General features: G+C 45.0%; 3 protein-coding genes across 4 annotated transcripts; 2 read left to right on the top strand and 1 right to left on the bottom strand.

Annotated features, from left to right (window-relative positions):
• Window positions 1–42,014: 42,014 nt before the first annotated feature.
• Window positions 42,015–101,662, top strand: ADCY6 (adenylate cyclase 6). The gene is made up of 22 exons (XM_056856147.1): window positions 42,015–42,131; window positions 42,805–43,642; window positions 49,385–49,534; window positions 49,908–50,029; window positions 50,241–50,352; window positions 65,539–65,666; window positions 68,176–68,334; window positions 70,657–70,798; window positions 70,998–71,126; window positions 82,846–82,871; window positions 83,035–83,182; window positions 83,311–83,408; window positions 84,806–84,893; window positions 85,848–85,964; window positions 86,972–87,133; window positions 87,769–87,944; window positions 90,209–90,247; window positions 91,749–91,878; window positions 92,631–92,894; window positions 98,189–98,393; window positions 98,550–98,674; window positions 101,410–101,662. The coding sequence occupies exons 2-22, from the start codon at window positions 42,806–42,808 to the stop codon at window positions 101,536–101,538; spliced, it is 3,486 nt and encodes a 1,161-aa protein (XP_056712125.1). The 5' UTR covers window positions 42,015–42,131; window position 42,805; the 3' UTR covers window positions 101,539–101,662.
• Window positions 101,663–109,859: 8,197 nt separating this feature from the next.
• SPMIP11 (sperm microtubule inner protein 11) lies at window positions 109,860–119,627 on the bottom strand. Its single transcript, XM_056867159.1, has 4 exons — window positions 119,541–119,627; window positions 115,574–115,711; window positions 113,786–113,930; window positions 109,860–109,908 (listed from the first exon to the last, which is right to left on the bottom strand). Exons 1-4 carry the CDS (start codon window positions 119,623–119,625, stop codon window positions 109,860–109,862), a joined length of 417 nt encoding a protein of 138 aa, XP_056723137.1. The 5' UTR covers window positions 119,626–119,627.
• A 4,662-nt stretch (window positions 119,628–124,289) lies between these two features.
• Window positions 124,290–134,546, top strand: CCNT1 (cyclin T1). Of its 2 annotated transcripts, XM_056863455.1 has the most exons (9): window positions 124,290–124,482; window positions 125,619–125,700; window positions 126,958–127,086; window positions 127,821–127,881; window positions 129,115–129,177; window positions 129,719–129,764; window positions 131,977–132,140; window positions 132,405–132,475; window positions 133,098–134,546. In XM_056863455.1, the coding sequence occupies exons 1-9, from the start codon at window positions 124,304–124,306 to the stop codon at window positions 134,454–134,456; spliced, it is 2,154 nt and encodes a 717-aa protein (XP_056719433.1). In that variant the 5' UTR covers window positions 124,290–124,303; the 3' UTR covers window positions 134,457–134,546. The 2 variants fall into 2 exon arrangements, with proteins under 2 accessions (XP_056719433.1, XP_056719442.1); XM_056863464.1 differs by lacking the exons at window positions 124,290–124,482; window positions 125,619–125,700; window positions 127,821–127,881 and having other exon boundaries at window positions 126,979–127,086.
• Window positions 134,547–143,324: the final 8,778 nt, after the last annotated feature.

Raw genomic sequence — 143,324 nt, 5'->3', positions numbered from 1 at the left:
CCAAGGGCAGTCGAGTCCCACCTTCGCACAAATGCCACAAGGCTGTCCTGTCCTGACGGCCCATGTTCTCTCAGGCTGTACAAAAGCCTGCTGAAATCTCCCACCCTAATTTTTCCCAGGGGTTTGGCTAATAACAACCCCTCCTATGAAGGTTAAAGAATAGAAGCATGCAAATGATAAATGCATATAAAGAGAAGCATCGGAAATAATCACACACACATATATTCACAACTAGATACACGCAGGCATGCCTTCAAGGGTATGCTAGAGCTAAGCCGGTCAAAAACACAAATTCGGCCCGGTCTGCCCTAGAGGGTTGGACAAATGCATATTTTTCAACGCCAGGGGCATGCTGGGTACCTTAATGCTTGCGGCGTTCCGACAGGTGTCAGATCGCGGTGTTTCCATTTAAAGAGGTAGCAGAGGTTTTAAAGGTACAGACTGGAGATTGACTTTCCAAGGGCATGTCATTTTGGGGGGAGGAGGGAGGCACCCTGATCTTGGAAGGAGGCTGCTTGGGGGCTCCTTGCCACTTTTCCAACAGCCTCGCTATCTCGAGACCCAGTTCTTCGGGCAGGGACCCACTCTGGCAGGATGTTAAGCCCAAAACCAGGGAGACACTTAGTCGGAGGAATGGAGTTGGATTCAGCAGAAGTTTCTTCTTGCTGGATCTGTTCTCGGATCCTGTGACGAGTGCGGTGGAATTTCTGGTGGTTCACCCACTTTTCGATGGTGCACTGGGTCCACCTTCTCAGTGGCTGTACAGCAACGGCAGCCGCGAACGTTTCTACATCCCACCTCCCAATTTTTCCCGGGGAATGCCGAATAGGTAACCCAACCTTGGAAAGTCAAAGAATAGAATCATACAAAAGAGAAAGAGAGGAGGGGTGCACAACTTTTCTCACATTTGGAGGGGTCATTTGCGTAAGGGGGGGCTTCCCTCCACCATGACAAAAGGAAGAGGGCAGAAAATACTCTGGGGCCATTTTTGCATGGTCTATTTTGATGCTCGCTCAAAACTGGTTTTCGAATTGTGACTTAAATAATGCATTTGCCCAGTCCCGAGACTCCCGAGTCCGATGCAAAAGGGGAAATTCCACTCTACCTGCTCCTTATGCATAGCTAGAGCGCCTCTGTCCCTTTCCATGGTTTGCAAACTCCAAGGGTCGTGTCACATGCTGCTTTGCATGGTTTTGCAAACTCCGAGTCCAAACGGTCTATTTATGTCTATTCATTCCAATGGGCGGAGGGGCAACCCCTTCCGGGCCCCATAACTCGGGACCACCTGCCCCAATCTTCACCACACTTGGGGGTTCTTGCAAGAAGGGCTCCCTCAAGCTACACTGAAAGTTTGGGGCTTCTACCTCCAAAAAGCCACCTCCCGGAGCCGCAGAAAGCCGCGAATGTGTTTGTAATGGCTTTACTGCAATGGGCAGATTGGGGGGGACCCCTTCCGGGCCCCATAACTTCAGACCCCCTGACCCAATCTTCACAAAACTTGGGGGTTCTTGCAAGAAGGGTCCCCTCAAGCTACGCTGAATGTTTGGGACATCTACCTCCAAACATGTTCTCCCCCCCCCCCGGAGCCGCAAATGTGCTTTAAATGGCTTTATTTGGCCTAATTTTTCCCCGAACTCCGAATCTGGCGCCGAATTCCACGGATTGGGGAAGTTCAGACCTCGGCATTTCCCGAATCAAAACGGGCCGAATTTTTCTGAATCCGAATTTTACCAAATATTTTTTTCAACAGCCCTAAATTTGATCCTGGCTGAAACAGGGAATAAAGGAGGCTACAGTGACCATGTGTAAATGACCTAAGACAACTGACTTCAATGGACTGGACTTCACTGGAAGAGTGACACCAAAGCCTATTGATTTAAATGGACTAACAGCTCATTCCTGAGCCCTGCAGTAGCCGGGGATGGCGTGGCCAAGGTACCTCCAAAGAGGATTTGCAGGGTGGGAGACAAGTTATAGCTAGCAGTGAGTTTATAAAATGAAGAGCACAAGTCTGTTTATAACAGTAGGATGACCAGGTGCAAAGTAGTACGGGGCTCCTGTACCTTTTACAGATGTGTAGAAGTAGAGCCCTGTGCCGCAGAGTGGTAAACTGCAGTACTGCAGTCAATCAATCAATACCTTTATTGGCATATTGGTTACAATGACAATCATATAAAAGGATATCCAATAATAAAATATACAACAAATAAAATTTCATCCATGGTAGCCATCGGGTAAGTTACGCCAGTAGTTCAGTCAAAAAGCTCTGCTCATGACCTGAGTTCGATCCAAACGTTACCCCTTGTGTCAATAATGACCCACCCGATGCTTGCATTTATAAGCAGGACTTCTTAGCAGTGCAGCCTTCCCCCCTAACCCTGCTAAAATACCTATAACGAGTTTAACAGCTTTGTCATCTTGTCACTCCACCTGTAAGTCCCAAACTATGATCTTAAACTTAATCCCAGATATGCGGGGCCTGGTTGAAACTATCAAAATATACTCTACCCATTCTCTGCGGTGCTCCTTCCTCAGTGTCTGCCATGTTCCAGAGCTGCAACCTAGGGTTGAAAAGAGGCTCCAATGTCAAACAAGGGTGACCAACAGCCCAGAAACGAAAAGGCCGGCCTGTTCTTGGGACTTTAACAACAGCTTGATGTGCAGAAATTGGCAGGTGATGCTTTTCTCAGCATTATTACAAGCTTCTGTTTGAGCATCAAGCGGCTGTTAAAAACTTCTATTAAAGGCATGGCTACCATGGCCAGTTAAGAAATTGGCAACTCCAGAAGAGCTGAACTTAAGTGCTGGTGATGTCAGCAGGCTAAAAATGGAATTTCCCTACACTCCTAATATCAATTCCTTGTTTTTGTTTTTCCACTTTCCTTTTTAGAGGCCCACTAATTGTTTGCATGACTGGTTTGAATGCATTGGATTCTTCCTGGACACTCACTCAGTGGAATGCCAGTATTCTGGATTTGGGCCCATGCCACCAGTGCAGGATCAGGCCCATAGTATGCCAGAGCATTGCACACCCACCCCAGTGCAGCAAAGCCCATCACAGAAATGACAAGGACTTGAATGTGTGGTATTGTTTTCCCCCCCCCCGCTTCCCTATCTCATAATGTTCAACAGAGACCCTTATATTTTCCCTGCAGTGTGTGGGGGTGTAGTAAGGGAAAGAGAGTCTAAAATAAAATTAGGACATCTTGCAAAACAGCTCCAGCAGCACATGAATTATTGAGGAGTGTGGAGAAGGTTGACAGGTGGTTTTGGGGAAAAGATGTGGTGGGGGGGAGCAGACTAGGGTTTACCTAGAGGTGGAAATAGGACAGATTAGGATGTAGGGAAGAGAGCTGGGGATGCTGCAGGCTGGGCTGGGATGACAATCCAGTTCAGACAGCTGTGCTGTCTCCATGCAGAGCTGGACCAGCCCAATGGCAGCTGCTTGGCACTGCAGCGAACAATACCTCATTTGGTCATGCTGTTATGCTGGGCATAACAACACAAACAGCCTGTGAGAAGAACTCTAAGTTTGGCTCCTGCGACATTTACTGCCAAAGATGCCTATAGTCATTTTTAAATCAGTATATGAACTGTGTCCTTCTGGCCACACATATATCTCCTTGTTACTCATTTTATCCTTCAGGTTTCCTTCTCTTCCCCCAATTTCTGTAGACGGCTATCATTTCTAACCTTTCTTCCTGAGTATACCACCCCCCTTCCTTTTAAGCATCTCCTACTCTATTATTTTCTAGCTCTCCCTTCCTCTGTCCTTTGTTGTTGTTGGCTCTTCTGCCTGCCCTGCCACTCTCTGGGATCACAGGGGTTATCAGAAACTTTTCAGCCTGGCCCACCCCTCTGTGACATCAGGACAGCCCAGCCAATCGCAATCAGGATCATCATCACCATAGAATTGTTTTAGTGTATAGATTCTAAAGGCAACATGACACAGCAATGGACATATCTTTGAGAGGAGAGAACCATGTAGTAAACAGTACAATATCAGTTTCTTTATGTTGGAAGGAATGGTTTGTGCAATGTCACTTAATGTGAGCGCAGGCTGTGGAGCTACAGGGGAGGGCAGTAGAGAGTTATTATAGGGATAGGATGCTCTCTGGTCTTTCCTTTGTCCACTCCTGCTGCTATCCCTTTGTTACCCAGAATGCTACTCTTAGGGGGTTCCTTCCTTGCAGTCACTTTCTTCTCTCCCTTTGTCCATGAGGGCTGGACATGTGTTTCTACAATCTCTCTCCATCCTAGCTCAGATAGATAGCTAGAACCCTTTACTTTGCCTTTCCTATCCAGTGTGGAGTTCTCTTACTATAAAGAACGTTATTTCTTTTTTAAATAACAAGCCTGAGTGTGAACTTATTTCTCAAGCAGCCAAACTATAGAATTCCGCTGTGCACAGACTAAGCTCTGCTTTCATTTCACACAGACTCCTAGTGCAATCACCCTCAGTAGAGTGTAGCTGGATTCCAAATTTGTACTGAAGACTGCCTTAGGAACTTTTTAACACTGAGAACAGTAGGATATAAATTGCTTAAATGAATGTGGCTTGAGTGAATGCTCCTTCTTCTTGCCAGCAGTTTCGGCGTGGCTAGTTGGCAGTGATTCTCTTTGGGCTCAGGAATTAGCCTGGGATGAGGTGAAGATTGGTCAGAACCACTGGGGCTAGATGTGACGTTTGGCTTGTAGCTGGGAACACATGAAGCTGGCTTATACTGAATGCTGCCTTCTGGCTGGTAGCAGCTGTCTAGGGTCTCAGGCTGAGGTCTTTCACATCACCAGCACATGACTGGAGATTCCAGGGATTGAACCAAAGATTTTCTGCATGCAAAGCAAATGTTCTGCTACTGAGCCATAGCTAGGGTTGCAGATCCCGGTTGGGAAATACCTGGAGATTTGGGGGTGGAGCCTGAGGAGGGCAGGGTTTGCAGAAAGGAAGGACTTCAATGCCATAGAGTCCGATTGCCGAAGTGGCCATTTTCTCCAGGGGAACTGATCTCTGTCACCTGGAGATCAGTTGTAATAGCAGGATATCTCCAGCCACAGCCCCTCCCCAATCCTCACCTGATATGGCAGGCAGGGTTGCTGTTGTAAATGTTGGAATAGGCAATGTCTGTACACCAGAAAAAGAGAAGACGACCCTGCAGGGGACAGCAAGATAGTGAGATCAGCACCTTCTCTCCTGTTGTGTCATTTCTTGTCTGTCCCCAGATTGCTACTCTTACAGCAGTATCCTGCTTCTTCTCAGAAGTTCCCCACTTAGTCTCTCTCAGCTAGTTGGTGTAGTTAGGACACTATCTCTGTCTCTCCTCTTTACTATCAAGTATGTTAGTTCCTGAATAAAGCTTTATCCTTTAATCAAGTTGTGCACCTTTGCTGTGCTAATTACCCTACCTACAGTGAAGGCCTACAGGCTTGCTTTACTCTCTGGGAACTGGGAACGGGCCCCTGTAGCTACCTTTCTATGAGCACAAAGTAAATTCACACAAAATTAGCTGCTGCTGGCCTGCATCTCACCTCTGTGGAAGCCAGGGCAGGACCCACAGCGCTCCCAGTGGTGGAGAAGAGTCTCTGTAGGGCAGCGATGTAGACATGCTACCAGGCTGCCGCTGCTCCCATCAGGGAGGGAGTTCCACTTATACACCGAGTACAACAGCAGCCTACAGTGAAAACTTGGCACAGGCATCCAGAGGCTGTGAGGCAACCTTCCTGCCTTGCCTAGTGGGTGCCGTGCCATCCCAACTTACGACCAAGTTTTTTTGTTTTGGACTGGTGCTGAGCCAGTGCAGCCACCTGCCAAACTTAATCCAGGGCAACATTTTGTGAAGGGTTGATCTAAGATATTCTGATGCTTATGACGGGAAATCTGAATGGCATTCCCCTCTCCCACCTGTCAACATGGGGCATAATCCACCCAGAGATGTTCTTTGAAATGCTCTTAGTGCATCTTGTGCTCATATCAACATGGCTTGTGACTGCAGAATTTGGTTACATATGCAGTCAGAGTACCAGTGACCAACCAGCACAGTTACACAGTTGTACTGTGTTGTATTTACTTACTTCATTTATACCCTGTCTTTCTCCCCAGGGGGGGGACCCCAAAAGGCTTACATCATTTCCCCCTCCTCCATTCATTTTATTGTCACAACAACCCTTAGGGTTGCCAACTCTTGAGTTGGGAAATTCTGGGAGATTTAGGTTGGAACCTGGGGAGAACAGGGTTTGGGGAGGGGTGGGATCTCAATGCAGTATAACACCCTATAGTCCGCCCTCCAAAGCAGCCATTTTCTCCAGGGGAACTGATTTCTGTAGTTGACAAAAGTCCAGGCCCCACCTGGATGCTGGCAACCCTGCCTGTGAGGTAGGTTAGGCTGAGAATATGTGATTGGCCCAAGGGTCCCAGCAACCTCTCCTGCAGAGTAGAGATTTGAACTTGGGTCTCCCAGATTCTAGCCTGGCACTCGTAACTACTAAGCCACACTAACTCTCACTGTAGTTTTAGTAGACCATGGATTCCTACATGCCTCTGCTAGATATGTGGGCCCACTTGCAACCACCTTAGGCTTTAACACAACTCCAAGGAAACATCTCCCACCAAAACAACCAGATTTGTTAACCGGCTGTGTCTCTGGAATGTTCCAGGGGAGATTCTCCCATTTAGAGTTTTCCTGGGCATGAAAAGGGAGGAGAATGGAGCCCCTGTGTGGTAAAAATATGTAATTACAACCACAAGCCTACCTCAACAACCTCAGAGGCACGTACATGCTTCAAAAGCCCATTAACATGTGCTCAAATGTGTCTGCACAAAAGCTCTCTGTCCAAAACAAAGGCAATTTCCTTTCTAATACCAATACGCTTCAGTCACCCATTGAAATTACCCTGTCTGCTTCTGAGTAACGCGAAACCAGCATTGAGTAAATACACACATGTACTACCTGGGGGCCCTGCTGCTTCAGAAGTGTGACAAACGCAGCTTCTCCTGCCAATAAATGCCACCAAGTTACTCCAAACCTCACGTGCACAGACCGTGAACATTAGCACCCAGCATAAGCTGCAGCAACCTTTTAAATGGCAGGGCTCCTGTGCCTTGAAATCTGATGGCACACCGACCTTCACTAGGTATCATTTTCACGTGGACTATCTGCTCGTTGTGCAGCTTTTAAAGGCACAGGAGCCTTCGGGGGGGGGGGGGATGGCAATCTTACTTCCTAAATAATTTATGTCCCAGTATAAGATAACCTTAGGGGCCCCGTGGCACATAGTGGTAAGCTACAGTACTGCAGTCCAAGCTCTGTTCACGACCTGAGTTCGATCCCAACGGAAGTTGGTTTCAGGTAGCAGGCTCAAGGTTGACTCAGCCTTCCATCCTTCCGAGGTCGGTAAAATGAGTACCCAGCTTGCTGGGGGTAAAGTGAAGATGACTGGGGAAGGCACTGGCAAACCACCCCGTAAACAAAGTCTGCCTAGAAAACGTCGGGATGTGACATCACCCCATGGGTCAGGAATGACCCGGTGCTATTCAGCAGAACTGTGTACAATTAAGTTCTTGGCCAAGAAATCTCTGCACAACTGCTGTGGAACCCCAGGATGATTCTGGGACATGATCTAGGTCACAAGTCCCCAACATGGTGCCCACCAACACCTTTTCTTGCACCTGCCAAGTGCTTTTAGGAAGTGGGAGGGGCTTTTGCCCAGCAAGGCTTCTAATTGACTATTGGAGATGTGATTGGCTGTGCAGATTTTTTAAAACGTTGCTTCGGCAGCAGCTGCCACCACAGCACAAGGATCTGCAGTGTGTTACTGAAGTTAAGCTTCAGCAATCATTTTGTGGCTGGCTCCACCTCCTGTGGCAACCATTTTGTTGCTTTGCCCACCATGACATGTCAGAATTCCAAATTTGCCCGCAGGCTCAAAAAGGTTGGGGATCCCTGCTCTAAGTACAGAGACTTTTAAGGGCCCCCTGGAACACAGTTTGGAAACTCCCCACTGCCATACAGGCATCCTGACCTTGAAGCACTGTGCAAAAGAAGGCTGTCATCAGCCACAGTTCACTTGCCTGGCTATAGTACTGAAGGCAGGGCTGTGGAAATGCTGGGATTTCTTACTCCTGCATAATAAGGGAAGGTACAAATCGGAGCCTTCTCTTTGCTTGCATTTGGGCAGGAGATGAGATGGAAACAAACCTGTGCATAAAAGGCCTTTGCCTCCAGCTGAGAAAGCAAATGGATGATGAGGTGTTAGTAAGAAAACACCTCATCCACAGAGGGGAAGGCGTTTCTGAACTCCATCCCATTTGCTGCAGGGGGACCACATGGAACCCACCAAAAAGGCCAACTGACGTTCTCCAATGCTTTTAATTGCACCCTTCTATGAAAGGATAAGCAGGTTAGGGTTTTTTCCACCAGTATGAAGATCCCTTGCAAGTGCCTGCTCGCAAAAAATTCTCTTAGAGGCATTCTCTTATTTGCTATGAACAGAAGATGACAAAGAGCTGCTGTAATTAGAACAGTCAAGTGTTTCCTATTCCACAGCTTCCGGAAGGCTTACATTGGTTAATTGTCCCACTGTGGTCAACTTGCAGGGTTTTCCTTGCTTACACAAGGGGGTTTCTTCAAGCCGCTGCTTCTGTAACCACATTTACCATGTGATATCTTAATGTGATTAATAGACGCATTCTGTCACTGTGGAAGGAAAGAAGCCAGAAGGAGCAACAGACCACTAAAGGGGCATCTATGCATTCTTACATTACAGTATTATCCTGTAATTCACTACCACAAGCTATGGTAGTCATCACTAGCTTAGATGGCCTTTTAAACAGGGGTTATTCATGGGAGAACAGATCTAGTGATTGGTTTTACTACTCAGTAACAACTGAGCAGAACCTCCATGCTTGCATTTGGGCAGGAGATGGGATGGAAACAACCTGTGTGTGTGTGTGTGTGTGTGTGTGTGTGTGTGTGTATATATATATATATATATATATATATCTGAGTATATCTGAGTGCGAGATGCTTCGAGACAAGAAACAAGGGTAAGTCATCACCAACTCATCCTGCTACTAAGCACTCTAACAGCCCGTTCCTGAGCTGACGGCATAGGGGAATGGCGGGGAAGAGGCACAGCTGGCCGGCCATTTCGCAGCTTTTTTTTTGGTTTAACAGGCTTTTCGACCCATTGAAAACGAGGCTGCGCCTGCAAAATAGCAGGCGCAGCAACGCTGTTCCGGCTGCCGGCGCAAGTGGCCGAAAGGGGATAGGGAGCCGCCTAACCGGCAGCTTCTCCCCCCCACCCACCCCTGCGCCAGCGCAGCCTCTCTGCACTGTTGCCGGCACCATGGAGAGGCCGCACCAGCAGAGGGGCAAGGCGCAGCACTGCTGCACTCCTCCACCGGCAGCCCTGGCCTCCCCACCGGCGTAAGTGCGTGTAATCGCCAGCGGCGGGGTCAGGCCGCCTAAGAGGTTCCCCCCCCCCTCAGGAATGGGCTGAAAGGCATCCAGATCTCTGATGCTGGAAATACAATGCTGGATTAGATAGTTCTTGAGCCAATACAGACAGTTCTTATAGATGCCCTCCTGTGGTGTGTACTGTTAAGGGTTTTTCCCATGGCTGTTTAGGCTGATGCTCTTGCTTGGTGTAATTTGAATTTTGCCAGAAGATCACGTTTTTAATTATTTTTTTATTTTTTTATCCCTGGCAGCTGAAAATGCCAGTCAAACAACATTGAGGAAATTTGTCGTTGAAGTCTCACTGAATGAACAACTATTCTGGGATGAAGGAGGCTTACTGAAACCAATCTTGTGAGATATTTGTTAATAAATTGATACATGTATCATTCAATCTTTCTTCAGGCTCATCTGAATGGAACCTCCATGTTCAGGAGCAGTACACCTCTGATAACTGGATGCTGCAGACTCAAGCAATAGGGGAGAGCTGTTGCCTGCACTCCTTGCTTGTGAGCTTCCAGAGATGTCTTGTTGCCATCTGTTTGAAGCAGATTGCTGGACTAGATGGACTAATCAGTGAAACAGTTCTTATGAGCATGTGCAAATCTACCAGTAATTCAAGCAACCCACAGCACAGAAGCATGCAGATTACTATGGCCTTAATGTGAACATGGATGCAGTGCAGGTACGAGCAAATCCTACTGAAAGTGTCTGGCACTAGAACTGCTGGCGGGGAGCGCTCCTGCTGATGTATGACATGAACACTCGAATATCATTGCACTGCTCACCTGCCTGATGCATCGTTGATAGGTGGGCATTTTACCAAGCCTAGCTTCAAGGTAGCCTGGCAACAATTCCTGGGAATCTTCACATCAGTTATGTATTTTTATAACTGTGCACTATATACACCACTTAGGCTGAAATGTTGAAAGTAGTGTTTTGATCAAGTTGTGGTTTGAACACTGCACGTTGGAAATATAAGCAGCCTAGATAGCCCAGCCTAGCCTGATCTTTTCATATCTTGGAAGCTAAGCACAGTGAGCCCTAGTACTTGGATGGGAGACTACCAAGGGCATCCAGGGTCTCCATGTAGAGGCAGGCAATGGCAAACTCCCTCTGTTTGTCTCTTGAGCTGAAAACTACAGGGCTGCCATAAGTCATCTGCGACTTGATGGCCCTTTCCACTACTTATCAGAATGATGATCTTGCATTCTTTGAAATCTTCAGTGGAAAAGGTATTTCTGATTGGATCTTGCCCTGCTCCTATGCAGGTGTGTTGGTGTCACCTTAAGTAAATTGAAAGAATTCCACAAGAAGGTCAACAGAACCTGACAGGAGCCACTACAGCAAGGTTTGTGGTTTGCTACCTTCAGTTTGCTCCTGGGACATAATAGATGTAAATGAACTATACAAAGCTTCACGCACATTGACATAAATTTTTTGGAGTTCACGAACACAAGTACAAGCTACTGTGCCTTGGATGCCTGCACCTGACAGCTGAGGGACTGGCAAACGTCGGCAGATGCTAGTGATGGTCCCCAGACTGTGAAAAGGTAAAGAAGCAGGCCAGTACATCTTGTCATTTGGTAACCTGACATTAGTGCTATCGAGTTGTAGACAAAAGGAAGTACTTCTTTACTCAACTAGTGATTAAATTGTGAAATTCACTGGCTGTGGAAGTAGTGATGGTCACAAGCATAGATAGCTTTAAAAGGGGGTTAAACAAATTTATAGATGATGGGGCCACCTATGGCTATTAGCCATGATTACTAAAAGGAACCTCCATGTCCAGAAGCAGTAGACCTCTAAATATGAGTGCTAGGAAGCAACCTCAGGGGAAGGCCTTGGCCTCTATGACCCATTTGTTAGCCCTCCACGGTAACGAAACCACAGTGTGAGACAAGATGCTCGGATCCATGGACCACTGATCTGATCCAGCAGGTCTCGTCTTATGTCTTAATGATACAATAATAAATGGAGATTCTAATAAATGGAGACTCATGTAAATTTGTGAATGTATGTCTTTTTATACATATGCAGGGCAGGGAATCTATGAAATGAGCTGTGCTTTTCTTTTCCTTCCTGCTTGCAGGTATAAAGCCTGGGTGTGGCCAGAGGTGCACACCTTTGGATGTCAGATGAAGGGATCTGGGCCTTTAGCACTCAGCCCACAACCCCTGAATAAATCAAAACATGCCTTGGATGTGCTTTTGTGCTCTTTTTCCCCTGGCTTTTAATTTGAATTTTATTTGTTTAAATTGTTTCTCGATTTAAATTATACTTAGGTAACTGCTGGGTTAGGGAAGATGACTGGGGAAGGCACTGGCAAACCACCCTGTAAATAAAGTCTGCCTACTTAATGTCGGGATGTGACGTCACCCCATGGGTCAGGAATGATCCGGTGCTTGCATAGGGGACCTTTACCTTTTTAACTGCTGGATAACCTTGGGCCAGTCACAGTTCTCTCAGAACTCTCTCAGCCCATGCGGAGAAGAAGAGTTGGTTTTTATATGCCGACTTTCTCTGCCACTTAAGGAAGAATCAAACCGGCTTACAATCACCTTCCCTTCCCCTCCCCACAACAGACACCCTGTGAGGTAGGTGGGGCTGAGAGCATGACTGGCCCAAGATCACCCAGCTGGTTTCATGTGGAGGAATGGGGAAACAAATCTAGTTAACCAAATTAGCATCCGCTGCTCATGTGGAGGAGTGAGGAATCAAACCCGGTTCTCCAGATCAGACTCCACCACTCCAAACCACCGCTCTTAACCACTACATCATGCTGGTGTAGCACTATACCATGGAGGCAGGCAATGGCAAACCACCTCTGAACGTCTCTTGTCTTGAAAACCCTACGGGATTGCCATAAGTAAGCTGCAACTTGACAGCACTTTCCACCACCACATGTTTGTAAGCCATCTTGGGTCCCCATCAGAGAGAAAAGTGGGGCAATAAATGGACTAAATGAATAAAAATTTTGCTTTCACCCTGCTCGTGTGTAATGCTTAGACACACACTGTCACATGCCATTCACTTTCTCGCCTAAGGGACAACAACAGATATGACATGCAATTGTGTGTCATGTTTTCCCAATATAAATAAGAAGCATCTTTGGGAGGCTATGATCTGTAGAGGATGCTAACTACTTTCCCCACCAGCTGTTTTTCTGCTCAAAGTTCCTACATGCACATAAACCTGTTTTTGTCTGCCATTGTCTAGTTTTGACTTTATACAGCCAGTTATATTTAAACAGTGCTTCCTGCTCCTTTGTCTGCTGAAACTCTTCCCACCAACACACAAACCCCCATGCCTATGTCTAAAAAAGCTGACAGATTAAAAAAAAACTTCTGAGAAGCTAGAATGTTCATGAGCATCCCACTATACCTCCTCGCCAGCTGACCAATTGGCTATGAGACTTAATTCAAACCAATTGAGGCCAGAATTCCTATAGCCCAAACCAACAGAGGCTTCAAAAACTGCAACCTGTGTAATTTCAAATGAGAGGGGGGAGTTAATTAGCAAAACTGTTTCACTCTAAATAAACTCTTCAGAAAGGGTTGGAAGACAGCCTAAAATTGTACTCTGGAATATGGAAACCAAAATAGAGGAATAAAAGAATTGCTGTTCCAGTCTAGTAGAGATATTGAAATCCTTGTATACTGGTAGATAATGCACATAGTTATACAATGGTGAGGATGTTTCCTTGTGACTTCGGCAAGCTTATTGCTGGGATGTGGTTTAGTGCAGGTGCCCTGTTCCAGCCAACGACATCTCACATGCTCAGCCCTACTTCCTATTTACAAAATATATCAACAATAGCAGGGGAACAACATGCATAAATTTGTTGGGTATATTTGTTTTATGGCATCCAGTAATTCAATGATAACACAGGGATACAGTTTTAATTTTAGGATGAGGTTTCCTTGTGTAGGATTGTTCTCACAGGGCATGGGTACGCTCAGCAGAAAGAATGTCACTTGGCAAACACCAGTCTTCCTGTCTTTGAGGCAGCCTGACAGAATGGCCCATGGCTGAACTCACTGATTCAACAGGGTCTCACCCAAAGGATCCCTGACTAAAGGGTTGCCAACTGACCCTGAAAACAATGCAGCTAGGTTTGCTCTTAACTCTCTCAAATCAGTTTGGTGAGCAGAAACCAGCTGATGAAGTTTTGTGGAGGTCTGGAGATAAACATTATCATATGGTAATGTCTTTCATCCAGCAGCCCTTTGAGGCGTACATGCCATGATTGGCAGCCCTGCCAGGCAGAGCGTACTTAGGAAAGTACTTCCGCCAGCTTAGACCACAGTAACTTTGCACAGGATCGCGCTGTAACAGCACTACTTGAATAAAACAGGAGTCCAGTGGCATCTTAAATATTAATACAATTTATTCCATTGTAGGTAGAACATGGATTTCCTTTCCTTTCCTCCTCCCTGTTCCCTTTTGTTCAATGTGTACATAAGAACATAAGAAAGGCCCTGCTGGACCAGACCAAGGCCCATACGGTAAGTCCAGCAGTCTGTTCACACAGTGGCCAACCAGGCGCCTCTAGGAAGCCACTAACAAGACGAGTGCAGCAGCACCATCCTGCCTGCGTTCCACCACACCCAAAATAATAGTAGGCCTGCTCCTCTGATACTAGAGAGAACAAGTATGCAGCGTGACCAGTATCCATTCTAATAGCCATGAATACCCCTTTCCTCCATGAATATGCCCACTCCCCTCTCCAAGCTGGCAGCCATCACCACATCCTGGGGCAGGGAGTTCCACAATTTAACTATGCGTTGGGTGAAAAAATACTTCCTTTTATCTGTTTTGAATCTGTCACCCTCCAGCTTCAGCAGATGACCCCGCGTTCTAGTATTATGGGAGAGGGAGAAAAACCTCTCCCTGTCCACTCGCTCCAAACCATGCATAATTTTATAGACCTCTTATCATGTCTCCCCTCAGCCGCCTTCTTTCCAGGCTAAACAGCCCTGAGCGTCCTAACCGCTCCCCTTAGGACAGCTGCTCTAGTCCCCTAATCATTTCGGTTGCTCTTTTTGGTGTACTTGTGACTAGGGCCGTGGGACGAGGCCCCTACAGGGAGGACGCCCGCAAAAGACTGGTGTGTGTGTGTGGGGGGGGGGGGTTTGAGGCTCCACGTATTACAATAAAGAGTCTTACTTGCAAGCAACTTGGCGTCTCTCCTTTGTGGACCAAATCTCGCGTTTCCACACACGGCCTCCAGCGGGGCCGCTTACAGGCGGTCTCGCTCCCTCTCTCCCGCCCACTCCCGAGTCCCGCCTTCAGAGCCCCGCCTCATAACCAGCCACGCCCTCCTCGCTCCCGCCGCCGCCCTCCTGGCTGTCGGCGCCAATCCCGCCGCGGTCCCTAGTCGGGGGGAGGGGGGTTGTGCTGTGCGCATGCGCCGCTGGCGCGTGAGCCGGTCACCCCTGTCGGAGATGCCCGCGGGGGGCGCGCGGGTCGTCCTCGTGGCTTTCCTCTCAACGTCCCGAGGCCTCCTCCGCCTGGTTGGTCTGCCCCGCCTCGGTCAGGGTTTACGGCGTGCTGCAGCTGGCCCCCGTGACACAGTGCTCTATTGTAGACAGTTATTCCAAATTGTAAATTGCCTTGAATGCAAGGCACGGAGGCGTTATATAAATGTATGACGATAGGAACCATAGATCTGTGTGCTAAGAATGTAAGCCTATGTTCAGATGATTATATCCTGCAATGTTCATAGTGAGTGGTATGCGTGCATCTGGTGTTCACCAGTGTCGGAGAGACTGGGCTGACCTGACCTGGGATGGGCCACTGAAGTGATCCGCTGCGATATGTGCTGTACAAATGCACAAATCCACTTACAAACATCAAGGTACATCCACATCCAAACAATCACATGTACACACCTCTCCAGGATTTGGTAATGGAACTTGGATAAACTCAGAGGGGAACCCCCTCTGGGTACAACCTGGACAGGGTGCATAATGGGCGTCTAAGATCATGTAATACATCATCAATGATTAAAAGAATAGTCAGTAATATGATGCTCACAGGTGTAGTAAGGACAACAGGCCAAGCAGTGGCACTTTGAGACTGCATGCAGAAAGCTAGTGATTACCCAAACAGGGTAAAAGCATGCTCAGCCACTATCAGAAATACCATACAACAACAATCAGTTACTTTTCTTTTACGCAAGAATGCCTTTTTAAAAAATCCGATAACCTTTATTGGCATAATATTGATGGTCACAAGGTCAGAGATAACCAGGTAGTACATATCTAGATTAAAATTAAGTTTGAATCTTAACCTTAACAGCTTCTGCCAAAAACTTTGCCACCTTCACCGTAACATCAGTTGAAATGTTGTTCAGCAAGAATTGACATGTGGTAGAATGCCTTTTGAATGGGAGAAAACTGAGCAGTGAACTCAGAATTTAAGCAGCAAGACCTTTAAAGATCAACAACCATTATTAACTCAGCCTGATTCTAGTTTCTTGGCACAGAGCTGGGAACAGAAATGACCGGGGCAGGGGGAGGCTTGAAAAATTGCAGGAGGGGAGATCTGCTCTTCTGCTGTTTAGAACTAGAATTTGGCTAAGGCTCAACCAGGCTCTGCAGCCAAGCCAAGCTGGGATGCTAGTTTGAGCAAAGGAGAGGAACACCACTGTGCTACTCCTTCTCCTCCTAAACCCAGTGGACTGTGGGGCCTCGTGTTCCCTGAAGGGAAATGCATAGTGCATTCTGCCATCCGTTTCTGGGATCCCTATTGTATGTGCCACCCTTCTGCCACTGGGGGTAATTGCACAATTCTGCGCCACTATTTTTCTGCAAATGTAGATTTCTTACACTGATGGCAGACCACCACTCCTTTCCCTTTTTGCAACCTTCCATGACCATAGGCAGACTTTTTTTTTTTTTTTGCCATATAGTCATAGCTGATTTATGGCGGCCCTGTTTAGAGGTGGCTTGCAGACCACATTCAAACGTGGCTTGTCATTGCCTGTCTCTGAGTTGCAACCCTGGACTTCCTTGGTAGACTCCCATCCAAATACTAATCAGGGCCGACCCAGCTTAGCTTCTGAGATCTGACGAGATCGGGCTAGCCTGGGCTATTCAGGTCACTAGGCAGTCATAGATGTTACAAATCATCAATACATCTAATTCTCAACATGGCCAAATTTATGGATAATTAAATCCAGAGACTGAATCCATGAATAGACAAGACAGAGTTTTTTTACAAATCCTAAAAAAGACCCAGGTTTGCAGAAATACCTGAACTCTTAAAAAAAAAAGGGAGGGTTAAATCAGCCCCTGTAGAAATTAATGCCCTCAGTGGCTGCTGCTAGGCAACCACTCAATATTGCCAGCCTGTAAGCCTTGGTTTCTGTCAGTAAAAGATGGGGGGAGGGGCACGGCCCTTTCCAGGCCTATTTTGGCCTTTGAGAGTGTTCTCATCAGGGCCAGCCCTGGCCGCAACCACCAAGTGACTTTCTGTTATGTAACTTGCATGACTCATTCAGGCCTAGCTACTTACTACTGATCAATAGGCACCACCCCATGAAAGCCGGTGTTGTGTGGTGCAGTTCTGGAGGCCTCACTTCAAAAAGGATGTGGACAAAATCGAGCGGGTGCAGAGGAGAGTGACGAAGATGATCAGGGGCATGGAGACCAATCCCCATGAGGAAAGGCTGAGGGAGCTGGGAATGTTTAGTCTGGAGAAGAGGAGGTTGAGGGGGGACATTATTGCTCTTTAAGTATTTGAAGGGCTGTCACTTAGAGGAGGGCAGGGAGCTATTCCCGTTGGCAGCAGAAAATAGGACTCACAATAATGGGTTTAAATTGCAGGCGGAAAGGAAACGGCTGGAGATTAGGGGAAAAGTTTTACAGTAAGAGTTGTTCAACAGTGGAATCAGCTACCTAGGGAGGAGGTGAGCTTCCTCTCATAGGCAGTCTTTAAGCAGAGGCTGGACAAACACTTGTCAGAGATGCTCTAGGCTGATCCTGCGTTAAGCAGGGGGTTGGACTAGATGGCCTGTATGGCCCCTTCCAACTCTATCTAGAGTTTCAGACTAGGATCTGGGGACCCAGGTTCGAATCACCACTGTAGTGGAAGCTCACTGAGTGACTTTAGTCCAGTCACACACACTCAACCTAACTTATCTAGCAGGGTTGCTGTATGGATAAAATGGAAACGAGGATAACAATGTAAGCTGCTTTGAGTCCCTATTGTGGAGAAACACTGGATATAAATTACATAAATAAATAATAACTATAGCTGAAGATGAGGGTCAGATTAAAGTTAGGCTTGTCAGTGGGTGGAAAGGAGAGAAGGAAGCAGGGAAAGGTGATCATATGGGAGCTGCCAGGAGGAGGGAAAAAGAAAATAGTGTGGGGATGGGAAGCAAGGGAAAGTGAGGTGCTCCCCCCCCACAAGCCCTTGCAAGCTCTCCACTGTGCAACTGGGCCCAGCCCACCCTGGTGACTATACGACTCAGCCAGAGTTTTCCCAGGGAGAGGCTGTGAGAGGGAGGAAAGGAGGGAAAGCTGAAAAAGGTAGGGGGGCTAGTGGGTGGGAAGGACAGAAGGAAGCAGGAAAAGGGACAGGCTGCGAACCACTCATTTGGGGGTGCACGCCACTCACAACACACACCCCTCCGATACATACAGTTGCCGTGTTGTTTGAAAAGGGCAATATGTTGATGCCGTTTTTATTCCCAGAGGCACAGGTACCACCTACAGTTACCCTGAAGAAGTACAAGAAGAATCGAAAGTCCAAGTACATTTTAAAGGATTGTACAGATATGCAGCCACAGGGTGGCACCACATGGGTTCTAGGGCACCCTCATCCACGCATGCAGCTCAGTGCTTATGTGGAGGCATCAGTGGAAGCGTCAAGCATAAATTCACAGGTTGATATTGTCTCTCAGTCTATGCCACAGAGTTGTAGTGAGTATAAAATGGGTTTGGGGAAGGGACTTCACAGATGCTAGTTCAAGTTGCCCAGAAGAAAATGTAACAAAACTGTACAAACATGGCCCGTTATGAAGAAATAGTAGCCAGTTAAACCCCATCTCCACTCCACAGTCGACTACAACCCCAGATTTAAAAGTTGGTTCAAGGGTTCCCCCTTCCATTGGTTCCCTCTGCCTGGAGAAGCAAATGTGGTGGGAAACGTTTGCTACCCTTCAGGGTAAATTACTTCCATAGCCTCTTGGTTTCCCAGCGGCTCTGTATCCCCATTTTTCCCTACGCCCCCGCCTCCCCCTCTCCCCGCCCAGGTCGCCTCCAGCCTCTCCTGAAACGTTGTCTTCCCCATCAACTCTCACCCCCTCCACCGGTTGCCAGGCAACTTTGTTTACAGCGTAATTTGGATGAATGGAATCCCAGGCAGAGCAGGCAAGGGGCTAGTTGCTAGGCAACCAGAAGCCGGGCGATTATAGCGGTGGCGCTATTCCACCCACCACACCCCGTTTCCTATGACCTGCTCAAAGGAGCTGGGAAGACTTGCTTTGCGAAAAGGAGCATTTCTTCCAGGATTGTTAGATTGGGGCGGGCGGCCGGGGGTGGGGGGTGAAGTCGAAAAGCTGAAGCATTTCCAGTGGAGAGTTACTGCCAGTTCCGCTTTTGCCTCCTCTTTCCCAGGTGGGGAAAATCGAGGTGGGAAACCCATGTCCTGGGAACCACACTTGGCTGGATATCATTCAGTTCAGTTCCAACAGGGGGTGCTGTAGTAAAGAGAAGGAATTGACTGAAAACGCCCCCCTAGACAGTGCCGGGTTTACCTATAGGCTTGGCAGGCCTTGCTCTCCTGAAGACAGTTTACCAAGTGAGAGATTTTTAACTTTCCTTGCGCTAAAAGACCACTCAGGAGAAAGCATGGCTGATTTAGTGTTTAACTATCTCACCACTGAGTGAGAAAATGCCGAGGGCTGTCTTATGACAATGCTGCCAACATAGCTGGTAGGTTCAATGGTATGCAGCAAAAACTCATCAGGAAAAAAACAAATTTGCAAGATTTATTGCATGTGCTGGTCACTCTTTAAATTTGGTGGGCCGTTCGACTGCTGATTGCTGCCTTGATGCAGTGAACTGTTTTGCATTATCAAATAAATTCATATATTTTTTTGATCCTCCACAAAGAGATGGGCAGTTCTAAAATCATTTTTGCAACCTCAGTCAAAAATGCCTAAATATTTGAAAGAACAATAGGTGGGAGGCACATGCAAAAGCCACAAAAGCTATTTTGGAAAGTTACAGTGCTATCACTGAGGCCCTCCGTCATTTGTACGCTGATGTTAATGAGAAGGGTGATAGCTGCCTTCAAGCGAACAATCTTTTGCAGAAAATGGAAGAACTGGAATTTGTGTTTATGCTACATAATTTGGACCCGTGAGCTAGGTCATTTTCACAAGGTCAGCAAAGCCATTTAGAAATCACAACTGTTATTGAGTACGTGTGCATGTTTGTACAGTAGGGTTGCCAACCTCCAGGTAATAGCTGGAGATTTCCTGCTATTACAACTGATCTCCAGCCGATAGAGATCAGTTCACCTGGAGAAAATGGCCACTTTGGCAATTGGACTCTATGGCATTGAAGTCCCTCCCCTCCCCAAACCCTCCCCTTCTCAGGCTCCACCCCAAAAACCTCCCACCGGTGGTGAAGAGGGACTTGGCAACCCTATTGTACAGTTCACTTCAGGATTTTTAAAGCAAAATTAGAGAAGATTTCGATCAGATTGAGCAATGAGCAAAAGCCACCTTGCCAAATGTTAACTACAGAACTGTCACAAGGAGACAAAGAGTAAGGAAACAGCAAGGAAATGATGGAAGTGCACCTGGTCTTGATAAACTCTCTTCAAGAGATAAGTTTAGGATAAAATCCTTTATTCCTATACTAGATGCACTTGAAACCAATTTAAGAAGAAGAGCTACTGTGTACAGTGACATTGCACAAATGTTTTCCTTTCTTGCCAATCTGACAGCATCTAAGCAGGAAATTCATCAAGGTGTTGAACTGTTGATGGAAGCATACCCAGAAGATGACCGGAAACTTACTGATGAACTTTTGCACGTTCATTTATATGTGAGACAAAGCCATCGGCCTACAGAAGAGCAGTCACTGTCTCATACAGACCTTTATCAAATTATATACAACAAAAAAATTCAGATGCCCTTCCCTAATGTGGAAACAATCTTGTGGCTATATCTTAGCTTAAAGGTAAAAAAAAGGTAAAGGTCACCTGTGCAAGCACCAGGTCATTCCTGACCCATGGGGTGACATCACATCCTGACGTTTACTAGGCAGACTTTGTTTTACGGAGTGGTTTGCCAGTGCCTTTCCCAGTCATCTTCCCTTTACCCCCAGCAAGCTGGGTACTCATTTTACCGACCTCTGAAGGAGGGAAGGCTGAGTCAACCTTGAGCCGGCTACCTGAAACCAACTTCCATCGGGATCGAAATCAGGTCGTGAGCAGAGCTTGGACTGCAGTACTGCAGCTTACCACTCTGCGCCATGGGGCTCCTTATATCTTAGCTTAATGGCCACTAACTGCTTGGAAGAGAGGTCTTTTTCAAGCCTCAAAAGAATTAAAAATGAATTAAGGGCCACGACGTCTCAAGAGATGTCCGAATTGCGCATTCTGTGCACTGAAAGTGACAAACTTAGACAAACAAATTTTGATGAACTTTTGGATGACTTTGCTATGAGAAAGGCTAGAAAAAATATATTTTTCAGTCTTAATGTATCTGATTATTGTGGTTTATTTCTTAATATGTATTTTAAAAGAATATATGTATTTTAAATAATATAACAATAAACGTACAATTTCATTTTCCTAAAAATTCCTGCTTATTCCACAAAATGTTTACAAAGTATGGTTATTGCAAAAGATTTTCACAGTGTTAATTTTAACATTTATGCTCCCCCCATCACTACAGTATTTAACAATAACATGTCCTTTAGAGGAGGAATTGTGGAATTTTAAACACCCATCATCATCCTCGGCTTCACTGAATTTTGTTTAAAAAAACTCTTCCATCTTCCTCTAGCCGTGAGGGTGTGGGATTGGGAGGGGCCTCACAAGTGGAATAGCCTAGGGCAGTGATGGCGAACCTTTTAGAGACCAAGTGCCCAAACTGCAACCCAAAACCCACTTATTTATTGCAAAGTGCCAACTCAGCAATTTGCCCCTGCCGGGTGGGGGGAAGTCCGGGGAAGGGGGGGGCTTGGAGTCCAGGGAAGGAACTGCTCGGCTCCCTGCTCTGGACGCTTCTCCCTGCTCTTTCAAGACCTCATGGAGCTCCTCGCGTTGGAGAGGTGCGAGGGGTTCTTTTGTGGGAGTGTGGGGTGGTGTGGGGTTGGGTTGGCAGCTCCCTCCAAAGCTCTGCAAGCCCAAACTGCGGCGAGCCCCTGGGGTCGGCCCGCCCGTTGTCTCTGGAGGAGGCCTCGAGGGTTGGTGGGCGCACGCGGCTCGGCGCTCCAGGGAACTCCTGGGAGCTCTATGCGGACAGGTCCCGCTCCTCCTCCCCCCATCCGAGGGCGCGGGGCGGAGGGAGGGAGGCTGCCTGGCAAAGGCCCCCCCGCCTGTCCGCGCAACCTGCGAGCCCCTCTGTGGGCCGGTGGCGGCAGCGGCAGGCACTCCGCAGAGGCCGGCCGCTCTCTCGCCCCAAGGGGGCAAGGGGGGCTCAGGCTGCCCACGGCGAGCACGTGCGGCCCCCGCAGCCCAGCCCGCCACGCGGGGCAGACCAGGCGGGCGGAGGCGAGCGCCACAAGCTGCTGCTGGCTGTGGATGTCGATGGGACGGGGGGGGCACCCTCTCTCTCCACGCGCAGCCAGCCAGTCAGTGAGCAAGCAACCGCTGAGCCAGTGCCCCAAGCCCGAGTCCAGACAAGCCCGCACAGCCAGACTGGGGTGCGTGTGCCAACCGTGCGCCCTCTCTCTGGCACACCCGCCCCACCGCCCCATCCCGCAGTCCAGCTGGGCGCGGGTGCTCAGCCCGACACCCTCCCCAAGGGCGAAGCCGGGCACACACCCGCACCGGACAAGGGAGCAGGGCACGCTCTGCCCAACGCCACATGGACGCGCTGGCCAAGACACACCCCGGCAGGAAGGCCGGGGTACTGCTCCTGCCGCCATTCACAGCCCCGCCCCCGATGTGCTCTTTGACCCATTGCATTGGCGGGAGTATCGAGACGGATGGGGGAGAGCTTGGCTGTGGGACGCTGCTGCGGCAAGTGGGGCGGATGGTTTGTGGCCCTTTGTCGCCGACAAGGCTTGGCCTCATCCACAGGGAAGGGGGGGGTTGAACTGGTCTGTGCAGCGCGGAGCAGTTCAAAGTCCAGGGAAGGGGGGGGCTTCTCGACTTACCCATGCATGCCGACAGACAGGGCTCCGCGTGCCAAGTCGGGCACGCGTGCCATAGGTTCGCCAACACGGGCCTAGGGCCTCTCTTCATCTAAATCCAGCACTGCCCATGGGGTTATAATGTTGTCCAGTGAGTCACGTACTCCTGGTGTTCTTCTGTTGCTTTTGGTCAACAGTTATTGTAGGAAATTATACAAAACTCTGTTCACCAGAGGGGAAGGTGGAATGAGTGTATAACAATCCCTCTTTTAAACCTCCTTCAGCTCTCTGAAAAACCTGTCAGTCTTCTGAAGAGTGAGGTGTAGGTGAAATGAATAGAAATTACAGCTGGGTTTGGAGGAGTGGGGACAGGAAGGATCAGTATTTTGAATTCTAAAATGGATTCAGGCAGCTTTCAAGTTTCCCATCTGGTCTGTGGTTTCTCTCTGTCCTCCTATTACTGGGGACTTGGGTTATTTAGACCCTGAGAGTTCTGGATGGGCTCCATTTCTGACTGAAACCCTTAGGGACAACATTGGTTTGCAGAGGGGCCGTTTTCTGCTTCAGCTGCTGTTACTGCTGTTTTAAGCTTGGCAGAAAGCAAAGCAAATGGAGTTGCAAAGAAGTGACTCTGTGTCTCCACGGAAGCCAGATAAAAAAGGGGAGAAACATCTGATAGAAGAAGAAGAAAAGTGCTCAGCACCAGAGGTTGCAAGGTGTTTATATAACTAGAGTGGCCAACCTCCAGGTAATAGCAGAATATCTCCTGCTAGTACAACTGATCTCCAGCCAATAAAGCAGGGGTGGAGAACCTTTTTCCTGGGCCATTTGCACATTTATAACATCATTCGGGGGCCATACCAGGTGTAGATCTCCCGGTGTGGGGGAGAGAGGCTAGGGTTGCCAGGTCTCCGGCCACCACCTGGAGGTTGGCAACCACAGGGGAGGCCACGCAGAGAAGGCCTGGAGGGCTCCCCCAGGTCCTCCCCCCCTCCCAGGCGGGAGGGCAGCCAGTGGTGGGCCCAAACAAACGAGGCGCCAGGGAGGCGCGGCCCGCGGTTGATCGGCAAGGGAGGAAGGAAGGAAAACAGAGAAAGAGGAAAAGGGAGAGAGGGTGAAAGAAATGGAAAGAGGGGGAGAAAGAAAAGGACAGAGGGAGACAGACAAAGAAAGAGAGGGAGAGAGAAAAGCCTTCTTCCCACACACACACACACCCGCCGGCCCCACACGACCTGGCCCCAGGCTCCATGTCCTCCCTGCTCCAGAGTCCACAAAAGGCCCCCTGAAACCCGATTGGCTCCTGAGCACATGCTCTGCCGCCGGGTGCCACGGTCCTCTTCCCCCCCCCCTTGCTGCTCAACAGCCGACAGACAGCAAGAGGGGCTTACAGTGTGCCCCGCCGTTCCTGCATGCTGCGGTTATAGGGGGAAGAGGAGGAGGCGAGAGGAGGTCCAAAGGGCGCCGCAGTAACCCTGCAATCCGTGGCCCCAGGAACACCCTCAGGGAGGGCCGCCCTATGCCACGCCTCCACGGCGGGGCCCCGGAGCTCCCGAGGGCCACAAAAAAATGTCATCGGTTCCCCATCCCTGCAATAGAGATCAGTTCACCTGGAGAAAATGGCTGCTTTGGCAATTGGACTCTATGGCATTAAAACTCCCAAAACTCCACCCTCCTCAGGCTTCACCCCAAAAACTTCCCGCCGATGGCAAAGAGGAACTTGGCAACCCTATTATATAACAAATTGTAACTACTTCAAAAACATTCAAAATAGTTGTTACAAAAGCCTATATGCATGTAATGAAATATATTCTTAATTGTAAGATAAAACTCATACACAAGCCAAGTTTATAAGAAAGGAGATAAATCCAAACATCATTAAGACAATGTGGAGATAATGAATTTAAAGTGAAAATCCAGTGCCCCCCCCCGTAACAGGAATTTTTCTAAGCTGTAAGAGTGGTAGGGTCTGAGTAGTATCCTGTTAATAGGGTCCAATCCAATAGTTCTTCCACTTTTTAAGTTCTTCTTCAATCTCTTTTACTAATGGGTTGGTATTATCACATACTATTATTTGCAGGTTATCAAAGAAAAGAATTCCCAAATATTTAATACTGTTTTCCTGCCAACTTGATCCTGAAACAATGAGATTTCTAATTTGGTTTCTTGTTCCAGCCACAACCCCATAAAAACAGACTTATCTTTATTGATTTTATAACCTGATATCTGACAGAAAGCCCAAGGCAAAGCTCCTTTGGAGCCAGTGTAACCCTGCACTGGTGTAGGTGTCACCTTATCATGGAAAGCCCATGCCAGCATGGGTGGGTCGGCTTCCCTGGGGGTGGAGCTGGCTTTAGGCAGCTTCCACAGCCCTTTTGCCCTGGGAATGCCCCCTTGAGCAGTGGCAGTGCTGCACCACCTTTTTTGATGGTGCAGCCTCATTGTTTTAAATGGGACATTTCCCCCGTTTTTCTTTTTATTTTTTTTAAGGTTGTACTTGTCTCCACGGCAGCCAGGAAGCATCTGACGAGGCAGCGCAGCTCCACAGCTCCTGGCTGGTGTGGCTCTATCCCATCCTTTAGGATTGTGCTCTAAATTTTTCCAAAACACTATATAGTTCTACCATAGATTGCTTATGTTTCTGTAAGGAAAAAACCATGTCACCTTCATATGACATCAATTTCGTATCTGCATTGGGAGATTTAATACCATAGATATTTGGGCTTTGTCATACCTTGATGGCTAAAACTTCTATTGCTAAGTTAAATAGAAGAGGAAACAGTGGGCAACCTTGCGCCACTCCACAATGTCATTGAAAGGGTGTCAAAAAACTTTACTTGGGCCATTGGGTTAAGATAGATCAGACTGACCCATTTACAGAAAGTTTCTCCCAAGCCAAAGCTTTCAGAGTATCCCGTAAATAATTCCATTCAATATGATCAATTGCTTTCTCTAAATCTGCAGAGATTCTAGCCTGCCATTCTAAACACTACATTGCTTTGGCTCTACATCACAGCTCTTCCATGAAGACAGCAGCTCTGCTCCCTCCCTCCACATTGTTTTACCCCAGTATCTGCCCTTTGCATATTGCTCCAGCTATCCTTATTTACTACATCCACTCCTTTTTTCTGGTGCCTATCCTTAGCAAATTGCTTGGCTTTGGAGAAGCTGCTTTTTAACTGTTAGCATTCATGTATGTGTAGTAGCTTCCCTTCTTCTGCAACCACCCATGTATTTGAGATGCAGCTATTTCATTGCAAGAATAGTCAGATTCATTGTGAGATAAACCTTCCATTCAACATTTTAAAGTTCTCGTTTGTTAAAGAGATAGTTATGGTTTCTTTATTAACACCCTTGCTTCAGAAGCTGGAGGTTATATCAGGGTAAATAAGTACAGAGTCCATCAAAACAGAAGAGCTTTCTGCAATTTGTAATGGTGCTTATTGGTATTAAGGAAGTGATCCTTGGTGTGAGTATAAGGGTGTTAAGAGTGCCCAACATGTTCCATATTTTCATCTGGGAAATGCTGGGAAATATTAATTCATGGATAGATAACTGCCTGTGAATGTGGAGGTTTCATTTGGTTATCATGGCTAATAGTGACTGATAAATCTATTCTTTTAATAGATAGTGGCTCTTGCTTATTTTATAGTCCTAAATTAAACTCTGCATGAACATAGAAACATAGAACTAGAAGGGACCTCAAGGGTTATGTAGTCCAACCCCTGCACAAAAAGTCATAACTACCTCCCCTCCACTCCCCCAGTGACCCCTACTCTATAGAATCATAGAAACATAGTTGGAAGGTACCACCAGGGTCATCTAGTCCAACCCCCTGCACAATGCAGGAAATTCACAACTACCTCCCCCCCCACATCCCCAGTGAACCCAACCCTCCCCCCACCATGCAGGATCCCACAAGCAAAGCACTCCCAACAGATGGCCATCTAGCCTCTGCTTAAAGACCTCCAAAGACGGGGACTCCACCACCCTCTGAGGCAGCACATTCCACCGTCTAACCGCCCTCACAGTCAGAAAGTTCTTTCTAATGTTTAGGTGGAATCGCTTTTCTATTAGTTTAAATCCATTACTCCGTGTCCTAGTCTTTGGAGCAACAGAGAACAAGCTAGTTCCCTCATCAACATGACATGACATCCCTTCAAATATTTAAACATGGCTATCATTTCTCCCCTCAACCTTCTCTTCTCCAAACTAAACAAACCCAACTCCCTAAGTCTCTCCTCATAGGGCATGGATTCCAGACCTTTGACCATTCTGGTTGCCCTCTTCTGGACACACTCCAACTTGTCAACATCCTTCTTAAATTGTGGAGCCCAAAACTAGACGCAGTATTCCCAGTGAGGTCTGAACAATGCAGAATACAGTGGTAGTATTACTTTCCTTGATCTAGACACAATACTCCTATTGATGCAGCCCAGAATTGCATTGGCCTTCTTAGCCACCACATCACACTGTTGACTCATGTTCAGTTTGTGGTCCCCTAAGACTCCCAGATCTCTTTCACATGTACTGTTGTCAAGCCAACTATCTCCCATCCTATACCTGTGCCTTATGCTGTTTCTGCCTAGGTGAAGTACTTTACACTTCTCCCTATTGAAATCCATTTTATTGCTTATGGCCCAGCTCTCCAGTCTATCAAGGTCATTCTGAACTCTGACCCTACCCTCAGGGGCATTAACTACCCCTTCTAACTTGGTGTCATCTGCAAATTTGATTAGCATGCTCTCTATTCCATCTTACAAGTCATTTATAAAAATATTAAATAGTACTGGTCCCAGGACAGACCCCCGTGGCACCCCACTGGTCACTCCTTTCCAGGATGAAGTTGTGCCATTAATGAGCACCCTTTGGGTTCGGTTGGTCAACCAATTACCAATCCACATAACAGTAGCAGTGTCCAGCCCACATTTTACTAGCTTTGTTTCAAGAAGATCATGGGGGACTTTATCAAAGGCTTTACTGAAATCAAGGTACACTACATCTACAGCATTCCCTTCATCTACCATACTTGTCACTCTTTCAAAAAAAGATATGAGATTAGTTTGGCATGACCTGTTTTTGAGAAACCCATGTTGACTGTCCGTGAGCACGGCATTTCTTTCTAAGTGCTTACAGACCGTCTGTTTAATTATCTGCTCTAGTATTTTACCTGGTATTGATGTCAGGCTGACTGGGCGATAATTGTTTGGGATTTCTTTTTTCCCCTTTTTAAAGATGGGGACCACATTTGCCCTCCTCCAGTCTCCTGTTCTCCATGAATTCTCAAAAATTATTGCCAGTGGTTCTGAAATCACTTCAGCCAGTTCTTTTAACACCGTTGGATGCAGTTCATCCGGCCCCGGAGACTTGAATTCATTAAGAGTAGCCAGGTATTCCCATACTATCTCACTGTCTATACTATGCTGTAATTCCCCTTTTGATTCCGCTGCTCCATTTTTCCCAGGTTGAGCACTATTCCCCTTTTAGGAGAAGACTGATACATCTGCCTTTTCTGCCTCCCTTGTTAATAACTCACCATCCTCTCCACGCAATGACCCGATCGTTACCTTGATCTTCCTTTTGTTATGGACATAACCAAAAAAACCCTTTTTGTTGTTTTTAACTTCCCTGGCTAGCCGGAGCTCATTCTGCACTTTAGCCTTCCTGACTTTCTCCCTACATGTGCCGGCTACTTGTTTGAATTCCTCTTTGTTGATTTCTCCCTTTTTCCATTTCTTGTACATGCCCTTCTTAAATCCTATCTCAACCAAAGGTTCTTTAGTCATCCATCCTGGTTTCTTCAAACCTCTACCTTTTTTTCTCCTTGTGGGAATTGATTGAAATTGCGCCTTCAGTATCTCCCTTTTAAGAATTTCCCATCCTTCATGTACTCCCTTCTCATTCAATATTCTCACCCACAGGATCACACTCAGTAGTTTCCTAAATTTATTGAAATCAGCTTTCTTAAAGTCTAGAGTACATGTTTGACTATTTCTTGCTTCTCTTTTCTGCTGTATAACAAACTCCAGGAGAACATAGTCACTCCCTCCTAAAGATCCCACTCCTTCTACCCCATAAACCAAGTCATCATTATTGGTTACGATCAGATCCAAAATGGCTGTTCCCCTTGTCGCTTCTTTCACCTTTTGTACTATCAAGTTGTCTGCAAGGGAAGTGAGGAATTTTTCGGACCTAGTTGTTTTGGCAGAGTTAGCCTTCCAACAGATGTCAGGACAATTGAAATCTCCCATTACTACTACATCTTTCTTGTTTGAATGTTTGGACATCTGTTCCAGGAAAGCATCATCTAATTCTTCAGTTTGGCTTGGGGGGGGGTCTATAATATACCCCCACAATGACATCACTATTTTTCTCTCCCTTAATTTTTACCCAGATGGTTTCAAGCTGGGTTCCAGTGTTTAAGTCCTGGATCTCCTTGCAGGTGTAATCATCCCTAATCATTCCTCTATGCCCAGAGGAAAGCAAAAATACCCCCTCCAGGATCCCTAGCCAGTCTGGCCTGGAGGAAAATTCCTTCCTAACCCCAAAGTGGCAACCTGCATTGCTCTGGGCATATAAGAAAGGGTCACAGACAGCTGAGCACTGACTCATGCCTTCCTGCCCTCCCTCTCACGATCTACCCAAGTTCACAGAATGAGCCTTGCTGTCAGATGGCCATCTAGCCTCTGCTTAAAGATGTCTAGACACTCACCACCTCCTGATAGGGTTGCCAACCTCCAGGTACTAGCTGGAGATCTCCTACTATTACAACTGATCTCCAGCCAATAGAGATCAATTTACCTGGAGAAAATGGCTGCTTTGGTAATTGGACTCTATGGCTTTGAAGTCCCTCCCCTCCCCAAACCCTGCCCTCCTCAGGCTCCACCCCAAAATCCTCCCGCCGGTGGCAATGAGGGACCTGGCAACCCTACCTCCTGAGGAAGCCTGTTCCACTGAGGAACCGCTCTGTCAGGAAGTTCTTCCAAATGTTGAGCCGAAAACTCTTTTGATTTTGAACATATACAGCTGCCTTATACTGAGTCAGATCACTGGACTATCAAGGTCGGTACTGTCTGCTCTGGTTGGTAGCAGCTCTCCAGAGTCTGATGTACAGATCTTCTACTTTACCTCTTGCCTGATCCCTTTAACTGTAGATGCCAGGGATTAAAACTGAGAGTTTCTGAAAACAAATAAAATGTTCTACCACTGAGCCATAACCCTTCCTCTTAGAAGAAGTACTTTCCATTCTAAATCTTCTGCCAGCTAATTTTATTAGGTATCATCAAAATTTAATGTTAAATTCTCACTCTCAACATCATTAGTAAATTTAGGAATCTCTATGATGGCTGTCCTTGATGACTTTTTTCCCTAAACTCAAAAACTCAACCCCTTCATCATTTTGGTTGTCCTTTTCTGTACTCTTTCAAGCTCTGTGATGTCTGTTGTGAGATTAAGTGATCAGAATTTGCATAAACATAATATAAGGATGGTATGGAATCCATTGGAAAATATTTCATTTTGGAAGCTCTTATTTAATATCCTTTACCACAGCATACTTTGCATCCTTATCGTTTGTTGTATCAGTTGGAGAAAGCAGGAGTGCTCAGATTTGTCATTTAGATCAGCTGCATTTATATGCCCCAATCTAGTGTATTGACACAGGATATTTCTCATTTCTATAATACAGGAATGACCAACATCTGCATTCTATTAGAGATCTTTTGCACCCGAACTACAGTTCCCAAGTTTCCCTGGGGAGAGGGAATAAGTTCTTAACCAGAATGCATATCTGATAGAGATATTATTTTTAGCTGCTTGATTGCTTCAGTGTTCTATTATCTCTGTTTTGTAGCTCCGCAGCACTGTGTAAAAATGTTGGTGCTGGGGGGGACTTCCATAGACACAACATTGATACTTCTATGCTTTGTGCATGATCATGCATTTCCAGGCCCTAGAGGTAAAGATTTCTATCTCAGGAACGTAAGCAAGCAATTCAGAACTGCAGAGCTTGTGTCCTGCAAGGTTCTATAGAGTTGTTATGTTCTGGAGGTAAAAGGTACAGTCCCTTAAAAATATGGTATTGTTCATCATTCCTTCTGTTCTTGTCTTGCCTGATGAATCACACTGTGACCTTGGACAAGTCTCCCATTTCGTTTTCCTAGCCTGGATATTCCTTGCTCGACACAATAGAGTTGCTTCAGCCTGCCTCATGGGAGAAGGTTCTGTTAATAAATGTTAAGTCCTCTGAGATGTGTTGGCGGGTTCTTATCGCTGCTTTGGAATCTCCCTGCAAAAATACCATTGTAATAATTAACCCCACAGAGCTCTGCAAACTGAACCGGCATGCTGTGTGTGACAGAGATTTCCTTGCTCAGCAAGGAGCTGTAAGCTGCTGTCGCCAGTCTACAGAACTGTTTAGAATGGGAGGCAGAGTAAAGGGATGAACCTGTATAGCATATGTTGTATAGCAGGGATCGGCTTCTGAACAGGCTTGCTCCTGCAAGTGTGCAAAGTAATAATATGAATGAGTGTCTCTGAGCATATGCAGAGTCTTTTCCATGCATTAATGTGCAACCATAACTTCTCCCTACCCATACAGAGCAGGAAGCAGCAGGGATGGATTAAGACATTCAGAGGCCCTAAATTATGTTATCTTTAAAAGGCCCAACAGCATTACCAAGTAATGGGAATTTAGTGAAGTTTTTGGATTTAGAGGCCTCTCATATTCTGGGGCCCTAAAGTGTAGCTTACTTAGATTGTGCATAAATTCAGCTCTGTGTAGAGTGGCATTCAGGTCAGGGGACACGTATTCTGTGGAAAACTGAGTCCCACCACCTTTTCCCCCTTAGTAGAAATTACCCACCAGCAACATACAAACACAAACATGAGAAACTAAATGTTCAGTTACTTCTTTCTAGGACCTTGTCTGCCAATTTGTTTCTTTGTCTTGCTACAGTTTGTGACAGGAAATGGAATAGTTAAAGAATGGTTTCATGCCAGATGCCCTGATGCTGACATGGTTATTAACACCACACAGACTTCCAGCACAGCAAACATGCTGGTTGCGATAACAATCCCATTGCTTAGAGGTGGTGCATCAGTGCCCAGCCAATGCGTAACTGACTCCTGGTGGACTGTACAGATTGTGTGGGTTGGTTGCACATTGGTGCAGCCAGATGTAAATAATGTTTACATTTGCACCCCATAACACACAAGGGCCTTGCTCTTTAAAAAATACCCTAACAAGGACAGCTAAGCTCATCCTATCCCTGTAGCATGAAAGGGTCTCTTTTAATGTTCATGAAACAAATGCAGCCACTTGATGCTGGATGAAGTGAAGAATCTGAATTCCAATCCAGCAATGGAAGGCTGAATGGCAGGAGATATGCTGAGGCCTAAACTACATCAAGTTTAAGAGTCTCCATAGCTTTGGGTGCGTGTGTGCATTGTGGCGACCCTATGAATTAATGACCTATAAAATGCCCTGACCTGGATAGCTCAAGCTAGCCTCGACTCATCAGACCTCAGAAGATAAGTAGGGTTGGCCCTGGTTAGTATTTGGATAGGAGACCACCAAGGAAGTCCCAGGCCTTGATGCAGAGGCAGGCAATGGCAAACCAAAACTGAATGTCTCTTGTCTTGAAAACCTTACGGGGTTGCCATAAGTTGGCTGCAACGATGGCACTTTCCACCACCATGCTGACTCCTGTTTGCTACTGACTTTCCACCACCACCACCAAAACATCCTATTGTTCATAGCCTTGCTCAGGACTTGCAAACTGAGGGTTGTGCTTCCTTGATTGAGGTGATCCATCTCATGTTGGGTCTTCTTCTTTTCCTGCTGCCTTCAACTTTCCCTAGCATTATTGTGTTTTCCAGTGAGTTCGGTCTTGGCTGCCCTTCCCAGTCCCAATCTCCTTCTGAGTTCCTGGTTACAGTCTCCCTTTTGGTTGATTATGGAGCCAAGGAATAGAAAATCTTAAACATGTTCAGTTTCCTTTTAACCTTAAAGTTGAGTAATTCCCCAGCAGTCATAACTTTTTTTCATCTGTAATACTGCTTTAGCACTTTCTGCTTTAACCCTCATCAGTAGTTGCTTCAAGCCTTCACTATTTTCTGCCAGTAATGTGGTGTCATCTGCATATCTCAAACTGTTAATATTCCTTCCACCAATTTTCACTCCTCCTTCATCTAAATCTAATTCAGTTTTCCTTATGATATGTTCTGCAATTAGATTGAACAGACAGGGAGATAAAATGCATCCTTGTCTGACCCCTTTGCCAATTGGAAACCATCCTGTTTCTCCAAATTCTATCCTAACAGTAGCCTCTTGTCCAGAGTACAAGTTACACATCAAATTAATCAGATGCTGTGAAACACCCATTTCTTTTAAAACCAACCATAACTTTTCATGCTCCACACATTCAAAAGCTTTGCTCTAATGTATGAAACACAAGCTGGTTTTCTTCTGAAATTCTCTATAACTTTACCCCCACTCAACAAAAAGGTAATTTAGAATTTTTTTTGTAATTTTTGGTATTTATTTATTTCCTCACATTTATATCCTGTCCTCATTCCCAGCAAGCTGGGCTCAGATAGTTAGAGGCCCTGTAATAATCTGAGGTGCTAAACTGTTTTTTCCGAATCCGCCCTGCTGATCTGTCTTACTATTGATCTGCAAGAAACTAAGGAATGCCCTTAAAGGAAATACCAGGTCAATCTACTTGCTTGTAATATATTCATTGACTTCATTTATGCTCCACATTTCACCCCCGTCGAGACTCAAAGCAGCTTACATTGTTCTCCTATCCTCCATTTTATCCTCACAACAACCCACTGAGTTAGGTCACAGTAGTGTGTAACAGGCCCAAAGTCACCCAGAAAGCTTCCATGGCAGAGCAGGGATTCAACCCTGGGTCTCCCTTATCCTAATCTGGCACTGTAACCCCACTGGCTCACCTAAGGTCATGAGGTAGCAACTGAGTTTCAGGGAACTTGAGTGTGACTTGGGAGAACTCCTGTGCTCTGTAAGAAATATATGAAATAAATAGTAATAATAATAATTTTATTTATATCCTGCCCTTCCTATACAGACCACATAGCTCTGCAACTAAAACAAAAAATTATCAGACCTGACTACATATTTGGATTGAATTGGCTGGCTACAAAGTCTAAAAAACAATGTATGTTTGGATTTAGGTCCCCATCATCCCTAACTCAGAGATTCATGGGGTGGGGGCTGATGATGTCACCATGAATACAGTATTACACTTATTACACTTCCACATGCTGCTAGGAACTGTGGACTCTGTGGGTGAATATATTGTATTGCAATCATGTGGCTTTGAAGAAATGGAAATTTCACCAACCATCCAGTTAAAAAAACCCAAAAATTATTTATGCAATAAATGTTAATTGTATTTATTTTCTGCTATTCACGTCATTTACTGTCAGTCTTTCTTACTGGCTCAAGGCAGATTACACAATTAAAAAAAATATGATGTGAACAATATACAGCAAACATCTCTATCTTTAACCCTTCCTACCTCCAAGATGTTCAGGGCAGCATTATTCTCCTCTCCTCTGCCTTCATTTAACCTTATTTAATACCCAACTTATAGTAATGCCGGAGTTTCAATTTCAAGAGCTCATTCAGTCTAAAGCTATGTAGTTTCAAGTTCCTACAGAACGTCTAAGTCCGTAGGAACTTGAAACTACATAGCTTTAGACTGAATGAGCTCTGGAATTTCCTGTATTGTGCAGGGGGTTGGACTAGATGACCCTTGTGGTCCCTTCCAACTCTATGATTCTATGACTGGAAAGGGACCCCTACTCCAACACAACTGCAATGCATGTAAAAGGCAACCCACCCAATGTGATTTGTTCCAATTAGGCAATCCGGATCTTCTGCAAAGAGCCATGTACATTGATAGTTCTGTCTTGAATCCCCAACACCTCTGTCATCAAGTGCATTCATTGAGACAGGGGGAATCAGAAAGTTGGCTACAAAGTGGTCCCAGCCAGTTTAAGGAGGAGGAAAAGAAAGGAGGATGCTGCGTTTGCAAAGAAAATGTCTTGATATAGTTCTCTGATGCATTTCTCTCCAGACTTAAACATAATTGTAGAAGGAGTTAAAATATATCCACACATTATGCAAAGAAGTAGCCGTGGAAGCAGGAAGCATGGGAGGGGGGAATGTTGTGGTATCCATGTGATGTAACTTCTGATATACTTGCAAGCTTCTTTGTTTCTCTCTCTGTTCAATCACAGTGATAAAGGGGATAAGGCAAGAGCATGTCATTTGGATCTAATCTCCACAGTCACCAAATATGATGCAATGGAACCTTCGGCAGCAAGTGGCGTCTGCATCGAATAATTAATTAATTCATTAACAACCCCTTCCTCAGCCTTCTTGCCTCGGGAGAATCAATTCAGGAAAGCTCCAGGGAAACCGAGACCTCTTGCACCTGGGAGAATCACTCCCTGAACAGCAATTGAATAAGTCGCTTTGTTAAGACAACATGACAGTGTTAATCCATAGCCAAACCAATCTCCATGGGAGGGGATTCTGTTCACATACACACACGGTGCAGCAGGAATGGGATGTGATTGTAGTAGAGGAACCATTGAGACAGGCCCTTAAACTATATAGGCCATCCCTGCAACAGGAGGTACTTCCCTGGGCCCCAGTGGGGCTCACTTCTAATTAATCATTAAGCCTGACCCTTTGGAGGATTGTACTAAATTACAGGCCTGCCTTTCCTTTCTCCCACACTATCAAACCAAGGGAGTGGCAAGAACAGCAAGATTCAGTTCTGCCTCTCCATACCATCCCCATGCCAGCCAAAGGCAACTTGTGAAATACCCATTCCGTTTTGTCCATTTGTTGGCTACCAGCAAACCTGCAACGGGGGGGGGGGGATAGCCTGGCATCTGCAGCCAGACAAGGTGTCCTTTCATTGTAGCAAACAGGCTGGCAAGCTGCTAGTTTGCATGATAACAAAACCAGTTGGCTTCCAAATGGCCGGTATTGTCACCACCAATGAGGTGGCAAGGTCCTTGAGTCTGATCGGCAGCCAGCTGGCACTTGGGTGTCTTTGGTGGGGTGGGGGTGACCAGAGTTCTGGACTAGGAGACGGGATCAGCAGGTGGCCACTGCAATTCATAGGTGTCCCCACCCCCCACCACTCCCAAACAGTAATTATTACATGAAAACTCCTGGGGATGGAGACTCCTGGGGATGGAATACTTCATTTGGGGGCGAGGAGATGTCCAGGAGCCCAACCGCTTCATTTTGAAGACAAAGGGCGGAAACACACGGTCGCTTGAGCCTCCTTTCTTCCCTGTTCCAGCCAGGATTCAGCCAGGATCGAACGCACGGACGTGCGTTCGATCCTGGCTGAATCCTGGCTGGAACAGGGAAGAAAGGAGGCTCAAGCGACCGTGCGTTTCCGCCCAAAGTATATTAAATGATTGTACGCATGGGGTCCGTTGGCTATCCCAAGAAACCACTGTAAGGAGCAAGGCAGGCAACCGCCCTAGCGTGTGTGCCAAAGGAGTCCGTGCCCTCACATGGGGAGTGGGCCAAGTTGCCGCCCGTCGCTTCACCTCCAGACAGCCCGCTTTCTGCAGGTGCCCTTGCTCCGACGAGGCTCCTTCGGCTCCGTCGCCAAGCGCACTCCCCGCCTAGAACCGCAGCGCCTCTCTTTCCTTCTCTCTCTCCCCCCCCCCGCCCCCGATAATTGCCCCCGTAACCCAGCGCAACAGGCCGAGGAAGCACGCAAAAGGGACCTTGCGCCTTTAAGGCCTCCCGCTCGGCGATCCCCGGCTCGGAGCGCAGCGAGCCTTGTGGATCCGGGCTAGAGGGCGTTTACCCTGGACAACGCGGGGAGGAGAGGAGGGGACGGGCCCGGAGCGAGCAGGCAGCAATGGAGAGGAGGAGGCGGCGGCGGCGGACGGGGGGTGCCGCGGGGCCGTAAACACGCAGTCGGGGGGCCGGGGGAGGGGGGGAGTTGGAGAAGGACCCGCTTGGCAAGCGGCGCGGCTTGTTTCCACCCGGAGGAGAGGAGGGCCCTGTAGCGCCGGGAGTCGGCCCAGGCACTGGGAGGTGAGTGTGGGGTGGGGAAGGGCTCGGTGCAGTTGGTGGAGCTGAGAAGAAACGGGGGGCGGAAACGCGCGGGCGCTCGAGCCTCCTTTCTTCCCTGTTCCAGCCAGGATTCAGCCGGGATCGAACGCACGGACGTTCTTCCCTGTTCCAGCCTGGATTCAGCCAGGATCGAACGCACGAACGTGCGTTCGATCCTGGCTGAATCCCGGCTGGAACAGGGAAGAACGTTCGTGCGTTCGATCCAAGAACGTTCGTGCGTTCGATCCTGGCTGAATCCTGGCTGGAACAGGGAAGAAAGGAGGCTCGAGCGACCGCGCGTTTTCGCCCAGGGCGTAGGAGCGCGCAAAGTGCGGGAGAGATCTGGCGCCGGGGAGGGGGGGGGCATGCGTTGTGCCGGAGAAGGCGAGTGGAGTAGCCGGTCTGTGTGTGTGTGTGTGTGTGTGGTGGTGGGGTGGTGGTGTTGAGAGGTTGGTCCTGGAAACAGCCGGTTCCAGAAAGGCCGGGCCTTTGGGAGAGGTTGCCCTCCAGGGGAATGAGAAAAGATCGGCGGGAATCGGGGTGGGGAGAGGGAGGGGGACTGGTGCCGCAGTTAGGCCGTTCCCCACGTCGGCTTTGGGTGACCAGATCTTGGCCGAAGCGTGGAGCGCTAGGAAGGCCAAGGGAAAAGGCGGGCTTCGGGGAATCCAGGCGGGTGGGTGTTGGGACAGGGGGCAGCTCAGTGAGGAGCGGAAGAGGGTACCGCTGATTCCTGGAGGTGGGGGTGGGACGCACCTGCACAGCCGGGCAGTGCGGGGATCCTTTGGTGCTGAGTGCCAGGAAAGTTCCCTTGTCGCTGTTCCTTAGAAGATCCTCATGGAAGGCTCCGGGGAATACTCAAAGGTGCCTTTCCTAGCTCGCCAGCCCGCCCCCATCTGGGCAGCATAGGCCAGGGGGTCCCAGCAACCTGACAGAGAGCAGTAATACAACTGATTGGATCTCACTTGGGGGAAGGAGGGGAATACCCATTACATGTTTAACCTTCATTGCCCTGTTTGTAAAGGCTAAAATACATGACCTCTTCTCCCACCGCCACCGTTGGCTCCCCTAGGATTGGTTTTCTGGGATCGCTGTGGCTGATTGGCTAGTTCCAGAATATGGGCGGGGCTATTTAGCTAATCTCAGCCTGGTCAGGTTACATACCTGAAGGTGGTGCAGGTGGGCTTCACCCAATCTTTATCTAGCTCTGTATTGGCTTTTGGGTGTTGTTGTTTTAACTTGGCTGCAGTTAAAGTAGAGGTCAGGAGTGGTTCTGGGATCCTTTTGCATGCGTGCAACCCCCAGGAAGTACAAGGGGGTGGGGGACAGAAGGACATTGTCCTTCCAAAGCAAGCTGTGACCTCCTAACAGCAGGACAAGACTTTTGTTCAAAACGGTACTGCTCTACTGTTGTTTTGGTTATGTGTTCTAGTGGACCAATACGGCTACCTGCAGCTTGTGTCTGTAACCTGATGTGATTTGAAGGGGTATTCTGCCATAGGGTAAGGAGTGCTTGAACATAGGAAGTAGTGTGTGTGTGTGAACTGAGAGAAGCGATCATTCTTTGAGGAACAGCAAAAGGCATACAGTCATCTTAAGGTATACGCTGACCTCAGGAAATGTGGTTATTTTATCACATTGTTACAGTTTATTATTATGATACTATTTTAATGCTTTTTTGTGTTACAATTTTTATTTCAACTGTGAAGGGTATTTAGCTGAGATGTTTCTCCTTCCACTTCTTCTTTTAGCACAGTGCCTTAGCCAAGTTATATTCTCTATGCCTGATCTCCCCAGCTTACTCTAAAGTTGTTTCTTGTACTGCTTGACTCCTTAAACCAGCTACTGCATCCCACACTAGAGGTGGCTGCATCAGAGTGCCCCCTGAGTGTAAAGGCATTTCAGATGAGTGGGTGTTGTGGGGATCGAAGAGGAGGTGAAGAAGGGTCCAGCATCAAGAGCCTGGTGGCATTTTTACTGTAAAGGGGAGTGATATCATGATGTTGATGCCATCTCCCTGGATGGATGCAGATAAGGACTGTGTGAGAGGGTGCTGGAATCACTCTCTGAAGAGGTTGGAGCTGAAATGAGCCAGGAGTTGGCTGGCTTTTGAGGCAAATAGAGTTTAAAAGGAGAAAACTATTCCAGTTTGGTTTCACGCTGAACTGGTGGGGGAAAGGGAATGGCTGCCAGGCATTCACCCACTGGGCTTTAAAAAATCATCCAACTACATCCTGTGCAAGAGGAGAGGATGGGACCGAGGCTGGTACGGCACAGGGATGTTCAACTGAAATCCAAACACTGGTAAAACTGTGTTTGGACAGAACTGCATGTGAAGTTCCTATTGGCCTTGGTTGCAGATGTTTGATATGTGGGGTCAGATAAGCGAGAAACAAATAGGGGCAGAGCCTGATTCTCTGGATGCCTATGATGATACTGCATCTCATTGGGTATGTATCCCTCTGGAATCCATCATACATTGTGTTCAGTTCTACCTTCTTTGTAAGCTCCTGGATGTATCCCTACTAACACAACAGCAATTATTGTGGTGGATGTAGGCCTTTGTGGACTCTGAAACACTGTGGGATCACTGTTGGGGAAGGCTGGGTCACTCAGTGTTTGGGTGAAATGTTTTCATACAAGTGAACGACAACCATTGGTTTGTATGTGAGAAAACAAAAGGGTACATTTGAGGTGGTGCTCCTTGACCTTAGTGATCCCAGCTAATTAACTCAAAGCTGCTCCTGTCTACATACTTCAGTATCTTTGTCTGCATGAACCCATCTTGAGTTCCGTTGTTTGATCACTCTAAAGTAGGGGTCCCCAACGTGGTACCCGCGGGTGCCAAGGTGCCTGCCATTACCTTTTATGGTGCCTGCCAAGTGCTTTTAGAAAGTAGGTGGGGCTTTTGCTTGACAGGGCTTTTGATTGACTGTGTAGATTAAAAAACATCCTGTTAAACAGAGCTTTTGCCTGAAATGTTGAAGAGTTACTATTAGAGTTATGTGTGTGTTAAGTGCCGTCAGGTCGCTTCCGACTCATGGTGACCCTATGAATGAAAGTCCTCCAAAATGTCCTATCTTTGACAGCCTTGTTCAGATCTTGCAATTTGAGGGCTGTGGCTTCCTTTATTGAGTCAGTCCATCTCTTGTTGGGTCTTCTATGTAACCTCAATCCCTGACATTTTGTAGTTGGCTCTACCTCCTGCAGCAGCCATGTTGTGACTGGTTCCACCTACCGTGGCAGCCATTTTGTGATTATACCCATAACCCTGTGTCAATTCCAATGGAGTCTGCAGCATCAAAAAGGTTGGGGACACCTTCTCTAAAGTCTGGTGAAATGCTGGAGAACTAGCTTTGATATATAGATATTAGCTTAAAGCATGCCAGCTTGGTTGAGGAAAGGATGAGAAATAGCATGTTCCAGTCCTTTATCAGTCAAACTCGTTCCCTCCCTCCTTCCCTTCAGGGCTGGTTGCCCAGATGGTTTACAGGGCTTGGGACAGGTGTGACATTGGGGGGGGGGGCTGCCAATATTTTCTACAAGTATCTGTATGTTTATGAAGCTGAGTGACCATATGCAAGAATTCTTGTACATGCTGACCTTATCTCTGTTGCTGCCCAGAAGGTTTTACCTTGCAGTTACTGATTTAAACTTCCTTACTGTTAAGGTACAGACCTTGGTAAGGAGTAGGGGCTGCCTCTTCCAGCCTCCCAAGGACAGATTTTTTTTTCAGCCACCTTAAGTTTAACCAAATGAACAAAAGAATTAGCCCTTTCCAGACGGTATGCACATCACTGCTTTAAACGACCTCATAAACCTCAAACCATCTATTATATTTTGTTTTACACACAGCCACGAGTAATATTTACTTAATGACAGTTGGGGACAGGTCCCATGACACAATTACATGTTGAGATTCAGTCTCAGCTTACCTTCTAATACACAGTTGCCTTTATAAAATGAAAACCTTAGATGAAATATGAAGAATTCTGGGGAGTACTTCTGTGAGGCCAGGGCAGGGGCTGATGGTCTGTTTAGGACCTGTGGGTGGTGGTGGGGTTCCTTCGCTTTGCGAGGGTCTGAGACAAATTACCCCAAGTTCTTCTGGGTAGCTCTGTCTCCCTCCAAACATGACCGTGCCCCTAAAATAGAAAAGCTGGCCTGATTCTGCAACCGATCACAGTGTTTTGTAAGGCTGTTAATGAATGCTAGCAAAATACTCTTCATTATGTGAAGGGGGAGAGGAGAACCTGTACATTGCACTCCCCTCGTTATATGTGGGGGGTGGGCGTGTCCTATTGGTGTGGGAGAGGTTGTGTTCCTACTGCTACAGCATTTCCAAATGCAGTACTTTTCTTCCCATTAGTGATGACTATTCATTCATACAAGAGAGAATGAAACGAGGCACTCAGGTGCTCCATTAGAATGGAGCTAGACATATTCCCTGCCTCCAGTGACCCCAGATGACGAGAGTCAAACTTGTTCCTTCCTGTATCGTGCTGCCTCTTCTTCCTAATAGTCCTTGAACTGGATTCTGTCTCTTGGTCATTCTAAAGTGTATGGTAAGTATGTTAGTATATCAGTGGTTGGTTGCTGGAGCAGATACTACTTTATGTTTCACCAGTGGCTGATTCAGATTCCTTTAATTGCCCTATGCAGGGCTGGAAAAATATCTCTGATTGTAAGCATCAGCGCCAGCATTTGATTCTGTACTGCCCGAGGCTAAAAGGCAAGTGTGAATGTTCTTTTTGATTTGGAGTCCCTGTGTGTCTGCTTCTGAGCACGCTCTGTTCAATGGAGCATCAGCTTCATGCTCTCCATCCTTGCAAGGGGAATGTATGACAGCTTCTTTACTTGGTATAAAGTACACAGATAAGCAAAGGGTGTAAAGTGGAGGAAACCAAATTAGTTAAAACTCAGGGGAGATGTTGCTGCTAACTGAAAGGACTGGGAGAGAACTAAGAGATGCAAGAAAGTGGCCATTGGCTGGGAAGGAAAGAAATACCTGGTCTGGAGTTTCAGAGAGCTGCAGAATGGGATTGTGTAGTGATTTCAGTTGTGGAATGGTATCTAGCACACATGACCAGCCTGACCAGCTCCTCTTCTCCCTGCAGGTTGCAGCCTTGGCTCAATGTTGAAATAAGAGAGACATCCCTGCAGTTTCCAGTCTGCCTTCCCTTTGGGCGGTCCATGACACCTCATCACACCCCATCCCCAGTGGCCCTCCAGGTACCAGGGTTTCCTCAAGGCAGGGCAAGTGACCCCTGGAAGTGGTGATAGTCATGTGTTCCAGAGACCTCTGTAGAATCACACACAGGAGCTGTGGAACATGGCTCCCTGATCACATCAAACTTTCCTCTGCTGGATCTCTAGATGCTCTCTTCCTGGAGATCCTGCATGTGCTAGCCTGGTCCCATCCTCCTTGTGTTGGACATGCTTGATTGTGCCCATTGCCATCCTGCTCCTGCCACTCAAGCCTCATCTTGTCTTCCTCTGCAGTCTGTTCTCCTTGCCAGAGCGTGTCCTGTTTAGTGGGCTGGCTTCTTATGTACTACGAATCCTGTAGCCCATACAGTAACCTATAATGAAAGAATTCCTGTTTTCTCTGGCTACGCCCCTAGAGAGAAATACTCAGTCCCAGGGCCCCAAATTCTCATGAGCCTCTACCTACCAACAGTCTACTAATCCACCAGTTCCTTTTTCCCTGCTTTGGGGCCCTTCTGGGAAAGGGGTACGTGGAACATTTCCTGCCTACTGGCTTTGTGGTGTGATCTCTCAGGTAGGCACGGCTCCCCCTATTGAACCGTATGTAGCTGGGTGTCGGAGAGGTAAATTTCCCTTCTCTGCAGCTTTTGCTCCTGTTTATACCTGTTTTTCCTGACTTGGTTTTCCTTTCCTGCAGCATGTCCTGGTTTAGTGGCATCCTGGTGCCCAAGGTGGACGAGCGGAAGACTGCCTGGGGTGAGCGCAATGGGCCCAAGCGCCATCGCCCGGCACTTTGTGGCCCACGCTACATGAGCTGCCTACAGGACCCAGAGCTGGAGCGCGGAGGCAGTGGGGGGCTGGGGCTGAACTGTTCGTGGCAGGAGGACCATTATGGCAAGAAGCAGCAGCTGTCATTGCCGCCTGGTCCTGGGACAGGAGACCTTGGACTCAAAGCCGTGGATCTGGGCTTTGAGGATGGCAGCGGCACAGGGAGCGAGGCCAAGGGACTGTCAGCGAGCGACTGCAGCCGGCGCCTCCTGCAGGTGTTCCGTTCAAAGCGTTTCCGCTCTGCCAAGCTGGAGCGTCTCTATCAGCGCTACTTCTTCCAGATGAACCAGAGTTCATTGACTGTGCTCATGGGAGTCCTGGTCCTCGCCTGTGGCATCATGCTGGTGTTTCACTGTGTGCCTGGTGCCCCCCGTGTGCCCTATACCGCCGCCCTTGTTGTGGCAGCCACTCTCTTCCTGTCCCTCATGGTTCTCTGCAACCGGACTGGCTTCCACCAGGACTGCATGTGGGCTGTGAGCTACCTGGTCATTGGGGCACTGTGTGGCGTGCAGGCTGTGGGCACCCTTCTGGTCTCGCCACGTAGCGCCTCCGAGGGGGTCTGGTGGAGCGTCTTCTTCATCTACATCATCTACACTCTTCTGCCTGTGCGCATGCGAGCAGCCGTGGTGGCTGGGGCTTTGCTTTCAGTGCTTCACCTGGTAATCTCTTGGCATCAAAACCATATGGACTCCTTCCTCTGGAAGCAGGTAAGGAGGAGGGGCCACAGGAGGAGGGAGTGGATGATGAGTGTTTAGGTGACAGAGCAAGTGGGTTGATAAGCGCTGGGAAAGGGAACAGTTGAAACATTTACACTAATTGGGGTGGGGGCAGAGGTGTCTCGTTGAAGGAGATTTGAGGCTTTAGCTATGAAAAGAAAAGACTGTTAAGGCTGAAATTGGGATGGCCGTTGGTTCTGATTCCCAGGCGCTGTTGAATGAGCAAGTGAGTGGCTGCCTTGGTGCTTAAAGGCCAAAGCTTTCTTCTCAAGTTACATCACAGCAGGGACTTGCTGCCATATGGCTCCTTCCTGCACTACTAGGGTAATGTGAGATGACTCTGGCCACTCCGGCTCTTCCTCAGTGCAGCATTGCAACAGTTTCCCAAGGGGCAAGTAGAATATGATTTCACTTGGACATCCAAAATGATCTGCCAGAACTCTCCATTCCATGCTGAATGTGAGTGAAAAGCAATTTTGCAGTTCACCTACCCAGTTCACCTACCCAGTTTCACCACCAGGTGCATAGTAACTGTGTGTGTGGGGGGAGGGACCTGGAGATCTCTGCTTTTCTCATCAGTGTCTCATTTATTTATCCAGTGCAGAGTCTGACAGCATCTCCATAGAATCTTTGCTTAAGTTCTTATATTGCTAATAGTCCACAGTTGTGGTGAGATGGTGAATGTTCATGGGCAGTCTGAGGCTGAGGCCCAGAGACGGTTCAACGGGGGCTTCCAGTTGCTGAGAAGACTTTTTGTGCCCTGTCTTCTGTCCTTCTCCTGGGAACCCCAAACCCTCAATGTCCAGTCTGTCCATTTTTATTTCACAAGTCCTTGACCCACTTCTTGAATTAACTGTGCAGTTTTAAACAGAGTTACCCCCTTCTAAGCCCTTCAGTTGACTCAGAAGGATGTAACTGTTTAGGATTGCACTGCCAATGTTTACAAGGATTAGAAAAGACTTGTACAAGCATTTGGATGAGGAAGAGTTCTGTGGTGTTCAACACTCTTTTTTTTTTTTTAACTTGGAAGTTGATGCATTAAAAGTTTCTGTCATCCTTATATCACTCAGGCTAGAGTACCAGTAACTTTCAGGACCACATAGAAAACCACATCTATGCCCTAGTCCAATGATACAATGGTGTCTCTGGACCATTGTCACTGCATTGTTGGTGCTGTGTAACATGTGCTGTGTGGTGTCTTTGCAGTGATGTAACATTGGTAATTTTGTTGTAACCCTTTATATGCTGGGGTAGCTAGTCTTGAATTGGTCTGTCTGTGACTTGGTACTCTGTCAGTTCCTTAACTGAGCATGTCTGAGTAATGCTTCTGTGTTCATTTCTGCAACGTACAAAAGTTCTGCAAAACCCTTTTGCTAATTGGGAGTTACATCATCTTTTTGTCATTCTGTTGCCCTGCCCCTTGGTATATCGTTTTGTATTTTTATCCCTTTTTGAATCTATTAAATTCAGAATGTCAAAAAGTTAAATAATTGCTCTGCTGTTGCTGTGTGCTGAAAAACGTCTACATAGCACATTTCTTAAACACAAATCATTAAAGGGTGGAACGCCACAGTAGTCTCAGTGCAGTAGTAAAACGTGTAATATATGTGTAGAGAGGGAAAAGCTGGGAGGAAGGGAAAGAAGCCCCGAGAGCATGGTGACATAGAATAATGATGTGGTATTATCCAGACTCTCATGGTGACACATCTGAGCCCCTTTATTAAAATGGGGTTTTAAAAAAAGGCTTGGAAAATTCTCATATCTGCAATTTTTTTTTAAAAAGCAAAGACTGTGGTTTCTGTCACTAAGGCTGGTAAGATTGCATAGCTTACCTTTGTTCTGGGAATAAGCCGGAGAGCAGGGCTCTGTACAACCACAAGATGAGTGACAAGTTCAGGTACCCTGTTTACCTGAAATGAACATCACAGTTTATTTTCTATGTGTGCTGTCAAGAAAAAGCTGGGGTAGGTTTTAAATTTATATACAGTTTACAATTATGTACAACACTTAAAATAAAAAAAACTTTGGGGCATAACTTTTTGTTGGTAGTAGTCATCTTCCTGTCAGGTGAATATGATTGTTTATGGAGAACCACATCTTTTTTTTTTTTAAGATTTTATTTATAATTGAAGGGGTACAGGAAAAGCGGGAGGGATAAAACGTTATATATATAAAAACAATACAATATTGAAAAATAAGCTCAGTTATATATTGTGAAACATTTTCTACACACAAAAAAATTTATTACAAGGTGTCATTCAATTATTCTACTTATATTGATGTTCTATTATATGAAAGTATAGAGTTTACTTAACAGTTAGTTAAAACAAGTTAAATAGTACATAGCCAGCATAATTCATTCAGTTAGCTGCAGTTCATAGAAGAGAACCACATCTTTCATTTGCTCCCTGTCTGCCAATCATGAAGGCAGTCTTCTTCCATGCCATGCTTTTCTGTGACTCTTAAGTAGATTTTATATCTGGCCAAGGACTTGGAACCAGGCTTTTCACATTTAAATTTAGTGCTCTGGGTTGGATCCTATGACTCCTACTAAGTTGGATCCTATAACTCTCTTCCACAAAGTCTTTCTTCAGTTCAGAAAGACTTCCTCCACTGGATAATGACTTTTTCTAATGAATAGAGGCTTCCTCTTCTGAAGAAAAGTTTTTCTATATTGAAAAAAGTCTTTCACCATTGGAGGAAAACTTGGTGGAAGGGGGTCATAGGATCAAACCCTCTATTCTGCAGTAGTTTTACTGGCTTGGGCAGTGCTGCCCTGTCTGGAGAACAGACTTGGCCACAGTTAAACAAGCCTTGGTAACATCCAGATTAGACTGTTGTACTGCATGCCATGTTTGGTTGCCTTTGCAGACTTCTTGGAAGCTTCAGTTTAGTCCAAAATGTAACTGTCCAGTTGTTGTTTGGGGCTCACTACCTTGATCACTTCGGTCTATTTTGATCACTTACATCAGCCTTGTTTGTTTCCTGACACAATTTGAAATCTTTTATTTGACCTTTTAAGTCCAAAAGTGGCTGAGATACCTGAAGGACCACCTTCTTCTGCTATACAAACTTCCCTGAAGATGAGTTTGTGGGGCCCTGCTTTGTATGTCACCCTTTTGATGCATGGCGATGAGTGATGGCGTTCTGAGACTATAGAACAACCTCTCCGGCCAATTAATTTGACTATCCTGCCTGGTCATTTTTGGAAAGGCAGTTAAAACACACCTATTTGACAACCTTCTGTATCTTTAAGGTGCTCTGACCTGGATAGCCCAGGCTAGCCTGATTTCATCAGATCTGAGAAGCTAAGCAGGGTCAACCCTGGCAAGTATTTGGATGGGAGCTCTCCAAGGAATACCAGGGTTGTGATACGAAGGCAGGCAATGGCAAACCATCTCTGAATTTCTCTTGCCTTGAAAACCCATCAGGGGTTGCCAAGAGTCAGATATGACTTGACGGCCAAAAAAACCCAACTTTTTAAGGCACAATGTTATGGCGTCCCCCAGTGGGGGGGGAGAGGTTGGTCATTTTGTATTCGAAAAGGATTGGGCTCTTGCGACATTTTTAAGTGGCCCATGTTTAGCTCTAAAATAATGATGGTGTACCTGGGTTTCCCCCAGGGACACCGTTACATCTAGTTGTCCCTTTTTAGTTCAATCTAAGCATTGAATTCATTGGGTCTTATCCTTAGTAACTGAATTTAGAATTGCATCAGAGTGCAGTCCTAGCAAATTTACTCCACTCTAACCCAATTGAAATTGGTGACCTTAGACTGGACTAATTTTGCATAGGACCACACTGTTTCTTGTGTGTTTTAATTTTACCTGCATTTTTGTGCTATTTTCTACATGCAAACCTAAATGTCTGTATTATATCTGCTAAATGTTTTATTGTTGTTGGATTGTGTATGTTGTCCTTTACCAAAATTTTGGGGCTTAAGCATTTGAACTAAATAAACATTAAGCTTATGCTCCAAAACTATGTAACAACTCCCTTAAGCATGTAAAACATCCCTTCAACATCTTTTATATGTTTTGTAGAATAGTCCCCTCCCCATTCTTTAGCAGGTCTGGCTGTTGTAACATAAGGATTAGACGAACTTTGCTTTTCCAAGCCCTGTAGCGATTAAATGAAAGAATACTCAAATTTATTCTGAACTGATAATGTTATCATGCTAACCTTTATTGGGGAGTTTATAAACTCTGCAAACATAACAAAACTGCTTCTCCAGTAGAGTGATAATTCTGGAGTCATTTTGAGCCCTACATAGTTCGTTACTCTTTTATCAATTTTGCCTTTGAAGTGCTTTGTGAAATGGCAAGGCTTGCATGCCGAAGGGATGCCCCCTTCCTGATGGCAATTCTATTAAAGTTCTCTCTGCTCCGTTGTGGTTCTGTGTTCAGGATTGTGTGAATGCACTGTAGAAAGCAGCTCTCCTGCACACACTCTTAGCATTTTTGCCATGCCTCAGTGGCTGCTGGACATCCATGCTACTTACTTAGCTCATGAATTGGGAGTGGTGGTAGTTAGTGACAGTGATCTTCTGGTTCACAGGCAGAAATCAGTATTAATGGGAAGCCTTAGAAATACTAATCATCTAGTTTTGAAGCACTGTGTGAATAGTAATAATCCCTAGATCAGGTTTGCTGCTGTTTTTCCTGCAGGCATGCTGGCAATTGTGTGGGGGAAACATTTAATGTGAACCTTGTACCTTGCTTAAGCCACTTGCTCAGGGCTACTTCATCTGGGTCCTTTGTAGTACCAATAATAATGGTAGAGAGGATCCCTAACATTTATTTATAGCATTTTGAAAATGTTCAGAGCATATTGTGTGTTATTTCTCAGAGTTTACACCAACTTATAGGAAAGGCCACTATTATTCCCCTGTATTGCAGGTGGCTGGAGGTGGGAAAAGGACTGAGGCTGAAAGAATAGTGGCTTGCTTAAAGCCGGTTAGTGACTTCATGGCTGAGATAACTTCAACCATTGACCTACGTAAAAAAAACATCTTAAAATCCTTCCTCTCTTCCAAGGAACTAAAGGTGGCTCTCCCCTCCTCTGTTTCGCCTTCACAACATTCCTGTGATGTAGGCGAGGTTGATAAACAGGGTGACTGATTCAAGGTCATGGTAAAACAGGAGATTGAGGTTAAGTCTCCCAAGTCTTTGTCTGATACACTCTGAACATTATCAGAGTATCACAGTGTTGTGTAGTGGTTTAATGGGTCGAAGTACGACAACGTCCTAGGGAGGAGGCTTCTATGAAGAGGCTGAGATTTTTGTGCATAGTTACAGGGTACTCCACAATCTCTCCCCCCATATGTGTTTTAGTGAATTTTCCCTCTTTCTGTTCCCCTGTCCATCTCCTAGAACCACGCTCTTGGGATTTTCTTGCCGCCCACTCACCCTACTTGTGTCTTTCATACCCTGGGCAGCAGGAGGGATTGAGAGGGATTACAAAAGCTTCTTTTATGGATCAGGAGCATCTCCTTAGACAAAGGTTCCAATTCATTCTTCAGTGAATGGAGGGCAGCCCAGCTTGTGGCAGAGGAAAAAGGCCCACCATGCAAAGATCAGAAAATAGAGTTTAGCCGGCTCTGTGGAAGCCGAAATAGTGGGGTCATTTCACCAAGGGGATGGGGTCTAGGTTTTGTTTAGCCAGCTGTCAAGATAAAAAGCCGAGTAGGAAAGTCAGTGCCCCATTTCACAAGGGTTCCTCTCCTGCTTGCAGCTCAGCGCCAACATTTTGATCTTCCTTTGCACCAACATCATCGGCATTTGTACCCACTACCCAGCCGAGGTGTCACAACGCCAGGCCTTTCAGGAGACACGTGGCTACATCCAGGCACGGCTGCACCTGCAACATGAGAATCGTCAGCAGGTGGGGAACTTGTGGGGGTTCAGGATTGACTGTGGCATTGGGGGAGTGAGTTGAGGTTGGCAGGAATATGGCTGAGGAGGTCATGTCATCGAAAGATCTAATGTTGGGCTCTAGTTCCTGGTTGCACTACACCAAGAACTAGGATGGTTTTATTCTTTGTGGGGAAGAGCTGCCAGAAGTTTGAGACCCCTCCAATGGGAAGTGAGAATTCAGTTGTTGGGAAAAGGCAAAAAAGACATTGGGAAGGGAAGGGAACAGAGTGTGAACACCGAGGCTGGCAACAGGACTAGGATATTGGTGCTGTCTTGGAATTTCACAGCAAAATTGTTTGGGAAATATTTGTCATGGGTCTTTCTTTCATGGTGGGGGACAGGAGCGGCTTCTGCTGTCAGTGCTGCCACAACATGTGGCCATGGAGATGAAGGAGGATATCAACACCAAGAAGGAGGACATGATGTTCCACAAGATTTACATCCAGAAACATGACAATGTCAGGTACCAGGATATTGGAATGGGAGGAAGAGATACCTGAGAGCAAGCAAGGTTCAAGAGCTGCAGTTAACCAAAAAACATTCTACAACAAACTTGGAGGAGTTAAAATTGTAGGAGACGATAGTGGGGAGAAGAGAAGCTGTTGGCGAGTTAGGGGGCTGTTGGGTGACTGAAAGTTCTGATACTCACTTCCCTTCTCTTTCTACCCAAACAGCATTCTGTTTGCTGACATTGAGGGTTTCACTAGCCTGGCATCTCAGTGTACGGCACAGGAACTGGTGATGACATTGAATGAGCTCTTTGCACGTTTTGACAAACTGGCTGCGGTAAGTAATGAAGGTAGCACTGGGGGCATGGAGCTGGGGTTGGGACTTTTTCTGGGCCTGTAGAGGGATAGTTATGGGGCCAATGTTGTGCTGCTGTCACTCTACCAGAAGATAATGCCATCCTCTCTTCTGGTGTCCAGTTCTTCTAGACAATCCCTTCTTAATGTTGTGACTGCCCACTGTTCAGTGATATCAGGCCGACAATTTTTCATTCCTGTATTTATTTTCCATGGAAACTTTTCCATGTCTAAAAATCCTAATTAAATTTATGAAATTTCCTTTCCCTAGATTTAACAGCCATTAGCTATTCATCTGCCATTTCACACTTTTAAAAAGTTGGAAATAAAGATTAATTTATACTTGACACTATAAAGAGGAAAGTTGCCACATTTCTCATGCAATTCACCAATCTACTTGATAGCAGATAATGCAGTATCCGCTTCTTGGAAAGCATAATTAGCTGTTTTACCCAGAGAGTGATATATTTTTGCAATATTATTTTGTGGATATGCTAAAACAATGTGGGCCAGGGAGTCTACTTGATCCAGACAAAATGGGCGTTTGCATTCTTCTGCAATAATTTTATTGTATCTCCCTTGCGTCTCGGCTGAGTCTAAGGCATTACACCTTGCCAATAAAAAAGCTCATCTAAATTTATGGATTTCTAACCAGTGGAAATAGTCTGGCAAGGAAAAGGTACCATTAACAGGTATCTGGAACAAGAGAACATTTACGGTTTGCGTCCTTAAATGCTAAGGAACAATTCTCATTTAAGATCTTATTATGTAATTGTTTACAGCTTGCTTTACAAATACTATTCCTTGCAGCTTTCAGTCGTTCTATTGGAAAGGAAAATCTTTTGTCTAACCTGCTAGTCCAGGTGGACATAGAGATATCTGAGATTAACAACTGAAACATATCAGGAGCTGTTGATGGTTCAAAGAAGGAATACCAAAATTTAGTGACAGATGGATGTATAATAGATTATAGGTTTGGGAGCCCCAGTTCTAATCGTAGAGTGGAGAAGGAAATTTATTGCAGAATACACAGCAAGTTTCTAAAAAAATGGAAGAATATCAAGATGTTCCATATGGCCAGTGTACCAAACTGGAGCAGCATATCTAACAATTGAATGTATGATTGCTCTATATAGGGTCATAAGGGTTGGTACAAATTGCCCTCCTTTGCAAAAGTAGATTTTTTTAAAAGGAAGATAAAGGAGTTTAACTTTTGCATTAACATATGGATATGCAAGTCCCAAGAAAGATTGTGTGTAAACATGACCCCGATGTACTTAAAATTTCTTACTATCTGTATAGAATTTCCCCATAGGGATGAGAAACACACCCTTTTATGTTTAGATTTAGTGAAGATTAAAACCTTGGTTTTATCAAAGTTTATTTCTAAATATTGTTTAGTGCAATAATCATAAAGCTCATTTAATATTTTCACTACACCTGGGAGTATATGGGTTAACAATACTAGATCGTCTGCATATGCTAAGTATGGTATTGGCCGGCTACTTAGCTGAGGAGAACAGGATCTGCAATTCTGGCTAGGTAGAAAGTCATTTATGTATAAATTGAATAGATGTGGGGCCAGGATGCAGCCCTGCCTTACACCTCTTCTTACCTTGATTGGGTTCAAGAGGGTAGAGCTACCTGGTATACGAATCCGTATAAGATTTTAAGAATATAATTTCCTAATAAGCATCAATAATCTGCCAGGCAAGCCCATATTAAAGAGTTTTTTCCAAAGTGTAACTAGATATGGAATCAAATGCACCACAAAGATCAATAAATGAAGGATATTGTACGCCACCAGCTCCTCTTGTGTATTTGTTGGCCAGTGATGATAACATAAAGCAATGGTGCAAGCAAGAATGTTTTTCTCACTCTGAGGATGAGGACATCTTGAAACTTGGATGATTTCCACTGGTTGCTCAGGGAGGCAGGAACTTCCTGCCTCCTGGAGGGATTTGCGCACTCTTCAGTTCATTTCCTGCCTAGCAAAGGGAGAGCAGCAGTGAAGCAGCTCTTTGTTTGCAACTAGTTTCATCTACACTTTAGGAAGCCCACCTTTGTTCCATTCTTTTAGGATTTCTTACCTTTGTCTCCAATCTGGTCCACTCAGCCGGCTTTCATGTTCTCTCCTCTCAGCTTTTGTTTTCCTCTGTCATTCTCTTCCCCCTCCATCTGTTCCTTTCTGCCAAAACAAAATGGCAGATTGGTGATATGGTGGCAAAGGATTTATCTACAATGGAGACATGGACAGGTCTTCTTGCGGTCATGCCACAGAGGAGCAACAGACCTTCTCACAGCCATTTTTTCACAGTAAAACGGAGGAGGAGAGCAGGGTGAGCTCAAAGAAAGAGGACAGATGTGGTGCCTAGGAAGGGCAAAGAAAAGGGCTTCTTTGAGTTAATCAACACCCCCAGGCTACTGGCTTGGTCCTATGTGGCCTTGAGAGTATGCCTAGCTCCGCTGAGAACACCCCATTGGCACAGATGGCTTTGGCTGAGTTTACGTGGAGGGTTAATGTACCACTCCCCTCCAGCAGCAGCTGCAGGGGGGCAACCAGTCTTACATGCTAAGTTTGTGGAGATTGTGAAAAATGCCTTGAAGAGGGGTGGCACTTTCTTCAAATGCCCTCCCTCTCCCCATATATTAGGGGATCGCAGGGTTCTCCTCCAAGTTCCCCACAGCAAGGACCTCTACCCAGGAAAGCCTAGGGATGGGACCACAAGTCTACCAAATGTAGTCCCATAGATAATGGTCCATTCAGACAACCAGGAAGGTTCCCCACGGGCACCTACCCCAGCCACATAGTGCAGCATACTTCCTCCCTTCACACATTTGATGACGAGGAGGAAGAGTTCTCTTCTGATGAGGACAAACTGGCAGTTGGGGTGTAACAAACCCTGCTGGACAAGGCCATTATGGCTTTGGGCTTGCCAGAGGAATCCAGCTCAGTAGAGGAGCCATAGGGCAAGAGATCTTGGCCAATGGGCTCTAAGAAATTGATCCCAGACGGGCAGCCTCCATTAAAAACAGTGCTGTTCCCAGAATTCTTGAGTTACTGGTCAAGGCCAAATTAAAAAAACAACAACAACCAGGCAAACAGTCTTCTACTTCCACCAAAAGGTTTTTTATAACTTGGCCCCTCATGCTATAGATAGGCCGCAGGTACCCTGGGTGGATACCCCTGTAATGCTGTAACAACACTCCAGTCTTCTGACTTACTTGGGCTCAATCAAGATCGCTTAGATAGGAAGGCAGACTGAGCTTCCAAGGAGGCACCCGAGGCATCAGCCTTGCCATCAGAGCAGCAGCGACCCCAGTTCTTATCTCTAGAGCTGTGATCGTTCAGGCCCACAAGTTCAATCAGTTAATCCCAGGGGGCAACCTCAGGGCTTCAGAAGGGGCAAATCGTGTCCTCTGAGTGGCACTTTCTTGCTGATGCACCTTCTTGCTGATGCATCCCTTGACATCATGACCTTGGTGACCCACTCTATGGCAGCAGGATCCACCTTCTGATGGGCATCATGGTTCAGTTATGACCTACCCATTCTAGGGAGATAGAAAAATAAAAAAGAATCCTGTCAGCAGATAGTAACAGATTTGGGTCACCGCAGGTGGATCTATTCGCATCAACATCCATTCACCTACTGCTGAGATTCTTCTCCCAGTATCTCCACCCAGCAGAATGGACAGATGCCCTCCTATCCCGTTGGCCTTAAGGTCTAATACATGCCTTCTCTGCTGATTATTCTGAAAGCCCTGAGAAAATTACAACAGGAACAAGCGGTAGTCATCTTCATTGCTCCAGAGCGGCCCAGAAGACCATGATTTCTGACTCTGATGGAACTGTCCATAGAGGAATCGTGGAGGCTTCCAATATACCAGGACTTGTTACAACAGGGCCCGGTTTAACACTCGAACCCGGACCAGCTACAACTGACTGCCTGGTTATTTGCCAGAGCAGGATGTTAGGTATGGGATATGATGAAGATGTGGCAGATTCTATCTCAAACTCTAAAAGACCAGCCACTAGGAGGATATACAACTCTTCTTGGAAAGCATTTGCTGGTGCAGACATATGCACGTGGACCCTTCCAGTCAAAGGTTGGTCAGTTATCATTAGGATGTCATATGCCATAATCTCAAAGTTTTTACATTGCGCAAACATGTGGCATCCATTGCCAGAATAGTCCCTCGTCTAGCAAGAATTTTTGTTAAGACACCTGCATGTCAAATTCTGCATAAAGGGCGCTACACAGACCAGTCCACCTACGATTCACAGGTTCCCAAAGTGGGGACTGCCTGTAGTCATTGGGTGCTCGCCGAGGATCACTATGAATTTCTGAGGGAAATCACACTTAAGTAACCCTGTATGTAAATCTTTTTCTGGCAAGCAGTCGCATTTAACCACAGGGTGTCTTGACTGGGAGTCCCATTGACCAGGAACGGTTTGTGTGTAGATAGGTTAGTACTACGCCCTGATCCTACCATCATCCTTAAGATAAATTCCATCTTCCTTCCTTCTGTCCACTTCCCAGCATGCGTATAGGAGAAGGAGTGGCACGCGCTTGACCCGCAACACGCTGTGCACATTTACACCAGAGGCACCAGATCCATTAGAAGGTTTGACGCTCTGTTCATCTCTCTGACCTCCTCAAACAAGAGAGGGATGTCATGAGCTGCCATCAGTGATAGTGTTAAGCAATGCATCTAACAGACTTACAAGGCAAGTGACATCATTATACCACCTGGCATTACTGCCCACTCTGTACAAAGCGTATCTACATATGCAGCATTCAGTCACCAGTCCATGGTGGAGGAGATGTGCCAGGCAGTGATGTGGTCTTCCATATCTGCCTTCGTCAGACACTACAGTCAAGAATCCTTCACGTCAGTAGATGCAGCCTTTGGATGAAGAGTTCTGCAACAAGTGGTGGAAGAAGACTAATACCCCCACTAATGGGACACAGCTTTTGGAGGTCCCAAGTTCCAAGATGCCCTCCTCCTCAGAGTGAGAAAGAACCTTGGATTACTTACCATGAAGGTTCCTTCTGCTCGGAGGTAAGGAGGACATCTTGCCCACCCAAGATGGAGTAGATCAACAACGAAAAAGGCAAAAAATGGTGATCTAGTTGGGGAAGCTTACTCAGCACCTTTTAACAGAAAACGTTCAGCACTCAGATTATAAAAAAATAATCAAATAAATAAAAATAAAAAAGGTGAAGGACAGCTTAGGACAATTTAGTGATTTTCCACTGTCCTTCTATTATTCTCACTCTGTTCTGTTTAACTCGTTGGCACCTGTTCTATTTTTCTAGTTCTGTGTGCCTTCTGGTTCCTTCCTGTCTCATTATAGCTTGGAAAGTTTGTGAACTAAGGAGGAGTGGGCGATTCCTTCCCAGGAGACAGGAAGTTGAAGATTGGCCTCCCTGAGCAACCAGTGGGAAGCACCCAAGTTTCAAGATGCCCTCCTTACCTCAGAGCAGAAGGAACCTTCATGGTAAGTAGTCCCAGGTTCGTTTCCTAAATCCATATTGGACATTGCTTAAGATGTTTGTGTCCTCCATCCATGCTTTCAGCCTACTAGCTAAGTGGCTAGCATAAAGTTTGCCAATAACGGAGAGTAAGTTTATAGGAAGTGGAAGGAGGGCCTTATAACCAAAGAGGAATATAAACAAATAACTAGTGCTTGTAGGAAAGCTAAAGCTCAGTATGAGGCTAGCGAGACATGCTAAACACAACAAAAAAGGGTTCTTTTCCTATGTACAGAGTAAGAATAAGGACAAGATAAGCCCATAGCAGGGACCGGAAAGTGAAATTGTAACAGGAGATGAAGAGAGGGCAGAACTCTTCAATTCCTACTTTTCCTCAGTCTTTTCTTGCGAGGGAAGAGGTGCTCAACATGGCATAAACAGAACACATGATGAGAGAAGGGAGTTGCAGCCTAGGATTGGCATTGGAGTAGTGCACAAACACCTAGTTTATTTAAATGAAACAAAGTCCTCAGAGCCAGATGAATTGCATCCAAGGGTACTCAAAGAACAATGTCCATTATTTTTGAGAAGTCTTGCAGAACAGGTGAGGTGCCAGAAGATTGGTGGTGGGCAAATGTTGTCCCCATCTTCAAGAAGGGGAAAAAGGAGGACCTGGGTAACTACCGACCCATCAGCTTGACTTCTATACCGGGGAAAGTTTCCGAACAAATCATCAAACAGTCAGTCCTTGAACATTTAGAAAGGATGGACCTGATTACTAAGAGCCAGCACGGGCTTCTCAAGAACAAGTCATGTCAGACTAATCATATCTCCTTTTTTGAGAAAGTTACTACCTTGCTGGGTCAGGGGAATGCTGTAGACATAGTTTATCTTGATTTCAGTAAGGCTTTTGATAAGGTTCCCCATAATATTCTTGGTGACAAATAGGAAAAACGTGGTTTAGATCCTGTTACTGTTAGAGGGATCTGTAATTTATTGACAGATCGCACCCAAAGAGTGCTTGTTAATGGTTCCTCTTCCACTTGGAGAGGACTGGCTAGTGGAGTGCCTCAGGGATCTGTCCTGGGCCCTGTGTTGTTCAATATCTTTATTTGGATGAAGGAATAGAGGAGATTCTTATTAAATTTGCAGATGATACTAAATTGGGAGGGGTAGCAAATATGGTAGAAGACAAAGCCAGGATACAGGATGATGATGACAGGCTGGAGAATTGGGCTTAAACTAATAAAATGCACTTAAACAAAATGTAAAGTTCTGCATTTAGGTAGGGAAAATCAAATGCATAATTATAGGATGGAGGAGACTTGTCTTAGCAGTTGTGTGTGCAAAAGGATCTTGGGGTCTTAGTAGACCAAACACTGACTATGAGTCAGCAGTGTGATGAGGTAGCTAAAAAGGCAAATGTGATCTTGGGCTGTATCAACAGAAGTATAGTGTCCAGATGACGCAAAATGATGGTATCTCTTTTCTCTGCTCTGGTTAGACCTCACCTAGAGTATTGTGTTCAGTTTGGGGCAGCACAATTTAAGAAGGATGTAGACAAGCTGGAATGTGTCCAAAGGAGGGCAACAAAGATGGTGAGGGATCTGGAGACCAAGTCCTATGAGGAAAGGTTGAAGGAGCTGGGTATGTTTAGCCGGAGGAGGAGAAGACTGAGAGGGGATATGATAACCATCTTCAAGTACTTGAAGGACTGTTATAAAAAGGAGGGTGCCGAGTTGTTTTCTGTTGCTTCAGAAGGTCAGACCAGAATCAACGGGTTGAAATTAAATCAAAAGAGTTTCCAACAGTTAGAGCAGTTCCTCAGTGGAACAGGCTTCCTCAGGAGGTGGTAAGCGCTCCTTTCCTGGAGGTTTTTAAGCAGAGGCTGGATAGCCATTTGTCAGCAATGCTGATTCTATGGCCTTAGGCAGATGATGAGAGGGAGGGCATCTAGGCCATCTTCTGGGCATGGAGTAGGTGTCACTGTGTGTGTGTGGGGGGGAGGTAGTTGTGAATTTCTTGCATTTTGCAGGGGGTTGGACTAGATGACCCTGGTGGTCCCTTCCAACTCTGATTCTATGATGATAATTAGTAGGATCTTTTTTGTTCCCTTTTTATAAAACTGAACTATAATTGCTAATTTCAAAGTATCAGGCATTTCCCTAGTCTGATTTATCTCAGTAAATGAAGGTGCCAAAAGGAAGCCCACCAAACTAGATCAAGTTTAAGCAGTTCAGGTGGGATGTAGTCACAGCCTAGAGACTTCCCTGGTTTTAAAGATTTTATTAGACTGACTACTTTCCTTTTTGTAACATTTGGCCAGCTTGGAAATGTTGAAATCCTTTAATTCAGCAGGATTTATCCCTAGTTGTGGCAAAAACTTTTTCGTAATGCTGTTCCCATTTAGAAGAGGGAATTGGAGGTACAGGATCCACTTGGGAACTAAAGGTCTTACGTTCATGCCAAAAATCTGTATGATTTTTTTATTTGCAAGATATATTATCTTAGATTATTCTTTCTTCCACGAGTCTTTGTTTTTAGTTTTAAGTAGGCAGTTGTAATGTCCCCTAATCTGCAGAAATCTTTGATAATTAAAATGGGTAGGATTTTTCTTAATTACAGCATAAGATTTCTTAACAGTTCTTTTTTGCAATCTACAGTCCCCATCAAACTAGTGTTCCCCGGTGTATCTATCCCTCTTCAAAACTGTTTTAGTCAAAATGGGAGTAAACAATTTAATTATCGCTTCCAGGTTAGAGAAGAGGTTTACGATACTGGGTACTTCAAGTGTTGTTGACAGAATCTGATTCACTTCTTGCTGCCTCATTATTGCCCTAGCTTCTGGCGCTATATTTTTATCCCATTTCCTCCAGACAATTACTTTATCATTACTGGCATGTGGGAGACCTTTTAATTCAAAATGTAATTCCAGCGGGAAATGGTCGCTGATTAATATATCAGCTACCTGATCAGCCTCTGTACCAGAGGACTGGAGAATGGCCAATGTTAACACCCATTTATAAAAAAGGTTCCAGGGGGGACCCAGGAAATTACAGGCCAGTTAGCTTAACGTCTGTTCCGGGTAAATTAGTGGAAAGCATTATTAAAGAGAGAATTGTCAAGCATATAGAAGGGCAAGGTCTGCTGGGCAAAACCCAACATGGCTTCTGTAAGGGTAGGTCCTGTCTCACTAACCTATTAAAGTTTTTTGATAGCGTCAATAAGCATGTGGACAGGAATGAGCCTGTGGATATTGTGTATTTGGATTTCCAAAAAGCTTTTGACAAAGTCCCCCACCAAAGACTGCTAAGCAAACTTCATAGTCATGGGATAAGAGGACAAGTCCTCTTATGGATTGAGAGCTGGCTAAAAAATAGGAAGCAGAGAGTAGGAATCAATGGTCAGTTCTCACAATGGCAGTATGTGAGCAATGGGGTGCCTCAGGGATCTGTGTTGGGGCCGGTGCTTTTCAACCTGTTCATCAGTGACCTGGAGTTGGGGTTAAACAGTGAAGTAGCCAAGTTTGCAGATGACCCCAAATTATTTAGGGTGGTTAAAACAAAATCAGACTGTGAAGAGCTCCAGAAGGATCTCTGCGTACTGGAAGAATGGGCATTAAAATGGCAAATGGGATTCAATGTGAGCAAGTGTAAAGTGATGCATCTTGGGGCAAAAAATCCCAACTTCACATATACACTGATGGGATCTGTGCTGGCAGCAAAAGACCAAGAAAGGGATCTTGGGGTGGTAGTGGATAGCTCAATGAAGATGTCAACCCAGTGTGCGGCTGATGTAAAAAAGGCAAATTCCATGCTGGCCATAATTAGACGAGGAATAGAGAATAAAACTGCTGATATCATACTGCCCTTGTACAAATCTATGGCGAGACCACACTTGGAATACTGTGTACAGTTCTGGTCACCACACCTAAAAAAGGATATTGCAGAGCTTGAGAAGGTGCAGAAAAGAGCAACCAAAATGATGAAGGGACTAGAGCAACTGTCCTATGGGGATCGGTTAGGACGCTTAGGGTTGTTTAGCTTGGAAAGAAGGCGGCTAAGGGGAGACATGATAAGAGGTCTATAAAATTATGCATGGTTTGGAGAGAGTGGACAGGGAGAAGTTTTTCTCCCTCTCCCATAATACTAGAACACGGGGTCATCTGCTAAAGCTGGAGAGCGAGAGATTCAAAACAGATAAAAGGAAATATTTTTTCACACAACGCATAGTTAAATTGTGGAACTCCCTGCCCCAGGATGTGGTGATGGATGCCAGCTTGGAAGGCTTTAAGAGGGGAGTGGACATAGTCATGGAGGAGAGGGGTATTCATGGTTATTAGTTAGAATGGATACTGGTCATGCTGCATACCTATTCTCTCTAGTATCAGAGGAGCATGCCTATTATTTTGGGTGCGGTGGAACACAGGCAGGATGGTGCTGCTGCACTCGTCTTGTTTGTGGCTTCCTAAAGGCACCTGGTTGGCCACTGTGTGAACAGACTGCTGGACTTGATGGGCCTTGGTCTGATCCAGCAGGGCCTTTCTTATGTTCTTATGTACCTATAACTTTACTAGGGGCAATAAATTGTGCAAAGAGTTTCTTTTTGGAAAGGAAGGTAAAGTCTCCAGTTGGAAGGTATTCCTCTTCAATAGAAATAAATTTAAGTTCATAATCATTTGTGCTCGTCTGATGCCCAAGTAATTTATGCCTTTATCCTTACACCTCCATGTTCCCATGGCAGGTATAAAATCAGGTGGTGTGTAACCCCACAGTTGGGATTTCAAAAGGATATCATTGTCTGCTCCTTTTCTGGCATTTAAATCTCCTGCAATAATTAATAGCTTAACTGTAAATTATGAATGTAATTTTCCAGAATGGTCCATCATTCATCAAAGTCCTTTTTTTATTATAGGTTGGTAAGTATATGTTAGCCAAAATGATCCAAAGAGGACCAAGTTTCCCTTTAATTGCTATTGCTAAATTCTGAGATGCACACTCTAAAACTTGTTGATCTGACAGAGTGTTAGAAATATAGCAAGTTAGGCCTCCTTTTGGGTGTCCTCCAATTTTGATTGCTGGTTAAAAAAAATAAGAATTATAACCATCAGGGTGAATTTCATCCAAGGACCATGTTTCTTGCAATAAAATACAATCAGATTTTTGTAAATATTTAAAGGTTGCTGAATCTAATAAATTTCTTTTGTCCTGCTATATTCTAGCTCACAATAGACTTCAAAACCATGCGTAACTTCAATCAAATAGTTCTAAAAAATCATAAGGCAATTTAGGAACAGTCACATTGGCGGTTACCACTTTAGGAGACAACAGAACACTTAAAGAAGGTTCTGTTGTACAGACTGTGTTATATTTAGCAGTTTTTGCTGTTTGAGAAAACTCCTGCGTTAGACTATATGTCATGATTCCCCCATTTAGTCAGTGTTCCCCCATTTAGTCAGTGTATCTATCTTGTCTTGATACTACATATGGAGAATTTGGAATTAATAGGTATAAGTGACTCTTTTTCTCATTTGGTAGTAAAAAAATAATTTGTCTTTTAAGTCATCAAATTTTCCAACCAGATTTGTGTTGCTCATTGGTTAAGGTCTTAAGGGATCAGGGAGATTAGTTTCTATACCTATTTATAGATTTATATTTGGCTTGGTACAAATTTCTTCTGGATTCTTGTTAGTAGATACCTGGTTCTCCCATTGCATGGGACTGTCACACCAAGAGAGTGGATTTTTAAAAACTCCGTTAATGTGAATTCTATATTTTAATAACATTTTATACTTATTAAAAATTATTCTGGGAATTTCAGAGGTTTTAAAAGTTAGATCTACCCTTAGCTGAAGAAAGGAGCAAGGAAGAGAGTCAATAAAGATCAAATCAATCTTGATTTTTGGTACCTGTGATAAAAAACTCAAATGATTTTTAACACTTCAGATGATCTTCCAAGAGGGACAATTCTTGCTGATTGGAAAAGCATGGACTGACACTTTATTGTCACATAGCTATAATTCTGTGTCTACATTTTGATTGTCAGTATTACATGGTTTATTTTCTGCTTTTTCCTTCAGAGAGGCACATTGATTTACTACCTCCCTTTTACAGGTTGAGTGCAGTTTATCAAAGCTATAGAGTTGTGCCAAAAAAAAGGGGGGGGTAAATTTCGGGTATGGGTTTATTAGGCCTGATTTTTTTGTAGTAAACCCAGAATAAGCCGAATACTCATACTGGTAAAGGGGTATTTCAGCTTTATTTCCAGGTTTACTGAAAAAAATTGGGTCCATTATTGTCTATGGGGATTTTTTTTTCCAAAGCTCCTGTTTGGGCATTTTTGGAGGTAGAATCCCCAAATTTCCAGGGTAGCTTCAAGGGACTTTCCTTGCATGAACTCTGAAGTTGGTGAAGATTGGGTCAGGGGGTCTGGTTTTATGGGGTCTGGAAGGGGTTTCCCCCTCCTCCATAGAGAAGCATGGTAAGTTTACAATGCTTCTCTATGGAGGAGGGGGTGACACCATAAAATCGGACCTCCTGACCCAATCTTAATCAAGCTTCGGGGTTCACACAAGGAGAGCCTAGTGAAGCTTCGCTGCGAATTTGGTGACTTCTACCTCAAAAAATCCCCTCCCGGGAGAATTTTAAAACTACTTACTTTTCACAGTCTGTAATGGCTGTACTGTACCCAAGAATCATGGGAAAACTCAGTTTCCCATTAATGCTTGCAATACACAGGCCCATTGCCCTGTGTATTATCCCTGGGGGGCATTTTTCAAGGTAGAGACACTAAATTCACAGTGTAGCTTCATGAGACTCTCCTTGCATGAACCCTAAAGTTTGGTAAAGTTTGGGACAGGTAGTCTGATTTTATGGGGTTCGGATGGGGTTACCCCCTCCTCCATAGAGAAGTATGGTAAAGTTTCTCTATGGAGGAGGGGCAACCCCTTCCGGACCCCATAAAATCAGACTCCCTGACCCAATCTTCACCAAACTTTGGGGTTCATTCAAGGAGAGTCCCTTGAAGTTACCCCGAAAACATTGGAACTCTACCTCCAAAAATGCCCCCATCAGAGCTCATTAAAAAAAATCCCATAGGAAAAAGCCTGGGGAAAGCAGAAGGGGAAAAAAGCCGAATTTTTATTCAGCTGATTCAGCAATCAGCTGTCCGGCTTTGGCTTTATTCCTAGGTTTTGATATTCGGTAAAACCAAAACCCGAATGTTGCCGAAACGGCTAATTTTGGGTTCATTTTTTGTTTGGGTTTATTGATATGCACAACCCTAATCAGCCATTGACCTCAAAGCCACAAAAATGTTTTGGATAGTTTCAAAAATTAAAAATGTTTCTGTTGCTAATAAATTATAATCTGAGCTGCTACTGTTCAATGGAATATCCATCTATAAATTAGTTTGAAAGCTTTGAGCGATCGTCCTAGTATTGTCTGTCTGAAGAAGCCCTGCTGATCTTACTGCTGGAGGAATTATATTTTAATCCACAATATTATCTAATTCATAGTTTATAAATGAGTCAAGACTATTTTTGTCTCAGGATCTATCTTCAAAATTATTGTTTCCCCCTCATTACCGTTAAATTTAGAAGGAGCAGGAACATCAGGGGCTAGGGCAGTGTATTTATGGCTAGTTGGAAAGAACCATAGATCATTTATTTTCAGCTGCTTGGGATTGGAGACCTCAGGATTGGAATCATTTATGGCGTGTTTGTGACCCATTTAAAGTTGGTGCATTTCCCCGCACCCTCAGTTCTTTATTCCTCTCCCCTTTCTACCTTTCCCACCTCCCCTCTTTCTACTTCTTCCTCTATTTCCTTTTATTTTTTCTTGTCTTCCCCCTCCTCCCTTAATATGAAAAAAGAGAGATAAAATCAGTTATAAAATGTCAAATATAAAGAAACAGTATAAATGAATGGAATTGTATGCTAAACTATTCTCCCCACCCACCCACCATCACTACTGCTCATTCCATAAAACACTGTTAAAACTTGCCTTACAACTGGCAGCTGTAAATTCTGTCCATGGGTTAACAAGTTAACTAACTAACTAATTAATTAAGACTGCAGTGGGCTAGAAATGCTAACAGATAAGAAAACTCAGTCGCAAGACATAGGGCTAATAAGCTAACTACTGAAACCTACAGAAAGTAAAAGAGGAGGGAGAATAAACTTAGATAAGAGAGGAAGTGTCAGGAGGAGGTAAAAAGTAAATGAATAGTGCAAGAAATAGTTGGCCAAATGTCAAATGCCAAGCTAAAACAAAAAGCTCACGAAACATTTCTTATCTCCATTAAGCCATTTGTGAGCTTTCAGGTTCTTTGAAACTGTTTCTTAGACTAGTTGTTAAAAGATAGATGCTTCCCTAGGTTAAAAAGTTCAAGTTGGACTTTAATATTGTAAGAGACGGTGGCCAGAACCTCTCTCTGTACTAAGTGGGAACCACCTGCCAGCCTCAAGGCTCAGTGGGCATCAGCATTGCATGCTTTCCTGAGAAATGGGGCTGATGCCATGTTGGGGAATACTGCCACAGGTGGGCATGTCAAAGAGCCACTTAGAAGGGTGCAGCTCCTCATAGGAGTGCACATCCAGTATGTCAACAAGCTTCACTGCCTTTGTTGTTGTTTTCCCTTGAAATTTAAATTGGCAAGGGAAGTGCATGCTATTGTTTATTGTCATTAAACTTTGACATGTGCCAAAACAAACAAATTCTACGTAAAGCTTTGGATTGTTAGAATAATAACATCTTGTTTATAAAAAAATTTTCTTGATAAAATATTTCAGTTCAAATACTTGTGGCTATTGGGAGAACCTGTGAAGCATTTATTCAGTGCATAATATTAATTGGGTATTTTAGTTTTGTTTGACTTGTACATTTAGTAAGCATGCCAAAATGGATCACAGTCTATTTTGGACACTGAAAATTTCTTGTTTCATAATTTTCTGAAAAGGCCACATTGCTCCCAGCTTTGTAAAAGAACTCCATACCCCTCCCATACCCTGGTCCCTGATCTGATACCCAGTCTTTCCTTGGATTTGTTCTGACCTAGTCTGCAAACCCATGATTGGAATAATTCTGAATAGACTTGCACTGTAGGCCAATGAGGTTCAACAAATCTAAAGGTCTCCCCAGAGCATCCGGGGGCGGGGTGTCGCTCCCTTCTCTGCTGCTTTTCCTGTAGTATACAGCTTTTCTTAGACTCTCAGATTTTTTTCCTGAAAGTATAAGAATGCCGCAAATTATTTAAATAGACGGATGTGTTAGCTCACAACGCTATCTTATGCAGGTGTCTTTTAACCATTTTGTAAGGTTATATCTGATATTTATATTTTCACACGCTGCCGTATGTACAGTGATTTTATGCCAATAAAGGACGATATGACTGACAAAAAGACTCTCAGATGCACTCCACACTTTATGGAGGAACCACCAGTATGCCTGTGGCAAACATGGTTGTGTGTGAAATGGTCCTTCTAAATGCATGTTTTTGATGCTGCTGCTTCCCCTTGTGTAGAAAAAGCAGGGTGCAAAAGCATAATTATTGGCTGGCAGGGGTTTCTCATGGGAATTAATAAGTGAGGGAGCAGAGAGTTGTCAACTGAGATGACAGCTATTTGGAGAGGAATTAAGACTCCAATTGGAGCTAGTATTGCTGCTGACACCCCCTCCCCTCCTTTTTGGCAGGAGAATCATTGCCTCCGCATCAAGATCCTAGGTGATTGCTACTATTGTGTCTCAGGGCTGCCGGAACCACGGGCGGACCATGCTCACTGCTGTGTGGAGATGGGCGTTGACATGATCGAGGCCATTTCGTGAGTGTGAGAGGGAGAGCTTGCGAAGGGACTTGGTTTTCAAGGCGTTGCATACGCTCTGGGATGCTCTGTAATTTTCAATAGATGCGTAACATTAATGTATTTTGCCTCAGAACAACACAGTGTGCAAGATTTTGAATTCTTCAGAATGCTTCATCAGGCTGGATATCAAAAAACAACACACACACCCTTTAAACATTCCACCTGATGAAGAGGCTTGGAGAGCTCAAAAACTTGCGCATTGTGTTGTGTTATTTTTGTAGGTCCTAATACACAGAATTACTTGCTATTTTGTGTTTTGCATCCTGCGTTAGACCTGCTGGACTACCCACCGTAAACAATTAATTGTACAATGTTTCCAAATGCTTGTGCAAAGTGGTATATTAGCTACCAACACCATTCAGCATCCATTGGGAGGGTAACTGCTTATCTGAAATAGCATAACTAGAGATGTGTAATCTGCAGTGGAGAAAGTCCAACTTATGTGTCAAGAAAAAATACATTTTGGAACAGAATCATTCATATGCATTAGAGATTCTGCCCCCTAACAATTCTCATTTTTGCTTTGGCTAGCAGGGGTAGAGAGTTGGCTTCCTGGCATGTGACACCAGAAGTCTTTAACGTCACTCTTCCTCTTACTTATTCCCACCTCCTGAAATTTTATTGGGCATTGTCCGCACATTATCTTTGGAGCCATAAGGGGTTAGAAACTTGCTTTTCTTCAAAATGGGAACATTGAAGTTTTCAGAGCATTAATGCAGTCCTCACTGTTACGTTCTGCAGCTCTACAATGTAACAGATGGAATATGTTTAATCTTTGATGCATTATTTATGCAGTTAGTTACTGTGTCCTTTTAGAAAAAATATTGGACCAGGATGACCCAGGCTAGCCCAATTTTGTCAGCTCTCAGAAGTTAAGCAGGGTCAGCCCTGGTTAGTATTTGGATGGGAGACCACCAAGGCAATCTATGGTTGCTACACAGAGGCAGGCAATGGCAAACTGCCTTTGTTCGTCTTTCCTTGAAAACCCCAAAGGGTTGCCATAAGTCGGCTGCAACTTGAGGGGACTTTCGACCAGAGAGGAAGAAATGACAGCTAGGGCGATTTAGAATGTAGGGACCATTGTGAATTATGTGGTGAGGCCAAAAGGAAATGTGCTTCCTCTTCCTGGTGCTTCCCGACTATCTAAAATTCCTAACTATTCCAGCCTTTCGAAGACTTTTCTTCTTGGCCAGACATAATGCCTTACCTCTCAACGAACTATTTGGCAGATTCTTAGACAGTCCAATCAATCACAGAATCTGCCCATGTGGAAAGGCAAAGACAGAAACACTTATCCATTTTTTATTCAGTTGTGATTTATAGTCTTTAAGATTGTCATTTATCACTCCACTTATTTCACACTTTCCTGTTCTCACGATTATCATTTAATTTATCACCTATCTAGTAAAGGTAAGGCTGTTACTCTATCTGTAGTGTATTACTTAACAGCTGCTTTGAAGATACACCAAAAGTTATAACCAAGTTATACCTAAATGCTCATCTGCATACAGGCACACTTTTTTTGCACTGGAAAGCTAGGGTGGAACTGGAACACATTTTGGAGATCAAGTTTTAGATCCAAATGCTTCATTTAGACAGTGACGGTGGACCCATTTGTTGATGGTGGACCCATAAGCCTCTTGGATGTATATATAAATGTAAGCAACAGTGCATTCCTAAACAGAGTTACACCCTTCTACTTCCATTGACTTCAGCAGACTTGGAAGCATGAAACTCTGCTTGGGATGGCACTGCTAGACTACCAGCATTACACTGTCCTAGATTTCCAGCTGTCTGTATTCTATGTACAGGACTATGGTATACCATGTCAAAGCTAGGAGGTGGCTTTAAAACAGCAAGATTCTGGCTCCTCTGATTATGGAAGAGAGCTGATTGGAAAACTTTTATTGTCAGCTGAAGGATCAGAACCTATGAGCACTTGGCACATGACTAGCTTCTGTTCCATGTGTCTAAGTGTACTGTGTTAACTACCGATGGCATTTGTGGGGTATATAGGAAGAGGGCCACTATGTTTTGCCCTGGCCCCTGGGTTGCTTCTCTATATCCCCAATGTTCTGTGTTCAGTGTCCTGGTATATGGTGAGGAATTTATACATTAGGTGCCCCGACCTTCTGCATTCACTGTACCGTATTGACCAACCGTGTCTATTGATCCTAGAGTCTTTTTCTCTCTTCTCCTCCCTTGCCTGCAGTGAGCCCCATTCACCATTCTGATGTGCAAGTTCTATACAGTTGTACATGTCCTGTTGACAGGGGAAAGAGGGAAGGACATCTGTCACATTTTGATCCTGCCCTTCTTCCAATGAGCTCAGGGCAGCATCCATGTTTCTCTACTCCCTGTACCTAAACATCCCTTTTAGGTCTTTCACTAGGCTTTGAGGAGGGTGTGTGTAGAAAAGAGATTTGGGGGGAGGGCTTGATGCTCATTCCTTTTCCCCTCCTTCCAGGCTGGTACGTGAGGTGACAGGCGTGAATGTAAACATGCGTGTTGGGATCCACAGCGGACGTGTGCATTGTGGAGTCTTGGGGCTGCGCAAGTGGCAGTTTGATGTCTGGTCCAACGATGTCACCCTGGCCAACCACATGGAGGCTGGTGGAAAAGCTGGGTGAGTCAGGTTGTCACAGGGCTGGGTAAAGCGTGCAGAGTGTCTGGGGTACTGATGAGATATGATTCTGCACAAGGGAATGATTTGGGGGAGCAGTTCGTAGCTGCAGAAGTATCTGGATGGGGCTGTGGGTTAGAGATTGTGGGCTAGGATAGCACTGCATACTGTGGCAAGCGTAGTTGTGACACATGGCTGTTAACAACTGAGGGAGAACAGCTCCCTATGGCTATTCTGGAAGCTTTCTGCTAGCACTGTGGTAATACCCTTGACCCCATCTAACAATAATGGGTGGTTCTTGCCCACAGGTCCCCAGTGTGGTGCCTGTGGATGCTATGGTGCCCGCCACCACCATTTCTGGCACCCAAGTGTTATTAGGAAGTGGGTGGGGCTAGGTAGGTCTTTTGCCCAGCAAGGCTTCTCATTTACTATTGGAGATTTGATTGGCTATACAGATTTTTTAAAACGTTGCTTTGGCAGCAGCTGCCACCACAACACAAGGATCTGCACTGTGTTACTGAAGTTAAGCTGCGGCAATCATTTTGTGGCTGGCTCCATTTCCTGCAGCAACCATTTTGTTGCTTTGCACACCATGTCATGTCAGAGTACCAAAAGTGCCTGCAGGGTCATAGGAGACCCCTACTCTAGCTTCTCGGCTTCTGGAAGGGCAGCATGGATTGCCAGAGGAAATACGCTATTTGTGATATATTTTCTGCTGATGTCACTGGCACCATCCAATAGATTCGTCTCACAGTAGTGTAGCCATCTTGTATTCACTAAAGGGCCTGGGATAAGTATGACCAATGGGGAGCAGGAATGGGTGTTTTCCGTGAACTCAGGAGGTATCATTGCTGTTTAACAGCTATTCTTCCACAATAGCAAGCACTGGCCAGGGTAATGTTGTTTGACTGCCCCAGTCATCGTTATGTGGTTCTTCTGGGAGAGCCATGTCTGCAGAGCACCCCTCCCCCCGCGCATGCGCACACACACACACAAGCTTGGTTTGGCTGAGGTTTGCTGACCAAGAAAGCATGAGGTCCCACAGAATTTGCAGCCCCGCATTAATAAAATGTGGCAGCTGTGATCAAGGTCTGCTAAGATCTACTTTCCCCTCACAACCATCCTGTCATCCTTCTGAAGCCTCTGCACTGGTTTTTGCTATTATCGTTTGCATTAGTTTCATGTTTCCAGTCCTTGATGTTTCACAGTCTATACTCCAGCTATGCCTGTCAGCTTTCTTGTGCGATGTGCTTTGTACTACATTGTCGATTAATCTCCCTTTGGGTCAAACCACTCTTGCCTTTGTGCCTTCTACTAGGCCAGTGGTCTTCAACCTATGGGTTGGGACCCTCAGGTGAATCATGGTGCTCTACCTGTTGAACTGTGAGCCTCTATAGAGCCACCAATTTTAATTTTTTGTGCAGCTTTTTGGAAGAACCTACTGTGTTAGCAGCAGACAGCAGTGGTATTGTGAGGCAAGGGAACTCAGTGCTGGATAGAATTCTTCCATGGCTTTGCCGCTTGACTTTTTCTTCATGATGGTACACTAGCTGGCACTCAGCTTGTGTTTCCTGTACCTGGCTCTCTTTGAGTACTGCCTGTAGTCTTAGCCTTGACACCATTGAAGCCATAATTCTGGCTCTTCCTGACATGTGACTCTGTCATTTAAGTAAAATTTGTTTTTGCAGCTCAGTGGATCTTAGATGTAGAAAAGTCGAAGACTGTTGTACTACCTTGTTTCTTGTGGACATACACTGCCCTCCCTGTTCATGAAGCCACTCCTTCAAGTTCCACTTCCCAGCAAAGGCTTTCTTTGGCCCCACCATGCTTGTTCCCCTGCTGTGATCTTCCCATCTGAGATATTTAGCTATCAGTCCCCAATCCCTTGCTCAATCCATTTCTTGTCCACCCAAAGCAGACTGCCTTTGTGTTGCCCATCCCTTGCATTCTGATAGGTGACAAATGTTTCAAGGTGACAAATGTTTCACCGTAGCTGTAGTGACAAGTGTGGTTCTTTTTAGGGATGGCTCAGTGATGGATGAGAAATGTGATCCATGAAGTGGGGTGGCTGAGTGGCGGAATTCTGCGGTAGATAAGGAAGGGCTGTGGCTCTGGTGGAGGGCATGCTTTACATGTAGAAAGTCCTGGGTTCAATCTCTGGTATCTCCCATTTCAGTGATCTTGGGTACCAGGTGGTGGGAAAGACTATCTTTGCCTGAGAAACTGGAGAGCCACTGCCTGTCAGAGTACACACTGAGCTGGACAGTCCAATGTGTTGGACTGTATAAGGCAGCATCAGTTCATATATGTATTTTCTTACTGCAGGCGGATCCATATTACACGGGCAACACTGCAGTACCTGAATGGGGACTATGAAGTAGAACCTGGACAGGGTGGTGAGCGCAATGCCTACCTTAAAGAGCATAACATCGAGACCTTCTTCATCGTGGGTTGCAGCCAGAAACGAGTGAGTCCAGCTGTGGTTGGGTGGTGGTATTTTGCACTAATATAGGGATGGAGAACCTTGACGTCCTTCCACAAGGCACTGGCTCCCTACTCTTGAGTACAGTTCTGTGAAAGGGTGAAAGTCCTGCTGCCAAAAGTTGAAATGGAAGGAGGAGGTTCGAAGGGAACTTACCTCTGTGTCCTGTGCTACTTTTTAACAGAAAGAAGAGAAGGCCATTTTAGCCAAGTTGCAACGGGTCCAGGCCAACTCCACCGAGGGGCTGGTGCCTCGCTGGGTGCCCGAACGCTCGTTCCCCCGGACCAAGGACTCGAAGGCCTTCCGACAGATGGTGAGTGCCAGCAAGGGGCACAGAGAGAGGGTCATGCTTGGCTGTATATCTGGAGAGGTAGATGGAACACAGGAGCAGTGACCTTCTTTTTTCTTGGGCATGTCTCTTCTATGCTTGCAGGACCTTGGAATTACTCCTCTGTCATGGGCCATTGTTCAGTGCTCTCTCAGCTGAGAAATATTCCTCCCCCCAAAATGGCACCCTTTATGCGGGTTTTATGGATCTTAAGGGAGCCTTTGATGCCATCCTGAGGGAGAGGCTATGGTCGAAACTATCAAATTCTAGTATGGGTAGGAAGTTACTATGGCTCATTTAACAATTTCAGACTGACCTCGCAGTTCAGGTTTGCTGTGGCGACTAATGAGAACTAACCGAGCCCTTGGAATTGGCCAAGGGAGTTAGACAAGGTTGCCTCCTTGCTCCTCTCTTGTTTAATCTATATCTGAATGATATGGCAACCAGTTTCTGAGTTTTGTCATCCCCTTCCCTGGAGGCACACTGTCCTTGTGGTACCAGTTGGACCCTTTTTGGTCTCTCCTGCCTTTGAGGGCAATAGTTAACCTTTCATTTTTGCTGTTTTTTTTCTGTTTGTGATTTTTGTTAATAATTGTAAGCCACCTTGAAATTATTATTTTTTAACAGAAAGGTATGTTAAATAAAAAGCTCAGAGGAAGCAGTGCATCTGAATACCAGTTGCTGGAGAACAGTCACCGGAAGGGAGCTGCTTGCCTTCAAGCCCTGCTCACTAGCTTCTTTGTTTAAAGTAGTTCTTAGCAACTTCTCCCTTGAACTTCTCAAGGTGTCTTACAACAATTCAGAGTCAAAACAATGAAATGTTTTATTATTGATGCTTTGATTAAATTACAAAAGCCACAAAAACGGCTTAAAAACAGAAAAAATCCACCAGCATAAAATAACACCTACAACATCAAAAAGCATAAAAAAGAGAACAGCATAAACAACAGGGTCATTTCAAAGCATGACTACCAATAAAACCAGTAGAGCAGATAACATCCAAATAAAAGCCAAGAAAAAACAATAACACACAATTGCCAGAATACCATCACAAACAGAGGTCTCAGAAAATTATTTCCATCTGGTGCTGAAAAGTCTAGGTGCCAGGCAAGGTTTGGAGAGAGCATTGCATGATGGGGTGCCCTTTGGGATTTCCCTACGGCTGGCCACAACTGGAAATGGGATGTTGGACTAGAACACTAGACTTAATCTACCAGGATTCTTCTTATTTTCTTGAGGCTATTACAAGTCATCCCAGCACCCTGAATTCTATCCAGAAGACAATAGTGAACCATGCCCTAGATGAATTAGGCCTGGACATGGGGTAACTGGGGGGAGGACAGAGAAAAACCTTTAGATAAATAATTCATCAGTTCCAAAAGGGCTGTAGATTATAACTATAAAATGACAAAACAATACGATTACAGGAAATAAAAATTGCCAGAATGATCCTTGTTTACTCACTGTGAAGGGTCCTTCTCTCTGAGGTAAGAATGGCATCTTCAATTCTGGGTGGTTCTCATTTGCTTGCCCAGGGAGGCAGGAAGAAAATGGTTAAAAAGGGTTCCGCCCCCTGCTCCACGGGCGGGAAACCATCCCTTTCAGTTTTCTATTCTTAACGCGCTGAAAATCAACATTGAAAAAACAGGAACAACTGACTAGGAAACTCGACAATAGGTTGCAGCATTTAAACAACAAGAATAAACATCATGAGTTAGTAACTGGGTTTCCAGTTGACCTAAGTAATCCCTTGTAAATATACTGCCTCTTTTCCCCTTTTTTTATTTTTATTTGTATTACATTTCATTTCCAGTCTCTTCTTCCGTCTTCTCCTCCGGGTGGGGAAGATGCCCTTCTTACCTCAGAAAGAAGGACCCTTCACTGTGAGTAAACAAGGGTCATTCTCCACTGAGGGAAGGGCATCTTCAATTCTGGGACCTCCAAGAGCTGTCCCTTGTTACGGGTGGGAATGTCATTCGCTCGTCACTTGTTGAAGGACTCGCCTTCCGAAGGCTGCATCTGCTGAGGAAAAGGAATTTATTCTGTAGTGACATACGAAGGCTGAAATAGACGACCAAGTGGCCGCTTTACAGATGTCCTCCACAGAGGCTTGTCTTGTGAAGGCTGCAGAGGTCGCTGCACTACGCACTGAATGTACTGTAATGCCCTCCGGAACCGGAATCCGACTAGAGGAGTATGCTTGGACGATGCATTGTCTGATGACCTGGCTGACTGAAGACTTAGATAACTTGCCGGTGACAAGGAGATAGACATCGCTTCGGTCTTTCTAATGGATTCCATGTGGGCGATGTAAATCTTTAAGGCTCTGCGCAAGTCCAACGAATTCCAGTCCTTCTCCGTTTGGCAGGACGGATTTGGGCAAAAGGACAGAAGGTGGTGCTCCTGGTCTCTGTGAAAGGGGGTATTTACCTTTTGAATAAAGGTTGGGTCTGGGCGCAGAACCACTTTTTATGGAAGACACATAGTCCCTTGTTAACGGAAAGAGCACCCAGTTGAGATACTTTTCGCGCTGAAGTGACTGCTACTAGGAATAGCGTTTTCATCCTGAGTAGTATCATTAAGGTCTCCTTGAGGGGCTCAAAGGGCGCCTTGGTTAATGCAGACAGTACAATATGTAACCGCCAGGTTGGAAATCTGTGTGCTGTGGCTAGAGAAACTTGGGTTGCTCCCTTCGAAAAGGCCCTAATGTGAGGATGGTGAGCTAAGTCAAAGGCATCCAAAGAGGGAATCACTGTTGCGATGGCGGCTACTTGACATTTCAAGGTGGCGGCCTTAAGTTTCTGTTTCAGTCCCTCTTGCAGAAAGGATAGGACCTGAGATGTCTGTGGGTGTATAGGATCTATTGATTTCCTCCTGCACCACCGAACGAAGGCCTTCCAGGAGCAGTTGTATATCCTTCTAGCGGAGGAATGACGTGCTTCCATTATGGTGTCTACTACATCAGAGCTATATCCCACATCTAAGAACCGCTTCCTTTCAAGAACCAAGCGGTCAGCCTGTACCATCCTGGCTTTGGATGGTATAGAGGACCCTGTGTCAGGAGCTGAGGATGAACAGGTAACGTCCACGGCTCGTGGATGGATAGTTCCTTTAGGGATGAATACCAGGGCCTTCGAGGCCAATCCGGAGCCACTAGGATCAAGCTCGCCTGTTCCCGTTGAATCTTTCGAATTACCTGAGGTAGCAGAGGGAGAGGCGGGAATGCGTATAGGATGCCCTTTGGCCATAGAACCATCAGTTCGTCCGTCTGCTCGGCCTTCCCGTCGTGGAATCTCGAGTAGAACCTCGGGAGCTGATTGTTGCAGCTGGATGCGAATAAGTCCTCTACTGGACGGCCGAATCTGAACTAGTTCCTGGAAAATCTCCTTGTTGAGTGTCCATTCTGCTTCATCGAGCCATTGCCGGCTCAACCAGTCGGCCTGACTGTTCAGGATTCCCCTGATGTGCTCCGCCTTTAAGGACTTCAGATGGTTCTCTGCCCAGGACAAGATGGGTTCCGTCTCCCGGTGTAGCCTGTAGGACCGAGAGCCCTCCTGCTTGTTTAAGTGGGCTTTGGCCGAGATGTTGTCTGTGCATACTAGGACGTGGTGACCTTTCAGAAGGGATTGGAAGGAAAGTAATGCTTTCCAGATCGCCCTGATCTCCAGCACATTTATATGTAGGGTCTTCTCCTGCACTGACCAGACACATTGGGCCATGTGTCCCTCTAGGATAGCCCTCCAGGCTTGCGTCGGAGAACAGCTGTTTTGGTTCTTTGTGAAATCTAGGCCCTTCTGCAGGCTGGAAAGTCTGGTCCACCATCTGAGACTCCGTCTGACTTGCGGTGTGACGATGACTGCCCTTGTCTCTTTGGCTAGGATCTGTAGCTGGTAGGGACGCAGGAGCCATTAAAGAGGCCTGGCATGAAATCAGGCCCACGGCACACATCCGATGCAGGCAATCATCAACCCTTGTAGTCGAGCAAGGGACATCAGTTGCACCGACGAGGACCTGATGACTTCTTTGGATGCGCATGCAATCTTGTTGGCTTTCTCCGCTGGCAGGGAGACCATGTTGTTTTGAGTATTGATAACTACTCCAAGGTGTAAGATGTTCTGTTGAGGTGACAGGAAACTCTTTTCCCAATTGATGAGATAGCCATGAGATGTTAAGGCTTGAATCACTCTTCGGGTATGTTCTGAGGCGAGAGTTTTCGAAGGAGCACTGATCAGGATGTCGTTGAGATACGGGAACAACTGAAGACCTTCCTTGTGCAGGTGAGCAATCAGCGTCACCATGACCTTGGAAAATACCCGAGGTGCTGATGTGAGGCCGAAGGGTAGGGCCTGAAACTGATAGTGCATCCCTTGATAACAGAAGTGCAGGAACCTTCTGTGGGAAATATGTATTGGCAGGTGTAGATGTGCCTCTGTCAAGTCAATTGAAGTCAGAAAGGATCCTGGACGAAGAGCCTCCAGGATGGACTTTAACGTTTCCATGTGGAAATGTTTTTTGATGGTGTATCTGTTTACGAACTTTAAGTTTAGAGTGGCCCTCCAGTCCCCATTCTTCTTGGGGACTGTGAAAAATACGGAGTAAACTCCTTGCTGATGTTCCGGAGGCACCATTTCTATGGCCTTTATTTGAAGCAGATGTTGAATGGTGATAGTTCTTAGTTGCTTTGCTGGTTTGTGGGACGCTGGAGACTGAATGAACTTGTCTGGGAGAAGATTGCGAAATTCTGTACAATAACCATCCTGTATCAGATTTTTCACCCACTGGTCTGGCTGTAGTGCTTCCCATTGAGTCTGGTATTGTTGAAGTCTTCCCTCGATGTCTTGCGACTTGGCGTCATTGCTTGAATGACTTTTGTTGTTTATCAATCTTGTTGCTGCCGCGTTCACTAGAGCTGGAGTACCTGTTGAACCTACTTCCTCCTTGAAAATAACCTCTCCCACTAGACCAGCCCCCTCTCCTCTGGTCATGTTTGTGTCTGGGAAGGGTATGGAACGATCGAAAGGAAGGATAGGATGAGGAAGAAGACCTCCCCTCCCTCTGAAATGATTTAGGCATAGCCTTCTTTTTGTCTCTTGTTTCAACCAAAATCTTTTCCAAGGCGTCACCTACAAGGCGACTTCCCTGGAAGGGGTATGCCATGACTGCACTCTTAGAATTGTTCCCTGCTTGCCAGACTCTTAGCCAAAGAGCTCTTCTGGTGGCAGTAGCCGAAGCCAGGGTCCTTGCTGCAAAGGTCATTGAGTCCAGCGTGGCGTCTGCCATGAAATTGGTGGCTTTCAGAACTCTGCTGAAGCCCTCTGCCACCCTTCTATTTTCACTGGGAATCAATTGGATGAGCTTCTTCAGCCATATCAAGGATGCCCTGGTGAATATGGAGGCTGTAGCTGAAGCCTGAACAGCTACAGTTGCTGCTTCATGCATTTTCTTACAAGTAAAATCAGCCTTTCCATCCCAGGGGTCCTTAATGGCCCCCATGCCATCATCAGACACGAGTTCTGCTGATTGCAGGGCTGCGATGGGACCGACAACCAGAGGAATCTTGAGAAGAGCCATGGCCTTCAGGTCCAGGGTGTAGAACCTCCTGACGTTGGTATGGAACTGGCGATTTGAAGTGGGCTTCTCCCACTCCGCAGTTAGCAGCTTTTTAAAGTAAGCTGGGAAGGGGACAGTAACGCTCTGTTCCTCCACCACAGGGAAATAGTCCTTATGGCCCACAGGCTCCGGTTGCCCTTTAGGGTCCTCTGCCTGTGTCTGTTAAGATCCAGAGCAGACAAGGCATTTGCCAAAAGGGACTGATAGTCATCACTAGAAAACAGTCTAGTCTTTTGATTATCTATGGGAGGTGCCTCTTCGTCAGAAGAGAACTCCCTTTCTTCTTTATCTTCCATATCAGACCCCTGTAGGGAGGCAGAAAGATCATGCTGCCCATAATCCACATTCACTTGTCCCCCCCCCCCCCACATTTCTGGCTGCCTTGGTTAGCCAAGGGCCACTGTGATCTTCCTGGCTCTGCTCCCCTTCCCCGCTAAAGCTAGGGTGCCTAGGAGAGCCTTGATGGCTGGCACTGATAAGGGAAGCCTGAGAGGCAACCCGTGATAGGAAGGAAGAAACCTTCAGGCCCTGCAAGTGGTCTCTAAGGACGCTTCCCACAACTGCATTAATTTCCCTATGCAGGCAAATCCTATTTTCCTCATCCCCCAAAAAAGAATTAAAGGGCAGGTTACTGACCGCGGCTCTCCATGCGGCTTCCTGATGGTCCTGCGCTCTGTCAAAGTCAGTCTTGGCTCGACGGAGCACTGCAGCAGCGTCTTCAGGGGCCGGCGCCATTTTTGCAGCTTTTTCTCTCGGCCCGCTTTGCCACTTCTTTTTGGTTGCTCCAGCTTCACCAGAGGGTTTCTCATTGGCAAAACCACGTTTGCGGCTGCCAGGTGGACTGGGGCTGTCCTGATCGGCCATTAATTGCCCGTCATCGTGGTCTCCTGAGCTGAAATCGTCTCCTCTTGAAGAAGAAGCATCCGCCTTTTTATTTATTTATTTATTTATTTTAAGACTAACAGACAAGGACTGGGAGGAATTAGTGAGGAGGGAAGGAAAAACAAGAAAGCCACTCACACAAAGAGGAACAAAGAGGGTAAAAGGTACAGAATCTAACTCTCTAGGAAAAATAGTGCAGAGCTGCTACAAAGCGTGCACTCCCTGGCAAAGGCAGGAAGAGAAACTGAAAGGGATGGTTTCCCGCCCGTGGAGCAGGGGACGGAACCCTTTTAAACCTTTTTCTTCCTGCCTCCCCAGGCAAGCAAATGAGAACCACCCAGAATTGAAGATGCCCTTCCCTCAGTGGAGAATTACAGTTTTATCCCCTCTGAAGCAAAACACATCTCTGTGAGACAGATTGCTCCTGATCTTAGCAGCTGAAACAGCAAATAACACCACCATCCTTCTTGTAGTTCAGACATCCTTGCCACTGCAGAACAGAGCAATTACTTCTGTGCTTCACTGTGGTCCATGTGGGGAGAGGTCTGGGCTTTAGGTAGGGTTGCCAACCTCCAGGTGGAGTCTGGTGATCTGATTACAGCTGATCTCAACTACAGAAATCGGTTTCTCCAGAGAAAACAACTGCTTTGGAGGGCGGGCTGTATGGCATTATATCCTGCTGAGCTACCTCACTTCCCCAAACCCCATCCTGGCCAGGCTCCACCCCCAAATCTCCAGGAATTTCCCAACCTGGAGTTGGCGACCCTAGCTATAGGGTATTTAATTATTTGGATGGTTTTATGGATGGGATTATAGAGGGAACCATGTTACATGTTTGTAACAGTTCTAGATAAATTATGCTGGAGTCTGATAAAGAATAAAGCAAGTTGCAGGGAAGAGTTGGGTTATTTTGAAAGGCAAGAATAATAGGGCTGATCAGCACATTCAGAAATAAGTGTCCCTCCTAAGATTGTATCCCCTCAGAATACAGAAGGGAGATTGTGTACGAATATCCCCCTCCCCCCACCCTTATTGCAAGGCAGCTTGTTGGAAAGAAGAGTTCTAGCTTAGCTTCCTCTCCGATTTACTTGTTTTCCAACTGCAAGGTTGGGGTATATGTAGGACAAGGGTCTCCAAGGTAGCTGGTGAGTTACTGGCAGTTTACCAGTTGATGCAGAATAGCTCATGTATCCTCTAGAAAACCTAGCAAAATATTGCACAAAGATCTATTCTAGGCTTTATTTTTTTAAAGGTGTTTATTCTATGAGTTTTCTCTGTTTTCCTTAGCTGAAAATTCCAAAATTTTCATTTCTTGTCCTCTGTTTGGTCCATGTTGTGTTTCTAGGACAGAACAAAATTTGGTGACGTGCTAAGTGGGGGGAAGAGCTCTGGATATTTTTCATTGCTTAGAAGTAGCTCATTAAAGAACAGGTTGGCAATCCCTGGTTTTAGGTGTATTGAGATAAAACTAGCTTCTTCCTCCCTTACAATCTGAAGTGGCACCACTGTGGAGGGCTCTGCCTTGCACTGTTTTTTCTTCAAATTTACAACAAAAGGAAGAAGCAGATTTATGATAGAGTTCCTAGTCCTGGGCCTCACCAGCTTCCCGTGCCATGCTATCTCCTAGTGCTGCCCCTCTTATTGAGAAAACCAGGTGAGAAATCCCCTTCTGCTGTTAATTTTGTGGGTGGTCTACTCTCTGTTGCCAGAATAGGGGGATTTTGTCAGGGATCTTTTTTTTAAAAAGTTAGATGTAAAGCAAACTTTTACCTTATAACAAAATGAGCTGTTGGCAAGGAAGAAGCTGATGACTTTCTTGCTTGAGTTAGTTTGGGTAGTTTTGCTTGAGCGGAGAGAACAAGAGTTAGTGAGTGTATATATGGTGGAAAAAGAGGGTCTCCTGGGTGCACAGAAAACAGATCCAATTTTACCTGGTGTGTTGTTGTTTTTAAATAAAGAAAATTGGCAACATGCTATACTAACACATGGAGAGGTTTAACTTTTAGAGTGTGTAAGAGCCTGTCCTCAGGGGGACTCAGTCTTTCTGCATGAGTTGCTGATATGGGTGTGCCTCCTGATTGGAAGGAGGAAAGCAGAGTAAATGACTCGTACAGAGATGCAATGGCCAGCCTTCTCTGAGGACAGATAATTCTGTTGCATATCTATGTTGGGTGGGTCTGAATGCCTAAGTTGTATCTGAGGAGAGATGCAGGAGAGTTAACTGCCTCCAGTAGAGACCAATTGGAATGGCTAGGCCAGAGCAGTGAAAAGGATATTGCGGGGGGGAGGGGATACAGTAAGAGTTGGTACGAGGCAGCCAATTCAACTCTTACTGTAACAACTCTTACTGTAATTTAAACCCATTATTTCGAGTCCTGTCCTCTGCTACCAGCAGAGAAAGCTCCTTGCCCTCCTCTAAGTGACAAGCTTTCAGGCAGCAATCAACCTTAATCACCCACTGGCACAACAATCACCACCCTCTCCAAGCAAACCTCAGTTAAATTCTCAGTTTTGTTAGGCTTCCCAGCGTTTTTAAAAAAGGCAAAGTTTAAACTCACCCCTGCCTGTAGTCCCCAGCTCAGCTCAGCTGAATCAAAATGCAGTTCCTCAGTGGAACGGGCTTCCTCAGGAGGTGGGTAGTGCTCCTTCCCTGGAGGTTTTTAAGCAGAGGCTAGATGGCCATCTGTCAGCAATGCTGATTCTATGGCCTTAGGCAGATGATGAGAGGGAGGGCATCTTGGCCATCTTCTGGGCAAGGAGTAGGGGCCACTGGGTGTGTGTGGGGGAGGTAGTTGTGAATTTCCTGCATTGTGCAGGGGGTTGGACTAGATGACCCTGGTGGTCCCTTCCAACTATGATTCTATGAAAACCTGCAGCAATAACTACATTAAAATAATAAAATAAGCAGCAGTTAAAGATGTAAAGACAGTTTTGCAGCAGGAAAAAGGTGGCAGAATATAAAGTACAGTTTCCTTTGGCAATCTGTAAAAACCCAGACATGAGTTGGAAGCAACTTGACGGCACTTAACACACACACACACACAAAAACCCAGGCAATTAAATGAGAAATCAAAACTAGCTACACAGGTGCTCGCACACATAGAAACTAATCACCAAACCCCAGGAATATAAGATTTTGTTAGTCTGTGGGACCCAACCCTCCTGACTTATTCTCATCTTTGGTAAAAGAAAACATAAATTCGTTAGTTTCCCCACACCCATTCTGGTGGAGTGAAATGTAAATGAAGTATATTATGTAAAAGGGCTTGCAATCTTGAATTTGCATAATTTTAGATTTTTGAAGATTAAAATGCTAAAGCTCCCGTTTAAGGTATTCTTCACCATAGTGCCACAGTTTGCTGGTTGCTATGTGACAGTCCTTGGTCTCACATCATTTTATTACTATGGGTGCAGTTAATTGGTTGCTAGGTTGCAATTTGTTGCTATGGCATTGGTTGCTTAGTGGGTTTTGGTAGCTTGGCATTCGTTACCATGGTGTGGTATGCTTCTGAGGATGTTTCATTGGTGAGTTGGCAACTATGTCACCAGTTGGGAATTCTTGGCATGGCTTGTTAGCGGCTTGTTGTTGCCATGGTGCTAGTGGCGGTAGTGCTCTCTGGCACTGCCTTTTGGTCACAGCAACTGTTGTTGTGGCCTATTAATTTAACACTTTGTGATGGGTAGGTTGGCTGGTGTATTGGTTAGAGTGTTGGACTGGAATCTGTGAGATACAGGTTTAAATCCCAACTCTGCCTTGAAGCTTGCTGGGTGACTTTGGGCCAGTTACTGCCTCTTGGCCTAATCTACCTCACAGGGTGGTTGTCACCATGATTAAAATGAAGGCAGGGAGAACAATGCGTGCTGCTCTGAGCTATTTGGAGAAAGGTTGGAATAAAAATGTATTAAATACATAAATAATGCAGGAGCCTGGTTATACCAAAGGCCTTGCTGTGGTCAGGGGATAGGCCTCAGCAGCAATGTGTGTGTGTGTGTGGGGGTCATTTTAGCTCCCACCAACCTACCACAGGAAGAGTAGAATACTTAGATTACTTAACAGAACTGTGGGGTAAGCAGCAACCTCTGCCTGGAGGAGGAGGGTACAATGTAGACAAGATGGTTGCCCAGTCCATCTGTGTAAGTATTGAGTATTTCAAGCTTTCTTTGGGTCTCCCTCCTACCCAGTTGGCACACCCATAAGTTGAACATTAACCAGTTAGCAGGCAAGCAGGTTTATTGTGTCTCCCTTAGTAAAGCTGTCTGTGAAAGGAACTATGAGTGTGAAACCAGAGAAAGAGTTCTGCTGCTGCTTGGATTTGTAGCCAATCACACGCCAGCCGAAGAAGCCGGATGCCATTCTCCTCATAAGGGGGTGGGGGGAGGTGAAAGAGAGTTAGTTCAGAGCATAGACCAGCATGTGAGAAGCATGGAATAAAAGCAGAAGATATATTGCCAGAAAGCCAAAACAAAATTGACCACAATTTTCATGAGTTTCCACTAGTATGCATGTTACAGTGGATGGCTTCTATCCATTCCCTACATGGAACACTGAGGGGGTTTTCATGGCATCTGTTCCAGAAGCTCCTTCTGACCCCCTGAAAGTATCACTCAGGGTGGATGCATGCAAAGGAATAGCATCATTAGCATCATCAGTGGGAGGTCCAAAGTGAGGAAAGATAAGGGCATGAAATTTCTCCTCCTCCTGTGAGGTCAGTTCCATTGAGGAAAGGAGTCTCATCCTCTTGTCTTTCTTCAGCGTAGCCTCCAATCCTATAAGGCTTTTCTTCCCTATGGATCCTGCAACTTCAGGGATAATCTTTATGGGGTCACAAGGGGCTATAGGAACAGAAGCAAAAGTGGGAAAACTTTCTGTGTCTTCCATGCACCAATGGTTGTGATAGCCATTATTTTATTTATTTATTTATTTATTACATTTACAGCCCGCCCTCATTCCCAGCCAAGCCGGGCTATAATTAATTAAAGTAATTGTATACTTTAGACTTTCCTTCACTAGATCTGTGTGGGATTTATAACACCCTCTTGCAACTGTCAGCAATCTCTGCATTTTGGACCCTTCTCTGTAAAATGCCGTGTGCATGCACATGGAAATATAAAGATGTGCTTTAAATTTTTGTATTATGCAATTGCTCCAACTGCTGTGAGCACTTCAGTGCAAGGAAAGTTTAATGTATCTTTCTCTTTTCTTCTACCTCAGGGGATTGATGATTCCAGTAAAGACAAGTAAGTGCCTTCGCATTTATCACTGTATTCGTGTCCTGACATTGGGGAGGGAGGCAGTGTGAGAAATAATTGAGATGGTTAGATCTCCATTGGTAAGGCCAGTCTTATTGCTGTGTGGTGCCTCTTCCTTCTTGTTATCAACCTGGAACTTCCTCTCCTGCAGCCGAAGTACACAGGAAGCCTTGAACCCTGAAGATGAGGTGGATGAGTTTCTGAGCCGTGCCATTGATGCCCGAAGCATTGACCAGCTGCGCAAGGATCATGTCAAACGCTTCCTGCTCACTTTCCAGAAACCTGAGTTGGAGAGAAAGGTGCCTTCCCTTTGCTGGTAGAGCCTCTGAGTACCAAACTTGGCATCATGAAGGGTTGTCCCTTCCTCTTCAGTGATGACCACAACCGTTTGATATAACTTCCTTTTTCTTTTCCTTCAACACTGCAGTATTCCAAGAAGGTGGACACTCGCTTTGGGGGTTACGTGGCTTGCACTGTGCTTGTCTTCTGCTTCATTTGTTGTATCCAGATTGTCATCTTCCCTCAGTGAGTGACACATATGTAGGAGTATGTTCACCGTATACTCTTTCTGCAAATGCACACTTGCATGTTGAGGGTGGTGTACCTATGACGATACATGCATTGCATATGGACGTATTGCAAGCAGCGTTGACAGCAGGCTTGGGAAATGTTCTGTTCCTTTAATAGAGGCTTAATGTGTGGAAATGGGTAGCTGAAGATTTTCACGGGATGGAGGGAAATAACATCACCTGGTAAATAACATCCCTACTTAAAGGGACAGGTTTTTTCTCCAGGCCTGTTGTCAACCCTAGTTGCAAGTGTCCCACTGTAGCTCTTCAGAAGACTTGTTCATTATACTGTGTAACTATAGGCATCCAACACAGGTATGTACAGATTATGGCTTGGATCCTGTATCTGCCTGTACTCCTCTTCATCAGTTGCGGAGGCAGTTCTCCACTGTGGAGCATGCTTCCTCTGGCACTAGGCACTTTTGCTTGCACAAGACAAATGTCTTTCCATGAGCCAAAAAAGCACCAGGTGCAAGAGGGACATGCTGCACAACAGAGGACCACCTCCACCGTGAAAAGTGTGGAAAGGTGTTGGATTGAAGCCTGTTGGCCCCAGCACAACTGTGTCCTCATACAAACCTCCACCATGCATACCATGTTTGCTACCAGCAGAAGCACAGCATCTCCATGCCCACCTATCTCAATGAAGGAAATCCCTGGTGCTCTGGAGGCAGCAGAGAGGAAAACCTAAAGATAAATGTGGAGAGACATGCAGCTCTTCCTGAATCAGTGGGAGGCCATAAGTGAGCAATCAGAGCAGAAACAAGAAGATAACCTTTAGCTCATTCTGGCTTGACAGTAATAAAGAACTTTTCTCCCACAACTGTACCAGGGAGAATTCTAGTTACATAGCAAGCTGGGGACTTATGCATGCTGCCCATCTATATGTCTATAACTATGTAGTCTGTACTGCCCTACCTGGTACAGGATGGGAGTGCAAATGCAGTGAGCCAACACTGTAGGTAGGACTAATTACACTGAAGTGATGAAATTGGTGATTTTGAGAGGGAGCATTACAGAATGAAAGAGGAGTACATGGGGGGAAAGACTGCTGGGGTATGAAGCTTCATGGGATTGTTCTGGCAGAGGGCTCTACTGTGGATCAGATCCTTAACAAAGCCAAGCTTGCCCTGATAATAAGAGAATGATGCAAGTGAGGAAGCACAGACCAAGCATTATGTAGCAGGGCTGTTGAAACTCAGTGCCTCTTATCGTATACAGAACAGAAGATCATAAAAATAGTCACATTGCAATTACATACACTGTATCAATGGTGAAAAAACGCAGGTAGTAATATAAACTTACAGTAGTGTCTTTGGTTGGTGAAGCTGATCCTGCCCCCTCTCCCCACAGCTCCCCTCTGATGCTTGGCGCCTACATCAGCATCTTCGTCACCCTGGCCACCATCCTTTTTGTCTGCGCCATCTACTCCTGCCTTGGCGTGAGTGACTCAGTTCATTGGGACCCCTGTGTGAGTGACCCTTGACTTGTCCCATGGAATCCCCTGACCTTGCTTCCTCCAGCCCTTGGGCCCTACCTGGACACATTCCTTCACCGAAAGTGGGCATAATTCAAATGAATTTCACATGGAGCAGACATGGTTTCTTCCCTGCTGCTTGGAGGCTTTGGATTCCCTACATAGAATAAGGATACTGGTGCCCACATGTCAAATTTGGCTCCTGTCAAGCTGGGGGGGTGGGAGAAAGGCAAGATGAGGAAATGCAAGACAGATCTGTAGCCAGCAGCAGGAGCAGAATCCCTGAGTTGCTCTGACTAGTGAGCAAATCTAACCAGAAAATGTATCTGAGGAAAAAGTCAGACATGTTGTAGAATGAGGTGGTAGAAAGCTGAGGTTTTAGAATTTACCACACTGTTTCAGACCAAATTGTGTGTCAAATACTCTTTGCATATAGAAAAACAGGTGCTACCCGCTTTCTTTGCTCGAAATGCTTTCTTCTTGATGCACTAGTTTTCGGCTTGTGTGGACTCCCCCTCCCCCCAATTCAAAGGGATATTCAAAGCTGGAATCCACCACCTGCGGTCTGAAGTGGTATAGCCCATTTCCATCTCATTCTCCTGCATGTGTGAACCGTGTGTCAGAGTATCCCCCTGACTTGCACTAGCCTATTATAAATAAAAGCCTTCTTTGAAGGTTGAGTGGTTCTCCCTGTAATTTTTCCTTTGCTCACCACCCCACCCAGCTAAAACTCTGCTTGATGTCTCTAAGACCTGCTTATGGGCTTGGCACCTAGCTGGGTTGGGAGTGGTAGATGGGAAACTTGCTCCTGTTTCATTGCTGTGAATCAAGCAAATTCCAGATTCTTAACCAGGCAGGTGGGAAGAGTTGCAATTTCAGGGCTCCTACATCTCACACTTCTTTCTCAACTCCCTACAGCCCTTTCCAGCCACTTTGCAGCAGCTGTCCCGCAAGATCATCCAGTCTCGAACCAACAGTACAATCACTGGTGTGGCTGCTATTCTGCTCGTCTTTGCCTCTGCCTTCATCAACATGGTATGAGGGGCATAGGGAGTTGTAATGAAGCTTGACGTAGGCCTGTGCATAAGATCTTGCAAGGATTGGCATTGATCAAATCTCAAAAGTGCAGAATTTATTTTAGCGGCCGTTTCTTAAGAGATCTAAAAACTGTTTGAAAGAAGCAACGCTTTCTGTATTGAGCACACTCCTTTAGCTTGGCCCTTTGAGAAAGGGAAGACCCAGATGTTGCAGGCATTTGAAACAATACAAACACCTGATGAATGATTTCAGGAGGGTAGCCCTGGCGGTCTGCAACAGCACAACAAAACAGAAGCCCTGTGCTATTTTAGAAACTTAACAAAACTTATTTCAGCATAAACTTTCAAGAAGAAGGCAAAGACAAATGCTGATAATGCAGTAGGAAAGTGAAAATGTATTGATAGAATACTGAAAAGCTCCTACAGGTTTCACCATAGCTTCATTTGGGGATCTCTGCATGTGTTCATCTGCAGCACTTTTCCCAGCTGCCGAATTCAGAGCAGCGTCTGGGGAATGCACTGTAGATAAATGCATTTAGAGATCCCCTAACAGGCTATGGTGAAATCTGTAGAAGCGTTTCAGTATTGTATAAATACATTTTCACTTTCTGACTGTATTATCAATCTTTGACTTCATTCATCTTGGTGACTGGTGCAGCTGCTATTCATAAACTTTCACGAGCCAAAGCTGCTTTCATCATGAAGAGAACTGGCTCACAAAAGCATATGTTGGGAAAGCTTATGTTTTCTTTAGTCTCTAAGATGACACTGGACTTGTGTTTTGTGTTAATACAAACCCTCTTTATTGGGAGACAGAACTTGGATGGTTCCACCTTCGGACCATCGTCTGTCTCCAGCCTAGAGTGGCAGGGGTTCTAGCTGTTTTGTTTTTATATCCCTGCTGCCATAAGTCTGAGAAGCTGGGATTGGGTGGCTCCAGAGTAATGGAACAGCAGCAAATTCCTTTTCTGCCCTACATAGCCATTTCCCCCCCTCTCACCCCAGTTTGCTTGCAGCCGGGTCCAGCTCCAAGATTGTGTTGCTGATTTTCTGAACATTACTCCACCTGCTGTGGGTCCCTGCCTTCTTCGTGCCCTCAACTACTCATTGGCATCAGACAATCTACCCTGCCAGGGAACCGGTGCTTCTAGCTGTAGCTTTCCTGAGGTAAATATGGTTCAGAGAGATTCAGTGGGGGGGTGGGAATGGGAAGCTAGACATGGTGTGAGGGTAAAGCTGGAATGATTTGTGGACAGGGCTCAGGGCCATCTTGCTTGGGCTCAGATAAGTACTTCCTTTATCACTTAGAGAATTCTGTTCTTCTCTTGTCCCCAGAAATGTGGAGTGCCTTGATAGCTGGGCTGGGATGAGAGTAGGATGAACTGGTTTGGAAGATGGGTGGGAAGGTGTCTGTGAAGACAGGAAGGGAACATTCTGTAAGAGCAGCCCTGCCAGGCCTTAATCAAGCATCTACCTAGTTCAACATCCTATTTCAGTGATGCCCACAAGCAAAACATGATGGCATCAACCAGTCCTTGTTTTACCTCCAGACACAGGGCAACCTATGAACATGGAGGATTCCTTGAGCTATCTGAAATGATAGCTGTTGATCAGTTGTTTGTGAATTTGTCTAATGCCCCTTTTAAAGTCATCTTAGCCAGTAGCTATGGCCATATCTTGTAGCAGTAACTTCCACCAGCTAATTACACCTGCTGTGAAGAAATAGAGGGGAGAAGAGTGCGGGTCTGCTTTGGCTCTTCTCAGGGAGAACATAATATCTCTTTTCTCCTTCTTTCCTACAGTATTTCACTTATTCAGTATTGCTGAGTCTGCTGGCGAGCTCTGTCTTCCTGCACATCAGCAGCTTGGGGAAGCTGGCACTGCTGGTGGGGATGGAGGCTGTGTATCTGGCCCTGGCAGAAGGCCCTCAGGGGATGCTGTTTGACAACTACGACTTGCTGGTGGTTGCTAATGCCTTGTAAGAGTCCCCTTTTTGGTTGGGGAAGAAGAATTCCAAACTTTACCTCTCAACTTTTATGTCCTCTGAGTGACTGAGAGGGGGGAGTATCCTCTAATCTCAGTTCTGGCCTGCCTTCTTCCCATGCCTTCTATATATTTTACTTCCCCCAAACAGGGAGTAAAACTATCACAAGTAATTGAAAGAGATGCCACAGACCTCTGTAAAAATATATCATTATTGTTTAATGTAGCACTTCACTGAGTAATGTGAACCAAAGCCCTAGGGATCTTGCAATCTAAATTTAAACAGAGAGATGGCGGTGAAGGAAGGTAGGAAAGGCCAGGGTAACAAGATATGAATGTGTTCAAAAGCAGTTCTGAGAACTTAGGTATGTTTTGACTGGAAGTTACAGCTGAGGGCTTAAGCTGAAGGCTTTGTGGATTTTGAAGTGGAGTATAAGGAAAGAAAGAGAGAGGTGGTGCCTGGGTGGGAGTTCTAGGCCTAAAGGGCAGCAGGAGAGAACAGGCAAAATTGTGTAAGAAAATGGGAAGTCTTCAGATGGCTGAGGGGAGGTACTTCCTCATGATGCTTGTACATTTATTGTAACCAAATGCATCTGTATAGCCTGCTAGTAGTAGTTCAATGTGAGGGGGAACGGCTTCTGATATCTTTTATCCTCTGGCACTTTTTCTACTAAAAATGACTGGGTTGCTGTCCCTCCACCAGGTACATGTATCTTTTCCTTCCTCCCCTATGTGAAGAGTGCAGATTAGCAGAGCAGTTAACAGAAAAGCCACTTTAAGGGAAAGGGCTACCCTTCCTCCAGTACACCCAGATACACCCAGACCTCCTCCTCCTCATTATAGCCCCCATGACTACAAGTGGTCTAGTCTGTCTCTGTCTTGTATATTTTATCCCACCCTTCCTCCAAGGAGCTCAGTGGCATACATGGCTCTGCCCTTCCCACTTTATCCTCACAACAACCCTGTGAGGTAGGGTAGGCTGAGAGTGTGGCTGGCCCAAGGTCACCCAGCAAGTGTCCTGGCAGAGTAGTGATCTCCAACCGCCTAGAACCTTGTCCAGTCACTATTCTACTTCCCTGATTGGTAACACTGGAGGAACAAAGGTCTTAGGTCAGGATAGATAGGAATATGGGTTGACAGGGGACATTGCTGTGGAGAACTTTGAAAGGGCAAGATGTTTGTGTTGGCCATGCTATGGGAAACCAGTAAAAATTTGAGTGGAGGTAGTATAACCAGTGAGAGAGATGAATGATTTGGGCAGCCAAGGTTTAGATAACACTGAAGGAAAAAACAGGTACAAAAAGGAGAGAGTCAAACACAGTTAGGCAAAGCTGGAGATAAGCAGAGCATATACCAGAGGACAGGAGAGGAAGGGCTGGTTTTGCTAAAATTGTGCAGGTAGTAATGATGTTATTGGTAATCATTTGAATCTGGGAGTAAAGCAGGAGAAAGGGAAGGAAATGGATGGGCAGAAAGAGCCCCTGTTGAACATTTATTTTTATTTTATTAGATGTATATTCCACCCTTTCCTGGTCTAAGCCAGGCTCAAGACAGCTTACAACAATCAGTAATAATACAATAAGTATAAGATAAAATTGAATACAAAAATACTCAATATTGAAATCCATATATTATAGCCTAACTAAAAGAGAGAGCCAGCATGGTGTAGTGGTTAAGAGCTGCGAACTCTAATCTGGAGAACTGGGTTCGACTCCCCATTCCTCCACATGAAGCCTGCTGGGTGACCTTGGGCCAGTCACAGTTCTATCAGAACTCTCTCAGCCCGCGCAGAGGCAGGCAATGACAAACCACTTCTGAAAATCTCTTGCTATGAAAACCCTACAGGATCGCCATAAAGCAGCTGTGACTTGATGACAAAAACAACAAAAAACTAAAAGATGGTGTCCATATCCAAGTTCATCCCGCATATTATATTGAAATCTATATTTCCCAGTGGGACAATAAAACCTAACATGCAATGGCACTGGTGACAATAAGATGACTAGAAGAGACTTCAGATAAAATGGGGGCTTGAAGTGGATGGGCTTGAAGTGCCTGACAAGGATATAGTGGTTGTTGGTTCTCCAGCTCGTTTCAGTACCAAGGGTTCCAATTCCTCCTCCACAGCTTGAATCTTCATTGTCTCCCAGTTCATTTCCCAACTCCGCCCAACTCTTCCAAGTGTTGAGTCTTATGGGGTGTCATGTGGCCTGGGTCCCTTCTCTACAAAAATTCTTCCTTTCCCTCTTTCTTCTACAGGCCGACAGCTGTCAATGAGAGCCAGAGTGGCCAAGACTGGTGAGTAGGTACCAGATATGTGCTGAATGGGGGAAAATGTATTCTGCCAGTGGTAGGATTGGAGGATTCCTAAATGCTAGAGTGAGGGGGTGGACATTGCCTTATACTGGGTCAGACCTTTGGCCAGTATTGTCTGCTTTCACTCTCCAGGATCTCAGGTAAGAGGTCTTTCATCTCACCTGATCCTTTAAAGTAGAGATGCTGGGGCCTAAATCTGGGACCTTTTACATACGAAGCAGATGCTCTACCACTGAGCTGCAACCCATCCCAGCCCTTCTGGGGGAAAACATGAGTTTATAATTATTGTCTCTACAATTTTGTTTGGTGTCTTTCCCCCCTCCTTTATCCCTTATGATTAAAGGGAGTGGTTTTTGAATATGTATGTTGGCATTACAGTAAGCTAGGAAAAAGAGGGGATTTCATATTCCTTTGTTTTTGGCTTTGGGAGCAACAAAAACTGAGAAGTCTTTTGGATCTTTGAGTGGTGGGTTGTTGTTCTCTCCTGCTCTGTCACTGTCAGTTATTTCTCGCATGGCATCAGAGTGCATGGAACTCTATACCGGGTAACATAAGTATAAGATGGACACCTACCCTCAGAAGCTTAAAGTTTAAATTAAGACTATGGAGGCAAGGATGAGGGGTGGGGGAAGGAAGAAAGCATTGTGTAGGAGAGTCAGTGAAAATAAAGGACAAATTTGAGCAAATGCGGTTATTGGTGCTTTGGCTGGGCTGAAAGCTGAGTTAGGCCAAAAATTTCATGGAAGAGGTGGATTTTATGGGAGAAGCTGGAAAGGAGAGGCAGAGAAAGCCAAGCGTTGGTTCATTCCAGGCATAAGGGGGCCGCAAGGGAGAATGGGTCACATTCTCTTTGAGAGCAGGAGCCAAAGCTAGTTGAGTGGGAGGAACAAAGTTTTCAGGCAAAGTATGGCTCCATCCACACAGTGGCAATTCCCCACTGTGCTGTTGTTGCCTCCGTGAATGCAGAGCACTTTGCAGCACTTGGGGGTTCTCCATTCTTTCCTCAATTGCCCCTCGTGCCTGCCATTTCCCCCCACCCCACGACATTGTTAAAACTATGTCGTTGGCCATGTCACGGTAGCACAACATAATAGTAATACATCGTATTACCATTTTTTAAAACGAAAGCAACAGTTCTCCAGTGATATTGGGGGGGGGGGAGGTGGTTGTAAGAGGATGACAACAGTAAAATGGTGTTGATGTGGGCCAGAAACATAACCTTTCTTGTCCACATGGTATGCTTAGCCCACTTTGATAGTGATCCTTTAGGAAAAATCATAGTACAGCAGGTCTGGGAAAAGCAGGGGAAAGTTTCTACCCAGAAAGTGGATGATTGGAGGACAATATTGTGTGGACGCTTCAGAAACACTACTCTGGTTTGGAAGCCAAGGAGGAGCAAAACAGCTCTGTGAATGCAGCCTATGCGTACGTGTGAGAGCAAAAAGATAATACCGTCTCTTTACTCATCTCTTTCTTCCCACAGCCAAGCAGAAGGGAAAGTGGCCCTACAGTACGTGACTCCTGTCATCCTGCTGCTTTTTGCCTTGGCACTTTATCTGCATGCCCAGCAGGTGGAGTCTACTGCCCGTCTTGACTTCCTCTGGAAGCAACAGGTAGCGAGAAAGTAGAGATTTTGCCATGGAGGTGGTGTTTGGGGTATAGTGGTGTTGGTGAATCGGCTTCAACAGGAAGGGGGAAGGAGAGAAAGTTGTGCTGCACAGATAGAAATCCTTCTATCCTTTGAAATACTATGATGGATAGTTCACAGTGGGTAGCCGTGCTAGTCTGTCTGCAGTAGTAGAAAAGTGCAAGAGTCCAGTAGCACCTTAAAGAAAATATTTTTGTTAGTCTTTAAGGTGCTACTGGACTCTTGCTCTTTTCTACTATGATGGATAGTGTCTTCTCTGATTGTCATATTACTTTATGATTTCCCCAGAACAACTTCTTAAATATTTTGTATCAATGTGCAGTCCTCTGTAATGTGATTGTGTGTATCCCGTCATACTGTGGGAGTTTTAAAGTTGGTGTGTTTTTAAAAGTACATTTCTAGCCTTTAAAACTATTGAGATCAGCTTAAAAGTATGGGGTACTGCATAGTGAAATCTGATGCTTAATAAAGGACTGAACAGGATTTTCAGTGGCAAAGGATTTGACCATTACTGAAAGAGGAAAAGAATGCATTAATGAAATACATGAAGAGTTGCTGACTGTATAATTATTCCAGTTACAGAATTCAGCTTTACTCTGAGCAGAATTTATGTGTGCTTGTTCCATAGTACATAGACAGTGAAAGCTGGGTGTTTTTTTAAGGAATCACAAGTTCTGTATAATGGATTTCCTCACTTCGTCTCCCATCTGTTCCCAGGCTACAGGTGAGAAAGAGGAGATGGAAGAGCTGCAGGCCTATAACCGCCGGCTGTTGCACAACATCTTGCCAAAGGATGTGGCTGCGCACTTTCTGGCCCGTGAGCGCCTCAACGATGAGCTGTATCACCAGTCGTGTGAGTGCGTTGCTGTCATGTTCGCATCAATCAGCAACTTCTCAGAGTTCTATGTGGAGCTGGAAGCCAACAATGAGGGCGTTGAATGTCTGCGGTTGCTCAATGAGATCATTGCTGACTTTGATGAGGTAATGGGTATGTCTTTTTCCATGGGATTGGAAAGGGTGAGGCACCAGAGGCTAGTAAGGGGCTATGAGATTGGGGAATTCCTAGATCGTGCTGGAAGAAGAACATTTTATGCAGTGTGTGGTGGTTTTTCCTAATGTCCCCTGTGCTGCCACCACCCACAGTCCGTGAACAGGTTTTTGGGGTGAATCCAAACAGTACTTTCGCATTGTGTTGAATTTTGCAGTTGCTGATGAGATCTAAGATGCCTGAACAAGCATCCAGTAAGCAATGCACTTAACAGAAATTGTGTTAGAAAAGCTGTGAGAAAGTACTTTGTTCAATGCATGGTGTACCATCTGTGAGTCTTGTTTCTCTTTTCTTAGAGCAGAAGCCCGTCACTATTTAACTGCTTAATCATTCCTTTTTTCCCCAATTAGCCACAAGTGTTATTACAATTGGTTCTACATAGCACTTATTAAGCGCTATAGTCCCCATTTTTTCAAAAAATGGCAATGCCTGTCCCGACAGGCAAGACCTTACTGTGTGTTTACTTGGAAGTAAGTCTCATTCAGCCAAAGTTCCACTTCTTCCTGCAACTGTCTCTTAAACTTATTTATTTATTATTTAAACTGTATGCTTTCTGCCCAAGTTATGGTTTCCAAGACAATGAACAATCAAAACAGTGTTAAAATCTAGATATATAAAATATTTAAATATATAAAATATTTAAAATTAAAATATTTAAAACAATTAAATTTAACAGATAAATATTGTCGAAGGCTTTCACGGTCAGAGTTCATTAGTTCTTGTAGGTTATCCGGGCTGTGTGACGGTGGTCTTAGTATTTTCTTTCCTGACGTTTCGCCAGCAGCTGTGGCAGGCGTCTTCAGAGGAGTAACACTGAAGGACAGTGTTACTCTTCTGAAGACGCCTGCCACAGCTGCTGGCGAAACGTCAGGAAAGAAAATACCAAGACCACCGTCACACAGCCCGGATAACCTACAAGAACTTAACGGATAAACTCGCAAACAGGGAGGAGAGACAATTAAAGCTAGTGAGAGCATGCCAACACAAACAAAACGAAGAAGTCTTCACTTGCTAGTGAAAGACAGTAATAGAGGGAGACAGACAAATCCCCCTGGAGGGGGAGTTCAGTTTTCAGTGTTATGACAGAGAAGGCCCTTTCCTGACTTGCCACCCATCTAGCCTCACCCAGGGACACTCAAAGCAGGGCCCCTGAAGATGACTAGAGTGGCTGGGTTAGGTTCATAAGGAGTAGGCAGTCCTTAAGGTATGCTGGCCCCAGGCTGTGTAGGCTTTAAAAGTTGGTACTGGTACCTTGGATTGGGCTCAGAAGCAAATTGGGAGCCAGTGTAGATAGAACAAGATTGGAATAGTATAGTCCCCGTGACCCACTTCAGTTGTTACATAGTCTTTTCACAGACTTTTTTTTTCAGTATCATAATTTTGTGATTGTATAATTATGATCATAATATATAAAAGGAAAAAATGAGCAGTCATGTTGTTGCAAAGAAAAAAGCAGCACACAGTGCCTTTCACTCTCCCCTGCCATTAATGCATGGAAACTGGTGAATTCAGGAATGTAGCAACCATTTTGAATTAACAGGAAATAACTAATTAAGTAAAACAAAAGGCAATAGTCTCAAGAAGCCTCAATAGTCCTCCTAAACTAGGCTGGTTGATATTACAGTTACAATCTTATATCTTCCAAATGCTTCCAAAAATGCTTCCAAAAAGGATTGGGAGGACAGTAAGGTAACTAACTGATGGAATGCACTGGCTTGGGCAGCGATGTCTGGACTCTCTCTCTATATAGTGATGGCGAACCTTTTAGAGACCGAGTGCCCAAACTGCAACCCAAAACCCACTTATTCATCGTAAAGTGCCAACACGGCAATTTAACCTGAATACTGAGGTTTTAGTTTAGAAAAAAACAACTCATATGTTAACATCTTATGCTCACAAGCATAAGATGATCCAAACAAAGTAAGGAAAGCAATCCCAAGTGCTTTCATTTACTTAAAATTATTTGGCAGAGAATTCCACACATTAAGGATTTCATTTTCAGAACTAACTGTGCTATCCTTTGTCATCCATAAAATTAAATCATGGCAATGACTGACAAACACCATTTTCCCCATCTGCATTCTCAAAACTCTGCAGGGGGGCTTATTGTTGAGTTGTGCATCTGAGTGGCAAGTCCAAGGCAAAACCTTCCATTCACAAATGGACAACAAACCCCCCCCCCCCCCATGCAGTTTTGAGAATCTGGATGGGGGAAATGTGCATCTCAGTGGCAAGTCCAAGCAAAAGAGCCGCCTGCCGCCAGCCTCCCACAAGCCTCCCGCCGCCCCACTCCGCCTCAGCAGCAGCGCTGCCGCCCCACCCAGGCGCTGCTCTGGACCCGCCACCGGCCACTCATGTTCGGCCCCAAGGGCTGCCCTGCCGGCCGCACCGCTACGCCCATCGAGTCGCCCCCGCGACAAAGTTGGTTGCGGCGCGGCGGAAACATGTGCCGAGGCCGCGAGGAGGGGCGGAGGAGGGGGACGGGCAGCCAAGGGGGCGGAGGAGGGGGCGGGGGTGACTCGGCGGGCGTAGCGGTGCGGCCGGCAGGGCAGCCCTCGGGGCCGAGCATGAGTGGGCGGCGGCGGGTCTGGAGCAGCGCCTGGGTGGGGCGGCGGCGCTGCTGCTGCTGCTAAGGCGGAGCGGGGCGGCGGGAGGCAGATGGCGTCGAGGCCGCAAGGAGGGGGCGGGGGACGGGCAGGGGGGGCGGCTCCACGAGTGCCCATAGAAAGGGCTCAGCATGCCGCTTGTGGCACTCGTGCCATAGGTTCGCCAACACAAAGACTGAACAATGGATGGTGTTGATTCCATGCTAGCTAGCGCTCCGGTTGCCTTTTCCACACAGCCTCCAGTTTGTGGTAGGATGCAATGGGCAAGCTGCTGTCCATTGTTGGTGCTGCTGAGCAGAATGGCCCTGAAGCACTAGCTTGTACTACTGCAGTGGCTGCTCAGCCTGGACTGCTCCAGAGCCATTTTCACTACCCAATCCACCCCTACCCTTGGAACAGAGAATATATAAAGGCTGGTTGTTGTTTTTTACCGCCTTATGATATTTAGGTGGAAGGCTTGAGAAATCCAATTACTTCTGGCTGGCTGTCATCCCATTTTTCTCCTGTCCTTTCTCCCTGAAGCTCAGTGTCTCTCTTGTATTTTACCTGCACAACAACCCTATGAGGTAATTTAGTCTGAGTGTGTGACAGACCCAAGATCACCTGGTGAACCTTTTATTTACTTCATTTATAGTCTACCTTCCTTGCTGACACAAAGCAGATGGCAAAATCAAAAAGCAATGCTGAAAAACAGTACAATGCATCCAATAAATCATGAAATGCAACTGAATTACAAAATTAGAAAAAATGCATTCACAGTGATATACTTACAATAAGCCATGCAACAATAACTGCCTCAAATGTTTCACAAGCATCAATACTACAATAAAAAGGTAAAGGTCCCCTGTGCAAGCACCGGGTCATTCCTGACCCATGGGGCGACGTCACATCCCGACGTTTTCTAGGCAGACTTTGTTTTGCAGGGTGGTTTGCCAGGGCCTTCCCCAGTCATCTTCCCTTTACCCCCAGCGAGCTGGGTACTCATTTTACCGACCTCGGAAGGATGGAAGGCTGAGTCAACCTTGAGCCGGCTACCTGAAACCAACTTCCGCTGGGATCGAACTCAGGTCGTGAGCAGAGCTTCGACTGCAGTACTGCAGCTTTACCACTCTGTGCCACGGGGCTCCTAATACTATAATACCCTCCCTTTTATAGAAATGCCTTCCTTCAGAACTACATGGCTCAAAAGCAATACCCCAGAGTAGGATCCCGAATCTATGAGTTTGAAGCTGGTGGGCAGTATATTCAGGACAGGCAAAAGGAAATAGTTTTTTACACAGTGAGTGATTAAAATGTGGAATTCACTGCCAGAGGATGTAGTGATGGCTACAGGCATACACACACAGCTTTAAAAGGGGATTAGACATATTCATAAAGGATAGATCCGTCAGTGACCGTGGTGACTAAAGGGAGCCTCCATGTTCAGAGGCAGTAAACCTGAATACCAGTGCCAGGAGGCAACATTAGGGGAAGACCTTGGCCTCTGTGCCTGGTGTTGGCCCTCCATAGTAAATGGTTGGCTACTGTGTGAAATAGGATGCTGGACTAAATGGACCACTGGTCTGATCCAGCAAGGCTCTTCTTATGTTCTTATTCTGGATCTAGTCTGCCACTGGAGAGAAATATGTTGGCAGTGAAGGCCTGTTAGTGAATTGGATAGTCCCTAAGGGAGGATATTGTGGGTGACTACACCTGTTTTAATAGCAACAATATGACTAATTTTCTTTTATACAGTACCTATTGCACCACAACACACACTCATGCCATCTGGCACCTGGAGGGGTTTCGACAGTAGGGAAGGAAAAAGAAATTTGTTGCTAGACGTTCCCTATTCTTTCTCCTGAGATGCTCAGTCATGGTTCCCAGGAAATCTGTAAAACCAAGCAGCTTATAGGGCAAGATCAATTTATCTACTATAATACAGTTGTATCATATGCCTTCAGACTCTTACTTGGGCCAAAGATTTAATAAGAGGAATGAACAGTGAACTCTCTAAAATTACCTGGCTCAGCCATCAGTAATGTACTTCCTTATCATGCTTAAAGGGTTTTTCTAATTATTAAAATGGCTTTATAAACATATCTGTTTTATCAAAAGTAAACAGAAGCCCAGCAACACTTGAAAGACAAACCAAATTTATTCCAACATAAACTTTTGTCATTCTGAGCTCACTTCATCAGATGTATCAGATGCCATTATGGATTACTTACCTTTTTTAAGCCTTGTTAAATTTTAAAGTTTCCTTTTAAAATGTGTAAAACTACTGTGAAGACTGAAGGTGGAGAGGATGGTATTTCTAGGTGAGCACATGTAAGTTGACACATTTCTGCTTCAGAATTTCAGAACCAGATTTTTCAGAGGAAAGGTACATTTGGAGAGTAGCCCCACTGCTCTAAAAGATAGTACAGCTTCACCCAAAAAGAGAATTCTAGACAGAGCAAGTTGCTTGTTGACAGACCAGCAAAAGAAAAAGTGTGAAGCTGTGATCTCCCTGCATAGTATGGTTTGTGAGCACAGATAAGCTATTAAAAATACTTTAAAACCTGTGGTGCAGTCTTGACAAAGGGGGCCATCCTGGCATTAATCAAAACTGATGATTCCTTCCACCTTACTCTTTGTAGATTATTAGCGAGGACAAGTTCAGGCAGCTGGAGAAGATCAAGACGATAGGCAGTACCTATATGGCAGCTTCAGGGCTGAATGACAGCACCTATGACCGCGAGGGACGCTCCCATATCACAGCGTTGGCAGACTACGCAATGCGACTCATGGAGCAGATGAAATACATCAATGAACACTCTTTCAATAACTTCCAAATGAAAATTGGTGAGAGGAACAGGGAGAAATGGGTGTGAGCCTGTGTCTGTGTGCATGGATTCTGTCTGTGCTATGGAGAGGGGTAGGTGGTCTTAAGGTAAATGGGTTGTCAGCTGTCTCTTGACTGAGCATCTCCCTCCCGTTCTTAACTTTTCCCTTTCATAGGGCTGAATATTGGGCCGGTGGTAGCTGGGGTGATTGGAGCTCGGAAGCCGCAATATGACATTTGGGGCAACACCGTGAATGTCTCCAGCCGTATGGACAGCACTGGTGTCCCTGACCGCATTCAGGTAACAGCATTTGTGATGTGGCCTAATTTGACCATACTTGTTTCCACATGGGGGCAGGAAGAAGCCAACCCTGATGCAGAGGCCACAGCAAGCAGGGTTGAAGGTGGGTGGGGTCAGGGTCTGTGCTCCCCAGCCCCATGCTCCTCATTGCTCTCCGTTGCCACCCATTCCTGTCACATTGACTCAGAACTGCTAATGCAGTAATCGCTTCATGTCTGAACCACATCTCAGCTATGGACTAAAACCCCCCCAAAAAACCTGCTAAAGGATTGAAAGAGGAGCAGAAGAGCTGAGCTTAGCTCCACCACCTCCCCAGATTAGCTGCAGGCAGAGCTTCCACATGGGGATTCTGCCCACAGCCACGCCACTATCTCCCATCTACGTCAGAGCAAAAGACATCATGCCCCAAACATCATGCTCATAAACAGAATTAAGTATGTCATAAAAACAGGCATGCATTGTCCTGCTTAGGTAAAAATCCATGTATGAAAGCAGCCCATGTTAAAGTTGCTGACTTCTGGCCTTGAAGTACCCTGCCACTTTCACAGTTGCCATGCCCAGGAGAGCTTCAGGAGGTCTAAGAATGTTTGGACGTTTTCACTACATTTATAAACCTATCATGTCCTAGTGACTAGCCACAGGAACTCTTGCAATGGCTTATAAGAAATAATATCAATATATCTAATTCTCAGTGTGGCTCCATCTGTGGATATTTAAATCCTGAGATTGGGGCCATGGATAGACAAATCTTTCTACAAGCCTGAGAAAAGTCCCAGGTTTGCAGTTAACATGGATTACCCACACACACACATACACACACACACAATGATGAAAGGAACACCTGTAGCATTAAGAAACTGATGTCCCCCATGGCCATTGCTAGGCAACCACAACAATACTGCCAGCCTTTAAGCCTTGGTTTCTGTCAGGAAAAGGCAGGGGAAGAATCAAGGCTTTCCAAGGCAATTTTGCCTTTTAGGGATGGCTTACTGGGGCCAGGCACGGCAGCAGCCACCAGGTTACTTGCATGACTCAGCCAGGCCCAGCTATTCTACAGCAGCCATCCCATGAAAGGCACTGTAGTGGTCAGAGTTTCAAACTGTGATCTGGGAGATCCAGGTTTGAATCCCCACTCTGCTATGGAAGCTCACTGGGTGACCTTGGGCCAGTTACACATTTTGACCCGAACAATACTGTGAGGATGAAATGGAGAAGAGAAGAATTACATAATCTGTTTTGGCTCCCCTGCTCGTGTCTTCTATATAAAATGATAAAATTGCAAAAAAAACAAAAAAAAACCTGGAAAAATAAGGAATTCATACAACAAATGGCATCAACCATTCTTATTTACTTATTTACCCATCATCTCAACAGCCAAATTCCTTTGAAAAAAAATGAAACCTTTTTTTTAAATCTCTTGAAATCTAAAAGGGAGCTCCTTTTTGGAGGGATTTCCAAAAGGAGAGTGCTTGTACTGGGAAGGGAAGGCCTTTGAGCCAGCAGGCTCCCAGTGAACTTCAGACAAAGGATGGTAACTCCTACAAAGGGCTGCATCTTCAGATATGAAGGGGAAAATGTATGAGCAGACACACTCAAAGTACCCTGGAGGTGTCCAGTAAAGCACCTGCTTTGCATGAAGAAGGGCCAAGGTTCAATCCTTGGTATCCCAAGGTAAAGGATGTCAAGACTGTGTGAACAGGTCACTGTGTGAACAGACTGCTGGATTTGATGGGCCTTGGTCTGATGCAGCATGGCTTTTCTTATGACTATTCCCTTCCTAAGAGCTAGAGGGCTCCTGCCACTCATAGCAGATGGCTCTGAGCTAGATGGACCAGTGACCATATGAAACTATCTTGCCCTGACTCAGTATAAGGCAGCTTCATATATGATCATAGCACCTCAAAACTAGTGTCTCCTGTTATTAAACCAACCACTTCTTGCTGTATGAGCAGTCAATGCTAAAATGAAGCCCTGATCAGTTTGGCATGACAGGCCTATCCTCCCCAACTCTTTCTGCAAGTAGGGACAAGAACCGTCCCTTTGGTGGGATGGGGCCCTGGCTCAGTGGTAGAACATCTGCTTGGCATGCAGAAAGTCCCAGGCTCAATCCCTAGCATCTCTAGTTAAAAGACTCAGGTAGTAGGTGAGATGTGAAAGACCTCAATCTGAGATTCTAGAGAGCCACTGCTATTTAGAGTATACAGTACTGACCTGGATGGACCAATGGTCAGATTCAGTATAAAGTAGCCTCATGTGTTCATGGCTGTAATATAATATCTTATGAAGGGTTGCATCTGTGTGGCTTCTTCTGTTGGCCATTAGAGAATGAATCATGCTATGATATAATCATAAGAATGGCTTTTCTGATCAAGCCAAGATCCACCCAGTCCCATTATCCTGATTATAACAATGGCCTGCTAGATGCTTCCAGGAAGCCCACCAGCAGTGCATAAAGGCAACAGATTTTCCTTGTTTATGCCTGGCATCTGGATTTATGCTTCCTCTGAACATGGAGATTCCATTTAGTTGTCACAGTTAACAGTTGATCTCCAAGATGAATCTCTCTCACTCTTTTTTTTTTAAAGCCATCCAATTCAGTGGCCATCACCATATCCTGTGTCAGTAAATTCACTAAGCTTCATTGTGTTGTGTGAAGCACTACAGGTAGGAACTATCAAGCTACTTGCCCGTGTCCATACATTCTCCTTATTTTTTCCTCTGTCTGCTTTTTCTAGGTGACCACTGATCTTTATCAGGTATTGGCAGCCAAAGGTTATCAGCTGGAGTGTCGTGGGGTCATCAAGGTCAAAGGCAAAGGTGAAATGACCACCTATTTCCTGAACGGAGGCCCATCCCTCAGTTAGCGAGAACCTTTGCTACGAAGGGACACATTTGGCTGGGCTCAAACAGCATGGGGTGAAGTGGTTCTCTCTGCACCCTCTCTTCCTTCTCTCACTACTTGCTCCAGATTTTAGATATACCCTTCTAAAAGGGAACCCCTTACAGCCTCAAAACGGGACCTTTTGATGGTGTTGAAAAGAGGAAATGTGGGGGGTCACTTTACCCCAGGTATTCTTTATTTTTAATTTATTGGGAGCAAAGTCTAATTTGGAGTGCCCCCGTTTGGGCCTGTATGGGTGCTATTTTAGGGGCAAGAAAACAAACCCTTTGATGTAAATCTTCTGCCTCTCCTGGGATCGAACCAAAAAACCCAGTGAGGGGAGGTTGCAACAGGGGGTAAATACCCCATCGTTTTCTATTTCTGGATCTAGAAAGATGATGCTTGGTTTTATAAGGGAAGGTGTGTTTGGGGGATGGGGGATATTACTTTATCCAGAATTGCCTGGATGCTTTTGAGAGGAAACCTTTCTCTGTTGTGGTGCCCTTTGCCAAGACTTCCAGAAAGCGCAGCAGCATTGTTTCATTCGGGGAGGCGGCTTGCTCCCTAATGCAGCACACTCACACTGTCCCTCCACCCTCTCTCTCACTCACTGTGAAGTTCGGGAATGTATTCTTCCCCTGATTTTTTTTTTTTTTTGCAGGGGAGTGTTGTCATTTGGGATACAGTTATCATTTGCCAAATTGCTTTGTCTGTCTGGAATTAAAAGGACTTGTGACAAGTGCTGGGGTATCCCAAGAAGCTGGAATTGGGGTTGTGGTTTTGATGCCAAAGAGAAGGCAGGGAAGGGTCCTAATTCCCTCTACCTTCTCCTGCCACCCCACCTCCCATATTAGCCAGGAGAAAGGTTGTCTTAACCTATGGAGATTCAACCTGCCTTAGGTGCCTGAAGTAGGGGGAAGGGGGTAAGAAGAAGTTCCAGTTCCTTAACAGGAGCTCTCTCGTGGAATTAGAAGACTGGGTAATTTCCTTAGGCCTTTTCTACTAAGTGCCAAGTCATCTCCCCTTGCTGTTGTAAGGTTCTGCTGTGATTCTCCAAAACTAGGTTCAGGCCCTTGGTCCTTCTGGCCTCATAATTTGGGGCGTGGGAATCTTCCCCATGTTTTTTCTTCATAATCACTTTAGCTCTAGAAAAGCTGTTTGAGAGATGTGCTGTGCAGCCCCATCTTTGTCTCCCCCTGCCATCAGCTGGTCTGCTAACACTGTTAGCAATCAGAAACAGGAGCTTGGCTTCTCCAGCAAAAACTTGTGGCTTCCTGCTTCATAAGGCTGCCTGTCCCTTGTGACTTCCTATTGGGGTGGGATGGGGAAAGAATTCCATGGCAGTAGATTGCTCTCTTTGTTGATTTCCAGTGTGTAAAGTTGGAGAGAAATTAGTGTTGGGGGTAAAGATTGGGGAACTTGCACGAGAACCCTTGATGTTTTGGGCAAGGACAACTGTAAGCAGTAAGTGGTCGCAGGCAAGACTTGCAGAGTCACTTCACCATCAGTGGCCTCCACTTGGTGGCAGGAACTATACACTGTTGAGGCACAGTGTTGCCATTTGTGGTGGGAATAAGTGGATCTGTGGCTGCCGTTTTGAAAATATTTCATCTGCTGATCGCTGGCCTAGCTCCTATAGAAGCCAGCACACACCTGAGACATTTCAGATGTCCACACTTATTAGGTTTCCATTATGTCATATTTCCCTTCCCTTTTATGGAGGGCATGGGACTGTAAGCACTATGTTGGCTCTGATTCCTTTCTTACACAGACCTGACCTATTTGCATTTAATTCTATAGCAGGGCTCCCATCTTCATCAGCAGTTCTGGACAGAACTAGTTGCCAGCATTTTAAAGGGGTGTATGCCATTACCATTCTTTTGGTCTTGATTCCATTTAATGCAAACAAAAACCCCACACACCCATATCAAGTGGAATTCCATTATCAGCCTGTACAGATACTGATATTGCGATTCCTTGACAATGTGCTTTCTTTTGCTCCATCTTATGTCAAAAGTGACATTTAATCAGGAGCATTCAACCCATGGAGAGGCAAGAAGGCTCAGTAAAGTAGAGACTTGAAACGAGATGAATGAAGGGGGGAAATGAGATGAATGAAGGGGGAAAAACAAAGTGCTTTAATGCAAAGGGGGAAATCCTTATGACGTTTGTTGTTTTTTTAAGGGAGAAAGCAAGTTTTAGATTTTTTTTTTAGTTCTTGGTGGCTAAAAAAATAAGCTTTTATTACTTTATGTTTTTTTTTTAAGTTTTTTTTTAAATGGGCAGAAACTGCCCCTGTGCATAGCCTGTGTGGATTACTGGGGAAGGCTATGCAAAGAGAAAAATTAGGAGGCTTTTTGGAAGGTTTTTCCCCCAGATCCCCCCACTCCTTATAGGGCTTGGGGAAGGCTATGCAAAGAGTAAAATTAGGTGGTTTTTTGGAAGTTTCCCCCCCAAATCCCCCTACTCCTTATAGGGCTAGTGCTAAAATGGCTCTGTTGTGTTTCTTGGGGGTGGTGTGTGAATGGAATGGGTGATTAAGGCACTTATTTGGTACTTTTTTCCTTTTGTGTGTATATATAAATTATATATTAAAATCACTTTCTATTATGCTGTTTCATTCTTTTTTTCTCCTCAATTCCCCCCCCCCCAGGTAGTGGAAACCTCTGAGAATTGTGATGTGTTAGAGCTGTCACTCAATTAAAGACATTTTAGTCAATATATTAGTTAATTCTCTATATACATGCACACAAATACTTCTGGGGAAAAGGTATATTTTACATGTTTTCAGAGCGCACACACATTTCAGCTGGCACATCCTTAGCAGATATTTTGAACTGTATGAGAGAGAAGGGGGAACAATGCCTCTTCTAAGATAGTGACTGCCATCTGCAGTTTCTGTGAGTTTTTGTGTTAAAATTAGGGATATGAGCCTCCAGATGGGACTTCTGAGATCAGTTCCCCTGAAGAAAAGGGATGCTTTGGAAGGTGGACTGTATGGCATTGTACCCCACTGAGGCTCCATCCCCAAATCTCTCAGGTCCCCGAGGCTCCATCCCCAAATCTCCAGGAGTTTCCCAACCTGGAGCTGTCAACCCTACCCCCCCCCCCACACACACACACAGGTGGCCAGGGAGGACCTGGCAACCCTAGTTAAAATCAACTTTAAAAAAAAAAAAGTTGACCAATTAAGGGCTCATTTGTCCAAAGGTTTTAATTGATTTACTGTAACCAGTTAATCAACATTGCTGCGCTAATGATTATGCATAGACTTAAGCGAGCTGGGGACCCACAAGGCGGGTGTGTGTGTGTGTCTTATTTTCCCCTTCCCCTGCTATTTCATTTTTTCCTTCCTTGAAAGCCCCATTGCCTCTCCCCTTTTCCTTCAGTTTTCCCTCCTTCCCTCCCCCTGGGAGCCTGTCTCCAGGCAAAATTTAGCCCAGTTGCATGGTGCTGGCTTCCAGGCCGGCCCTGCTGTGTGTGTAGTGAGTCATCCTCCATCAGGAAACATTGACAGGGGAGGAGGACAGGACATCTGAAGGGCTAATTTGGCCTCAAGTGCCCTCTTCCCCCTTTACTTTACAGAAACCAAGGCTTAAAAGGCTTAGAAATATTGTGGTTGCCTAGCAATCTCCAAAATGGCCACTGACAGCTCAGTGGACATTCTTTTCTTAAAGCTACAAGCATTGTTTCTATTATTTTTGGAAGTTTTAATCCCTCTATGTATCTTTTTTAGATTTCAGATATTTCCACAAACCTGGGTGTCCTTCAAGTATATAGAGGTCCCCCCCCATCTGTACCTACCTAGCTCCATTTTGCAGTTTTACCGATCATATTTTCTGTGGTGCCATTTGGAATCAGATACATCAAGCAAGGAATCAGCAAGGGGGGTCATTTCATTTCCCTCTGTATCCCCTTCCCACACTATTTCCTCTTGTTCCTCTTCCTGGCAGCCCCCACATCCTCTCCCTTTTCCTTGATTCCTTCTCTCATTCCCAGTCACCAACCAACATTTATTTTATTTTATCCTCACAACAACCCTGTGAGGTACATTAGGCTGACAGAAAGTGACTTGCCCAAGGTCACCCAGCGAGCTTCTATGGCAGAGTGGGGATTTTAATCCGGCTCTCCCAGAGCCTAGTCTGACACTAACCACTACACAGCACTTGCTCTCAGCTTTCCTTCCTTCCCTCCCCCTGACAACCTCTCCTTGGGAAAAGCCTGGGCAAGTTGCGAAAGTGAGGTGATGGTAAGTTGCTGCGGTGAGTTGTGTGGCAGCCACTGCCAGGGCCAGCCAAGTTGTGTGGAGGCTAGGCCGCCTGCGACATGGCTCTGCTCAAAGGGTGAGGTACCCCACTGGGATACGGGCAGCTGGGAAGTCGGGAACCAATCAAGCGTGAGGCAATGGAACTAAGGAGACCCAGGTTATGTGGATCTGCCCATAGGGTGGGTGTTGCCAGGATCCCACAATGTGGGTCATGGCTGCCTGGCAGTATCAGCTGCGTTAGCTGGCACAGGTGTGCTGTTGGGATTGAATTGAAACAAGCTGGGTAAGGCCCAGGGGTGGGTCCAGTTCTTGGGGTGAGCCTTAAAGATAGATTTGTACAGGAGCTAGGTGGTAGCCAGAGGTGAGAGAGACTAATGGTGTGGGAGCTGGCATTAAGAAGTTGTTCAATGTCTTGGCAGGGGAACAGTGGGAACAGAGTGATTGTGTTTGCAGTAAAGAAGTACTTATTGCCTACCTGGGCATCTCAAGTCTTGCTTGGAGGAGGGAATGAAAGTGGAGATACACACACCCCAGCTTGCTACAGGCCCCGGAGCTCCAAGCACTGCACCTACTGTCCATGGTCACAACTGGGACTAAGTCAAAACCAAAAGTTGCATGGCGACCACCTTTCCACAGCGTGGTGTGTCTGCTCACAAACAGGCTGCGTGATGAGGGAAAAAACAGAAAAGAAGAACGCCCCATACAAGCTCACTGGCTCCAAAGATCCGCTGTCTTCCACGAAGAAAGATGCATCTCCCGACAGGACGGGAGCTCCAGGATATCTCCCATAGGGGGACATCACAGCAGACAGAAATAAATAAATTGGCTGTTGGAAGTCCAACTCAGATGCCACCCTAGGTTGGTGTGCGTTTCTGTACTTTGTCAGTTTGTTGGTCTTCCTTTTTAAATATATTTAATTTGGCTTTACATGGGAAATTACCCACATATATCAGGTATGCAACCTCTGTAATTGAAAACATATACACAGCTGATAATCATTAAGTGGAACTAGTTACTTAGCGTTCAGACCATTCTAGAACAGTGAGAGGTCGACATACATTGTCTTAAAATATGCGTGGGATTACTTCTTAATTAACTAAAAAGTTAAAAATTTGAAAAAAAAATCCAAGTTAAAAAGACAAATTTAGACTTCATCATATGTCATAGTCTATAAATCATTTTTTGAAATAGTCACAGGGACATGACTCTTCAGACCATAAATGTTTGAATATATGTTTTTCATTACAGAGCAGACACACCGCACTGTGGAAAGGTGGTCGCTGTGCGACTTTTGGTTTTGTCTTTTGGTTTGCTGTGTTATATTACACTTGGAACAATGAAGTCAACTTTGTATTAGTGCACTTTATTTTGTGACAACGCCTTTACATTCAGTTGGAACACCAATCATAGGAAGGACTGAACTTGGTATTGCACTCTGTGTGAATCAACATAGTGAAATGTATGCAAGGTTTATTTTTGTATATATACGGTAAGTAAATTGAAAATTGTGAATTGTATGTTGTATCATTATCATTGATTATAAATTAGAGCCCACGTGCTGACTTTGTTATTTAACTGTGTTAATACAGCATAGGTTTATTAGTTTTTGCTAAGTATTCACAACTGGGACTAGGCAAGTTGTGTGACATCAAGTTGTAGCCATTGCCATGCCTAGGTGAATTATGCAAATTGCAGGGTAAGCAAGTTGCGAAGTTGTTGTTGGGCTGGGTCTCAAGGAGTCCATTTTTCCAGGGCAGGAGGGAGCAGGGGTAGTGGGAGGCCAAAATAGCCCAGGAAAGAGTCCCCCCCCCCACTTTTACTGACAGAAACCAAGGTTTGAAGGCTGGCAATAGTGTTGTGGTGGCTTAGCAACCCCCAGAATGGCCATTGAGATCTCCTTTCTTAAAGACACTGCTTAAATTATTTTTAACCCCTCAATGCATTTTTTCCCCAGATTTTTCTGAACCTGGGTTTTTTTCAGGTTTGTAGAAAGATCTGTTTTGTTTGTTTGTGGCTCTAATCTCTGGATTTAAGTATCCACATGAGAATAAGATACATTGATGATGTCTCAGCACTAGTATTCAGTCATGCTCTTGAGCTTTTTCTCTGGCTCATCCCCTAACAGGGTCCTCCTCTGCTGCCTTTTCTTCACTAGCTAATCATCCTTGATTAGCTTTCCAACTCTGTCAAGTTTTCTAACTTTGCAGAGCATTAGCTTTTACAAGGTGACAGACTTGGGAAGCAAAAATGTATTTAAAATATACAGGGTTGTTCAATGTCTCTATAATGCTGGTTGTTGGATAAATTAGGGGGGCGGGCAGTGCCATCATATACTCAGCCCTTCTTTTAGCTGTCCTAACTGTGGCACATACTTTTTCACATAATTGCCCTGAGCACGGCTTCAGCTGGAAATAGAGGGCAGGGTAGAAATTTTCAAATAAATAAATAACTGCAGTACACATGATTCAATTTTATTATTGAAGAAAATGAAAAAATGTGGGTGGAGATAATCTCAAGTTCAACATCCATAAATAAAACTTGCAGGTTTCATCATATGAGCATCCATTATTACATCTGGATAGAATTACTTGGTCATGCCAATCACTTAGGTATGTTTTACTTTCTTAAGCATATATTAACTTAGTATCTGCTTACCTTGCAGCATGATTCACATTTAACCTTGACAACCTTGGCTTAGGAAGGGTAACCTTGAGCTCCCTTCTCACCCAGAAACAGGAGGTAGCTGGGGAGGGAGGGGGGGAAGCGCCATGCATGGATTTGAAGTAGGGCAAAAGAACTTCCCTGGGGGAAAGCAGCAGAGTGGAACTTTTTGTCCTTGAAGTATCGCTAGGGTTTGATGGAGTGTCCAGTTGTGCTCCATTCTCCACTCTGGGAGGAAGAGAAGTGGTGTGCATATGAATGTAAGGGAGGCCACATTTCATTTTGTCCCAAGCCCGCAGATTAGGTGCAGGGGGGTTGAACTAGATGACCCTTGCAGTCCCTTCCAGCTCTATATTTCTATGTAATTCTCATTCTGTACTAGTGCTTTGATACAGTATGAGAGTAGGTTATTAGGCAATTGATAAGAAAATCAAAGGTTGTAATATCTCTAAATTCAAGTTCCGAAGCTAGTTTTTCCTAGCAAGTAAAGAACTCACTGAAGCTGCTCCTAAAATCTTTTATCTGCCTTTAGCAAGAGTTGAATCTTTAATCAAGGAAACAGTATTTAATTATTCTCTCAACTTTCCATTCTTTTCAGTGGGGAAAAGTTTTGGGTCCATATCCTTAAATGTTTTTGGCAATCTTTCATCCCATTCAGATGATTTTATAAACAAACTTAAAACCAAAACTACACTGTACATGAAGAGGGCTTTAAGGGGGGAGTGGACATATTCATGGAGGAGAGGGATATTCATGGCTATTAGTTAGAATGGATACTGGTCATGCTGTATACCTATTCTCTCTAGTATCAGAGGAGCATGCCTATTATTTTGGGTGTGGTGGAACGCAGGCAGGATGGTGCTGCTGCACTCGTCTTGTTAGTGGCTTCCTAGAGGCACCTGGTTGGCCACTGTGTGAACAGACTGCTGGACTTGATGGGCCTTGGTCTGATCCAGCAGGGCCTTTCTTATGTTCTTATGTTTCTTATGTTCTTAACAAAGTCAGATTCTGAGTGTGCGTGGGAACATTGTCGTTGCTACTGCCCTGCCAAACAATGACCACTACTGCCCTGCCAAACAATGATCACACTTCTGATTAGAAATATTTGTGAATTCTCACCACTGTCTACTAGTATTAATGGCAAGGGCAGCCTGACATTTAGTGCTGCAGTGTCATATATACCCACCCACGTCTCCCATTTGACCCAAAAATAGATAAGTCAAACCCATAGAAGACTATATTGAACTCCTTTTTATTGGCCCAACTGGTCCTATGGGTCATACCCTTGGGAGCAGAGGTTACAGCACAACAGTTCTCACAACCACAACAGTGATCCCACGTAGGTTGGGTTTGTGCGGTGGCTCCAAACAAGGCTCTCAAAACAAGCTGAAAAGTGGGTCACTGAGCATCATATTCTCCACGAACCTAAAGCAAAGAACAAAGATATTGATTTAATTTTCCCCTGCCTGGTATTCTGTGGTCTACCAGATATGCTTTTAGGGTTGCCAGTAGAGTATACCAAACAATCACCCTTGCTCAACATCTTGACAGAAATCTGCTCCAGGGTGACTTGAAAGCATTCTACAAAGACAATCGGAAGCCTTTCTGGACAAAGCCCTAACCCTGCCCAGCTCACTTTGTAAAAACACTTGGCGGGCACTAGGAAAAGTATTGGTGGGCACCAATGTTGAGGGGTCCCTGGTCCAAGCTTGAGTCTGAAATTCTGTTGGCTCCTCCCCATTTGTTGCACTCAGTAAAGGGGCCTTGTGTTTCAGGTTTTGGCTTTGCAATTACTGCTCAGTTTAATCCCCTGGACAGTTCATCCGAGACTGTAACACTTTATATGTAAAGTTGCATATGGGTTCTCTCTCAGAGAGTAATAGCCCCAAGAGCAGGAAATTCAGACATACAAAAGTCCCACCCCCATCCCCAAGTAGTGCAATCTAGGAATAGCTTAACAGTTTAATTATAAGCTCGGGCCAAATTAATCAGAACAATAAGACAGGTACCCACTATCACAAGATCTGCTCTTGTATTTTTAAAAACCTTGTTTGTTTTCTACAGCTGCTTCCTGACATCTGAACTCTCATGATTTTGTAAATGGTCTTTGAACTCTGCAGTTGGGTGAGAAATTGGTTTGTAAAAAGATACTAAAGGTGAAGCTTCATAGTCATTGCATCCTAGTAATCATATTTTGATTTGTACTTGCAATAGAAGGACCTGTTATTGCTCCTAAACAATGCTTTTTGTTGTTGTTGAAGGGGGCTGATTTAAGATTGCACTGATTTCCACCAATTCCCCCTCAAGACTTCGGATGGCCCCCCTCTGATGCTGGTACTCAGTCCAGCATGTACCACCACCACACACAAAAAACAACAACAACTGTGCTCCTAAATAATTGATAATTTATCCAATCCATTTTCAACTCAGTGTGGGGTGTAGTGGTTGTAACACAGAACACCTAATATTGTGGGTGTGGCGGTGAGAATGCTGGAGTAGGGAAGGGAGACCTGGGTTCATTCAAACTGCCCCCTCTGCTGTGAAGCAAACTGGGGGTGTCTGGGTCAGCCAGTACCAGCCTAACTTACAAGCTTGTGGTGAGGATAAAATGCAGGGTGGGAGAACCACACATGCTGCCCTTGAAGTGCCTGGTTGTCTTAGAGTCCAATAAAGACAACTAGGCAGAGGTTAAAAGCAACAGTTCTTTATTTAGCTAAACACAGACCTGGGGTGAAATAACCCATAAATAAGATGCAGAGTTACTCACCAGAGAAACAAAGGAAGCTTAGTATCATTTATGCATTCGCATGGGGCAGGCCCATGGCTGCTGACAAGCAGATTGATACACAAAAGCACCACTGCACATTAGGTATCTACTCCACTCTAATTAGCTTAGCCTATAGATATTGCCCGAAGACGTCTCTAAGCAAGTGATCTTGGAAGTAGGTCTTGTGATCTTGGAAGTAGAAAACACATTCCTAAGCATGAAGGTAATTCAGAGCTCTACTGGTGAAAGGCCGTACCAGGCACAGAGAGCATGATTTGTTGGTTCATGGCTCCCGGATGCCAACTTCCCCAAAGCTTCCATGTTGTGTGCATATGAGTACATAGTATTTTATACCAGCCTTTATATCTGGGCATTACACCCTAAGCTTATTTGGAGAAAAAAATGGGATAAAAATATATTGTACATGAGCCTGTTCTCCTTGTCAACCAGTTTCTTATTTAGCATCCTTACCACAAAGATTCCTTTGAAATGTGGTGTTGGAGGAGAGTTTTACGTGGACCGCCAAAAAGACAAATAAATGGATTCTACATCATATTAAGCCTGAACTCTCCCTAGAAGCTAAATTGACTAAACTGAGGCTATCATACTTTGGTCATATGAGAAGACAAGACTCACTGGAAAAGACAATAACGCTAGGAAAAGTTGAAGACCTCATATGAGATGAATTTGACTATCCACTGAAGCAGGGTAGTACATTTTTTAAAGTCTTCTTACTCTTCCATGGAGGAATATAACATGTAGCCCAATCTGCAGGGGGTACAGTCTAGACATGTTTGCCATCACATCTATAAACACTACGCCAGGGGTGTCAAACATACAGCCCGCGAGCTGGATCCAGCCCTTTGAGAGCTTTTATCCGGCCTGTAAGCCAGCTGAGGCAGCCACACACACATTCCTGATCTGGGCTAGTGAGCCCGGACTCACCAGCCGAGGCAGCCACCCCCACCCCCAGTCCGAAGGTGTCAATGATCAAAGACTGTTAAATAAAAGAAAATATTGTAAGAGTGTTATTGTTTTAAGCATGTCTGTGTTTTAAGTAAAAAAATAAAGTAAAAAATATTAATTGGCTTTGCCTGTGTCTTCTGTAAAGGTGTGTGTGTGTGTGTAAAATGCCGTCAAGTCACAGACCGACTTATGGCGACCCCTTTTGGGGTTTTCATGGCAAGAGACTAACAGAGGTGGTTTGCCAGTGCCTTCCTCTGCACAGCAACCCTGGTATTCCTTGGTGGTCTCCCATGCAAATACTAACCTGCTTAGCTTCTGAGATCTGACGAGATCAGGCTAGCCTGGGCCATCCAGGTCAGGGCTGTATTTCTAGTACCTGACATTAAACTCTATGGTACGCCTGGCCTGACGAAGTAACATTTATGTCATATCCAGCCCTCGTAACAAATGAATTTGACACCTCTGCACTAGGCATTAGTTTTATACATCTGTCAAAGACTAGTAGAAAGTATATGCCATTAAAGGTTTTGATTTAATTGATTGATTGACTAGTAGAAAGAAGACTGGTCCTGCCTCATTGTCAAACTTTGTGTGCAATGTAAGCCACTATGGTCCAAGTGTTTGACTAGAACAAATTCCCATTGGGCCATGGAAGCTCTTTGGATGATCTTGAGCCAGTCATGCTCGCTCAGCATAATATACCTCACAGGGAGGAGGTGGCTATCAGGATGACATAGAGGAGGCACAAATTATGTTATCAGTTGCTCTTGGTCCTTGTTAGGGAGAAAGGGTACAACATAAATAATGTTCACAGCCCCTGACCTGGATGGCCCAGGCTAGCCCAATCTTGGCAGATATCGGAAGCTAATCAGGGTTGGCTCTGTTTAGTATTTGGACAGGAGACCATTAAGGAGGTCCAGGGTTGCTAACTTGCTACACAGAGGCAAGCAATGGCAACCATTTGTACTGCAACCTCATGTGAATATTGGGGGTGGTGGGTAAGAGAATAAATAAATAAATCCACCTCTTTCTGCCTCTTGCCTTGAAAACCCTACAGGGTCGCCATACGTTGGTTGCAACTTGCTGGTACTTTCCACCTCCAATGTTCAGAGAAAGATTATAATGTAGGGAAAGTAGTATTGTCCAGTACAGTTCCTCATATTTATTTATAGGTATAGCCAGATGCTAGTTTAATTTCTTTGCACACTTGCGTGTCAAATCTAGGCACTACAAAAGTATGTTTGGCAGCCACTGAAAGTAGCAGCTCTGCATCTCTTCTTTGTGACGCCTCAATAGATTTAGTCAAAATGACATGTAAGGGGGCACTGCTGTTCAGACTTTTCCTGTCCATTACAAGTAGCAGCTAATGGGTGGGGGTGGTGAGGAAACCAAGCACAATGACCTCACATCTTTTCCTAGACATTGCTAGAGAGATGCAGAGAGGGAGAGTAGGATGGTCATTCTTGTTGGCAGCTACACATCCATTGAAACATCTAACGTGACCTTGCTGAAGGGGTATACCACCCTGAACTCAAGGGGCTGATTCTCTGCCTCCTACTTCATGCTTACTTGGTTATGGGGCTCTGCGGCAGATGATGCTTTTGAACTTTTATCCATGGTAGAGCATCTTGCGGCTGGACTGATGGATCACTGGGTAGCCACCAGCCAATGTCTTGTCCACAGGTCATTGGTACCCTGTAGACTTGATTAGGGTCTAGAAAGCAAACAGATCTGTTAGATAGGAGAAGGCAAAAGCAGTCTGCAGGTGAGAGAGTTAGAGGGGCTGGCCTATAATGCTTAGCCAGAATCCATCATCTCAAGCATGAGTTCACACAACTATGGAGCTGACAGAACATAAACTTACTGTGGGAGCAAGAGGCTGTTGTGCTTGTTATGATTTCCTTGAAGACACATCCACTGGTCGCAAACAAGAAGAGTTGGTTGTTATATGCCGACTTTCTCTGCCACATAAGGAAGAATCAAACCAGCTTACGATCACCTTCCCTTCCCCCCACAACAGACACCCTGTGAGGTAGGTGGGGCTGAGAGTGTGTGACTAGCCCAAGGTCATCCAGCTGGCTTCATGTGTAGGAGTGGGGAAACCAACCAGGTTCACCAGATTAGTGTCCACCGGTCATATGGAGGAGTGGGGAACCAAGCCCGGTTCTTCAGATTAGAGTCCACCACTCCAAACCACTGCTCTTAATCACTACACCATGCTGGCTCTCTGTTGCTGTATTAGGGCATATGGGATTGGGGTGGGGAAGCTTTGACATTACTTTAGAGCTTGAGTATTTAATATCAGAGAAGCAAAAAGAAAAGCAAACATTTATATGATCTCTGGCTACTTTGTCTCTTCCAGCATAGTACCCTTCTAATCCAATACATTTAGCCTTCCCACCCACAATCACATCACCCTTTATTCATTTCCCAGCCATGGGCATTAATAGTAATCCAGGTCCCAAGCTGGACCCAGTTCTCTACCCACCACCTTCTCTATTCACATGAAGTTGCAGTACAAGCATGGCAGACAGAACCAACTCACACCTTCAATCTCAGTGTAGAATTTTTGGGGAGGAAGGAATATTAACTCTGCAACCCAATACAAAGTTGTTCCACACTTCCCCCTTCCAAACATAACAATTTTAGACTACACACATGGACGTGGACTTGGGAATGCTTAGGAGGGTTTTCAGGTAATCTACAACACCAATTGGTGAGACATAAGTAGACTTAACAGCACTGCTGATTCCTACTGATCTTGTGATTGCAGTGCAAAGGGATTCAGACAAAGTAGCTTCTACATGCCCACTGCTAGTGTTTTCTGCCAAGAAAGGCAACAAAAAAGAGTTTTTAATAAATGTAATGCAGGCTGACAGCTGATAAGGTGCCATCAGGAGCTGTTTCCTAGCTGCTGCGTAGGTCCTTGTTGCACATCACATCAGTTCCCTTCTTCAGAGAACCCAGAGAAATTCTTTCAAACCCATCTTCTGCTGTCTCACAGCATACTTTTAATCTAACAATTTCTTATACACAGCTGCAGCTAACTCAGAAGTCCTTGCTACCAGGCACTGTGCTGACTGTACACATGAAGCTGTCTCATGCAGCATCAGGGCACTTGTCTGTCAAGGTCAGTCTTGTCTTTTCTGATTGGCAGCAGCTCTCCAGAAGATGTCTTTCATCACCTACTATCAGAGCCTTGAAACTGGAGATACCAGGGACTGAACCTGGGACCACCCACCCCATGACTCATTCACAAATATGGGCTACATTCTAAGAGATCCCAGAGAGGCTCTTCTGCTTTGGGGGTATGTATTGCCCATTACCCATTTGCCTTTGCCATTTTTTTTAACCTACATTTCCTGAGCTGTCTCCGTCTGACAGCCTCTCGATACCTGGCGTGGCTACCTCCGAACCCTGTGTCATCATATCCTCCAGTTCCTATGGGTGGCAGCTTTGGGTAGAAAAGTTCCAGTTTGGGTTGTGGTGTTCCGACTGAGGATGGATAGGAGAGGGAAAAAATTAAGTGCATCCTAGAAGGCAAGAGATCACAGGGTACAGTTCAAAGCAGATGAAGTCTCCTTCTCATCATGGCAGGGTATCTGGAGATGCCTGATGTAGTTCCTCTTCTGAGTCCCAGGGAATGGTGAAATGCAAATTAAAGCGGTCTGCTGAACAAGTTTCTGAGACTCAGCCAAAATGTAGTAATAACTTTAGCTTATGTATCAAATGAATTGATTATATAATTGACAGCACAATATTCTAGCTAAGGTGTACAAGTCTTAGTCTGAAATGAGCCTGCTTTTGAGAGACAATTCATTAGACTTTATTGTATCACTCTTCAAACATGCGAAAGAAATCCCAAAAGCCAGAACGTGTCTGAGAAAATGCAAGGCTAGAGACATGTCTAGTATTGTAGGCATTCTAGCACCATTCCTTGCTGCAGTCCTCCCATCTGCAGACTAAAGGTACAATCCAGGAATTGCTTTACAAACTATGATGCACTCTTAGTGTAACTCAAGCCTAAGCCTACTTGACAGAGGAAAAGATCTCACACTGGCCAAGTTGTAGAAAAGGAAGACTAAGTTCACATCAGTGCCCCCCCTCCAGTGGATTGAGAGAAAGAGATTGTGTCTCAGCACTGGAAAAATTTCTACTAGGGAGGAATTGCTGTAGGGCTAAAATTCCAAGAACAGTAGCAGCAACCTGAACAAGGTAAAGATTAGTACAGTTGATGTCAGGCTCTCTGTCGGCCCCAGATATGAAACAAGATGGTTTCCCCCACGGACAAAATTGAGTTTTTTGTGCACTCCGTTCCTCCCCATTTGCACCCGGTCTCCTGCCCTAGATCTGCACCTCAATGGAGACCCGCCCGAGTAATCGCTGATCTGATACCAGGTCCCGCAAAACAATGCCGGAAGCCCAGGAAGATCAGCCAGTTAACGCACGCATTTATTTCCTATATGCGTTGTCTTAAGTCTTTACCGGTAGTTAACTTCTGTATTGTTTCTTTGTCTTCGAAACCTAATCAACCCCATTGGCTCCTTCCAGCCCCCAGAAAGGTAATTTCAGGAGTTGTGGAACTCACATGGTGTTCTATGTGGGTTGAGGCGCTGCAGGGAAGAGACAGAAGGGAGTGAAACTGGCCCTTCTTTGTTTATTGCAAGTGCAGGTCCAGTAATGGGACACAGTGGGGAGGCTGTGTCCCATTACTGGACCTGCACTTTCCCCAACCCCCATTCTCACTGCAGCAGCTCTACTTACACCGCTTTTCCTTTGTGCAAGTTCTGCAACTAGCCATGAAGGATCTTTGAGGCTCAGAAGGGGCTACCAGAACAGAATGTTGTTTCCTATGTCATCTATTCATCTGACATGAGATCAAGGTTAAAGATAAATGCTTGTGACGAGAGATTTTGTCTGATTCATACATTTGATGTCTTTTGATGCTTGAGAATATTTCAATATTCTCATAACAATACTTCACTGTTCTCGTAACAATTGGACTCTGGAAAGGTGTAAATAGGGACAAAAAATTGTAAGAGGCTGAAAATTCTCTGTCAGACATGTTGTCTGTATGAGAGTTTTCCCAACATGGCGTATTAATGGGTATGTGTCAAGGAGCACCAGCAGCTGCAGTCTTTGAAGCTCACTTGTACTACAGGAGGGCAAGCAAGCAAGTTAATAAAAAACCCGAGCAGGGAGTCCACCCTGCTCTTTGGCAGCCTGCCACCACTCTTGTACAGGGTTTAAACCAGGCTGCGGCCAAGAAACAACCCAGTCTGCCCCTTTACAATCACAAAACCAAACACCAACCCTGCAGGGGAGCACACCTGCAAGGTGGGCTTGCAAACACTGAAGTCTTATGGGTAAGGGTGCTGCCTTAACCAGGCCAAACTAGATTTAGCTTGAAGCCAACAAAGTTCAAGAAGCAAGTCAGAAAATATAGTTTAAGAATTTATTAAGGCTTGTACTTAGTTCCAGATAAAGGCATATATGAGCATAGCAAATAAAATAACAAAGCTTAAAGCAAATATCTTACTACACAGAAGAGGTTCGGTTCAAAGAGGTTTGGCACACAAAACAGTTACCTGTTCCCAAAGGTTTCTCACGGGCTTTCCCCAATATCAGCATTCAGGATATTATCTTAAAGCAATCTTAAAATCCAAAATTTAGAATACAACAGTTAAAGAAGTCTGATTTAGTTAAAAGAATCTGATTCACACTATCTAGAATAGCATATAAGTAAGTAGTTCATACATACCAAGCCAAGTATCTTCTGAGATTCTCTGAGTCTCTGCAAAGACTTAGAGAGATCTAACTTTCCTGCCTTTCCCTGCCTGCATTTATACTTATCCAATATTAATTAAATTATGGTTGTACTCTGAGATGGCCCCAACGTCAAGTCCAGAGTCTCTCAACACTCCTTGGGTTCTCCCATATAAGGACTTCCTTCCCCAGCAGGGCTGTCTGCTTGTCATGGCAACATACTTAACAGTCAGTTATAGCTTTATAATATTCAGTTATATTCGCTATTCCATACATCTAAAATATTCAATTCTACTAGCATCGTCTTATTTTAAGAAATGCAGTTAAAATGAGCATAATATCTTTATTCTATCTTATACCTATGATATATAAATCTAAATACCATCATAATATTCATTGTAAGATTCTTTTGGACCCTTCTACCATAGAGGATCCTTTAGCTGTTGAGTCTGAATACTTTGAGGCCATTCTACTATAGAGGATCCTTTAGCTGAATACTTTTGAGTAACTAAGCAGGCAAAGACTTGGCACATCAAAGACTTGGCACATCCTCAAGGTCTTCACAGTGTTAGTTATAGAGACAGCAGAGAAATACTTCTTGGAGGCTAAAGGAAGACCCAGACCATATTCTTGAATGGAATAAAAGGGTCCTTTGCTCCTTTGCCTAGCTAAGAGGAGACAAGCCTCTAAATGGACTTTTATTAAAGTTATAAGTCTAAAATAGGGAAATTCGGTCTATGTACAATACTGATATAACAATTCATATGTTCTCATATGTCAAAGCCTATAACATCACCTTCCACTACTGCGGCTGCCCAGTAGCTACCCTTCAAAGATTCCTGTCTGTTCTCTTCTGCTGATGTGGCCATTGATCCCTGAAGGAGGTGGATTTTAGCCTGGTGTCTCAACTGTGACCATTCCACCCTGAGTGACTCTGCTAGGAGTTTAGCCTCTTGAAAGTATCTAAGCCACTTATGTATTGCTGTCAGCTTCACTGATACGCACAAACCCCCTCACCACATTAAGGTGTGCAGAGAAACACAGTGGGGGACCATAAGTATTGCTCTCAGGAATTTTGTTTGAATGATTTCAAAGGATCTAAAATTGGCACATGTACATAACTTGGATCCATTTAGCAACTGTGTAATAACCTTTGCCATAAAGGCACGGATAGCTGAATACACACATTGGCCTCCTCTGGTGTGTGTGTGTGTGTGTGTATATGTGTGTGTGTGTATGTGTGTGTGTATACTTTGCCAAGCCCCAGAAGACCCCCAACATAATCTCTGTACTTTTTCCATAGTAGAGGGGAAAATGAAACAAACAAACATGGCTTTCCCATGACGAATCCACCTAATTGTAGCTGTTTAAGGGTGTAGGGAGTTCTCTTAAAGGATGTCACCTCCCACAGAGAACAATTCTCAGGGTTCCTGGGATGAAGTGGTGAACATCAAAATCATGTAAGTTATATTCAAAGAGCAGTTACTGCTGCTGTAACCCAGGGTAGAAAAAAAGTGAAATATTTTCATTGAGTAAGCACGTTTTAGAACTTTCTTACCTGGTTCTTCATGTTTCACTAACTCTAGTTTTCTCTGACGAAAGGGTTCCCGGTAACCCACAAAAGTTAATCCAAAGAAAGCCATTCTACTACGGTATGGGCTCAACCAACACTAAAACAATCCCACTGCAAGTCTCTTTTAATGTATATGTTTGCTTTGTTACCATGGAGATACACAACCTAGTTCACTGTATTTTCTTAACCAATCAAAATATGAGTGGCCATTATGACACCTTAAGAAAAATGCTTAGGCACCCACAATAACTTATAGCTTTTGTCTTTACGATAGGTGTGAGGTGATCACTGTCTAAGAATGCAATCCTGCACAAATTTAACTGAAACTAATCTCCAATGAACACAGTAGGATTTTGTTTGCTGGTAAACAAACATAGGATCAGAGAATAAATGAGACTTGATAGTTTTTTCCTTTCCCATCCCATCAGAATGTTACTTCTGTAGAATGGATTTGTCTGAATCAGCTGCTGAAGGACAGCAGTCACAGATTATCTGATGGTTGTCCTAATCTACTGTTTCACAAAGCGCCTTCCAATTCGCATGAAGTATCAAACTAGCTGCCTTCAGTTGTGAATATTAGAGTGCACCCTGCCTATAACACTTTGGAGAATCTACAGTAACCGATTCTGGCTTCATTGTCATTTTCTGCTATGTTTTATTGTCCGGTAAATCAAATGTTTAAAGATCAAAGGCAGGAAATGGCTTTACACAAAGACGCTTTGTTTTGTTATAGTTACATTACTATAGAATCCACATACCTATGCCAGTCTTCACTCTCACAGCATTACTTTAAAACAAAACATTCTGTCTCCATTATGAGATAAGGAACTGCGACACAGAACAAGACTTGCTCAATTACTGCACACTGGAAGATCACAGAAAAAAAGAGAAAGCAAGACCTAAAAACAGACCATGAATGGAAAGAAGACTGTGAAGAATAACCAAAACACATCATTCTACATTTTAAAGTTAAGAATTTCAGCATTACCTAACTTACAGTCAAAATTCAGCTTCTTTCTGCAAGTTATGCAATTTTGTGTGTCTAATCTGATCTATTTTGTCCGTATTTTTATACATTTCTGTAATTTTATATGTACAAGGATACACTTTTGCATTGCATTCAGTACATTACATAGACCACAGAACTAACCACATATCAAATGACTGTTTTTATCTGATACACCTTTATTTCATTTCCGCTCTTCTCTAAGATAGTTTCAGAGGGTAGCTGTGTTCATCTGTAGTAGAAGGGCTAGAGTCCAGCAGCACTTTAGAGACCAACAAAAATTTTGGGGTATAAATACTCGAGAGTCACAGCTCTTAACAGGGTGAATAAAAACCAATGGGGGTTCTTTAAGTTAAAAAATCAGATTTTTAAATTTTTAAATGAGGTTTTTTAAAATTTCAGATTTTTAAAAATGAAATGTTTTTTTTTTGAGGAAAAATCTACTTTTCTATTTAAGATACATTATAGTCCAAAGGTTATTCATCATGAAATAAGGATTAGTTTTTAATTATGTAGCATGAGGCTGTATATTCATGCAATGTTTACATTTTTGGTACATTAATTCCATCAATCAATTCCATTAATCCATTCCATCAATCCATTCACAATCCATTCACAACCTCTTCCAGAGGTTTCTGTAAGATTATTGTGGGCACTTTTTCTATCTTGAAGATATTATCACAGATGTTTGGTTTTGCAGTTCTCAAAACAGTGGATTTGTGTCTGCAGACATAACATGCCTCTTCTTCAGAGCAAAAATGCTATAAAATAAACATACAGAGTTGAGAAAAAGGCCTTAATCCCATTTTTCCTTTGTATCCAGAATCAACACCTTGCTCTTAAGTGCTAGGTTTCATGAAGTTCAATGAACAGAAGATTGTTTGGAGTGGAATAGATCTGCACAAGGAGCTAAGTGTGAGGAGAGGGGGGCAAGCAGTAAAAAATGAAAGTGAAACCTTTTGAGCAGAATACTCCACAAGTCTTGGGATCTTTGTGTGTATAGCCTGAGGTTTATCATATTATTCTCTTCCTGTAGGAAAACCTAAAATGGCAGCAGGCCATAAGAGAATCTCAGTTTGGGAATGTGTTAAGTTTTTCGTGTATGGACAGGGCTGCTAGTCAATCTGTTTTTTAAAAAAAATATATTTTGTTTAACCACATCAGTTAACATACATGGACATTTAAGCAAATACAAAAATACATATGCTTTGTTTTAGTTAAATAAAGCTATTTAAATTGCTATCATTAAGGTAATGATTATTTTTCTCCTTCCAATACAGTACAGCAGAAAAATGGTCCAAATATGAATGATTTACCTATTCAACTGGAGGTAGTTCACTTCACAATAATTTTGTAATTATCTAAATATTTCTAATAGTACAACCAAATCAGTAATTTTTGATATAACTGTAAAACTAATCTGAAAATTTATTATTCTAAAAATATTATTATTCTAATAATAATTATTATTATTCACCTGTTTGTAAATATCAAGATTATACCAGAAATAATGAGTCTATGTAAAAAGAACCATGACTTAAATCTAGACTTACTGAATAGTGATTTAAATTGAGATTTAAATTGATTTGATTTCAATCAAATCCACCCTGGCTCTCAGTATCTGACAAAGGGAGCTGTGACTCTTGAAAGTTTTCCACTATTTTCTATGGGCAAGTATGCTTTCCTTTATTCCCTATGGGGCAAGGGTGGTTTCCTTTATTCTCTAGGTGCAAGGGTGGTTTCCTTCATTCCCTATGGGCAAGGGTACTTTCCTTTATTCTCTATGAGCAAGCATAGTTTGCAGTATCCTCTATGAGCAAGCATAGTTTGCAGTATCCTCTATGAGCACGCGTGCTTTTCTTTATTCCCCAAAGGCAAGGGTGCTTTCCCTTATTCTCTATGAGCAAGTGTGCTTTCCTTTATTCCCTATGGGCAAGAATGCTTTCCCTTATTCTCTATGATCAAGCATGCTTTCATTTATTCCCTATGGGCGAGAATGTTTTCCTTTATTCTCTATGGACAAGTGTGGTTTCCATTATTCTCTATTGGCAAGAGTGGTTTATTTTAATTCCGAGGGGCAAATGTGGTTTGGTTCCCACTATTCTCTATGGGCAAACATGGTTTCCTTCATTCTCTATGGGCAAGGGTGGTTCCTTTATTCTCTGTGGGCAAGGGTGCTTTCCTTTAATCTCTAAGGGCAAGGGTGGTTTCTTTTATTCTCAATGGGCAAGCAAGGTTTTCACTGTTCTCTATGGGCAAGTATGCTTTCCTTTTTCCCTCATGGGCGAGAGTGCTTTCCTTTATTCCCTATGGGCTAGGGTAATTTCCTTTATTCCTAATGGACAAGGTCAAGGATGGTTTCCTTTATTCTGTATGGGCCAAGGTGTTTTCCTTTATTCATTATGGGCAAGCATGGTTTCCATAATTATCTATGAACAAGTGTGCTTTCCTTTATTCTCTACGGGCAAGCGTACTTTCCTTTATTATCAATGGGAAAATGTACTTTCCTTCGTTCTCTATGGGCAAGCGTGGTTTCCTTTATTCAGTACAGGCTGAGGTGGTTTCCTTTATTCTCTATGGGTAAGCATAGATTCCATAATTCTCTATAAAAAAGCGAGCTTTCCTTTATTCTCTATGGGCAAGCATGCTTTCCTTCATGCGCTATGGGCAGGCATACTTTGCTTTATCCTCTATGTGCAAGCTTGCTTCCCACTATTCTCTAGGGGCAAGCGTCCTTTCCTTTACGCCCTATGGGCAACCATGCTTTAATTAACCCCCTATGGGTAAGCATGCTTTTATTTATTCTATATGGGTGATGGTGGTTTCCTTTATTCTCTATGGGCAAGCATGCTTTCCTTTATTCCCTATAGGAAAGTGTGGTATCTTTTATTCCCTAAAGACAAGCATGTGGTCCGTCATTCCCTATGGGCAAGCGTGGTTTTCACTATTTCCTACGGACAAGCGCGCTTTCCTTTATTCCTATTGGCCATGTTAGTTTCCTTTTTTCTCTATGGGCAAGCATGGTTTCCTTACATATTTAATTATGCAAAATTACACAATATGATCTAAATGCCAAAGCGACCATTTTCGCCAGGTGAACTGATCTCGATCAGCTGGAGATCAGTTGTAATAGCAGAAGATCTCCAGCTAGTACCTGGAGGTTGGCAACCCTAGCAGAAAGCCAGAAGACTTCCTGACCTCCGCAGGCAGGCCATTCCATAAGGTGAGAGTCACAACAGAGACGGCATATGTATAAGCAGTTACTGATCTTGCCCATTGGCAGGTTAGCACCAAAAGGCCCTGCTCTGATGAGTGAAGCTGTTGTGGCGAAGCATAGTTAAAGAGAGGAGCCATAAATGCAAAGCTCAAGATAGCACAAACTCCCTAGGTTATTATTCCCACATAAAATGGAGATTCACAATCCAAAAACGGAAGTTAGAAGTCGTGCGGTTGCGCTAGATCTCTAGGTTGTGACGTTTATGAGCATATAAACCTAATCAACACAGAGATGACGGGCGCCACTACTGGGTGTAAAAGACCAACGGAAGTTTATTATTTCACACCGGAAGTTCAGGCTGCGGTTGTTGTTTTTCAAATGTAAAGTGGTTTAGCGGGGCGGGAGGGGTTGGGAAGATCCACGCATGCGCAGGTGGATCTGGCGAGATTACGTACACGTAGGGGCAGTGCGTACTGCGTGCGTCTGGGCGCGCATGCGTCCTTGTCGACGGTGACGGCGGCCATCATGGCGGTGTGTGGCGCGGTGGCTGCAGCGGCTGCAGGCGGAGGGAGGCGCTGGTACTTCAGTCGGGAGCAGCTTGCGCGGAGTCCTTCCCGTCGCGCGGGGATCGATCCGGATAAGGAGCTGTCATACCGGCAGCAGGCGGCTAATCTGCTTCAGGATATGGGCCAGCGCCTCAATGTGTATCCATTCGGAGACTAGGCCGCGAGGCTCGGCTAAGCAGTGTGGGGGAAACAGGCCTCGGCGAAATGGCCTAGGCCCAGATGAGTGTTGGGTAAACATTTAGCCCGGAGTTATGCTTAGGCCGTTACGCCGTCTGAGTACTGCATACGGGACGTTAGGGGTGGGATGGAGCTGAGTCCCTGCCAAAGATCTGAGTAGGGCTCGACTTACAGACTGGGTGCTTTATTAGACCGGGTCCTGGAAAGTTTGTGCCACGGTTCGAGAGTAGGGGCTGAAGCTCGAATGCACCTGTGGGTGGTCGGCGAGTTGTTGAGCCTGCGTTGCCTAGATGATCAGTGGGAAACTAAAACACAAAAGTGGGAGAATAGGCTCTGATGCCCGGGGAACCGAGCGAGGCCTTCTCCAAATATATTGGGCGAGCAACGAACTATATACTGAGTATCCACATGGACGTCTGTTTCCATTCGTGAGTCCACATTAGCAGAAATCATTGTACTTTTAAGAGCAGGTTGCTGGGGTGGGGTGGGGTGGGGGTGAAACCAGATTAGAAGAAGGGAGCCATTTCTGTCCCTTGTATACATTTTCCAGGCATTAGGATATTAATGCTTGCTTAGTGCTTTCTGTGCCTAAAGTGCTTTACCTAATTCTATTTTAATATTTTAAAGATGTGCCCGATGAAAAACATGCATGAGATCTCTTTTATTAGTGCTGTTGATTATGGTTGATAATGTTGGGGGTAGTAATGCTTGGTACTTTATTTGAATGTGTAATTTAGGGTGAGACTGGGGCTGGTTTAGGGCTGCAGTTGTGTGAATATGTAATGATTCAGTGGTAAAGTTTATGGTTGCTGTACCATCCAATCATTGGATTTGCAGGGAGTCCATATCTCAGGTGAAGTATACAGTTAGCTCAGCACAAATCTGGAGATCAATTAAAGAGCTGATGTGTGCTTGCTAAAAAAATTAACATAAGTGTTGGTTAATACTGGAATGCACACAGCAAAGTAGTCTGTTAAAACTGGAATTGCTGCCTGAATTGTTAACAGGTGTGTTAACAAAAATAAGTTTTTCTAAGCTTATTTTTAAATAAGCTTAGAAAAACTTGGTCTATTTTTTCCTTAACTGTAAGTTGTTAGTTCTCAACTGACTATCAATACTGCTATCGTCTATATGCATCGATTCTACATGGTTCAGTCCTTTACCCAGTTTCATCGGAATGTAAGTATCATTTGAACTGCTTTGTTAGCATAAGTTGTATCAGGGAAAGAGGGCATGAGCAAAATTCTGTAGTGGAAATGTTTAGAAAATGTGGCATAGAGTAAAACTGTTAGCAATACTAGCACTATGCAGCTTAACTGACGAGTGGCTATAATGTATCGTGTAAAGTGCTTGTAGGCAACCTGCAGAGTTGGGATTTTGGTCTCTGTCCCTGTAGTACCTGAATCAGAAGCTTTTGGATAGGTGAGAATCAAAAAGGTAGCTGCCACAGAAGGTTCTTTGTGGTGAAGAGAGTGCTTCTCGGCTGGCTATGTTGTTGGATTCGTCACTCAAGGTTTAGTTGTGCTGGGGAGGGGGTCAGAGTTTTTAAATAAAGTAATTGACATACTGGTATACCATCTTGCTCTTTTCTACTACTGCAGCCAGACTAACACAGCTACCCACTGTGGTATACCATCTGTATGTTAATTACTGAAAACCCTCAAAAAATCCCCACCCTAGTGGTGTGAGGGAGGGTATGGCTCCTGCAGGGACCAGGTAAGGGAAAATGTCTTTTGTGTGGACAGAACTTTGACAATCTAGACTTCCCCATCCACACTGCAGCCAGGATGGCTTTGCTACAAGCATTCCCGAAACATTGCAGCAAAGCAGATTTGGGAAAGATGGCAGAAAAGATGAGGTAAACCAGAGAGGAAAATAACCTGCTTCCCAGTAGCATCCAAGCGAGGACAACTAATGTATGTGACCTTCTGTAATTGTTCTGCTGAGACTTTTGTGGAATTTTAAGGGAGATCAAAGAAATTAGGTATCAAGAACAAGGCACTGTACAGAACAAGTTCTCTGCAGTGGATGTAGTCACATTTTTGTTTCCCCACAATCATATAAACAAGATGTATGTATCTTTAAAGTAAAAACAACCTTAAATTACCTAGAAATGCACACTCTACTTTAAATTGACTTCCACTGTTTATGTAACTTGTGAGTGTTATCTGAAAAAAGTTCCCAAATTAATACCAGTTTTTAGTAGTATGTTATAACATAGATTTTATATGATGTAACATAATAGACTTAAGCATCCATTCATGCCTTGTCGAATCAACTTTTTACTTTGTGCTGTATATTTTATGACTAGTTAATCAAATAGTAACATAACCAGGTCTAAGATCATACTGGTAAGGTAACAGATTTCTCTGGTCATTTAAAAGGTTTTTCTCATCTGAAGGCAGAGGCTATATTATCTGTCTTTTCTTTATAAAGTCTGTGGCGCCAGCTGCCCTTTTCTTGGCAGCCAAGGTGGAGGAACAGCCTCGAAAACTGGAGCATGTCATCAAGGTTGCTCATGCCTGTTTGCATCCTCAAGAGGCTCTTCCAGATACACGGAGTGAGGTAAGTAGTCGTGATCAAGACTGGTGAGGGAGGGGAGAAAAGAACACATCCTGACAGTGCAAACCCCTCGTGCTTCATTGGATATAGAGTGCTATAGCCGTGTCATAAGAAGAGTGGCTAAATTCAAGAGCAATATTAACTAGTTCTTGAACTTGCTGATGCATAGCACAGAAAGCTCTGGTTTTCATAAGCCAAATGGCTTGTCTGTCCTGTGTCCTCCTGCTAGTGTGTTGTGAATCAGGTGTGTATAGCACTGTTTGCATTAGACTTTGCATTGAGGGGTGGATTTTGCCTGCCAGGATCACCCCTCTTATGGAGATGCAGAAAATGATATTTGAAGCTCAATCCTGTCCCCTGCCATTCAAAGAGGACTATTGTTTCACATCTCACCACTGCTCTTCCTGACAGGACCAGCACATCTAACCTTTCCAATAAGGGGGAAGCTTTATTCTGAAGCCAAATTGGAGGAAAGGGCCATTTTTTTTAGCATACACTGGTAACTTCATGGCAGTTGAAGCCAGTGGTTCAGCAGTTTTTCACAAGCAAGAAATGTGTCTTAATAGGCACATCACTTACTTCTGGAAATGAGATGTCTGTGCCAATTCTCTCCAGTGCTGAGTATGATAAAGGATTACCCCTTGTTAGTTTTTGCCTCTTCAAGAGAGTGTTAGAAATATGCAGGCTTGATACAGAGTGCCTCATCACAAGTAACCTGCCTGTCCTCTCAACCCCAGGCTTACCTGCAACAAGCCCAAGACCTGGTCATTCTAGAGAGCATAATACTGCAGACCCTGGGTAAGTTTTTCAAAGCGGACGGGCTGCTTCATGAATCCCAGACCCAAGAAAGTTCCGCAGAGTGGAGGGTCTAACCCAGTCTTCTTCACAGCTGGAGGGCAGAGGCACAGCTGGCCAGTGTGGGAAAGCACCAGTCCAGGCAACAAACCATTTCACAACAGCTAGTTTATGATTTGATATGCTTGTTTAGTGCAAATATGAAAATTCAAAAATTGGTTTCAGTTTTTCCCTTAACAGGTTTTACATTGCTCAGGTTCCAGGCCTTGTATTCTGAAATTTAGCAACTCAACAACCTAACAATCTGATTATATGATCAGCTCTCTGATCAGCTCTATAACCCAGGATGGGAGATAGGATAACAAACATGACTAGTTGGTGATGAGCTGTCATTACTTATTGTTTGTAATTTTAATTTCTTCAGACGTTTTTAGCAGCTAAATCGGTACTCTTTCTGCAACTTTGAAAGCCACTTGACTCAAAATGTTCTATCTTCCCAGTCTTCTCAATTGCATGCAAGTGCAGAACTTCAGACATCTCAGGCTCCTGTGTGTAAGGCAGTTAATTGTAGTTGTATGTAGTATTTTCTCCAAATACATGACCAATGTTTAGGTTTGAGTACTGCAAGAAGTCGCTAAATTGATCATACTAACTTGATGCTTTTAACAGTTACTTTCTGTTTCATGCAAGTATTGGGCTCAGAGTGTTTTGGTGGTCTTTACCTAGCAATTTCTAATTTGGACAGCTCATAGTCTAGATGCTGGCAGTTCTTTAAACTGTAACAAAAGTAATAAACCCTTTAAAAATCCTAGTCTAACCCAGGACATTTGTTCTCTTAAAAGGAAAGCATTGGCTTGTTATGGGGTAACATTGTAAATACCTCCAAGCAGATGCCAGAACTTTATCTCCTGCTGTTGTCTTAGTGCAGGAAATTGTTTTGATTCAAAATGCTTGTATGTTTTCCCATAAAATCTTTTCCGTAGAGCATATTGTTGCTTCAGAACCTTGTAGTATGTATGATTTTTCCTTTACTGTGACTAGATATCTGATCCATCTAAGCCTAGGAAGGAGCCCTTCTTTCTTCCTCTTTGCATCCAAGCATAGCGCACAAACCTTTGTGGGAAGGGGACGGATGGGCAGGATCTCTTTGCCTCCCAGGATTCGGAGGCATGTGTGGTATGTAGAACCACAAATATGTTCTGTCCTTGACATATCTGATATCTATCTTTCTTCCAGGATTTGAAATTACCATCGATCATCCCCATACACATGTGGTGAAATGTACTCAGCTTGTGCGAGGTAAGCAATGATGCAGTGTTACTGTGATACTGGCATTGCAGTTGCTCTCAGAGGTTTCTCAGGTGCCAGTTGATGTCTGAGTAGACAGTCCTGTTCGTGAATGGAAAGGTTTGGGGGCTTCAGGTTTTTATTTTATTTATTTATTTTGTGATTTGTAACCCGCCCTCCCCTGCTGAAGCTGGCTCAGAGCGGGTTTAAAGGACCTGTAAAGCATAATATATTGACCCATTATCCTCTGGTCTAATATGTTAATGGGGGGTAAGTTTTTCAAAGTGGGAGTATCGCTTGCAGGTTATGAAGCTTGTCTGGGAGTTCAAAGCAAGTATTTACAACAAATGAATATATATCGGATCGCAGCAAATCCATGTGCTGCTATTTTATGCTGCTTTGAGTCCTGCATGAGAACTTCCCTTTGTATCTTATTGGCTATGATGCTCAACCATTGGTCTGATCCGTCATGGCTGTTGTTTCAGTAGAAGCACATAGGGGAACTTGGAATATCTGACAAAAATTAACTCATGAATTTCTCTTTCTTTTACAGCCAGCAAAGATCTGGCACAGACTTCTTACTTCATGGCTACCAACAGGTAGGTATTGACCTCAAAAATAAATTGTTTGTGTGTTATCTGAAAATGGGGTTCTTCATCACTACAGAAGAGTTTTATTCAAACCTTGCAGAAGAAATCCATGTTCAGCTATATGCTGCATTGGCTAACAGTGATTTTCAGCTTATTGGTAGGAGCTAAAACAACCTTGCAATAAGATCACAAAATTATTAGTCCATGCTTATTTGTTAGTTGAAAGGGAGAACATAGAAAAACATTGTGTAAAGATTCCCTGCCTTATAGTCTACAGTTAATTCTTACTGGCTATAGGTATTTAACTTTTTACAAGTGGGAGCTCAAATTACTTTGTTCCAAAGGGCTAAGTTGGTGGACACTTATCAGTTGTAATGTTAAAACATGGAGTCATTGGCTAAAGTGACTTTTTCTGATTTTAAATTTATTTTAAGAATGTGTCTATATCTGGACTTTCTCCCCACTGGGAACCCAAAACAACTTACATCGTTCTCCTCTCCATTGTATTCTTACAATTTGATGAGGTAGATTAGGCTGAAAGTGTGTGACTGGCCCAGGGTCACCCAGCAAGCTTCTGTGGAAGGGTCTTCATACATAATCAAATGAAAGCATTACTTCCTGTCTAATTGTTGCTCTGGTCTTCACACACAAAATGAAAACACTGGCTTGGATCCTGCCTGCAGCTTCCACAGGCAAAATTTATCTCCAGGGAAGCATCCCCCCTCCCACTGTAACTCAAAATACCCCCTGAAATGCTGCTCCTAGAAAATGGGGACCCCCGGGAATAACTTTGGGGCTATCAGGGGTCCTCTGCAGGAGGGGGAAGTCACACACACACTCTGCACACAAGTTTTAGGTGGAACACAACCCACTGTATTGTATCTAGTTCTTTTGACAATCTCTACTGAATTCAGTATTCTCATCTGGCACAAATTGGCTTTTTCTGACATTGTTGATGTGTGTAGCAGTGAGAACATTAATGCCCTACACTGTATATAGACCTAAGGAATTTTGGATTGGTGCAGCATGCAGAATTCTGGTAATTAATTTGAAAAAGTTTCTAGTCTGCAGAAAAGGCATTAAATAGTGGCTGGTGAAATTTCAAGACCAGAAAGCATGTGTGTAAACCTTCCAGTGGTCAATTGTTGGGGATTGAGTGTGTTTACAATTTCCTTGCTTCATCTGCAATGATGTATAGCGAAATAACAGTGTTCAAAAAAAGCACTCATAAACTTGTTTATTTGACAACAGTTTAGGTCAGCTTGGTGCAGAATTTGGTTTTGGCTGGTGTGCTGTATAAAAAGTGCCCTCGGTCATCACCTAGTTCTGCTGGAAAGTACTGTAGAAGTGGGACAGGGGCCATTGAACTGAGGCTCATTCCTCCTAAATGGCCTACCAGCAAGTCCTATTATCTCAACAGCTGCTGCTCTCTCCATATTTCCCTTCATCTGTAGCAACCAGAAAGAGGGCTGGGGGAGCAACTGGTAACCCTCCAAGGGGCCAATCTGCCTAATTGCTGCCATTTATGGATCACTATTGTAACTACAGTACAATCTCTATAACTTTTAAAGAAGGTTCTTTGTGATATAAGTATACCACGAGTAAAGCCGTGTTTTATTTTTGCTGTCAATGTCACTTGTCAGGTTTCTGGGGCTCAGTCCTGTAGTTGGTGTGCAAATTTCTAAGTGCAGAATTGGCAATGGAGAATGTGAACAAGCTAAAAAGGAAGTAGAACATGACTATGGGTTTATCAACCATAATTCATCTTGTGGCTTGTTGGTTTTTTAATCTGCTGCAGAGTATTGTGCTGTAAGTGATCAGGTTAAAGGAAGTTATTGGCATCTTTTGTCAAGTGAATAAAGTTCCTGTAAAAGAGCTGAATTGCCCAGATCTCCACACAATCCAGATGCAACTAGTTTATTCAGCCACATTCAAAGAAGTACTTTAAAAAATACAGCATTTTTGCTTTCCCATTTTATAGGCCATATGGGGGTCCTAGAGCTTCAGGCTGACAGGAGCTCTTGGAAGACCTTGTGGAAAAGGCTGAAACGGAGTTGTTATGAGCAGGTCATACTTGACTATGCAGGATAATAAAAGCTTTTAAAGCTGAGGGATGCCCACTTCTTGCAGTGTCTGTCCAGCGGGCGGTTGTGTGTGCTGCTGTCGTTCAGGCTTGGGAGCTTACAGCTTTCTGTTTCTCTCTCCCTGCTGGTGATGTCAGCCTTCACCTAACCACCTTCAGCCTGCAGTACACCCCTCCCGTTGTGGCCTGCGTCTGCATCCACCTGGCCTGTAAGTGGTCCAACTGGGAGATCCCAGTCTCCACCGACGGGAAGCACTGGTGGGAATACGTTGATGGCACTGTAACTCTGGAACTTTTGGATGGTAAGTTTGGAGCAAGGTCAAATGCATTCCCATTCACAATAAGAGATATTTCATCCACTTGGCATCTCCGTTCTGTGATTTCAGCATGGCAATTGAGAATAGAAAGCGTTAAGTGGGATGAATTTTGTAACTTTGAGTGGTTGCTATTTGTCCTGCGACTGCCCCCTGCTCTTGCTAGAAAGGGTGGTAGTTAACAGTGTCATTGCTGTGGTTTGCAAGTATTATCGGTCTCATTGCCACTATGTTCTTTTGCTTCCTTTTCAGAGCTAACACATGAATTCCTGCAGATCCTTGAAAAAACTCCTAATCGGCTGAAACGAATCAGGAACTGGCGGGTAAGAGCATGAATTGTGTGTGTAATTCAGTGTGACAAGTAATGTGGAAAGATCGGCTTAAGAAAGAACACTGCTCAGTAAATAAGACTCCCTTTAGCCTCTTGTGTTGTTAGGATTTTAATTCTGTATCTGGCTTAATCAATTTCTAAATGCATCTCTTCATACCTGTATCATCTTGAGTATGTAGACGGGCTGCACAGATTGTTGGTTGCTCTGACCCAGTGAGTGACTTTTTTTTTGCTTGAATAACCTGTTAAAACCTGCTGCAGTAGTGTATGCTTTTAAAGTAAGAGTTACAAAAGGTGGAAATTGTCATTATAAAATTCTTGTTCTGCTTGAAATATGGAATAATGAGGCAAAGCCCTGAGACTTGTACTCCCCCCTTCTTGCATGAGGGAACTTTATAGAGTGGTAGTCTTATATGTTGTATGTCATTGTAATGCAATTTGTTTTCCTAGCTGTAGTCCAACATTGGGGCAATAAAAACACACACCTTGATGTGTAAATGACACTTTGTGTCTATATCTCTTTTGTATATTTAGGGTGAGGTAGAGGTGGAACAGCATAATCTTGGTGGCATGGAGAACTCAAGGTTGTTGTTGTTGTTTTGCTTTCATTTTAGGCAATCCAGGCAGCCAGGAAATCAAAGACTGATGAGCAGGGTGATGATGATTGTCTCTCGGAACAGACAATCCTCAGCATGATCTCCAGAAGCTCCTCTGACACAACCATTGCGGGTCTGATGAGCTTGTCAACTTCCTCAACTGCAGGAACTGTGGCTTCACTCCCAGCTACCACAGGTGACTCCCCAGGAGATCTGTGCGGTGCAGAAGTGTCAGACAGCTGGATGGTTCCAGTCAAACTAGAGGCTGGCCATAGGCCTAATGAAACCTCTCTCACTTCAGATCATCCACATCATGACAGCAGTAGAGGCTCCTTCTCAAAGCAGAGCACTAAGAGTGCAACACTAGCAAAGGTGTCATTAAAGGAGTACCGTGCCAAGCACGCCGAGGAGCTGGCTGCCCAGAAACGTGAGTTGGAAAACATGGAGGCTAACGTACGCTCTCAGTATGCTTACGCTGCTCAGAACCTGCTCATGCAGCAGCAGCAGGAGCGGGATGTTCAGCAAGAAAGCAACCCATCTCCCATCATCCTGAAAATCCCCTTGAGCAGCAGCGTTGATGGTTCGGAACGGCCCCCTGCTGAGAAGGCTGACAAGTCCTCCTCTGCCCTCAAAGTGCGCCTCCCTGTTTCAGGGGACAAAGCTGTCCTTCCTTCCTCCAAGCCTGAAGAAATAAAAGTACGCATTAAGGTGCCAACTACCTCGGAACGGCACAGTTCATCTGATGAGAGTAGTGGTAAAAGCCGGGGCGAGCATAGGGAAAAACACAAGGGCCACTCATCCAACCATCACCACCATCATCACAATCATCACTCTCACAAACATTTGCACACGCAGCAAGTTGGAAGCACCAAGCGACCAGGAGATTCTAAGCATGGCAGCCAGAGTGGCATGGCACCCCACAAAGGTTACGTCCCAACTTGTTCCTCCCGTAAGAGACCCCTGGCTGAGGAGACATCAACTATAGCACATGAACACCAGCCCAAAATCAGCAAGAGTTCAAAAGGGCCGGCCATGTCATTCCCTTTCCCTCAGCACCCTGGACATAGCTTGGATGCAGCCAGTTTGTCTTTTGCCCAGGGCAGCAAAGCCAGAGCAGCTCATGGAAAATTGGACAAGAGCACAGTGGGGGCCAATGGGCATAACATGAACCAGACCATTGACTACCAGGATACAGTGAACATGCTGCACTCCCTGCTCAGTGCGCAGGGCATGCAACCCACCCAGCCGCCCACTTTTGACTTTGTGCACTCATACGGCGAGTACTTGAACCCCAGGGCTGCTGCCAGTGTAGATAAACCACGGCCACCCCCTCTGCCCTCAGAACCGCCCCCTCCCCTGCCGCCTCTCCCTAAGTGATGACCGTTTTAACTACTGAAGTTGGGTTGTCTTCTGCAGAGGACAAGCGGTTCAGTCATCTCCACTGCCTTGTGTGAATGCTCTTTATCCCCCCCCTTTTAAATGTTTTTATTCTTGGTATGAGAATGTGGAACCCTTGAAGCTGTGAAAGGGTCTACCCTCTTTCTCTGTGTGCTTCCCCCACCTTTCCCTCCAGTCCTACTGGAAAGAGATGGGAATGTGTTTCCTGTGAGACTGAGCCTCGGTATGCAGAATTTTGAAGTTCATGAACCAACAGGAGAGAGGGGCACAGGGCTATTTAAATTGTCTCAGTCTTTCTCCTTCTAAAAAGACATTCTAAATAATTTAAAATAAGTTATATGTTCGTATTGTTGATTTTATTTTTCTAAGATGGACAAGGAAGGGGTTAGAGTAGAAACTGAAATGGGAGCAGGGCTTTGTGGGCTCTGCCTGCTTACTCTTTAAGTGCATCTGGTCTTGGTGGAAGTTGCTTCCTTCTGGATGGAAGTAGTGGAGGTCTGAAAGGAGGCGAACGTATGTGTGGGAAAGGCATGAATATTGACCAGAATAATTGTGGTCTACTGTGGTGGGTTTTTGTTTCTTTTGCCCCGGTTCCCTCCACCTTGGTTTTCAGCTGCTCCCCAGTGAGTGAATGGGAGACAGATGCAGACCCCTTCTTTCCAAAGTACTTTCAAAATAACAAAAGATGTGTGAAATTGCTGGCTTTGTCCAGCCCTTCCTGCTGAGCAGGGAGTAGGTAAGAACCCAGCTTCCTTAACTTCTCAGTTCCCTCCTTGATCACACTGCTTCCATTGGGATGTCCGGTAATGTGCCTGCCACCTAAATGCAGTCAGAGGATGAATGGATTAGCTAGCTGATGCATTAAAAAAATTGGATGGGATCATATTATAAAGATGAGCATGACTGTGTCCTCCTGTGGGAACTCTGTGTGCCTTCAGAAAGAAGGGTTCCTGCAGCAGGCAACGGTGGGGCTGCTTTGGGAGGTGGAGCTGGAAGGAAGCTAGAAAGCCTGTATGAATGTTAGAACAGTAATCGTGATTCTGGGATGTTTTAAATTATATTTAAACTGCATTATGAGATGAGATTTTCACATTTTGTTAGAGGGAGAAAAATACTTTTCAAAGTATATGTAAAGACAGCAACAATGAAATCAGAGAAATTTGGATTGAGAATGGAAGAATGAAAAGAGCTGATAAAGCATTGATGAATTTATGGGAACCTACTTGTCTTCTCATTTCAAGATATTTGCTAGCACTACAAAATTGTGGCCAGCCAGAGGATGCCCTCAATTGGTTTAAGTTCTGGGTAGAAGAATGTGGGAAAGGACCCTTGTTAAAAATAGTTCCAGAGATGTATTCCAATCAAAGGTTGCACAGCAAAAGATACAGCAAACTCACTGGCCTAATTCTCCGACCCTTTGTTAAGTTACTAGGGCTAATTTTTAAGCATGTCCATTCACTTGGGGTTTCTCTAGATCACGTGAAAGTGCTCAAAGATTCAGCCTTGAGTGATAGCCTCTGAGCAGTTGCACAGAGGACTTTGAGTTGGCGCTCTAAAATCCCAGCCTTGTTGCTCTTTAGATGTCCAGTCCCTGGTTCAGCAAACTGGTCAAGGCTTTTCTACCACTGAAGAAAACCTCCAAGTTGAAAAATTCAAGCTGAGGCTTGGTGTGACACAAACCATGCTCAGTTGGGATAGAGTATTTTGACTAAAATATATTGCTAGTCCACTGCAGTGTATTCAGTAGAAACAAACAATGGAGGGAAAGTTAGGAATGACCTGGGTCTGCAGTCTCATGTAAGAAGAGTCATGTTTTTGCTGGTTTGCTGGTTACTGAGAGGTGCACCATATTTAAAATAACAAAGGGTACTTGGTCTCTGAGTAGCTGTTTTGGTTTAATTAAAGTGTTCTATCTGAATTTGGAACAGTAACTTTATTTCCCCACAATCTGGATTTCTGGATCGCAAACTTTGGGCCTGATTTCACATAATCTTTCAGAAACTCTTTTTAATTCCCAGCTCATATTATCACTAGTCTGAGTTTCAATAAATGTACTGTCTGCACATTTGGTCTGTTCAGTATTTTATCTATTGCATGGCGTTATTAGGTGCATGCCCTTATCTCTGAATGCCCCAAGAGGAGCTGCTGCACGCAAGAATTTGGAAAGTAAACTTTGCATTTGGAACTCCCCACCACCACCCCAAATTCCCGGGCCCTAGTTTTTATATTAGGATTTAATGTTTGCTTAATTTGCTTTTCTATGTGCCAAGTGTCTTCAGTTTAACTGATCTGCAGTACAGACAAAACTTTAGGTTGGAAGGGGGCAGATGAGTACAGCAGTAGTCTTTGCAGCAGTCTTAAAATAGGCTATGGGTTAATCCAACAGTGTAAAAGCTATATGAACTTCTGTTGGCACAGGGCAGGACATCATTTTTGTTCCCTCTTTCCACTGCACATCCTCACTTTGTCCCCATGCCATTGGAGAAGGTCCTTTGACCTCTGGAGAAGAATTTTGGGGCGATCAGTAGGTTACAGTGTGGGGGACAGGAAAGACCCATTCTATGAGCTCTGCTCCATTAGCAATACTTTGGATCCAACTGTGTGACTGAGGTTAATTGCCAGCCCTGCCTTCTGCTGTTGGCTGTTGAGGGGTGGGGCTGAGAGCCTTTAAATAAAAAGGCTGCTCTCGCCAGAGGCTAAAGGACTCTTGCCCTGGGGATTGAGCCCAGAGACCAAATAAGTAGCTAAGAGGCCTTTATGTTGGTGTTTTCGTTATCCCTTTTGCCTTCAGTAGACGGTGTGTAGGACTGTTAGTTTTAGGTTAGATCAACACCAAGATCTTTCTAGAGTGAAGAATTTACTACAAGAGTGATTGATGATGGATGCTCCTGGACCATTCCCAATCACCTGCAGGGGGTGTGCCATGTTTGTTTTCCTCCCTGAGGACAAGATGGGCTTCACCTGTCAGAAGTGTCAGTTGGTAGGGGTCTTAGAGGATGAGGTCTGGAGGCTGAAGGAAAGGATTGCTACTCTCCATGACATCAAGGAAGGGGTGGATTTTATTAACAGAAGCCTCAAGGCCTGTATAGCGAAGGGGGGGGGATGATTCAAAGGGACAGCAGTGTGGTTGCCTGCCCTATCAAGACTCCTCAGAGCACCACAGCACGTGCTCATAGGCGTCGTGCAAGACAGCACTCCGTGCCATTAGAACTCTGGAATCGATTCCAGGCCCTTACGGAGGCGGAAACACTGCCAGCGGAAGAAACACAGACACAAGGAAGACAGAGGAGGACGGGGACATGAAGAGATGGCCTGGGAGAAAAAGGAAAGTGTTAGTTGTAGGTGACTCCCTGCTGAGGGGTATGGAATGTCGTGTGTCCAGGCCTGACCCCATGACCCAAGAGGTGTGTTGCTTGCCAGGGGTGAAAATTAAAGATATTGTAGACCAGATACCAAAACTGGTTAAACCTAAGGATCATTACTCATTTGTGATGGTCCATGTGGGAATCAACAATATAGCAGTGAACACCACTGAAAACATTAAAGCTGACTATGAAGCTCTGGGGAGGAAGCTGAAAGGAATGGGGGCACAGGTGGTGTTATCTTCAGTCCTTCCTGTCAGAGGAAGGGGAATGTGACAGGAACCACTAGCTGCGTTGGTGGTGCCGGCAGGAGCGATTTGGATTCTGGGATCACGGGCCAGGTTTTCTGGATGATGACCAACTATCATGCAATGGAATTTACTTTTCAAGGTCAGGGAAGAATGTTTTTGGAAGAAACCTGGAGAGATTCATCAGGAGGGCTTTAAACTAATACCACAACCAACACAGGGATTTAAATGAAGGTGATCAAACAGCAGAGGCCCACCTGGGAGGGACAGGTCTAAAGGAGATGAAGGTGCAGGGCTTCAGATGTACCAATGCCCAAAGCATAGGCAATAAGAAAGAGCTTGAGCTTCTAAATGCAGTCAGAGGGATATGATTTAGTAGGCATTACAGAGACTTGGTGGGACAATTCCAATGATTGGAATGTCGTAGTTGTTCAAGAAAAACCAAAAAGGTCGAAGAGGTGGCGGAGTGGCGCTGTATGTGAGGAAAGGGTTAGCTGGAAGAGGAGAGTGACAGCCCAGTGGAAAGTATCTGGGTGAGGATAAGTGAAGGAAGAACAGCTAGTATTGTTGGAGTCTGCTACAGACCTGCTCACCAGGGTGAGCAGGTGGATGCTGCCCTCCACGAGCAGCTTGACAGGGTGTCCAAACAACAAAAGCTGGTAGTTATGGGTGATTTCAACTTCCCTGATGTGTGCTGGGAGACAAACTGCAAAGCGACCCCAGTCACACAAGTTCCTCACTGCCTGGCTGACAACTTCCTTCATCAAATGGTGGAGGTAGCTACCATACTCAATATTGACCAACAGGCAAGAGATGGTAGTTGAGGTGAAGGTGGTGGGGACCTTAGGGGGAAGTGACCATGTCCTCCTAGAATTCCTTTTGCGGTGGGAGAAGTTCATACCCACACGTATCTCTTTAATTTTGGTAGGGCAGATTTTAGCAAACTCAGGCATGATGAGAATCGTTCCATGGGCAAAACTGCTGGAAGGGAAAGGAGCAAGTGAAGGGTGGGCTCTCCTAAAACAAAAGCTCTTGCAAGCCCAAGCCATCACTCTTCCAAGAAGAAAGAAACATGGTAGAGGTTCCAAGAAGCCGATGTGGATGAACAAGGAACCTATGATGAGCTAAGGGAGAAAAAGGAAATTTTCAAGAAATGAGGGCAAGGACATACCTCTAAAGAAGAGTATCTGTGGGTCGCTAGGCACTGTAGGTCAGCCATCAGAGAGGCCAAAGCTCAAAGTGAGCTGATGCTGGCCAGGGAGGCTAGCTACAACTAGAAACGTTTCTTCAGATATGTGAAGAGCAAATGCAAGGGAAAGAGGCCAAAGGCCTACTGTTGGGTGAAAATGGAGACACTCTGACAGAAGACAGAGAAAGGAGAAAGGCTCAATACCTATTTTGCCTCAGTTTCTCCCTGAAAAAGGGAATGGGCTTGTCTAGAGATGATAGTCGGCAAACCACAGCATCTGGGCTGCTGGTTGACATGAACATAGAGGTAGTTGAGAAGTACCTGGCTGCACTGGATGAGTACAAATCCCCTAGGCCAGGGGTCGGCAAACTCATTAGTCAAAAGAGCCAAATATCAACAGTACAACGATTGAGATTTCTTTTGAGACCCAAATTTCTTAAACTATATAGGTAGGTACACTATTTATTAAATTAATAAACTTTAATTAAAGCTTAAGTCTTAATTAAACTATAGGTACACTGAATAAAACTTGATATCATACTTAATAGTGATCTTATTTATTGATAAAAATTAAATTGTAAGTCCCTGCCATTTCCCCCTCCCCGTCCAGAGTCCTCGTCTGGAGGCCTGGTCTACCGCCATAAAAGCCTATTGGTAGACCTGGCCTCTGGCTGAGTCCCATTGGGAGGCCAAGGCTACCCATTGGCTTTCTTGGCAGTAGACCTTGCCTCCGGAGGCCCATAGAAGCCAATGGGTAGACCTGGCCTCTGAAGGGGGACGTTTTCCCCTCCTTGGAGTCCAGGTCTACCGTCAAGAAAGCCAGTGGGTAGACATGGCCTCTGAGGAGGGAAAAAAGTAAGGTATCCATAAAATTAAATCATGACAATGACTGACAAACACTTAATGTGAACAATGTGAGCAAACTTTTCTCTAGATTCACAGATGCAGTAAACACATGAGAACATAAGAAAGGCTGTGCTGGATCAGACCAAGGCCCTTCAAGTCCAGCAGTCTGTTCCCACAGTGGCCAACCAGGTGCCTCCAGGAAGCCCACAAATAAGACCACTGCAGCATCATTGTCCTGCCTGCATTCCATAGCACCTGATATAATAGGCCTGCTCCTCTGATCCTGGAGAGAATAGGCATGTATCATGACTAGTATCCATTTTGATTAGTAGCCATGGATAGCCCTCTCCTCCATGAACAGGTCCACTCCCCTCTTAAAGCCCTCCAAGTTGGCAGCCATCACCACCTCCTGGGGCAGGGAGTCCCACCATTTAACCACGCATTGTGTGAAGAAATACTTCCTTTTATCAGTTTTGAATCTCCCACCCTCCAGTTTCAGCAGATGACCACGAGATGTACCATTACGTGTGTCCCAGGTCGGGGGCCCCACCCCGCGCCCCGGGGCTTTCCCGCCACCCTCCACTTACCAGACAAGCCCCTGCTGGCTCCAAAGTGTGCCTCTTCCCTACAGGGACCTGCAGGCCCAGAAGACGGGGGAATGGAGTCGGTGCCGCAGAAGACGGGGTGCCGTGGCCCAGTGCCGCTGCCGGGGACGCTCCGCCAAAGGAAACCCGCCCCGCCCAACAACTGATAGGCGGGCGGGGCGAGCCAGGAACCGCCGAGCCGCCCGCCCAGTAATCGCGTGACTAGAGGGGAAGGGAGGCTTTAGCCTCCCAATCATTGAGGGCAAGGGAAAGGGGGACCTGGCCATTCTCCACGGCGGGGGGGGGGGAGAGAGAGAGAGCGTCCGCTCGCCTGCTCTCTCGCACTCAGGTGCGCCGGCTCCGCAGCCCAGCTGCCAGCGCGAGCGGGCGCGAGAGCAGGGGCTCCGAACCAAGTTTGGAGAGCCGCACTCAACGGGCCAAAGAGCCGCATGCGGCTCGCGAGCCACGGTTTGCCGACCCCTGCCCTAGGCCAGATGGTATGCACCCAAGAGTGCTCAAAGAACTTTCTAGAGAGTTTGCAGAGCCTTTGTCCATCATTTTCCAGACCTCTTGGAGGACGGGAGATGTGCCACAAGATTGGAGGGCGGAAGTTATCCCAATTTTCAAAAAAGGGAGGAGGGATGACCCAGGAAACTACAGGCCAGTCTGTTTGACCTTTGTTCTAGGGAAGATACTGGAGCAGATCAATAGGTGAGCATCTGAAGTGATCCAGGGAAGTCAGCATTGATTTGTCCCCAACAGGTCCTGCCACACCAACCTTGTTTCCTCCTTTGATCAAGTGACCAGCTTACTGGATCGAGGGAATGTTGTTTACCTGGATTTCAGTAAGGCTTTTGACAAGGTTCCCCATGATGTTCTGATGGATAAACTAGAGGGCTGTGGACTGGAACTTAGGATAGTTATGTGGATAGAGAACTGGTTGCAGAATCGCACTCAAAGAATAGTTGTCAATGGCATTTCATATGAATGGAGACAGGTGTCCAGTGGGGTTCGGTTCTGGACCCGGTACTTTTCAATATTTTTATAAATGATCTGGATGAGGGTATGGAGGGACAACTAATTAAATTTGTAGATGACACCAAATTGGGAGGAGCAGCAAACACACAGAAGACAGAGATAGAATTCAACGAGATCTGAACATACTGGAAATGTGGGCAGATGGCAGATGTAAACAATATGCAATCAAATAAGGATAAGTGCCGAGTTCTAAATATGGGTAACAAAAATGAGGGACATGAATACTGGGTGGGGGATACACTTCTGGGTAACAGTGTGTGTGTACAAGATCTTGGGGTACGGGTGGACAGTAAGTTAAATATGAGCAGCCAGTGTGATGCAGAGACAAAAAAAGCTAATGTGATCTTGGGGTGCATCAAGAGAGGCATAACATCCAAATCGCAAGATGTCATAGTTCCGCTGTACACTGCATTGGTCAGGCCGCACCCAGAGTATTGTGTGCAGTTCTGGAGGCCTCACTTCAAAAAGGATGTGGACAGAATGGAGCAGGTGCAGAGGAGAGCAACAAGGATGATCAGGGGCCTGGAGACCAAGCCCTATGAGGAAAGGCTGAAGGAGCTGGGCATGTTTAGTTTGGAGAAGAGGAGGTTGAGGGGGAACATTATTGCTCTAAATATTTGAAGAGCTGTCACTTAGAAGAGGGCAGGGAGCTGTTCCTGTTGGCAGCAGAAGATAGGACTCGCAATAATGGGATTAAATTGCGGGCAGAAAGGTACCAGCTGGATATTAGGTGAAATTTTTTACAGTAACAGTTGTTCAACAGTGGAATCAGCTACCTAGGGAGCTGGTGAGCTCCCCCTCACTGGCTGTCTTTAAGCAGAGGCTGGACAAGCACTTGTCAGGCATGCTCTTGGCCAATCCTGCATTAAGGAGGGGGTTGGACTAGATGGCCTGTATAGTCCCTTCCAACTCTATGATTCAACTTAATATCTCAGGTTTTGGACCATGGAAGCTTTAAGGTGGTGTCAATTGTTGGGTGCAGTGCAATTTACCTAGGTTGCATCCTGGTGGGCTTCACAGAGGTTTCTCTTTGAGCCTTCTTGAAATGAGTGCAGGTTGCATGGCAGCAGCGTCTGTTGAGAATGCTAGTGAGAATTTTGTTTTCCTCGTGCAACAGGATGAGTAAAATGTGCTAGTATTTCCTGGACTGCTCATTTCTATTTGTAACAGTTTTTGCCGATACAACCTTCATTTGCTTTAGCATGTAACCATTGGCTGGGTCCATAGACGCACACATGTTCTGGACCCTATATATTCAGTCTGTTATGCTGTAGGCATTTGAAAAAAGCCATATGTTATATTAGCTGTGTGAGCAGAAAACAAAAAATGCAGTCTCATTTTGCCTCAGAAAAAAACAATTACCTGAGGCACTTTGATTATAAGTATTAGGAGGAAGCAAGTTCCATTGAAATAAATTGAACCTACTTCTATGATGGTTTGAAAAAGGGCAGTGTCCATTTGAAACTCAAATAAAAAAAATACTAAACCCATGCAAGCAAAAGTTTGCACCACAGAAAACACCTTGCATAAATTATGGGAATTAATTTTTCATTTTACATGTTTCTTGTGTTGTTCTTCAC

This window comes from Euleptes europaea, chromosome 1 (genome assembly GCF_029931775.1).
Source record: "Euleptes europaea isolate rEulEur1 chromosome 1, rEulEur1.hap1, whole genome shotgun sequence".
NCBI lineage: Eukaryota > Metazoa > Chordata > Lepidosauria > Squamata > Sphaerodactylidae > Euleptes > Euleptes europaea.
The sequence above is the reverse complement of the archived record's forward strand: the minus strand, read 5'-3'. Positions and strand labels throughout refer to the sequence as shown.

Excerpts from the sequence above, each read along its gene's own strand:
- ADCY6 (XM_056856147.1), top strand. The coding sequence starts at position 42,806 with ATGTCCTGGTTTAGTGGCATCCTGGTGCCCAAGGTGGACGAGCGGAAG. Across the intron at positions 65,667-68,175 it reads GACATGATCGAGGCCATTTC|GCTGGTACGTGAGGTGACAG; the intron begins GTGAGTGTGAGA and ends CCCTCCTTCCAG. Across the intron at positions 92,895-98,188 it reads TCATTGCTGACTTTGATGAG|ATTATTAGCGAGGACAAGTT; the intron begins GTAATGGGTATG and ends TACTCTTTGTAG.
- SPMIP11 (XM_056867159.1), bottom strand. The coding sequence starts at position 119,625 with ATGGCTTTCTTTGGATTAACTTTTGTGGGTTACCGGGAACCCTTTCGT. Across the intron at positions 113,931-115,573 it reads ACGGAGACAGCTCAGGAAAT|ACCCTAATCAAGTCTACAGG; the intron begins GTAGGTTAAAAA and ends TTTGCTTTCTAG. Across the intron at positions 109,909-113,785 it reads CCGCAGAGCCCCATAACCAA|GTTCGTGGAGAATATGATGC; the intron begins GTAAGCATGAAG and ends TCTTTGCTTTAG.
- CCNT1 (XM_056863455.1), top strand. The coding sequence starts at position 124,304 with ATGGCGGTGTGTGGCGCGGTGGCTGCAGCGGCTGCAGGCGGAGGGAGG. Across the intron at positions 124,483-125,618 it reads ATGGGCCAGCGCCTCAATGT|TTCTCAACTGACTATCAATA; the intron begins GTATCCATTCGG and ends GTAAGTTGTTAG. Across the intron at positions 132,141-132,404 it reads AACTCTGGAACTTTTGGATG|AGCTAACACATGAATTCCTG; the intron begins GTAAGTTTGGAG and ends CTTCCTTTTCAG.